Genomic DNA, 133,360 nt, shown 5'->3' with positions numbered 1-133,360 from the left:
TTCTTTTAAATGTTCTTTTTACTGTTTATACTATTCCTGTTGCTGTGAAAATTCCCAAAGCAGAACTTCTGGAAGACAGCAGCAACTTCCAGGTCAGTAAGAAATAACTGAGAGGCTATTAAAGCATGTTTCCCAAAAGCTGAAGGTCAGGATTAGTGCAAGAAGTCTTAATGCAAACATACAACATGCTTTTTTGCAGTGTATTGAATGGGCAGATTGCACACCTATTTACTGAATCCAGCCTTACCTATAACATCCAAAGTCATGCATGAGTATTTGACTTTGGGTTTGCCACAGGAACTCAGTAATCAACACATTTTGGTGTGGTTTATAGTATGGTGTTTGGGAAAAGCTCAGAGCTGCCTTCTGCAAGTCTGTTGAAAGAACGAAAAGGTTTGTTCTGCCTTTGTCCAGTGTTGAACCATTGATGCTACTTAGTAAATGATTAATTCTGCTTCACATGCCCTTAGGAGTGGAGAACAAAGTACTTGTCATGTTGTATTAAAAGCAGGTGAAAAATCAAACATCTGCTGCTTATGATAGTGGGCCAAATTTTGCCTTACTCTGCACTTATTCTTGCTGCGAACATCTCCTTGAACTGTCATGGGACTTCAGAAGGCCCGACTGGAGATGGGTAGTGTTCTCATGTTATCCCATCTTGAATTACAATTGAAAAGAAGAAAGGATTAATGACCTTGAAACACAAGTGTTTTGCAATCTATGCTTCCCCTAACTATGCTGGGATTTAACTGCTTCTGATTTTAAAACAATAAACTACTGAAACTTATGCATATGATTCTTTATTCATTCTAGAAGAAACAAGAGTCTTTTTATTTCACAGTTTTGTACAATATGTAAATAGATTTTAGAATGCTTTTGCCTATATATTCAATGCAAGAAGAATCTCTTTTCCTGTTTATTTTAGGATAATAAGGAATTGACTAATTGACTAGGAAACTTGCTAGGTTTGTTACATTGAAGAGATGAAAGAAATTAAATCTGGTTAATTGAGGAACATCTTCTATAATTCATCATTGAGTTAGCATTTATTTCAATAGTATTTCCATTTGGAGTGTTTCTTATCCTGAAATAGCTTAGAAAATATTCATATAGAAGCAAATTTACTTAGCTTGAAATAGGTCTGGATGGAAGTAGGGAAATAGGTAGCCAAGCATTATACAGCGTAACACTTGCAACTGTAGAGACACCACTTCTTGCAACAGAAAAGAAGCAGGACTGTAAATGAGGTCCAGAAATGCTTTTACTTGGTAAGCCTTTTTATAGCAAGGGAGAGGTTCATGCCACTAACCAGTCCTCTGTGTTGACAATGAGCTGTTTTACTCTCAGAATTCCAGGTGGAGAAGAGCCTGTATTAAGTCCACATTAAAGTATCCAGGAGTCCTTCACTGTACAAAGCAGTCTGGAGTTCAGAGAAGATACTACTGAATTCTGTCCCTCCTGCATGCCAAAGCAGAGGCAAGCTCATTGCTCACCTGTATAGTCTCTGCTACATAATGTAGCAGGCACCATTAGAGGCATTTCTTCTGCAAAGTTTTGGGGATACATGTGGGGTAAGGACATGGCCACAGGATTTCCTGGCAGCACTGCCAGAGGATTCATTCTCAAAATGCTTGCTTTGCAATGTTCAAAGGAGAAATGACAGACAAAACACGCACCAGTGCAGGCTGCAAAAGTGAGATGCAAAAAGTATGACTTAATCTTCTTCTTCATCACTCTCTTGCTGTATATGAGCAGATGTGATGCAAGCAGGCAACAAACCCAGCATCAGCAGTGTGCTTCTGCCAGAAAAGGGACAGACAGGATGATTTTTACAGTACATGCCTTCTTCTAATGATTCTTATTCTTTCCACCAAAAGAGATAACTGTGGAGCAAGTTGTTTCTCATTGTGGTAGGACATCACAGGCCTGACTCAGACATTAAAGGGGAGCATTTGGGAGACACTGGGCAAGCCAGTTTGTGTTATGAGGTTGCACTTCAGCCAACACCTCTGCAAAAGCTATACAAATTGGGGCAGATTTCAGTGCACTCTTTGTCAAACATGATTCATCTTGGCACAAAGTATCTGGACATGGCTTGACTAATGCCAGTGCCTAAAATGCTGCTGTAAGGAACTTTGCATACAGATTAAATTCTGCAAGCTCAGGAGATGATCCCTAATGCCTGCTTCATGAATCCTCAGTTTGCTCTGCTTGACATTCCCTCTGAAGTTCCAGGAAGTTCTCATTGCCATGTACACAGATTGAGATTTTTGTAATGAGTCACTCTTATAGGGAAAAGAAATCCCTTTTCTTAACTGATGTTTTCTTCTGTGACATCAAACATTCAGCTGGTTTGTATACATAACTCTTCCATTCACACTGACTGCTATGAACTGTCATGTCATGTTCCTTTTAAACCAGCATGCCCAGCAACCTAACATTGTTTCCTTTCAGAGATGTTGACATATGCAAATCAGATGTTTCAAAGAACATGAGATAGTATATTCCTGCTTCAACTATTATGTTTAAATAAGCACTTAATTACTATCCATTCTCTATGCAAGCATGGACAGGCTGATCTCAGTGGTCACTTTAGCAATTGGCTGTCCCTGATGACACACTACTTGGTAGCAGTGTGACAGTGACTAGGCATAACTGACATTAAAGTGTCCTTGGAATCACTCTAGAACAGCAAGTGCATGTCACAGAGTAAGAAGCAAAGACTGACCACTGCTTTACAGGCAGAATCCCTCCTGCTTCTGTAACACCAGATGTGCATGTGTCCATCCACTTCCACACTTCTGGTTTTGGGTATCCCTTCTGTACCCCTGTGTCTACCCTTGTTTCTACATCTGCTTCCTCCACTCATCACAGGGCTGAAGAACCCTGTGCTTGGGATTGCTAAGCTGGACCTGAGTAACCCAAGCAGCTCAATGTGTTTTCCCATGGCATGTTTTGTTCCTCCTCATGACCGTCATTGTTTCCATGTTCATCTCAGCAGTATTTCCTGCTTGGCAGGGAACTTTGTCAGTGATTAATGAGATACCTATTTTCAAGGGTGAAGCAGCTGAAGAAGTTTTTCTTTACTATGTAGATGACACAGTATGTTTTTTTACTCAATGTATCTAGTGTTTATATGGGAATTATTGGTTTATTGGCCATAAATGTGCAGTGATTCCACGGGAGCCATCTCCTTATAAAACTCATGTAAGGTTAAATACATGCACATCAAAATCTGTGCCCAAAACACAGCTCAGTGAGAGGTGAGGGATTTCACTTGTGATGTATTCTTTGTTAAGAGTGAAGATAAAGATGAAAACTTAAGGCTCACCAGAATTCTCTTTCGAAAGTGCTATAGTTGTACCCAGTCATCTGCACTCTTGGGCTGTGATGTGCTGAAACCATATCTCATCAGTGACATGCACAAAGTTGGCTCAGACTCATTTCCCCTCCTGTTTCCCCATACCCTTGCACAAAATAATAAACCATGTTTGAAAATGGCATATTAGCCTGATTATATATAGGGAAACAGAGGAATTAAGCATGGTGATTCTAGGAATCGAATGGGAAAGCTGTAAAGAATGGAGGGCTGTGACTGAGGTGATGGATACTTGTGAAGAAGCACTAAGCTCAGGTGCATGCAAGGGTCTGTGCAAAGATTTAGGAACACTTTGTAAATTAAATTAGAGAATAACTGAAGCAATCATCTATTAATAGGCCTATCCTGAGTATGCTAGAGAAACTATCTGCCAGAAGCAGCCTCATGGCAGACCCAGGAGGAGAACCAGGAGGTTCTGGTTTGGTAGAATTCATTCATGCTGTGGCCATTAGCTGTCCCTGTCTTTCCCCTATCTCCCTACATTCCCAAGAACACCCATACCAGAAGAGGTCTCCCCAACAAATAAAGCAGTTACTGGGCTGGTAATGCTAGCTGCAGATCTGTCCATGCATGAAAGCCTGAGGTGTGGCCAAGATGTTCTCTAGTGCCTGTCATGCTCCGTGCTGAAAAGTCCAATGGGAAACAGCAATTAGGGTGTGAGGTAGGGCAGCTCTTAGGGTAGCTGGAGTTTTTCCAGGGACTTAACTGGCCTGTGGCAACTTCAGAATGGAAAGTAAGGATTTTTTGTGTTAGCTTTCTGCTCTGCCCTACACCCGAAAGGAGCTGAGCTGTCTGACGCTGTCTAAATTATGTGGTGGTGTCAGTGCTGCAGAGGAAGGACACAGCTGCATGTATTACCCTACAAGCCAATACAAAACTGCTGTCTGAAGCAGCATGCAGTTGTAGAGAGCTAATGGTTGAACACAGGTGGAAGTGTCCGGGTCACTCATGTACAGCACAGTGCAGAGATCCCTGCTGAAGCATCACCAGAGCTACTTCTCAGAGCAGGAGCCTTTGTAAGTGTGCAGCCTGAGCCAGAGGGTACAACCCACAACAGTTACTATGCAGGACAAAATGCACTTCTCCCTTCTAAACATTCACTGCTAGAGGGGAATAAAAACCCTAAGAACAATTACCATGTAAATCACGTTTCCAGCCTCACCCATCAGCACTGCCTAAATATACAGGGGGTACTGACAGAAGTGATAGGAAGCTCATTTTTATAGCCACAAGATAAAGCTGAAAGGAATAATATTAATGGTGTGTTTTTGACTTATTTCCTGAGAAGAGCAGTGTATCTCTTCAATCTACTACCAACTGCAACTGCCACACTGACAAAGTCCATCTCTCACTGTCTACTGCGCAAAGCTGTAGCATATTAATTTAATATTGGACTTTCTCCTTGTTGCAGGATCAGCTTTCTGCTTTATTACCACTGACATATGAAATAAAACACAGAGACCAGAACACATCTGACTTTAAGTCAGATTTTATTGTGTAATGGACTTGTATTTTCTCCTACTGTCAGCGTGGGAATAAAAAGAGGGCTCATAAAACCAACTGCTAATTAGTGGTTATGGAAGGAAAGTCAATCTGCAATGAAACTCTAATGGTGGTACATTAAATAGGAGTGAATAGTGGCAGCTAAACTCAATGCTGGAAATATTCAAAATGTCACTAACAGTTCTCTACCAAAGCTGTATGATGAGATCCGGATGGATCCCTCTCCAAAGGAAACTATCTGCTGCACAGCCCTTCAGGCCAAACATCTGCTAAGATCCATGTGCTTATAGAAAGAGATCACAGACACATCTTAAGCTGGTAATGACTGCCTGGATTCAAGCAGTGACCACATAGCCTTTGCCCATGTCTGTGAGATACAGTGCGCATCTTTTGATGGAAAACCACTGATTAAATACTCACATGACTGATGAGCACAATTATAGCTCAGGAAAACTTTTTTGTGATAATTCTATTCTTGGATTTTCATTAATGATCCTTTTTAGCATGGAAGAGAGGAGGTCTGAGCTGGTTTGCTGGAGCCAGAGTCTGCCTTGCACCTACAGTGAAAGCAGTTCTGGTGGTCAGCCAGCACAGCCACAGCAGCTGTACCTGTTTTCACACTGCCTTTCACTTGCCTTCAGCCATGCACTCTGGACACCAAGCACTGCCCAGCATCACTCTGGAGGTGACTGGGGCAGACTCTGGCTACAGCTTGCCCTAGTCAGAACAGCAAAAGTACTTGTTGTTGAATAACACTCCTTGAACAAAATGGTCACATAACTCCATAAATACCATGCTTCTGACATGGTGCCTGAGAGGCAGCTTTTAGTTTGCACAAATACACATCTTTAAGCACAGAAGGTTGCATAAATACACACTTGAAAATGCTCTTGAAACCAAAAGGTCTGATTTCTTCATCACCAAATCACAGAATATGTGTATATCCTGCAGCGTGTCCCTGTGTATGGACATCCCTGTAGCGGCCTGGGAGCAGAGTCTGCAGTGTGAGGCTGGGAGAACACTACGTTCTTACCCTCTGCTGAAGGATGTCTCATTTTTCTTGTCCAAAAATACGCATAACTGGATGCTGGTTTTGAAAATGTCCTCATGCCCCAGGATTGCATTGATAAATGTGAGGAATTGCAGCCATTGCCAAGATGTGCTTCCTTCCTATTTTTGGGCATACTCCGGAGGTCCGTACTTCAGCAACATTCCCTGCGCTCAGGGGAAGCTGTTCTTAGGTAGGACTGATACTATGCCTCATCCCAACAGGATTTCCTGGATTTCTGAATCCCAACCGGAGTCTACAGCTGAAGTTCTGGACCTGGTCCTTAGACGTACAGTGGTCCACAGCAAAACCAGAGACATGAATGAGAGCTGTGGGTGGAAAATCAAACTCTGTTGAAATTGTAGATGTTGTCATTCAGGTCCATCTCAAACCTGCAGTTCAGATGGACTGGTTTTACTGCTCTTACTCCTCCTTCACTACATAGCTTTATGACAGAAGTGGCTTACAAGATCTCCTACATCCAGTACCAGGTGTTCAAAGCATTTAAGACAAAGAATGCTGCTGTGCTCATGCACGTAGAGCAGCATGGGTTTTTATACTGCAGAAAATCGGGGTATGTACAGAGGTAAGAAATTAGTTTATTTTAATTGCAACCAGAGACCACATTGCAAACCTGTAATTGCAAATCAGAGACTGCAAGCAGACCATTAAACCCCAGTATGAGGCCCTGGGGTGTAGCCCCCACTAGCGTGGGAATGGCGATGCTGGAGGCCAGCACTGAGGGAATGCAGGTAGGTCACTGTGGATCAGACCCTGTGGAGAGCTGGTGGGTGAGAAGGAGCTGCCAGGAATTCCACTTGAGGAATAGCCTCTGCCTGGAGCTACCTGTGCTCAAGTCATGCACCTCACTAACTCAGACATGGGGCTGGAGTGGGGACTTGTTCTCACTGTGGTCCTCCCTGCAGTGATCCCAGATGGTGAACATTTGAAACATCTTTTTGACGTAGGATCCTTGAAAAATGATTACATTGTTGAGACCTAAGAATGAAGACTGTTGGCTTATGACACAAAACAAGCAGCTGGTCACTGAACTGTTACTATTTTAGCTGAGTCTGTGCAGCCTTGTCCTTCCAAATAGTGGTTTGTGTTATACCTTAGGTACTGGACTGCTCTTATCTCAACCTGTGGGAGTCATATTCTTCCCATTCTCCACCCCAACCCTCATGGGAGCGGGGTGGAGGAAGAAGGGGATGAGTTGAGTGAGTGGCTGCATGGTTCTGAGTTACTGGCTGGGCTTAAACCATGACAGGTGGGTACTGGGGAGAGCTCAGACACCATCACTGAGACTGTGAAGGGATAGCCCTCACTGTGAAGCAGCAACACTTCCACACTTACCTCTGGGTGTATATGCTCTGGAAAACCCATAGCATGGGATATGTCTGTGTGCAGAAACACCCAGATGCAGCAATGTTTATTCCAATAGGAAATGACTTCTAAATAGGCTGGTTATTGTCTTTACATGCTGGCAGTGATGACAAGAATGTTTCTGCTGTGAGTCATGCAGTATCAAAAATAAAAAGAGGGGGACTCATGACTGAGGCATCACAGATACTGTTGGTTACTCAGCTCAAAGCAGATTAAAGGCTTCACTTCTGCTTCCACAAAGCTGCATGATGTTACTTGAGATTTTATAGAAAATGTTATATTCCATTGTTGCCTGTATAATGACATATTTCTCTTCATTTGTCTATAGTGAAGTAGTTCCCCAGACTCTTCTCCCAATGAATGCTCTCAGTGTGAAGACAGGCTCCAAAGAGGAACAACCCCTATTCATAATACTGCTCTAAAGAATATTGGCTGGACCCATCATAGCAGTGTTTAAGTCAGAGCTGGTGGTGGCCATGGTGGGTACAGTCTGCTTTGTGCTGCACCTTCAGCACCACCAACCTCAGCAGAGGTTCTGAACTATTCTAGACAAAGGAAGTATTTTATTCTTTACAGGATGAAAACTAAATCCATCTGTGACTTGTTGGTTTTGTAGAGCATAGATGAACACTTCATTTTTTTCATGTGCATAGTCCTTTACAGAAGTTCCTCCCAGTCACCAACTGGTATTCGCATCCAAACCAGTGGGCTTCTATGTCAAAAGGGTGGGCAGACAAGGAAAAAATACGACTTGTGTCAACGGCTGGCTTGGCTTCTTTCTATCGGTAGCAGACATGGAAGGTGGAGTTTCCAACTCCTTGCCTTTGGACTGGGAACACTTCCCAAGATGTTCCAGGGCAGTTTTACCACGAGAGGGAGCTCTCAAACAGACAAACAAGGGTTTTTTTCAGCCTGCAGAGGAAAGGTATGTCAAAATAAGGCAACAGCCAAAAACCTCAGTTAGCTTAATCCCAAAATGTAAATACATCCAATTCTTTATGAAAAAAGAGTTTTAAACTATATGTCTGTAGCTTTAGGTATGCATTCGACTATAAGTATGTAAGGAAAACTTTAGTCTTCTGCTGAGGAAGAACCCTGCAACTGCTTCTTCCAGGAAAAAACCTTCCTGGTAATGCAGGAATTACTCCAGTGGTAAAGTACTGCCGGGTCAGTTTCTGTCTATGGCAGGGCTTGCATGATAGAGAAAAGGCAAGCTAAAGAGGCAGCAGCAGATCACATCACAGACGTTTTCCCCTTTCCCTTCTAATTCCCAAGCAAGCAAGCTGTGGGCTGCTCTATGTAAGTGTGGGCAGTGCCTGCAGTGCTATGGGATGGGTATCAACACCACCTGGTTTGAGTTGTTTCTGTGCCATGTGAAGGACACCCTCCTACAGGGTTTTCACATTCCCAGTGCATTCCCTGCCTTGTAAGATTCTTGCAAATAACAAAAATGCTATGGCTTGTTTTGCAGGAACAGAGATTTTGCCAGTCCAAGGGCAAAGTTCACCAGCCATATGTCAGTGTGGTCACCAGTTTGTATCTTTCAGGTCAGATGAATCAGATATTTTGGATCCTTTTTCTGTAACAAACAGTAGCATGACAATACAAAGGTAATGGCATTGATATCAAAACAGCTCTCGTAGTAAATTTCCTATGTTTAACAACATAGAAAATTTTGTACTGATGGTCTGCTATGTTGAGCTGTTGCATCCCAATTTTTTCCAGCATGACATGAAAATCATTGCAGAGCAACATTCTATAAAGGTTTTACACTGAACTCTGACATACCATACTGTACCACAGACATTTAAAGATAGGAAAGCATAATTAATGAAGGTCTAGCAAACCAACCTGCTGCACAAACCATGCAGTCACTGACCTAACAAACCCCAGCTAAATACTGACAGCACTGGAGAGAGAGAAACATCTCTGCCATAAAAATTACACAAAGGACATCATGTTAGGCAGCAGTGGTTTGAGTGATTACAGCAGACAGGATAGACTAGGGATAAAAGAGGCCACTTACACATTAATTCTGACACTATTTTCTTGACCTGTTATTACTGTTTTTTCATTACCCATAGTTTTTAATTTGTTCTTCCTTCTCTGTGTCACACATATCAAGAAAATTAGCAAATGAATCATAAAAGGTTTATCAGGATGAATTATTTAATTGCAGTATCTACATTTGACAGTAAGGGACAAATTGACACCCTAGAGCACGCTAGTAATGGGGCTCCAGCCTGATCCACCTCATGGCCCATTTCTTCAGTCATCAAATTGACTACATACAAGAAAAATACCAGGCTACTGATTTCAACCTCTGGTTTATAAATAAGTATATGAAAGTGATCCAGATTAAATGTGTTATTTCAAGAACAACCACAGCAAAAGCCAAACTGTAGCAGAGTTCACTGAATACATTTGTAATAGTTACATCGAGTTTCATCTCTAAGGCCTTGTGAGAAAAAAGGGCAATACTTCAGCTAGCTTGGCACACACATTTCAACATCATTATTGGAACATTCCATTGTGGATTCAGGAAATATGTATTATTTCATTCATCTGCTATTAATTAACGCAAAGGGAGGTTTTAAAATTATTTTTTAAAGTTATCAACAGTGATGAATTCAGCCTGAAAAGATACACCTCATCCTTCTATAATGAATGTTAGGAAAGATGTAAACTAGATACCTATGCAGCACACACAGCAAAAATGCCACATTGCTGCTTAAACTAGCCCAACATGACAGTATTTCACCTCCTGAGAGTATTGAGAAAAGCCTCAATGTACTGATGACCAACCTACACACACACAAAAGCCAATGGTTACTGCAGAACACGTTAAGAGGAGGTGGTATATGACTGAAGACCACCTTCAAGATGCAGCCTGAGCATTTCCCTCAAGCCTCCTGGGTGGAACACGATGCAGAGTACCATGCGGGCCGCTGAGGAATTCAACAGGAATGCAAGCACAACTTTCTCACAGATTTCTTGTGTCAGCTTAGGCTACAGCAAGTGCAGTTTACGGGAACTTTCCAAGTGACTCATGTTTCAATTCACTCTATTTTTATTATTATGGTCTGTACTTGCTACTTGTAATAAAAAGACACTTTCATCAGAGGGGATTTAAGGGATTTTTATGGTCCTTTCAGTGACAGGATTACATCTTTTGTGCAGGAAGGGTTTTTCAGAAGGGGAAGTCTGTCTATGGAAGTGACTTTTCTGCCAGAATGACTGACACATCTGCTAAAGATCTGTAAGTGGGTTGCACGAGGTTTTGGCATGTAAAAGCTACTACTAGGAAAGGACAGAAGGTACAAACAGACCCTCAAACACAGCCTAAGGAAGGACAAGCACAGCTCTCTCCCTCCCCAGCCTGTTTTTCTGTAGTATTCTAGCCTTTTTCAGCACAGCATGTTACCTGTGATTGTTGTGCAGCACCCTTGCATGGGATGGGGGTGTAGAAACAGGTTTGGTGTGCAGTTCAGGTCGGAAAAGTGCCTCACTAGATTAGTGCTGTGTACCTCAGCTCCTGCTGTAACTCCTCTGGTTGCTAGCAAGCAAATCCTATCAAAAAGACCAAAGAAAATCTTCATTCTACATTCAATTACAGGGCTTAATTGCTCTACAAAATATTACATGTTGTACAAATACACAAGAGTAGTGGATTTACACTCACATGCTTGCATATCAAAAAGATTGCATTCCAAAGGAAGAAATCTCCTTAACTGAGAATAAGAGGCTTTAAAAGATCTTTGAACAAAAATGCCTTCTCTCTGGAGCCTAGCCCACATCCCAAGGTACAGAGTCCATTAGGACTTGGTGAGAACACCTAACTGCAAACCTTGTCTTTGGTCCAAGCTGGGGGCTGCTCTAGACCCAACATTACCACACTACTCCTGCCCCACTAGAAGAAACAAGCATCCAGCAGCTTTATTTGCCAAATCAAAATGCTATTTGTTTGCAGAGGAAACCAAACATCAACCAACTTTTATTGATCCCACAAGAAACTTTATTCTTTTCAGTGCTAGGGTTTCAGAGGCAAATGCCTTGATCTTATCAGAATACCTCATGCTAAAAATGGCTAGCAATTTTCCAGTGTTGTATTAGTGTTCACGTAGTGTAAAGGCACTAGTCACTGCAGGTAGTAACAGGATGAAATGCAGTAGCTGAAACCTCTGATTTTACAGGGAGACAGATATTTTCTTCTGTGTTTTCTAAGAAAAAGAAAATGTGGAAGGGGCAAAAAAAGCCACATATCTCAGCATGGCTTTTTGCCCTTCACACAGCTTTGTGGTGCTGTCTTTGGGCTGACAAAATAGTTTCAGCATTTTAAGTGTGTGTCCTACTATACTTTATCCTTCTCCTCAGCTTCAGCACTAGTCACAGCAATTAGCTTACCTCATCAGTGTATGAATCTCTGAATTAAGAGATTTCCTCTTTGAATCAAGATAAAAGCCAGTACCACAAGATTAACCCCCTCTTTTTGTGTAGGATATTCTGCCTGAAGAGATTGACATTAACTTGGACTATAATGAAAGGTCCATTTCAGATCACTCAGGGTTTTTTGTTTGGTTTGGTTTTTGTTTCTCCAGAAAATCTGGTGGTTTGGAAACAATTTACAGTTCTTGATACTCCAAGAGTCCAGTATCATCTTCTCAGTTCTTTTGTATTTAGCCAATCTTATTAGATCAACAGTTAATGTTAAAACTTCCACAGCAAGAAGTTTACTTTCTAAACTTGCACTAAAAACAGTGCACTTTTACTTTTTAACATACATTTTTCAATTTCCAGTAGTTTCTTGACTGCCACTTTCAATAAAAGAAAATTCCACACCAAGTAAATGCTGTTGCACACACAGGACAAGAAGTACTCAGCTCCATCCAAAATCACAGTTCTTTATATGTGCACAGGGAAATCCATTGTGAAAACGTGATGAGGAGTTCATAATCTTTTTGTAAAATTACAATGAGCTTGAAGTACCACACATACATTCCTGCTTTAAACCATAATAATCTTTTAATAGCAATGTTTTAAACCATCTTCATTATTGTAATGCCTAGGGACCAACCAAGCATGGCATCCTGACTTTGCCACATCACACCAAAATCAACAGAAGGCTGCTTGTGGCCCTGCTTTCTGCTATGCCTGTGGATGGAGATCTCTTCTGCCAGATGAACCCCCTGAGCCAGCCCTCTGCAAAGTCACACAGATAGCAGCACACAGAACAGAAAGAAAGTGCAGAATTCCCGAAAATGGGATTTGAGAGAAGCAGGACCACTGTAGCACTGGTTTAGTTTGGTTTACACTGCTGTGAAGGTGCAGTTTGCAGGCATGGTTCCTCAGCCAGTTTATACCTGTAAATCCATTTATACTTGCATATCCATATAGTTTATACCTGTATATCCATACAGTTTATACCTGCACATCCCTATAGCTTATACCTGTATATCACTTCCTGCAGCCAAATGAAGGGAGTTCCTCCCTTTGCTGCAGACTCACCCTTCCCCAGTGTCAGGACTAATGAGGGAAGAAACAGGCAGACTGTGGTGACTTGGAACTAAGCTAAGCTTTCATGACATAATGGCTCCAATTGACAGAGGTCCCACCAGCCCTCCTCTCCCCCATACACCTTCTTCTGGCTGTCTTGTTCTACTTTCCCTGCTCCAAATCTGGCACTTGCTTAACTGAGGCAGGTTAGGAATCTGGATTAACAGAAAGCTAATTCTGTTTGGGGAAAAGAAAAATAATGAGAGAAAAATCTCCCTGAATTATTTACATGGGAGTCAAATAAACACCAGGCCTGGTGTCAGAAAGGGAAGGGCTGTGTACCACTAACCCATGTCACTGAGGGCCTTATCTACACAGTTATAGAACACTTCCAGGTACGGTGATTTCCCCACTGCTGGGAGCAGCCTGTTCCAATGCCTGACCACCCTTTCTGTGAAGAAACTTTTCCTCAGCTCCATCTAAACCTCCCGTGGTGCAGCTTGAGGCCGTTTCCTCTTGTCCCATCCCTTGCTCCTTGGGAGCAGAGACCGACCCCACCTCACTCCATCCTCCTGTCAGGCACTTGCAGGGAGCGATAAGGTCCCACTTGAGCCTTCTTTTCTCCAGACTAAACCACCCCAGTCCCTCAGCCGTTCCCCCAGGCCCTTCCCATCACAACCCTGGGGCACAGCACTCTCCTCCCCGCCTACCCCGTTTCTCAACACTTCTCCTTCCTCTTCCTCCTCCTCCTCACCGCCTGCCCTTAAGGCGCCACTGGCGAGGCCGCACTGCGCATGCCCCACCTACCACAGGTCCGGTAGAGGTGGGAGGGGCGGAGGGAGAGAAGGGGCGGGGCCACGCGGAGGGGGCGGAGCCTCGGTGTGCCACGCCCTAAGTCTGTGGTACCGGCAGGGGCGGCCCGTGGAGGGGGGGGAACGACTACCCCGGACCGGAGGCGGTGCTGTGGAGGGGCTGAGGGGAGGACGGGTCTGGTCCGGCCCAGCCCTCGGTAGGCGCTGAGGGGAAAGCGGAGCCGGGACCCTCCGTGGAGAAGTTTGGAAGCTGCCCCGCGGGCGATCAGGGGGAGGAGCGGCCGCAGACCTCGGCGTCGGGAGCATGAGCGGTCCGCCCCGGCCTCGCCATTGCTGCTGCGCCCGCAGGAGGACAGGCCGGTGCCCGCGGCCCTGAGGGGGATCGCTCCGCCGCGCCGGAGACTGCTCCCGTAGGACCCCGCAGCCCGTGGCTGCCCGCCCTTCTCTGAGGCGGCTCTGAGCCCTCTCCGCCCCTCAGGGCGAGACTGGACCATTGCGGTCGGGTTCCTCGGAAGAGGAGGGGCGGCGGCCAGGAGCCCTCCGGGATCCGCTTGGGACGACGCGGAGGCGGCTGGAAAGCCCCTCGCCTGAGGCGGCCGTTCCCACCGGCCCTCACCTCAGCTTCCCCCCGGCCCTCACCTCAGCTTCCCCCCGCGGGCGGAGCCGCATGGGGGCGGTGGGAGCGGGGCCGGGGCGCAGCGGGCGAGGGGAGGCCCCGTGAGGGCAGCGGCCCTGCCGGCACCGCCGCGCGCGTCCCGTCCCCTCCCCGCCCTGCCCGGGCCCAGCTCCCGGCTCTGACGCCGGGCGGCTCCTCTCGTCTCCGAAGGAACTTTGCCGTGTGGGGCGAGGATGGATCCGGGCGGTCTGGAGTACTTCTGCGAGCAGGTACAGCAGAAGGACGTGGCCCGTAGGATGCAGGTCGGGCAGGAGCTGCTGGAGTACCTGAACGACCCGGCGCGGTGCTCCGAGGTGGAGCAGGACCTGCAGCGCTTGGACAAGGTGATCGACGAACTGACCGCATGGGTCAACTCCAGCAACTTCAGGGTGAGGCTGCGGGGACACTCGGTGCGGGAGCGACCATGATTCATCATGGCAGGGAGGTGCGGGGCTCTGCGCTGCTTCGTTATCGGGTACGAGCAGGGATAAAACTGCGTTTATATCGGGTTTCATCCCTGCTCCGATAAAAGGAAACTCGGAAATTTTTGGTGTGTGTGTGTGTGTGCTGTTAACGTTTTCTTTTTTCTGTTTCTCTGCTCTGAAAGAAGCATTAATGTGAGTTTCATTTTTGCTTTTATCGCTGGTTGAACGTTTTTGGACGTAATATCAAAACTGAACCAAACCACACAACTGTTTTACATACTCGGGTTGTGTTTCTTATTCTGAAGCGAGATAAGTGATGATTTTTCCCTCCCCCTCCCGTTCCGTGCTCTCTGTACTTGGGTGTAGCGTTTCCTGGATTGCCATGGTTTTCTGTAGGCCGTAGGAGTGCTGTCTCACCGGGTTTGTGCCTCACCGGGCGTGTTTGACACGCTTTAATGGATAATTTGCTGCTAGGGATTCCCATTGTAAGTTTGAGGCTGTTTTCCCGTCTCCAGGTGACTTTCCCGGCCGTGGGAAGTTGTGCGGTGTCTCTGCAGCCGCCGATGATGACTCACGTTTCGTGGCGTGTTGTGTGTGCGCGTCTCAGACCGGAGCTGTCTGGAAGCAGCGACCGCTCCTGCACGCTCCTCCTGGGATATGTGTCCATAGTTCTGACTCTGTCCAGCTGATAAAACCATTGACAACGTAGTTTTAATACCGGGGACAGCCGTGTTCGCATTAGCGAGTTCTATTAATTAATTAATTACTGAACTTGGCGTGCCGCTGGGCCGGCTCCGCGCTCCCGTCGGCTGGCGGCGGTGTCGGGCTGCGATTGCGCTGCGCTCTCTAAGCCCAGCCAGGTCCGCCCTTCCCTCCGCACTGAGAAACGCAGCGCGGGGTGGGTTGTGGAAGGGACCGTAAAGCTCATCCAGTCGTAGCCCTGTGCCACCTTTCATTAAACCAGGTTGCTCCAAGTCCCGTCCAAGCTGGCCTTGAGCAGTGCAGGGATCGGCTCATTCCCTTCTCTCACTGTCATGCCGTGTAGATTAAATTGACTTGCACTTTGGGCCTCTGGACTCACTGTTGTGAGGTTGTTGTGGTTTTTTTACCATCTGCTTAGGCTCAGGAAGCAGACCTAGGAGTAAGTTTGGGGCAGTTGTTCATTAAATGGGTATTTTTAGTTTTTCAGTGTTTGCATGTAGCCCGTCTGAGTTTCAAGTTCTCTTCTAAGTCTCAAAATAATAAGGCTTAACTCTATTTGCACGTGTGATTTTGTTATTTTGAAGCATGTTCATCAAGAAAGGTCAGCTTAGCTTGAGAAAATAACTTGGACAAGTATGATTCATTTGCCTTTAAATCCCTCATCTGAGGGCAGTTGCTGGTGATGATTACTGTGAAACCTAGAGAGGTTTGTAAAGAGGACTAGGTATTACTTATCTTAACAAGGTAATATGGGAGTTTCCTTTTGGTCTTTTAATTTGTCAAAATTGGGCCTTAATTCTTGAAATCTACTTTTCAAGATGAGTGTTTCATAACGTGAGACATTCTGCTTGCTGCTAAGGTAAGGTGATAGGGCTCTTCGGCTTTTAGGACTGCAGGACAAATGAGGATATGCAGCACTCCAGATCACAGCCTCAGTCATGCTAGATGAGTTTTAAAAACAGCTTGCATAATAACTAAAACATATTTGTTACCTCTTCTCTATATCCACTTACTGGGGGCTCTTTATATATACGGTGCTGTATTTCAAAGCATGTTACATGCATTCTGTTAGCTGCAGCAGCACAGGATCTTGGATGTTTTGCTCATGATCAGTTCCAGTATTCCTGGCTGTGGTGGCAGCATCTGCTGCTTCAAAACAAAAATACTCTAGAAAACTGTGTTTTGCATCTTATGTGCATATTCTGTCTTGTGCAAGCATAGGTGTAACTTCAAATGTTAAATCTGAGTCTTTTTGCTTTGCTGAGTGACAAGCAGAGAATACTGGAGGGTATTTTAAGGGGGACATTATTTCCACTGTAGGTGATTAGTATGGATGATGAGGGAATAACTAATGTAGCTTGGCCTGGATACGCCTTATCTTGTTCTTGTGTGCAGACTCCATTCTTGCATGCAGTTCACAGTGATGACCACACTGAAAGATGCATGATCTTGGAGCTCAGCTCTCAGGCTTAACTCTGCTGTACCTGAGAAGAGAAAACTATAAAATGATGCCCTGGAAAGTTTCTGTCTCACATAACTAAAAGGGAAAGGGTCTGATGGGAATAGAAATAAGAGAATTGATTGGGCAGACTTGATAATGAAGGGGGGGAAAAGGGGTGTTCAGTAGACAAGTGTGGACAATCTCTGAGGTTCAATTGACTTGTCTCAAACAGGTTTTAGTTATCTAAATAGTGCTTTTAAGTTTCTGAAGTCTGCAGCTGTTCATAGTGGTTTAATAAGCAACCTGGCAGCTCTAACCTAAGAAAGCAGATAGCAGAATTTCTGAGTTGATCTAGCTCATTGAGGTGGAAAATGCAATTACCTGGATGAGTTACTGGTAAATCAAAAAGGTGGGAGTAAGAACATGTTGACTCATCTGCAGATGGAGTTCTGGTGCAAGTTGGTTGTGGAGCACAGGGAGTAACCTAGAGAGATCTGAGTCATTAAAGGCTGATCTTAATGGTGTATCATGGAGACTCCAGCTACCAGGTCTGTGCAGTCAGGGATGAATTGCTTTCCACAACTGCTGGAAACTTTACAAGGCCAGGGAGCACCCAGATTTATTTTGTATCTCATTAGAATGAAAGAGTTGCTCACTGAACTAAATATTGTTTGCTTGGTGTCCTGGTTTTATGAGCTCTTTTATTTCAGGTTGGTTGGGACTGACCTCTCTCCTCCTACAATTCAGAGGTTTCAGTTTGGTTTGGGTTTTTTTGCCTCCCACAATGACTGGTTTCTCAAGGCTGTGAGGAATAGTGGAGAAACAAAGTAAGAGTGGTGAATTCTGAAAGCTTTTTAAGGAGCAAGTAAGTTGGATGCAAAGTATTAAGAGATGGGCACTAGTTACTCTTCTGCTGGTATTTGTTCTCCTCAAACTCTGAACTATTTGGCAACTTCAGCAAATTGGAATAGAGCTAATGTTTGCAAACTTCAAGCAGTAAATTAATTCCCCATTCTGGTTGGGTGTCACAACTGGTACTTGCTGGCTTTACATGGTTAACCTGGATGTCCAGCTATATATATGAGTTTTACCACGTGTCTTCGTATTTCTCTGGTACTATATAGTCACTTGAAATAATTGCGAGGTTAGCTGACTTCGTACAGTCTGGTGGCTCAGACTCTTCTGTGTCTGACTCAAGTAACTGGGAAATCTGCTTTGAACGTCTGCTGAAGAGATGTGGGAAAAGAAATACTCAAGAAGCACCTTTGCAAGTCTACTTTTGCCTGTTCACGTGTTGTGTTTGGCTTTGTAAGCCTACCAAAATAAAATAGTTACCCTCATTCTTCTGAGCAATAAAACCACCTTTCAGTTCTTTATGCAAATTCTACCTGATCAGAAGAAATAAAAACTAAGACTAAAATTCAGGTAGTTTCTCAAGATAATTTTTGTAAGAGTGATCAGCAATGGTTGTGGCTGAGAGCCGTTTTGGGGTTTCTTACCTTTGTAGTCCATGTTTTAGCTTGGTTTATTCCTGAGCTATAACAGAATAACCAATAATCACTGGGTTTATGTCAGAGGAGTAGATTGTTCACCATGCAAAAATGAGAAATTGGGTATCTTTCGGTCTTTTGCTGATAGTGTGGATAATCTGTTTCTTTTGGGCAAATCCTTGAAGTTACCTTTTATTCTATGCTCCCTGTAGAGAGATATTTTTTCTTTGCTTTGTTTGTCTCAACAGCAAATCCTGAACATGCTGACATGCCAGTGATGTTATTGTTGCTTCCTTAGTTTGGCAAGTGTTTGTTTTGGTTTGTCTTCAGTTCAACAGAAGGCCGGCAGGAGGAGCTTTCGATTGCCGGAAGGGAAGATCTGAACTGGGATTTTGCAGATAGATTAAGACAAAGTGATCAGGATGTTTGTCTCAAGTCCTTGTGCAGAGAGACAGCAGTTTTTACAACTTCATTGACTGCGTAAAAGTGTGTGAAGTGGGAGCTGGAATTTGAAATAATTTGAACAAAATGGAGATGAGATCTGGAAAAATAAGTTCAGAACTAAATGTGAAGTCCTTCATTTCAGTAAAATAATTGAACACAAATGCAGGATGTGGGACATGGGATTAAGTAAAGGTCCTTAGGAAGAATGTGTAAGGGTTGTTTTCAAGCTGAAGTTGAACACAAGTAAACACAAAAGCAAATGCTGTATTGAGTTGTAGGACTGTAACTTGCAGGACAGAAAAATGGAAGAAGATGTCCCACCTCAACCTTTATTCTTCAGTTACTGCATACATCCTGGTATTTCCTTAGCCTTTGTTAGCAAATAGTGGTGATTTGAATGTCTTTGTTGGAGGAGCAGTGTTTGACTTTGAGCTCTTTGCTGAACTTCATTATTCCTTATTTCAAGTTTGTTTCATCTTGGCTATGTGGGAGCTACTTCCCTTATTCCCATGTAATGAGAATGTGATTCAGCCTGTCCATGTATAAATCCAGTTTTAGTTTTCAAGCTCAAGTATTAGATTCCTGAGTAATAATTGCTATTTTTTCATGTATTATTTATGATCTGTTGGTAGAGTGTTAAATAAACTATTAGCCAAATAAACAAATCTTCAGAAGGCAAGGGACACTTGCAACAAGTTTTAATTATTTGAAGCATAATTAAAACGAGTTTTGTCCAGCATTTAATTACGAATGTGGAATATATAGTCTCAAACTCCCAGGCATCTCCTCCAGAGGTGGAACTGGCAGTTCTCAGTAGTTTTGCATCTTCAGTTTGTGCAGTCCAGCCTAACTGTAGCCCCTGTTGAAACAGCACTATCCTGTTGATGTTGAATTCATTTTCCAGCATTTCAACAAGCTGATTGGACTGATTCTGCAGGAGGTTTAAGTGCGTACCAGGCCAAATACACCTGCAGGTCAAGAGGGAGAATGAGGCTGTCCCTTTTAGCCTGCAGTTTGATTTGGGTGTGACTGGAGATCATTTCCAAGCTCTGTGCAGTATGCAAGAGAGGTGCCTCCTTCAGAATGGAGCTCACAGCATGAGCCATATGTAGTTCTACACGTGCTCATTGTGGTGTTGCCCATTTGAGCAGTTTCTTTCTTTCCCTGGCTGCTGAATGGCCATGGTGCTTCTGGCTTCATTGCTCTGATGTGAGTGCTTGGGATGCTGTACAGTGGACAGGCTTAGGGAAGATCTCTGGCTAAGGAGATGCTTTTTCTTGTTCACTTGTTGCACTGGCTTTCTAAAGCAGGTTACTCTTCAGCTGTCTCCTCACAGCCAAAGAGCTGGTGCCAGCAGTACGAGTAAGCAGCAGAATAGGAAGAAATTACTGTGTGTTTAATACAGTTTTAACAAAGAGGAAATGGGAAGGGAAATAAGAGACCTTGGGCACAAAAAGAATTACATTCTTTTGAAAGAATAAAGTCCTAAAATAAAGTGGATTTTGTTCTTCTCCATCAACAGACTTAGGAAGGTTTTCAAGTGCAGTTGTTGGGGAGGGAGGGTGGAAAGCTTTGTCCTTTTTTTTTTTTAATTAATAATTTATATAAAAATTATGCTAAAGAGAAATGCAATACTTACATCTTATTGTCTTCCCACTGAGCACTGCTTTTAAAGAGGCTCTGTCTTCAAACTTCTTGCATTGCAGCATGTGATGTTTAAGCCAGACAACCTCAAAAAGAAAATGATTTAAAATGTTAGGGATTGCTCTGTGGTATAGTTTGGAACAGTGTCTATGAAAAGTATATGACTGTGGTAAAGGAAGGAATGTTCCATGTATGTGTGAAGCAAACTGTAGATATTGCTGTGATGGATGAAAGCTGGAGGCAGTGCACTACACACTTCAGAATACTGATTGCTGAGTTGTCACAGAATACAGAACAGTTTGGAGATCCCACTTTCAGCCTGAACTCAAGTCAGCTTGGAGATCATGAGGGATTTTGAAGTAACAGAAAGGTGTAAATGCTTCTGAGTGTTACCAATGTGTTCTTCAGAACTGGGTAAATGTTTCTTCACTAATGCTGGGGGGAGGAATGTTCTAGTTCCTAACTTGGAGGAAGGGCAGTAAACCAGATTTATTAAGCTCTGAAATGTTTATGACAGCACTATGCCTGCTTGCTTTGGCTGCTGTACAGGAGAGGTCAAAACAACAAGGACTGCCCAGATCCATGCATTTTGAGAAGGGACTCCGAGGGAACCAAGCCTTTTCAGTGCTGAGCTGTACTCATCAGCCTGTGGGTAAATCTGGGTGATTCATTCAGTAATCCTCTCGCGGTGTGGTGACTTGCACTATGGAGCTGAAATGATTTGTGCTTGGCCCTCACAGGAGGATTATGAAAGGAAGATTATCCTGGGGAGTTTGGTAGTCTGTACCGCTTTTGAGACTTTGTGGGTTGCAGCTGATGAGTAGCTTTAACAGTAGCAGAGATCTGATACTCTCAGCAGGGTCTTGGCTTGTAGTCCAAATTCTAGTTGCAAACCACTGCTTTGAAGTCGGTAAACTTGCATTTTTAGGTAGAGGAGGCTGTGCATTTGCTGAAGAATTGCAACTCAAATTGTTGAGCTTGAAGACTGGTCGGTTACCAGCAATCCTCTTTCCTGGCAGGGTGAAGTGATGTGATATACATACTGCTAGATGAAAAAAGATGGTACAGGTCTTAGGTCTTTGGCATTGTGTCATTGTACCCTTGAAGATGGAAGAAGCACAAAAATGGAAATACTGCTTTCTTGTCAATTGTGATCTCTAAGGTACAGATAATGTATAGCAGCTTCAGCAGCTGGGACTACAGTTTTGGCCGCTTGTCAGCAGAGGCAGCTGCCCTACTGATTCTGAGGAGGAGAACTGAAGTTCTCTTGTCTCCAGGAGAGCAGAATCTAAGGATGACCTGGATGGGACTGGAGAACCACAAGGGCTGAAGAAACAGCCAAGGAAAATGGAAGAGGCCTTCTGCCTGTGAAGCTGGGGCAGGTTTTGGTATATGCAAGCTTTTGGATAAAGAGAGGGAATGGAACATGGCAGATCTCAGTCAAGAGGGTAATGTGGAAAGAACTGGAGTGGAAAACAGTAAAGGAGCAACAAGTGATGCAGTATCCTGTGAACTAGGGGAGAAGTGTGTTCAGGGAGATGAGTAAAGAGAACTATGTAAGAAACTCTTCCAGGAGAGCTGGAAAAGAATCAAGCTGCAGAGCAAGAAATAGGCTTAATTCATAATTACATTTTGGTTGGAACATCTTGACTCCACTGAAGAGCCTGGTACTTTCCAGAGCAGATAAAACATTTCTCAGTCAGGTTGCCAATTTTATTGTGATCCAAGAAGTCAAGGACAGTCCTGAACACTGGTTTGTTAAAGAACAGCTCAACAACCAATCAACTGCAGCTCAAATAAGTCTAAATTTCTTTTGTGAACCTCAAAGGCAGTGTTTGAATGCATTAAACAATACTGAGCTGATGAATTGGCCTCAGCATACAAAGGCCTTTCTAGGCAGCAGGCAAATAGGCTTAATGAATGCAGAGTCGGAAACAGATCCAATGATTTCATCCCAGAAGCAATACATCCCTCACTGAAGTGATTGGGAGAAGCCATGGTGCTGTTGAGAGGTTTTGCTGTCCATAGTGGAGAGCCTGTGTTGGTACACCATCCCACACAGAGTCTGAGGGGTTAGACCTGCTTCTTACAGATCAGCTCTACCTGACTTGTGCATTGTTCTTGTTGGTTTTGTATGAATGCTGCTCTCTTGATCCCCTGTCAGTCATGAAGGGCTGCTTGGATCACATCTACCAGGAGATACTGAAGCTCAGAACATCGTGTATCAAAGCAGAGGAATGTAAGACCTATTTACAAAACCAGAGAGGTAGTTTATTTGATGTACTCTGTAGTGGTATGCTTCAGCTGACTTGTTTTGAAACACGGAATGAGAGCCAACTTGGTAGCTAGAGCAGTTTCCCACTACTTCAAGCCTGTGGTTACATCATACTTTCCCACTGTAGGTATCATGACATTTCTTACTTGTTGTCATTTTGAAGGTGCAGACCACAGGGGACTTTGCATGAGCTCAAGCCATGTGTGCTTTACTTTTTTAAATCTCTGAGGTTCTGTTGTTTGGAATGGAAGAAGTCTTCAAGTGGGATTTTAGAAAGACAATCAAATGTGTACAGAAGAGGGAGATTCTCTGTGAGTACCATTACAGAAGGAAAGGCTGCGATTTATGCATTAATAGACCTCTAAATACATGCATAGGAAGGGTATCTTAAAAGCTGCCACTGGAAGCTGAGTCTAAGGTGGAGCTTGTAATCAGGAAACAGAAGCATAGGAAAATTATGCATATCCAGAATGAATTCGTTACTACGTTCAGGCATCACTTTCTAGATTGAAGTTTTGTCTTGGGTCTCATAAAGCTTTACAATCTGGAAAAGAACATTAAAAGGAAGAGCTTTTGGGAAACTTTGTTACCCTAAGAGCTAACTTATGGGTGTTTTTTGGTCTAAGTTACCAAATAGTGTTCTGTTTTCTCACCTAAAGCTGTAGATGCAGTCACCTGTTGGCAGTATATTAAGTCAGTGATGCTATCCATTTGTATTTGCTCTTCTCTGGTTTAGTCTGTAATGGTGTGAATTTCCACATAAGATGTACTAACTCGAAACTAAGTTTTGTTCCCCTTGTTTAAAAAGAGGTCTGTTGTACTTAAAATCCCCTTAATTATGTGGTTGCTTCAGATCCGAGGTTTTGTGGGGACCATATTTGTCTAGTTCCCTGTGGAAACACAGCTCACGGGATCCGGTATGCGTGGGCCACGTGCATTCACATTCAGCTCCAGACGGATTTTCTTTGGCCTGTTGTCTGCTGTGGACCATTGTGACAGATAAGGATCTTGCGGAAACAGCCTTGTCCAAGAAAATGTGGTTCCAAGTTGTAGGAAAATAAACAGCTGATAGAGGGGAGTAGCTCTGCTCAAGGCTTCACAGGGAAACATTTCCAGTGCCTTAACTAGAAAATCCAGAAGAGAAAAAACTGTTCCAAAAGCCCAAGCATCAGGAGGTCCTTCCTTTGGGATTTGTGTCTTCGTGGGCTGCAAATTGAGCTGGCTACAAGGTGTGGGAAATGCAGTTCCTAATGAACTGTGACGGGACATCAGGAATGAAGTCTTGGAACACTGCGCAGGGTAGGCAGGGGTGAAAAAAAGCATCCTGACTTGTTGCAGTAATTTAGTTCAACCACTCATTTCCCACCATGCTTTTGTTTCTCTGTTAGTGGATGTTACTCTCTTACTTGGTTTCTGATCATAGATGGGAACTTCCTCACAACCCCAGCAGTGTTTTAACCTGCCTCTTGTTTTCTGATTTTCTTTTTATTTTCTTTTTATTTTTTATTCTTTTTTAAACAAGAGCAAATGAAGAGAAATGGAACTTCTCAAGCTGAACAAGCAGGTGGACAAATGGTGTGGTCTGAACTGCCAGGGAAGGCAGCACTGGCTTCTCTCCCTTGTTTTCTTTTGGGAGTTTGGAAAAGGATGTAATGACCTTAGTGGATCAGCTAAGTAGCCAGATTGAAGTAAGCTCTTAGCATCTGGAAAACTGTTTAAACCAGGGAGGTTTCCTAGTCTATGTTAGCACTTATGTTGGGGGGCTTAGTTTTGCCTTCTAAGACGTTTGCTTTTTCTGAGTGTTATAACTGCATCCCTCTCCTTTGGTTTTGTTCTTTGCTTGTGGGTTTGTTTGGAGTTCTTTTGTTTTCTGCCTTTTTTGCTAAAGCATTAGGGTTGGTTTGCTTCAGCAGCTTAGAGACCTTGTAGAGGAGGAAAGGCCTAAAGCCTCACTGTTACCTGGTTCAAAGGAACTTTGACTTTCATCTTAATATCAAGTTAGACCTCTAGAGTAATCTTTTAAAGGACTGACCGGGTTGCAGACCCTAAAATATGATCTACACAGGAAAAAAGCTTCTTCCAATTTGTTAGTTCTCATAATTATTAATTTGAATGTTAATGATTTGTAGTTGAAAATGCTAAAACATTAATAGTATTTCTGTTCTAAGACAAGTACTAAAAAACCTGAACTGCTCTGGTATATGTGAATACACTCGATCCATCCCAAATATGTTCTGCTGACTTCATCTTCATGAAAGCTTCAAGGAATTATCACTGGAGCTTTAATTTCTCTTTGGGTCAAGATCCAGTCTTTCAGCATGTTTGCATATCTGTGTCTGGTTTCTTTAAAATGTATTCTAAAGAATTCTTTAGTGATCTGTTTTATGTATCTAATGCTTTTGTTTCAACAGGTAGCACTACTGGGATTAGATGTTTTAGGTGCCTTTGTCAGCAGATTATCGGGACGCTTTAATTCCTATCTAGGAACTGGTAAGTGGAATACAACTTTATTGTTAAGACTAAAAAGTAAAAGACATTCTCCTTCTTTGCCCCTCTCCCCACCTTCCACAGCAGCTGAAGTGAAATATGTTGAAAGCTTTCTGAGCTAATTATAATATAGTGGTAGACATCTTATTGCTACTTGTGGAATTAAAGTAATTTGATATTAACTTGTAAGTGTTCATTTCTCATGCAATTGTTGATTTCTGGGTGGTGGTTGGGATTTTTGAGAGGTTCCAGGAACATCTCTTCAGTAATTAGCTTCATGCTGTGTAGTTGCTCACCACTCCCATGCTATGTACTCACCAGTCCCCAAGACAGTCATCTACAAATTACATCAGAACATAACTGTTACCTTTAACTTGTGTTGAAGACTGAAGGTTTTATTTGCAGATCACTTTAATTAGAGCCTTATGTCTGCTGAAGCCTGTGGTCTCTGAGGACAATGTGATCTACCTCCTGTGAGATAACTGTAGCTTTTGGTAGTCTAAACTTCTTACGGGATGGAAAAAAGAACTGTTGTTCTTGTGTGAAATACTTCCTTGAATGACATTCAAATGAGGGGATCTGTGTGTGCCTGAGTATGAAACAGTTGTGCTAGGAAGTGTGAACAAATGATGCTGCCCAACTCATTTTGCTGGTGTCCTTGAAAAGGGATAGTGCTACTGGAGCATTGACATTGATGATGTATCACTGGCTGTTGCTAACAGAAGTTTTTAGCTGAATGTCCTTTCCCAAAGTTTGTGTAAACTTACATCTTGTTCCCACATCTCCTTACCTCACATTTTCTGCTACAATGTTAAGCTTCCTTTTCTTTATGTGTCTACTTTTGTATGCAAGAGATAAGAAATCAGTGACATCTGAAAGCTTAGGAACACAAAGTATAGTTTGACACATAACTGACCAAAGTCACTGGAAACCCCTTTCAGAGCGCTGCAGAGCTACTGCAGTAGTGCTGCGGTATTGGGATCTGTTGCTGTTGAGGGTATTTCTTTGCTTTGTTCTGTACTGGAGCAGTGTAAGGGCACTGAAGGTGTATTGTGCTGTGCAGGGTGCTGATTTGTGAATAGCCTCTGTTGCTACACACAGTGCTGGGCTTCAGAGTTTTATTCTGTTTTGACTTATATTGTGGTGTGTGTAACTGAAAATTACAGCAGCTTTATGAAAGGCTGGAAAGCTTTATTCATTTCTCTGGTTTTAAGTGTGGACTACTTCAGAAGAGACTGAAAACTCTCATTGGTTTTGTCCCAGTAGTTGAGTAGTTTCAGATTATGTCCCTGTAGCATTTATATTGAGAAAACCCAAAGGAGTACTGGCACTGGGTGACCATGAATGTGTGTAACATCAGTAGGCATCCGAAGCTGTATACTCCACAAGTACCTTTTAGAAGAGCCCAGTAGTAGTGCCTTCTACTGAAATTGGTCTTCTGAGCATCTTCAGAATCAAGACCTATGGAGTGCACTGTGCTGAATATGCAAGTCACTGTTGTGCATGGTCAGCCTTTAGGTAAGCTTGACAGACACCAAAGCATGTTCTGTTGAGTGTGTAGATTTAGCTTCTATCATAATCTGAGAATGACTCCAGTAGATCAGACCAAAGTGTCATGTCTGACAGTGGTCTGCAGATGCCTGAAAAGACAGTAAGGCCATGACAATCATAGAGTGATAACCCCTTCATTATGATCCCCAAGCTGTCAGCAGCTTTGCAGTTTAGGGTAGCTGAGGCCAATGTCATCCTGTTTTCCTACAGCTGTATCCAGTTAGGTTTTGAGCACAAACAGACATTTGGCTTCTACAGTGTTGTGTAATAATGCTTAATTATGGAAAATGTTTGGTTTGGGGCTGCCTGATAACCTGATGTTTGCTGGATGTTGTGTTAGAGAGATGAGCTATCACTTCTTATCTTCCTGACCACCATCGTCATTTCACAGATCTCTCCTGTGTCTGTCCTCTGCTGTCCTTCTCCCTGCCCTGGGTGAGAGTCCCAGTCTGATTGTTTCTTGTATACACATGGTTCCATAGTTTTAATTGTTTCCCCTTTCAGAGCCTTTCTGTTGGAGGGATTTGAGTTAAGGAAGCCATAGCAGCACTAATGCAGTGTATGTTTATAGCAGCATAATTCCATTTGGGTTTGTTATGTGTCTATTACTGTTGTAATGATTAAGAACCTCTTTTTTTGTTACCTAGCTGCTTCCTGAAAATAGACCTAATATATTCATATATACTGCCTGCTGTAACAACCTGTTTCCTGTGATTCCTAGCAGATTTAGGGTCTGCTGTCCAGGGTGGTGCCTCTTACTCCATGTGCCTTTATCGCTGTGGTACCTTCCTTCCTGTAAGACCCCTTTCTTAAGAACTATGTGAAAATCCAGCTGCACTCTCTCAGCTGAGTTACTTTATGCAGAGTGCTCTTACAAGTTAGTGAGGTACCCCTTAGAACCATACAGACTGATTTGGGTTGGAAAGGACTTTAAGATCATCTGGTTCAAACCTCTGCCATGCGCAGGGGCACTTTCCACTAGACAAAGTTGCTCAAAGCCCCATTCAGGCTGACCCTGAGCACTCCCAGGGATGGAGCATTCACAACGTTCTTGGGTAACCTGTTCCAGTGCCTCACCACTGTCACAATAAAGAACGTCTTCCTTATACCCAACCTAAATCTCCCCTGTGTAAGTTTGAAGCCATTACCCCTTGTCCTTTCACTGTAGCTCCTGATGAAGAGTTCCTCTCCAGCATCCACTCATCTTTATAAAATCTATATTGTCTTCTCTATTCTATAGATGTCTGTGCATGTATTGACTATAGTGGGTTCTTCACAGATGCCAGAAGAAAGCAGAATCATAGTATCTTTGAGGTTGACAAATACCTTTAAGGTCCTCAAGCGCAACTGTTAGCCAAGCACTGCCAAGTCCACTGCTAAACCATGTGCTTATGATTAATGACATTGCATGCTCTCTGCAGCTGGCATCAGTGTTCTGGGGACTTGGACACACAGATTTGGGATCTGTTTTCTAGTACTTACAATGAAGGTGCTCCAAAATACTTTGCAAGCAATAAATCTCAGGGTATGTGTTAGTTCCTGAGACAACATGGCTATCTTCTAGAAGAGCTGAAGCAGATTAAGGAGTGTTGAAGTGTTACATCTTTCAGTGTTTAAAACTACTCCTTGTTCTGTGATTAAAAGAGATTACATAAGAGTACATAATTACTCTGTCACAATCTATTTTCCCAGGTGATGGCATTAATTAGTAAAATATTATATATCAGAAATAAAAGAGGATTAGAACTATGGGCAAGTGTAATGACAATAGAGCTTATGGGAAAAGTCTGTACTCATAGTTTCATTTCTAAAAGAAGTGAATGTTCTCCACTTACTGCCCACTCATTTCAAAAGGAATGAGAAAAGAAAATGTATGGTAAAGGTATAGGGACCCTGTATGACATTTAGTGTCATGTTCTATCATGACATTTTCCTGCACATGTTAAACTGCCCCATTAGTCTATCATATAATTGTCATCCACTTTCACATACAACTTTCCAAGATATACTGCAAAATGTATTCTAGTTATCTGCAGATTAAAGGAAAGATACTTGACACATAAGGACAAAACACAGACTAGATTTAGGTACATATATGTATAAGTCTGAATTAGACACATTTTACACACAAAGTCCCCACTTTGTAGATCTATATATATGTGTAATAACAGTTTAAAATTCTTATGACAGGGACTTTTCATTAGGAACTGTAGTGTTAGAACAAGGGGTAACGGGTTCAAACATAATCAGAGAAAGTTTAGATTGGATATAAGGAAGAAATTCTTTACTGTTAGGGTGTTGAGGCACTGGAATGGGTTGCCCAGGGAAGTTGTGAATGCTCCATCCCTGGCAGTGTTCAAGGCCAGGTTGGACAGAGCCTTGGGTGCCATGGTTTAGTGTGAGGTGTCCCTGCCTGTGGCAGGGGGGTTGGAACTAGATGATCTTGGGATCCTTTCCAACCCAAATCATTCTGTGATTCTATGTAAAAAGAAACCAATGGGCAAAAATACTTTTGGGAGGTTGTTGTAGTGCCATACACTAAGATGTGAAGCCAATTACAGTTGTTCAAGTTCTTTCCCAGGAGGCTTCTAGAAGTGATAGAACCACCTTTGAATTAGTCTCTTCAGAATAATCTAAATGTTCTTTCAAATTTGTTGTTGCAATTAAGCATTCAAGTATGTTTCCTGATTTATTTGCAAGTCCTTATGACAGCTTTAAATGTGCATTAATATTTGGAGGGTACTTGGATTTAAAAGCAGTTGGTGCAAGAATTCAGAAGTATTTGTTTGAGTAAGACTGCATTGAGATAAGTGACACCCAGGTTCTGAATTTTTCTCTCTCCTTCTTGACGATTGCAATTTTGGGATGGAAAATACCTAAATACACATTTTAATCAAGATGTGACTCTTCTGTAAGTGGATTTGATGATGTGTGGAGAAGTGCTTTCCTCAGCTGAAAGAAAACCAAGAAATGTTTTAGCATGAGCTACCATGGATATATATAACATGTGGAAGAATATGGGATCTTCAGGTTCTAGGAACCGAGTTTTATTCTTATTTCTGTATATTTTATTATAATTCATGAAACTTAGTTGCTCAGATAAAGTAAAGCAAGCTTTTGTACTTAAGTGAGAAGAGTCCTGTCTCAAAGGCATCTTGTACCCAACTGCAGGTCAGGTGTGTCTGATACTGCCTTTTCATGTTATTGCTTCTTGAGCTCAGGAAAAGCTGTCTGGATATGAATTGTAGGGTTTGCTTAAGCAATAAAATGCTACTGAGGCTTTCAGAGGAGACTTCATTATTTGGGTTAGGGGTGGTTCTTCTTCTTCAGACTAGATGTTTTGAATTGCTTTTATGTTTTCAGATGTAACAAAAAGGTGAATTTCCTGCAACACCTCAGAAAATCCTTATGTTTTCCTTGGTTCCCTCTATAGTGATCATAGCTGATGGTCACAGCTGATGTAAGCTGTAACTTTTTGCATCTTGGTGACAGTTTCTCTAATGTTTTAGTTTAAAAAATGAAAAAATAAATCTGTGCAGCCTTTTAAAGCTTTTTCTGTCCTGGCTTGCACTGGAATTTAGTAATCATGGGAATGAATGTTACCTGAAGTGATCCATGCCTCAAGTGGTAGGCTGTGATTTAGAGTACCATCTGCTTGCTGTCTGTGGACTCCTCACTGTATGACACTTGGAAATAAGAGGAGAGAAATCACAGCCTTCCTTGGGTTCTGTTTGGTACTAGTTAATGCTAGTTCTGTAAAGCCAGCCTAGAGCTAAACAGGTTTAAAAGATGACATGAACATTTATTCTCTCTCTTTCTAGTTTCCTTGCTGGTCTGGTACAGCTCTTTGGACCTGAAGGCTCTTGTCTTGTGTTCCTGAGACCGAAACCTTGATAGGTTAATGAATTAATTGTGTTAAACCCAAAAAGTGTGTGTTTTCCTTCCACTGCCTGGGAAGAAGAGTACATCTTGTTAATCCTGCTTTTCTTAGATGGCTTCTGGAGAGACCCAAAGAAGCACATTAATGTCTGAGATGGATTTGGATTAGACTTGCTGGGGACTGGACTTTATCTTGAGAAGGGGAGAGCCTTCTAATGATTCTTTGCTTACAAGTAGCCCTTGGCCATGTGGGTCTGTCATTGTGGCCCTAGTGCTGGCCCCATAGGAGCCTCTCTGGGGCTCCTTTCTCTACCATGCATTATACCCAGCAGAACAGACTGCTTTTTCTGTCCTTGTCTTCCTTCTTTCCAATGCAGCTGCTTTAATGCTGTGCCTGATATTGGGTGGATGCCTTGGTATAACCTGAGTCTGTCCTCAAAGCTTCTTTTAATGTCTAAGAAGTTAGACTTTTTAGTAACAGCGTTTCTGCCAGTACTGATGTTGTTTCCCTTGCACAGATTCCTATTAGCTTAATGCTTTCTGTAAGCCTTTGCAGCAGAGCAGACATGGACTCTCAAAATGTGGGCCATGGAAATGAGTAGATGTGAGAGGGTAAGAAGCTGTAAAATGGGCCCTTACAAAGAGCAGGTGTAATTGGCAGGAGAGCAGGAGCAGAAGGAGCTGTGAGGGATAACACAAACTGAAAAGCTCCATGTTTGTGTCACAACAGAAGGAACTCTTGTTAAAGTTTAACAAAGGGAAATTGTGCTTCCAGTGGCATTCCAGCTGCAGGGGGGTTATACAGTTAAGCTGCTCAGGACTCTTAAAAACACATTGGGTGCTGTTCTAGGCACTGAATTCTGGGATTTACGTGTTCATCATCTTTATTCCCTGTAAAAGAAATAAATATGTCATCTCTCAAGGCTGTACCCAGACTCTCCAGGCTGGTTTTGGCCTTAATTCTTGTATCTGCTGTCCAACTTGTGGTGATGGAGTCATTATGTGAATGTGTGGAAGTGAAAATCTATTTAGGCTTACTGAGCCAAGAGAAGCAAGACAAAGAATGGAAGAGAAACCCACAGGATAATAAGCTCTGTTAGGGATATAGTAGAAAGGAAAAAGACATAAAAAGCAGTTCAGATGTAAATAGCAGGGCAGTTTGATGTAGGTCTGATAGAATTATTGTGTGCTATAGATCATTTTTACTAATGTTCATAAGTTTTCTTCAGTAATAAAACCCTATAAAGTTGTGGTATAACAATGTAGAAATCTTAACAGGATAAACTCAGGAGTAGCTGGTAGTGATGGGAAACTTTGGCAATGTGGTGAAAAGGCAAATTGCATGGGATATAATGGTGCTTGGCTCTGCAAAAATAACCAGCAGCTGCAAAGGGGAATCCCTGTTTCCTGAATTTAATGTAATGTTTCTTTTCATATCGGCAGAAGTAAATGAATAAAAGGGAGAAAGTTGTCGTATGTTAGGTTTTCCAGAGTCCCTTTCAAATAGTGAAGTAGTATAGAAGAGTAGTGAGTCCATACTGAATACAACAGGTTATATAGTTCACTGGGTAACTTGTTAGGAGACTACAACTTTGAATACTGCCTTCACGTATGGTCCTGCTTCTCCTTTCTCACCTTCCTTTTAACTCCAATATCTGTTTGAGATTGTTTAGCTGCAGAGTGATGCTTGGAAACAACCATATGTGTATATTGTCACTGCAGCATAAAGGGTGCTAATTCAATCATGGTAATGAAATGTCTAAAACCTAGAGGAAAACTATCAGCCGAAGTGATTGTTCAGTTGTATTTGGAATGAAGGGGGGGGAGCATTGTTCTTGATTATCTGTTTTCTGTCATTCGTTTGTTGGGATGTAGTAGTGCTCTAATCTAAAGCAGAGGCTCGATTTATGCTAAAGGGTGCCTTTGTATTGCAAGTATGACTTCAGCTGTAGCTGGTAGGGGTAGAAATCTGCCTAAAGCTTCCTAAATCTTTCTGTAGAACCTTAGTGCACGCACATCCAGTCGATACTTCCTAAGGTGCCAGAACCTCCATAGGCTGTTCCTGTTGGCTCAGTTTCAACGTAACTCTTGGCTCGTGCTTTTGATTGACACATGTGTATCGTCTGGAATGTCTGAGCATGTCCTCAGTTCACTCTGCAAACAGACAAGTACTGGTACGAGGGGTGCTATGAGCTGGGAGGCAGAAACTGGTTGGCATAGTGAGTGGGCAAAGGTGCTGCTTTATTGACAGCACCGGCTTATACTGGTACAGAGCAAAAGCCTGTGATTTTTGGCTGGGCAAGAGTAGAGAGGAAACAAGGAGAGGCCAGGAGGCTTGGAGGAGGGGGAAGAGAGGGGTGATCAGCAAAACCAGGCTGGGATGGACCCAAGAGTCTCAAATGTCAGAATTTTTGGGGAAGAAGACGTGTTTCCCACTCATTCATAGAAAGCAGAGCCAACACAAATCAGCTATTTTTCTCTTGCTCTTCTTAGATGTGTCTAATGTTTGGAGAACAAGCGTTGGAGGCATTAGAAGTTCAGGTTGAAATATGTTTAATGGAGATCCCCTTCTGGTTGAGTGCTCTGAAACTTCTTCAGTAGGCTACCAGTGATTTCCTACTGGAGCCTTCTTTGTCAGAGAGGATGAAATGCCAAACTGAATATCAGCATTCAACAGCCTAATTTCATTTTCCTTATGCAAAAAGAATATATCATGTCTTGCATGGGGTCCTACAGAAATGTGAGATTTGAGGGGGGAGTTAAGCCTGCAGCCATTTGGGTTCCTGCACAGCTCCCATAGCAGCCTATCCCTCTGTGACAGGGGCTGGTGTGCTCTGAAATCTGTAGACTGAGGCAGGGCTTAGTTCAATGGGGTGAGCTCATCTCTGTTCCGCAGCTCCTAGTAGCTGTTCTCTGTACTTGCCTTGGTGATGTGAGCAGGGCCCTGGTATCTGCAGCTCCGTCAACTGGCTCAGTGTGCTCATTGATCACAAAGGAGCCCTGTTCCCGCAGGACTGGCACTCCATGTGTTTCCCTCTGCTTCCCTGGGGCTGTTTCCCTCTCTGTAAAGCCAGAGGTGCCTTCAGCAGTCAGCTTTAAGGTAGCAGACGTCACTAGTAACACGTGCCATGGGTAAAAGGTCCTTTTAGAAGTGCTGAAAAGAGTCATGGAAAGTGATGCTGGCAAGAAAGATGCAATCAGTAAGTGTAGGAGTGATGGGCAGTTTACGGGGAGGGCTCAGCTCTACTCCCCAAGATCACTTACTGAGCTCTGGATGTTTCTTCTGTGCTCACAAACTGGGGACAAAACCACCCCTCCAAACCCCAAAGTAAACAACCAGCACCCCACCCCAACAAAACAACCCCAAAACCTCAACGTTCCACCCCAACAGAAACACCAACCCAAACAAAATAACTCCAAACTCCTCAAACTATAAACTGGAAGTAGCTGTTAATTTATTTACAGGAGAACAGGGAGGAAAGATAGATGAGAAACAAAAACTTTGTAGGTAAAGATATCAGGAGAATATCCAGAGCCAGGAGAATTCAGTGTTCAGATGAGGGCAATTAGAAAGTGTTCCGATACAGCAGGATCTTATGATCTTTTCTTCTCTCTTTTGCAGTTCTCTTGCCTTTGATCGATCGCATGGGAGATGCCAAAGACCAAGTTCGGGAGCAAGCACAGAATCTCATATTGAAATTGATGGACGAAGTAGCACCACCCATGGTATGATTACTTAGTGTAGGTTCAGGTGGAGGCCTCCAGTGAGCTTATGACTTGTGTATGAGCTTACCTTTGAGTATGTGACGGTGGTGTGGTGACTGCTGATGGTGCAAGCTCTGAAGATATCCTTCCTGGGGTAACACTGATCCGTTGTTCAGCTGGGGATAAAAATCTGGCAGTGCAGTGCTGCAGTCTTTGCATACAGTAGCTGCATTCTGAGTAGATGGTTTTGTGTTATATGGCAGAACTTTGTCAATTAAAGCATGTTTGAAGCATTCTCCTGGCTTTGAGTTTGTGTGATGGGAACAAATAAGTTAGCTTAGCTCTGACTTTGGTTTAAAATTAGCTTCGTACTTGAACATGGAGTAGTCCTGCAGTTGAGGCCATCCATTCTAATGTAGAAAATACAGCTTTCAAGATGTATGACAGGCACTCTGTGTGAATCATGGGCAAACTGAGTGGGGAGATAAGGTGTCCTCTTGATTTGTCTTAGGTTGAAGTTTGAGTTAGGCAAATTCACAGCTCGTAGCATTAGGTGGCTTCCATCCTAGAAGTTAGGTGCTAAATCTTGCAGTTTCTACTCTGAGTCTGAAAAACGTAGGCTTGCTTAACAGGGTTATGTTGTTTGAGCAGTCATGGTTGGAACTCTGTGGATCCTGGTTGTCAATAGGAACTTACGATTTGAGTTTTTAGTTTCTGAAGCAAATCTGTCAGAGTTTTAAGTGCAGAAGGTTATAGGGAACATCTTGGGTTTTGTGAGCAAAAATAAGGTTTGTTTGTGTGCTAATTCCTGTCTTGTTTTATTCAGAGATACAGATTTGAATGTTTGTGCACAGAGAATAAGGTTTACTTGATCTGCAGTCAGAAAACTGTTCTTGGTTGCTTTGTTTGCTTGATAGGGAAGACGAGGCATCTCTGGCAAATATGGAAGCATATTTATCTCCCTTCCAATGTGAGGCATTTTCTTGCATGATTTGGTCACAGATCTGACTGGGGTTTAGGCATCAAAGTCTAGTTGTTTCATCCACAGAGACATGCCTTGACCTTTTCAAGAGATCCCATTCTGATTGTAGTCATTGACAAAGAGACATTGCAGCATTTTTTCTTGCCCAAGAGCAAGTAGTTCATGAGTGACATGTTCCTGTGCCCAACATGCTCCGAAGTACCTGACGTTGAGACCTGAAAGTACACCTATCTCTACAGTCACAGCATTTGGATAAATGTAGAGCATCTTGGAGACACCTTCATTTGAGCCATTGCTGATAAAAACTGTGCTGATAGTTGCTTCATGCTAGGCCCTCATCATGGAAATGCTTTAGATTACTAGTCCATCTTTTGTTCTCTGAAGAGTTGGTAGGCTGAAGGCTGAACACTGAGGTCATGGAAGGAAGCTTCCACCCCCTTTGGAGCTTACTCATAGTGTCAGAAAGAATACTAGGTTTGTGGTGTGGAAGGAACAGCGTGTGTAAGAGAAGGGATGGATCTTGTGGTAGCTCCCTTAGAGTGGAAGAAACCTGGCTTCAGTCATTTGCTCTCAGGACAGCCTGTGTATCATTAAAAATGTGGATGAAAAGCATTAATCGTCCTCACAGCAGGGACAGAAACAGAGAAGTCTCTCCTGTGCCTCCAACATTGACATACAGAGTTTTAGGCTCCTGTTGCTGCAGAGAAACATCCTTTTGGAAGAACTGGGTGGAGTAATCTTTTGGGGATAAGTCCTGTAAGTTTCTTTCCAATCAACTCATCTTGTCTGTTCTAGTGTGTTGTTGAATGATACTGAGTTTGTTCTGTTGCCAGTTCCCTTTTCTTGGTTTAGATGTGTTTGGGTCTTTTTGTTTGGTTGGGGTTTTTGTATAAGTGAGAACTAGACATAGCTGGTTATGGGCAGGAAAGCATAAAAATAAGAGTATCAGTGGTATAAATGCATGCATGGAACAAAGGAAGGTTGACATCAGCTGTTGCTAGCTAGTTGTGAGAGTTGACATTTCTAAGCAGCCATTTGGATTTGTGTGTTTAGAATAACCGAGTTATGAAAGTAGGGTAAATTCAGTGCATTTCTCTTAGCCTGCTTTGTTTGTTTCAGCACTCTACAGCTCCCTCCCTACCTGTATTTTTTCCACACCTAGCATGGGGACTTCAATTTTTCCATGTTTGCCCAGGACAGTGGATCAGCTGGGAGGATGTTTTCTCCCATGAAATCCTGTTGTTTGTTGTTCATCTGTGCAGCTTTAACAAGCTGTATCCTGCTTGCTTGAACAGAATGTAATGAAATATGAAACAAACAATCCAGAAACCACAGATGGGACAAAGTGATCAAGCAAGGCTCTAACTGGAGAGTTTTTACATCTGCTGTCAAGTGTGCTCCCTCCTGAATGGAGAGGATGCAGTGTTTCCTGCTCTTAGGCTGTCTTTGCTGAGTTGCTGTTTGTGAGGGTTCAGGTTGGTTTTATTCAGGAGGGTGAACAGGGCTGCAGTCATTCACATGCAGCACACCTCAGCAGATGTATATGGAGGGGACTGCACGCTGCAGTGGCCCCATTCGGAGCAGGGGCGAGGGTGGTGCCTGGGCTGGGTGATGTGCAGCCATCGCCAGCAGCCTCCCCGCTGCTGGGGCTGTCATGGCAGCGCTGCCGCCGCATCTGTGCCGGAACACCGCCGGGAATCACCAGCCCCGTAAGCTTCACCTTTGTGCTTCTTGCAGGCTAACGTACAGCTAGAGAAGGACAAGGAGATGGACAGGTACTGAGATGAACGGAGGAGGGAAGGGTTAAAGGCAGGCAGTGGAAAACTAAGTGCGCAAGAAGGTGAATGAGGGTTCAGAGAGCTGTAGAGACGCAGCACGGGAAGCGGCACAGCACAAAAGGAGGAACGAAAGCAGAGCAGAAATGGAAGCGAGGGAATTAGCATGAATGGACTGAAAGAAATAACTGACACAGGAAGAAATACATTTAAAGCAGAAGTAGGGGGGAATTGGACGGTGGGGGGGTAAGGCTGAGCTGAGATGAAGGAGAGATTTTGGCAGGGAAACAGAATATGAAGCAAGAATATAGCAACTTCTGCCTGAGTCAGTGGTTTGTGGTGTCAGCGTTTGCCTGGTGTGTGTGAACTGTAACAAATCCGTATGTTTCTAAGAGCTGTTGCTCAAAAAGTACAAATACTCTGCTACATTTCTAAAGTGTTCTTACAAATTGTTTTTGGCATAGGAATAATTCGTGTTGTGTTCCATACTGTGCACTTTGTAACTGCGTTTTATCTGAGAAGTGCCTTTACTTCTCTGGTGGACCTGTCTTCTGTTGGTTTCTTGCAACTGTTATGAATGTAGTTATGAAATACAGATTTACATCTTGTTGTGCTCTTGGTAATCAAAGACAACTGTTTCTGTTTTATAGCACATTTGGGAGCGCCTTGCTGTTGGTTTTAAACACAGGAACTACCGATCCCGAGAAGGAGTGTGTTTGTGTCTTGTTGCTACCTTAAACATGTAAGCTTTGTGTTTCTATGGAGATGTAATGGTTCTCCCCTTCTTCTGAATGGCATTCTTCTCTGAAACCAATACTTGAAGAAGTCTGATTCAATTAAATTGACAAATGGGGAAAATCAAACCATTTCACTTGTGAGCTTTCTGAAAGAAAGACTGAAGCTATAGTATTTCTGCCTTATTTGAAAGTAGACAGAGGACTAGTAAGAGAAAGATGGAGCTTGAGTGATGCAAGTTTATATTTTATCAGTGCTAAGCTGAAAGTTTACTTCTGCATGAAGTATTTTCTGTTTTCCTGTTAAAAAAAACACAAAAAAACCAACCAGAACCAAACTAACAACAAAAAATCCCAACATTTAACTTATATTTTAAATGTAACTTTTATTTTTTATTGTTTTTAGTTACGGTGCACAAACATTAACTCTCAGCAAGTTGGTACCACATCTGTGTACAGCGCTTGGTGACTCCAATAGTCAGGTAAGGCTTTTGTTACTTATGGGTGTGTCAACAACCATACCTTGGCAGAGGAAAGAAAGTCAAATAAACGTAGATTAAGAACAGCCAATGCACTCACTTGTATACAACAGATCATTATTTTCTACCATCAGGAACAATAAACCCATTTTCTTCTGCATCAGTCTATCCATTGGCCCATGAAAGCAGAGCTGCACAGGCAGCAGTGTTGTGATGTACTGGCCCCTTCAGTTTTGTCTTCAGAGGCTGAGATTTGTCATTGCAGTTGTTTCTTACAGAGCATGTTGAAAGAAAAGGGAAGAAAAATAACACTGACAGGAAGAACTGCCTCCAGGAGGAGCCCCTGCATGAGACCTATAACAGCCAGCCACATTTGCTAACATTCTCATGTGTAATGATTTGCTAAATGGGACTCAGATGACATTTGAGTACATGCAAGGACTGTAGTTAAAACCAGGCCATTAAACAAAAGCATCTTGCATTGAAAATGAAGATGCAGTTTATAATGGTGATAGCTGAGCTTCAGAAAACCTTCAAATGGAAATTAATAACATCTAAATTTATCTGAAGGTGTAGCTGAGAGAAAAGACCAAGAATACAGTAAGGAAGAAGGTGGCATTAGTTGGAGATGGACAAATAAACAGGATATGCTTTATGCTTAATTTCTGGATGCAGCAAAGTCCTTGTCTCCTGTATAGTGTAGCATTGTTCTAGAGTGGGGAAAATCTGTTAGGAAATTGTTCTGTTTGTTGATCACTAGAATAGATGTAGTTCATATCTTGACAGAGCAATTGTGAGTTTAGTTCAAACTGTTGCAAAGAACAATACTGAAGTAATTCCAGGAATTCTTTATAGAGAATAATGGCATTTACTAACATGCATTTTTGGCAGTTGTTATTTTGATGACTATGGTTTAAGATTCTTAAAGAGGCACTGTCTCCTTTCTGTAGCTGCTCTTCCTGTCTTGTCTTACTCCCTTTCTTGTGCTAATATGATGGTAATGCCTGTTGAAGCAAGTAAAGGAAATGCTGGTATATTTGACTGATTGTTGTGAGCAGTCAGGTCCTTGGTTTTCCAGAAGGGCCTCACTGCATGTAGAAATAGATGAAGGCAAGGTGAAGAGTCAGAACTGAATGCAGGGACTAGCTTTTGGAAGCACTGCCCACTGTCAGAGTCCTAAATAAAGCACTGGGGTTGGGGTTGGTTTTTTTTTCCCCCAAATATTATTCTTATGTCAATCCCAGAAATTCCCTCTAGAGCTGTTATTTTTAGGATTTTTCATTTACCATCTGGAGATGCTCTAACTTGGAGCAAATACCATCTTGAATTAACAGTTGTATTTCCTTTCGCTTCCATCCTTACTGTTGCAAGTGTGTTGTGAAATGAGTTGCCATGCAGGTCAATGGAAGCTGGAAGATTGTCAGCAAATGTTGTTTTGGTGCCTGTAACCCTGAAGTGAACAGTTTAATCTGCATCCACAGGTGAGAGATGCTGCCATACTAGCCATTGTAGAGGTTTATCGGCATGTGGGAGAGAAAGTACGACTAGATCTTACGAAGAGAGGAATTCCTCCTGGAAGGTGAGTTTACTGTTGTGATTTGGTATTCTTGAGCTGCTCTGTGTTACTGTTCTTTGTCACAACTCTAAATCCACTAAAATCTTTGGTTTAAAATTATTACAGTTTGCATTTTATCTTCTGGTTAGTTTTGCATCCATTGTGATGCTCCTAGTGTTCCTGACTTTGTTTTGCTGGTTTCTTTTCTGCTTGGAAGAGGCCTACAAGTGTATGATGGAGAACAGCCTCACAGTCAGCAGTTAAAATCCCCTGACTTGAAGAGAAGCTGAGAGCTTGACAGAACTAGAGAAATTCTTCACAATTAAGCAAATATATACTGAGCATAGTGGGGAAATAGACAATACTTCAATACATACATCTTGTTCCTTCTTCTAGAGCTGCTGTTTAGCCTCAGTGTCTCAACTGAAGCACTTAAATCAGCACATACATTGTGCATGTGGGAGAGAGAACAGGCTGCGTGTGCAGTGAGCGTGGCAAACCAACAAGCTCCTGCTTTCTTGAAGATATTTATAATGGAAGAATTCCATTATAAATTCCATTTATAATGGAAGAATTCCATTATAAATTCCAACAGTTGAGTTCCATGGCAGATAACTGGGACATATCAGAGAAGATCCTTCTTGCACTAAGATACGGTCTTGGACATCTTTTGGAACAGAGAATAAGAGCAAAAGAGTGCACTTAACAGCCTTTGTTTGTGCTGTGAACACTGGGTTCACATAAGTTTAGGTTCAGCACTCATCATGTTCACATCTCCATGAGATACAAACTGAGCAAATCTTGGGATCCAAATGGGATTAAACACCATAGGAACTTTGTATCCTCAGGTCAATCAATGGCTTCTAATTTAGTTGCAGTAGGTGCCAAGTTGTTATTTCTACTGTTTGAATTGGCTGAGTACAAAATTCCCCTGATCTGAAAGCAAGCACAGTTGTACCATTTGCATAAAGAAGCAAAGCTGTACTTGGAGAATCTTAAATGGGTTATTGCCACTCAATCCCAACCGCCTTGTACCTGACAATCAAGGCTACTGTCAAATAATACATGGGCTGAGTCTCTGCTGTGTCCTCTGCAGCATTTTTCAGGCTGGGATGAAGGGGGGAGTTACTATGTACTTGAGTTACACATGAGGCTCCTCGTTTCCATCCCACCCATCACTGATAGGAGGTAGAATCCCTGTAGCCTATTTTTCCTCCTTCACAGAAGTAACAATGTGGTTGACAAAGCTCAGAACAGACAGATTAGCTCTATGGTAGCTCAGAGCTCAGACCTCTACTATAAGAGTATTTCTTCCCCAGTGCCTGTCAGAAGTTCTCCATTCCCTTAGATGCATTAAAATGTTCATGTGGTTATGCAGGAGCTACAATCTGGGGAATATACCCCTGTGATGTGTTACATCATCTTATTGTTTTGAGGTGAATCTGTCTTCATGTTTGTGTGTCTGGGTGGGTTTTAAGGGAGTTAAGCAGTATGGATAATCTGTAGTTCTGACATGGCTGCTTTCAGTTGTGAAGTGCAGCCTTAAAGAACTGTACTGCAGCTCCTTCACTGTACAGCAGTGCATTACAAACTGTGTGTAAACATGACTGTTAAGAGAAAACCCTATCAGTGCAGCATTTGCTGCACATGTGATTGAGTAGAATGGAGGCTTGTTTAGTTTCCATAACAAATCACACATTCGAGATCTGTGTGTTGCTGCCTGAATGCACTCTGCCCTGAAGCACTGAGAATAAGAGCTCATGTCTGCTGGAAGGAAGGCAGGAAAGTCAATCAGGCATTGTTCGGAGAAATGTTTCAACTTCCTTAAATATGCAAATGGCACATGCATGTTGTGTCTATATAAGGCCAAATGTAGTTAGTCATTTAATAATAGAAGGCTTACCAGGTTTTGTAATCTGCACCTGGTAGTTTTGCCTTGGTGGAAAACACTGGATTTTCTAGAGAAGGTTATTGGACTTGCTGGAGTGTAGGTGATTGGATCTTACTTTGCTATTGGAGCTTTCTTTGCTATTACTGTAGCTCTCTTCAAGTGCATCTTCATACTTTGCAAAGATAAATTTGTGAATTTATTTATTAAAACAGTGGGTTCCTCTTTGTATTTGTTACTTTTACAGCTTACAGATCTCTGAATAATACTGTGCTTTCTGCCTGAAACAGTCCTGTCTCAGAAAAAGCAGTATCAAGTCAGTGGTTGGAAATTTGGATGCAGTTTTCCCTTTGGTTAAAGCTGCTGCCAAAGAGGTTTGATGGTCTTTTATCAGGCCTGGAAGCATTAGTGCTAATAAATTTGTGAATACTGAAAGTGGATGTTGTATTCCTTGTTCTTGCCAAGAATAGCGAATGGGTTTTGTTCTATATGGGTCAAACTGAATTTGTTACAGTGTGGAATCCATGTGGCTGATCATCCCTGAATGGCAATGGTGTATGTGGCTCTGGACAGCAAGTGTGAGCGTTAAAAGCTCTTAAAGGCTTTTCAGGCAGCCAGCTGACAGCTTTTCCCACTGTTACTTGAGGAACATAAATGTATAAACCCAAATATTTGTTTAGTTCTTATGTCTAAGGCCACAACTTTATAGCCTGAAAAGTTAAAGCATTTCGCAGTATGCGTTTCTTTATACCACATTTCATGTGCTATGCACATTCTACTTATCTGTCTAGTTCATGCTGTAGATGAGGTCCATCTGTGTGTCCAGATGTGGCCATATGTTTGTGCATGATCATTTTTTGGGGGGGGTTCTTTTCTTTCCTTTTTTTGGAAGGGGGAAGTAAGGAGAACTGAATGCAGGGTTTCATATGGGCCATTTCCTGCTTTGGACTGAGTCTGGATATGAAGAACAGACTAGCCAGCACCCTTTCTTCTTCAACTTCCTGCTCTTGTCAGGGCAGTCGGTCTTCTTTTGCCTCTGCATCACAGGGTCCGGGCTTTCAGGTATCCCTCTGTGCATCTGAACAGGGAATTATGTCAGGACAAACCTGTTGCTGATATGGGGGTCACTGTTTTGGGAGGTACCTCCTTCCACTGCTTTTACTGAGTTTTCTACAGGAGTGATCAGAAACAGCTCTTTAAGTCAGCTTTTTTGCTTGAATAGTGTTTCCTTCCCTGTGGGATTAATTTGTCGGTGTGGAGTGTTTGGGATCTTTGATTTGGTTTTAGTGGGGATTGGTTTGGTTTCCTTTAGGTTTTATTCTGTTTGCTTGTTTGGGGTTTTGTTACTTGTTTTTTTCCTATTTATACATAGCTCAGCACCTGCAGAGTGGTTTCAGTTGTGAGCATTCAAATCAATGCTGTGCTTGTCCAATGTAACTGAGGTGTTCAGTGTACCTTAAGCTTAGGAAAGAGTCTTGCCTTTGCTCTTGCTGTGGAAGTGCTGACTCCTGTGGGAGTTCTTCATAGCAAAACTGAGGAAATTCTGAGGAAAATCAGCAATTGTTTCAATTAAATCCCCATTTTTGCCTCCTACATGAACACTCCATAGCTCAAATTGTTGCCTTTTAGTATGGTGTATTAATAGTGATATCACAGTCATTTGAACCCAGTATATATGATTACTGAACTTGAGTGTAGCCTTGTAGTCATTTTTAATCATGCTAATAACAATGCTCAGTTTTGTTCTTTGCTAAATTGAGTTGGTTTTCTGTGCAGTTGTGCAAAGAGGCTCAGCTAAAGAGGAGTCCTTTAGGAATTGCTTCTTGATGCTCTTAATCCCTTGTTTATTCTGTATTATAGCTTTATAGATGATAATGAACTGATTTTACCAGTAACTGAGGGGATTTCAGAGATGTAAACTATTTTGTTGTTGTTCACAGGTTGCAAACAATCTTTGCAAAATTTGATGAAGTAAGAAACTCTGGAAATATGAGTGTAAATAGCATCAGTGGTGAGTATGAAATATATACTTAAATCAGCTTTAGATTAATGCAATATATATTAACATTTTTAATGTGACATGGATGATTAGGAACATGTGAATACTAAGAAAGTGAGACACAGTGCAATAAGCTCACACCATATTAATGAAAGTATTTGCTGGACTGCAGGCAGAATAGAGTTGGAAAAGGTGTTGAAACTGCATGGAAAGGAACACTCAGTCTTTAACAAGTTACACATGTGCTCAGGAAGGGATACAAGAATGCTGCAGAGTGTTCATGCATGGGGGAAACAGATCAGATGAACTGTTAGCCCTTCTCCCGGGATGTTTCTAAAAGAAAATGGTAATTTATTAATGGATGTGTTCTATTTCTTCTCAGTTAAAATGATGAATAATGACTGTAATAGAGGGAGTTTTAAGTTATAAAAATAGGTGAGTGTAGCATTCAAAGATGACTGTTGAAGTTAAGACCTGACTTTGAGCTTTTTATTTTTGGAGTCTTTCATGAAAAGAAATCCTGTTGTGCAGAGAATCCTTTTTGCTTTCTACTGTGTTCTTGATACAGTATTTTATAGTATGAAGGAGCAAGACCATAATTCTTATTTAAAACTATAAGAATTAAAAAGCTATGTAACGATGCTTACAGCACAACAATGGAGTGATGGTGGAAATGGCTTTAATGGAGTTGGTTTGGAAAGCTTTGTTAACTTATGCAAGGAATGAGGAGATCTTGTTTTATAGGGGAGGGTTTTCCTTCTCCCTTTCAAAGCAACTATGTTGACTGAAAAGGCTCTGCTGGATCTAAAAGGTGTAACTGTGCAAGAGAAGTATTCTGAGGAAAGTGTATGATTTGTTAATATCCTCAAATACACCTTTTAGTTATAAGCATTCACACCCTTTTCTTAGTGAGAAAACAGCAAAGACTGTAGATTCAAAGGAATGTGTTTTTACAGCCTTTGAGGCAGTAAGTTTCTGTGCTGCATTCTGCTTTGAAATACAACATTGCTGTTCTTGAACACGTGGAGATTGCAAAGATAGGTTTGTAAGGATTAATAGTAAAACCCAAAGGAAACATGCTGATTTTGGTAAACCATTGTCTTTTGCATTCCAAGTTAAAACTGTTGCATAGCTTTGAGACGTTCAAAGATGGATTTATATGTGTTTTTTTGTTGGTAGTTCTCAGGAGAATGGAGAGAGTTACATGAGGGAATGTAAATGCATTGAAGTAATTGAAATGTATATGAAAATATCAATACAACATTGCTGGACTAGTTTACACAGCATTTTGGAGCTTTTTGTCTTTGTTTTAAGGAGTTGATTAAGTTTTTGAGGGTTTTTAAAGCCATTTCTATCCCATCTTTACCATGCAGATATTAATGCTGATCTGCAGCATTTATACACCGTTTATTTAGTCTTTTAAGTTACAACTTCTGTGCAGAAGTTCCTCTTACTCTGTTTTGATTTGGCAGGATCCCTCTTTCAGTGTTTTTCCTGAAACCTACTTTATCTGTTGTATCCATCTAGAGAATGTTTTAGTGTTATTGAAATGCTTCTCTTCCATTGTTAGTGCTTTCTCTTGGCTTTGTCCTTCATTATTCTCTGAAGGATGGTTTGTGTTCACTGCTTGCATGTGTAGATTGAAAGTTACTGTTGAATTCCTGTAGCCTTGTTACCAACTTTTCTTTCAGGAGCTTTATCAAACATCTCTGGGTAAAGGCCAAGGTTTAATGTCTAAACACATCTGTTACAGTACTGAGGATTCTTTTAGTGCTTTTGATATTCTGGAGCAGGGTTTGGGATGGCAGGAGGGGAATAGGATTATCCATAGAAGGAGGGGAAAACCCCCTTTTAAACAGGCTTTACTTTAATGAGACTGATGCAGCTCTATTGGGCCTTTTTACCAGCAAAAGCACTGTGTTTTTGCCAGGTGGACTTACTTCCCAAATAAGTTAATGGAACTGATGAGGGTTCTCTTCAGTGTGCAATGGATAGGGAAGGGCTTGCTGACACAACATGGAAGCTGTCAGCTTCTTCAGCCCTGGCTGGCGCTTTCTTGTGCTGACCTAGTTTCTGAGAACCCAGAGATGTGACTGAGGATTCCTGTATCAAAGAATGCTAATGTCAGATGTTCAGTCTCATTATTCAGCGTGTACTTAGGAGGGGAAGGCAAAAAAGAATAGAAACCTCAAAACTTGCAGCTTTTAACAGTCTGAATACAAAAACGTTTTCCAGAGTATTTTAATAATCAGAACACATATAGAAGACCCAAAAATTTCTACTAACGTGATTAAACACGTGGCTGGTATTTAAAGCATTGTGTTGGTATGCTTGGGTATGTGGGAGAGAAACACAGGGAGGAGAGGAGCCTGCAGCCTGTCATAGCTGCAGTCTTATGCACGCTGGTAGATTTAAGACCTTGTTATCCCTGTGACTGTGTTGGGGTGGACCTGGCCTGAACAACCCCTTTAGTCTTGTGTTACCATCTTCCTTTATTGACTCTGATCCCTGATGGAGCTATAAAGAGGAGAGGCCAAGGAGTTGCCATTAGAGACTGACAGATCTCCTTGGAGGGTCGACAAGGTGAAACTACATTGAAGTGAGTGTGGATGGAGTAATAGGGGCAGGATGCAGTGAGGAGTTTCAAAAGCCAGCAGATCAAGAGGCACCATGTATAACAAGGAGACTGGGAAGGAGTTTTAGTGCTCTTGCTTGGTGAGGATGATTTAAATAACACCACACTGCTAACTTGCCTTTCATTTCCTTTGGGTTTTTGCCTTCACGTTTTTCCCTTTCCTCAACTTCCCCTGCCCTTGGATGTGGATAGGAAAAGCAAAGATCATGTCAGCAGTGTGAATGATGGGAATGAGCTGCTATGAAAACCTTGTTCACGTTGTGTGTTAAGACAACCCCATCAGGATGCTTGCCTGGTGAGCAGAATCTTCTGTATGCTGCTGGTTCTGCCTTTCCACTCCACCAGGAATACACATATCCCTGTGAACCGGAGAAGCTTCTTCAAAGCACTTCCCCATTTCCCAGCAAACGAATGTTCATTTCTATGGAAACAGGCCTGGCAGCCAGTCCCAAAGCTGTGAGAGCACTTGTTTCTGCTGTGTGAGGTTTGTAAATACTGTTTTCGCTAAGAGAATTTAAACAGACTCCTGTAGCAGTGCATATTTTGAGACAGGGAATTAAAAGAGAAGCAGGGGGAATGTTAATATTGAGCTCTCCTCCTCATTCAGCAGACAGGATGATTTGAGCTGGGTATAAATTGGTACATCTCTATTCCACCCAGGCAATTTTCCCTGTTTAATGCTGTGCCTCACAGTGTCAGCTTTGCACACCTGAAGTGTGAGAGGCAGGATGCAGGAGTGCTGGTTGGAGGGAAGCTGTGTCACAGGTGAGAGAGATGCAGTCAGGGTGCATGTTCTGCTGAAAACCCCCAAAACAAACTAAAAAGGCAATTAAAATCTATAGCACAAGTGTATGTTTTTCCACATTATTCTCTTATTTCCCTTTGCTGTTTTTCTGTTGGAAACAGAGTTACTATGGAGACACTGACAACACACCCGGGCAGACACAGTGCACCAGTATGGCCCTGCATGCACCTCCATAGCCCAGGGCACTGGTGATCACTGGAGGGATTTAGGTTGTTTCTTCAATGCAAACGATCAGTGTGTAGCTGTGTTATTTGAAACTCCCATTGCTGGATTATAACTGTACATAGGAAAAAGGAGCCACCAGTGAAGCACAAGGCTCAGTTTTGAAAGTGAAGGCTGCTGCTTCCACTGCTTTGTAAGGAACTTGTGTGAGGTTTTGAGTTATTACTGCAGGGAACTGTGCTCCTGCTGATGCCTGATCTGTGAGGGCCGGCCTCACAGCTGTGTCTGTGTCCATCTGCACTTAAACTGCTCCTTAGGCAAGACGCAGTAAATTGGAATTGGTACTACGTTTAATCCTGTTATGGGATTGCACTTTTTCTACCTCAGTATGTCACCCGAAGCAGTGATGTGGGGGTAAACCACCAGCACAAGTGCAGGGTTTGGGTATGTTTGCACCGTAATTCCCACTGCACTGCAGCCTGCCCCCCTGCATCCATCGCATACGTGCTGCTTAATGTGCCGAGGGCATTTCCCTCGCCTTCCTTCGAGGAGCCATCTTCTGCTTCCGTCGGGGTTGCGTCTGCCCTGCTCGACCTCTGTTCTCTCCTGCTGCTCTGCTGTACCCTGTGCTATCCTATTCCGCTGTACAGAGCCTGGACCCTGCTCCTGTTCCGCTCTACCCCATTCCCATTCCTATTCCCACTGCTTCCCGTTGGGATCTCTCCCCCGAGGAAGAGGGGGGGGGGGAAGGATAAGGTGTCACGTGACCGGCGCGGCGCGCAGTAAGAGCCCCCGGTGGGCGGGGCCGGAGCGGGCTCCCCGCGAGGCGGGACTGCTATTTTGAAGCGGGGCGGCTGTTGCGGCAGGATGGCGGTGGGGGACGGTGAGTGCGGGGCCCGAGGGGTCGTGGTGGCCCCGAGAGCTGCGGGGCCCGAGGGGTCGTGGTGGCCCCGAGAGCTGCGGGGCAGGCTCTGCCTTGCCCGGCAGTGAAGGGGGGAAGGATGGGGCCGGGTTCCGCTCCGTGCCTTCCGCCTCACACGGGAGGGTTTGGGTACCTCAGGGCTCCCGCGGGGCCGGCTGACATTTTACCTCAGTGAGGTCCCCTCACGTCGCGGCGCGCTGGGCCCGCTGTGTGAGCCGTGAGGGGATTCTGGGGTGCTCCGGGACCATCGTGTCCCCGTGTTAGCGGGTCCGTTCTGCGCACCCCTGTCCCGGTGCCACCACCCCTGGTGGGTTCGGTCCCGGTGTCACCGCGTCTGTGGTGTTCTCCTGTCCCGGTGCGGTGCGCAGCAGTTCTGTGGGACAAGGTAGAATTCGTTACACCGCGTTGGAAGTGATCGTGTTCTCATCTGTGCTGCTCTGTGGAGAGATGTGTAGTAATTGAGTGTAGCTATAGAGGAAATGCCTTGTTTCTAGGGTTGGGAGGATCTGTTTGATAACAGCGCGGGGTGTTACTACTTTTCCTTTGCTGCAGAGTGTATTTTACACAAACCCGTGGAAAGTAGGTCAGAAAAGAGACCCAGGTTTTGTCCTTGTGTTGTAGACCTGGACACAGGGTTTACCTTCCTCATAGCTCCGGGACTGTGTGACAGCCGTGGCACTGAGCTCAGTACCTTGATGACTTTCAGTGTGTGCACGATGATTTCCAGAGAAACTTGGGAAGTGCTGGTGTGTGACTTGCAGCAAGTCAGGGAGCACAGTGGGAGGGCTGTGCTTACACAGGTGGTTATAGTGATACCGTGTCAAATAACACTAAAGAAGATGGTTGTCACCCGCACGGTGTGAAGATGTCCTGGTCTCTGTGGAGCTGAACATGTACAGTCATGGTGAGGGGTTTTTCCCAGGAATGTTGTAGTTTGTTTCCTTCCTGTGAAGCAACACAATTCTCCACGGGGTGTAAACACTGGTGATTGCAGATTGAGGAGCGAGTTGTAGCATGTGGAGAAATAACTGTGTTCCCTGGGCAAAGCAATGGGATTTCTGAAGCTCTGTAATGGTCGAGGTTTATAACGTGAGGGTGGTTGTGGAGCTCTCTGCTGTATAATTGAATTCGTCATTAACAAAGGCACTAAGAACCAAGCGCTGTGCAGGCAGTCAGCTGATGCTCTGTGTAGGAGCTTTGAGCAGTAATGCCAGATACAATTAACAGTGTGTAGGATGATTATGTAGCTGTTGGTCTCTCTTTAAACTGCTGCTTACTGCATTTAGAAGGAATTCAGTCTTCTGACATTGTGTTATGAAACTGCTAGGGAAAACAAAACCCTAGTTACTGCTGAGAAAACTTTGCTGTCTTTTTTCCCCCTGAATTTAACATAGGTTTTGCCATGGTCTTTTGTTTTGCAAATACCCTGCACATCCTCCTAATTAATATATGCAACACAGAAGAAACAATCTGTTAAGGTTAGTGATTCTGTAGCCTATGGGAAATGTCTTTTCTTGACAGAGTGTCACTTGGTTGTAGCCAATATGAATAATCAACTTACTATTTGTGTGACTATTGCTGATTTTCTGGAAGGTGTTGATACTTAAAGAGAAGAGATATTTATTAATCTATTTATTCATTTTGATTTACTCAATCAGACTAAATGTGTTACAGAACTGTACAGAGTATGCTTGGAAACGCTATATGGAGGTGGTTATTTCAGCCTTTCCTCTTTAATGCAATACACTGGCTTATTGTAACCCTGTAGGATTTTTGTCAGTGCTCTTGAGCACAAGCACAAATGTAAGTAAAACACAGTGCTTAACAGCTGAATCTTAATCTGGTTTCTCACGTGAAGATTAAAGGGAAGAGCCAGATTTTCTGTTTGCCCCCATGTTAACTGTCTCAAGCTCTCCAGTCTTTTGCTGGAAGAATGTAAAGGAAGAGAAGCAGTACTGTGTTTGTGGCCCAGCAAGCAGCTGGACCATTCCTTCCACCCTATGGAGTGTGTGTCCGTGGGAAGGGATGCACTACCTCAGTCATAAAGGCAATGCGTGTACTTGTGTGAATGTAGGTCTATGTTGGACCTGCAGGTTGTGTTCTGAGGCTGCTGAGAAAAACCTGTCAGGAGCCATTCCTCGCTCTGGATTTCTTGTTCTTGGGAGTGGATAATGCATTTGTGTCCTTATCCATGAATACCCTGATCAGGGTGTTCCAGGGGCTGTTTGCAAAGTGTTGTGCATTGTCCTCAGGAGAGGCCATGCAGTGTTTTCCTTCAGTGCTTGCTCACCTTATTGTCAGTTTGTGCTTTGCTGCTTCATTATTTTCCAGGTAAGGAACTCTCTTGCTCCCAGTTGCACAAGGTAGTTTGAATAAGGACAAAATTATCTGCCTAAAACTGTGAGGAGCCATGAAGGGAAGATTAGACACGGGCTTTCTTAAGATGTACTAAACACTCTGCAGAACCAGACACAAGGTATTTGAGGGCTATCTAAAAGCATATAATCAGCTTTGTAAGAGGACCTATTTGGTGCACTAGCATATACCAAGTACACTATTTTGAATCGTGTAAGGAGTGAGATAACTGTTTGTTTATTAGTAGGATTTTATTTAAATGGCACTATGACCTTGAACAGTCGTCAGATTTGAGGTGATAAAGCATGTGTGACTGGTTCATGAATAGCAATTATCTTTTTATCCTGCTACACATGCATATCAAATTGTGGGTTTTGTCTTCTTTCAAAATACTTCATTAATTTATGCATGGTCCTAGAGCACAAGAACAATTATCTTCCATTCCCTGATGTTCTTTGGAAGGAAGGCTGTCTTCCTAAGGCTTTAATCTGATTAGTAGTTTCTGTAAAATGTGGGTGCTGTACAGCTTTAGTACTTTACTTCTGACAAAAAGATAGGACATAATAAAGGTACAAAGGCTATAGTGATCTTGAGACACTAGCTTGATTTAATATATATTTACAGTTACACTGCTTGTGCATTTCTGATTTTCCTTTCCTCTGGTAGGAGGCTTTTTTAAACTGAAAGTCCTGTGAATGATGGTAATAAAGCAGCTGGCCTAGAAACTGGGCAGGATGTAACTGTGGTGCTTTGTACCATTCAGAGCTGTTTCCTGGAAAAAGAGTTCTAGACAGTAGCAGGCGTCTTTTCTGCAGAACAGAAATGTTCCCTTTTATGTTCCTCTTTGGGCCCGTGTTTTCCAGTGTGCTGACTGCGCCTGCACTGGCTTCTTTTCCTGTCGTTGTTCTGCACCCCTCCTCTTCCGTTATTAGCAGGGCATGTTGGTTTGGAGAATTCCTCTCACTGTGCCTGAGAGAGGAAGGACAGATACTGTGAGTATCTGAATTCGATTGCTGTTCTAAACCAAACCAGAGCAAAGCTGCTTTCCATGGTAAGGTCATATGCTAGTCCCAGTGATTAACATGGATCCTGAGTAGTGTTTTGTCTGTAAAGTACACGTACTGTTGCTAATAGCAGTAAAAGAACAGTGGTACAGTGAAACAACTGAGTGGGAGGGGGGGAATGTGTAAACAAGCCAAAGGCTGTATGAAAAGACAGTTTCTACTTAGAGAATGGATGAATACAGTGAGGTTTAACACTGATGTGAATTAAAAACTTAATTCAAGGAATAATTCACGTGTGGAACTTGAACCATTTCTTCCTTAAACAACAAAGCTGCAATCATAGGACAAACACAGATCTCTCAAAATCACTGTAAATTCTAGAGTGATAACTACATTTGTGTTTTGGTATTCTGGATTAAAAACTACCAGTAAGTTTTGTCTTCTAGTTTCTAAATGACATTTTTGAAGCATCAGGGATGTTTTGGTGCTCATTTCTGGGGGACTTGTGCATGGTGGTGGTGGTGGTTGGTTTCTTATTAAAGGGGAAATACCAGCTCACTGGAAAGATTTCCACGTTTCATCTGGCATCCAGAAGTGTTGGTTGCTTTTGGAGTCTGTTTTCCTTTGTTTTCAAGAACAAGTTATCATAAGAAAAAAGACTCCTTTGGTGGTTCAGTTGATACCAGTATTGGTTTTGAAACATTTTTGATTATTACAGGCTATTGCTAATAGTACAGGTTTCTTCTTCTTTGCTAGAATAAAGAAATAAATAGAAAAGCTGTGTTTTGAAATGAGCATTAGAACTGCCAACAGCCCAAGGAGAAATTTAAAGTCTAGTCAGGATTTTCTTTGACAGATGTTACAAGACTCTCTTGCATGACTAATTGTGTATTTGCCTTGCAGGGTTAGTGTTCATCTTTGCTGTCTATTATAAACATGTATTATAAATATATATGTATATACTCCTCATATAGATATGAGGAGTATTTCCTCACTGTTATATATTGTTTTTAATAAAGCCTTCCTGTAGTAAATACTGATGAGCAAGGTGTCTGAAGTGCCTTCAGAGATGAAGGTTCTGCTGTAATATTCACCGGAGTCAGAGATTCTAGTCTGTAAATTGTATTTATGAAAGTAACTTGGTTTTAAAGGACTGTGTTTAGAGGTTTCTTGTATTCTCTCCTTTCCCAACTCCTTCATCAACATATGCTTTTGTAGCAACAGCAGGAAAGAGCCTTTTGAAAACCAGCTATGCCTATAGATTCTTACAAGTAGTAACTACAATTTAAAACTCAAAGGAGTTATTTGGACTATGGACAAGATTTTCATGGTTACTGTTTTAGAATTTCTCTGGTACTTTTAATTGGTGTGGAAATTCTTCAACTGACAAAACTCTTAAAAAGCCCTCAAAATTATGGGAGCTTGAGGAAAGTTGGGGAGAAGGGATGAAGACAGGGAACAAAGCTTCTAACAGCCTAATTCTTCAAATTAGGTATATTTGCTTTCATCAAGTCAAGAGCTCCACTGTGTTCTATGGTCACCTGAACAATTAACATGAGTAGGTTTATATTTGACTTAACACCCTTTTATCATTTCAAGTGGCTTTGTGTGTTGACCTGATAAAGTCCTTTGGTCCATCAGCTTACACAATATGAGGTTTGCTATTGGACTTAAAGGTCGATAGCTTATCTGTATAGATTGGTTTCATCTTTGTGGTGATGATTTTTGCAAACCATTTGGAAACACTGAGGGAAGCAGTCAGTAGGTATTATTTTGGGATTGGATGGTCTCACAAAAGAGGAGGAGAAATGACAGCTATTAAAGCTGTCCAGCTATGTACCAGAGAATTCAGATTTTCCACATCTGATGTGAGTTTTTTGCTTCTTGTAGAAGCCTGGTTGGTGGAGGGTCTGTCCTCTTAAAACCACAGTGTTTGTCACCTGCAGTGAACTTGCAGCATTGAGAGTAGATTAAAGGTAATTTGCCATAATTTCTTTAGCTCCACTTCTCAATATGTGAGGTAGGAAAAGAAGAGGCACCTCTGGTGTGAGTCTATGTGCTGCAGCTGGTCAATGGGATGTGGGAGAGCTATCCTCCACTTTGGTTGATGAACAGTTGGAGGAACTTCATCAGAATTGGAGATTGTTTCATTAGCATACATTTGACTAATAAATAGACTCATAGAATGGGTAGAGTTGGAAAGGACTTCAAGGTCATCTTGTTCCAACCCACCTCACCCTAGACAATGTCTCCCAACCTGGCCTTGAACACTGCCAGGGATGGAGCATTCACCACTGCTTTGGGCAGCCTGTTCCAGCGCCTCACTGCTCTCACAGTAAAGAACTTCTTGCTTATATCTAACCTGAACTTCCCCTGCCTTATTGCTGTTACTGACTGCTTCTCCCTGTGCTGGCTGCCTTTTCAGTTATTCTTTTTAAAGGCCTTAGTCCACTGGAACTGTCCAAAAAGCTGGCACACGAAGGAATACATTTAACCTCACAGTTGGCTTTAGTACATTGGAGGGTTTTTTTTGAGACTTTTGTTTCTTGCCTAAGAGTTTGAGATTTTGTTGATGAGCATCAGAATGAGTTGCACAGAACATGAGAACCACTTACCAGCCCTGAATGCTAGATACAGCTCCCCAGGAATGCAAAGAGAAGCAGAGGAAGTACCATGAAGTGAACTTAAACCCATCAGCAAGTGGCCTTATGTTCTTGTCACTACACTATCACCTTCTGAAGGACATTGCTTCATCATTGTGGGAAGCAAATTTTTGGTTTTGAATGGGAATTTGTGTCCTTATGGTCTAAGATCCCTCTATGTCCCATGGTGCAGGGAGAATGTCCAGGGATTACAGCTTTTCCAGTAGATCTGAAGCACTTGGGTGTGATTCAGCTGCCCAGGCGTAGGCTTGTAGTGCCATTCAAGCAGCATCCACACAAGCCACACAGAGCAGCAAAGTGAGACATAAAACCCACCAGAGATCTGTGCCCTTCTGGAATGTCAGCTGGGGCCAGATAGGACACCCAAGACCTAAATCCAGTGTCTATACTGGTTTTAGGTGGCTGTGCTCAGGCAAATGAACCCTGCCCTTTGCATCAGGATAAACAGATTCATTGCATATGGAATGCCTGAGTCTAAGGGATCAAGTGCTCACTAAATGATGTGGGTCATTGGTTTAAGGTATGGATTAGAAGGATCAGCTAACCTGATGCATTGGTAGTGCTTGTGGCTTCATTTTCATGCTTGACAATGTTGTCGTAGACTGCACCAGTTCATCTAGAATCGAGCTAGTGATCCAGTCCCCGATATTCCAAGTGATTGATGCAGTCTGTGTTTGTAAATCACTGAAGAGAGATGGTCAGTTGCTGTCTCAGTGGGCACAGGATGCGAGACTAACTCAGATGTGAGGAGTTCATCTGCTTGTTCTTGTTTTGCTTGGTCACAGTTTGCAGTCGTGTCATCACAAACAGTTTCCACTTTAAACTTTAACCAAAGTTTAAAAGCAGTTCTATAGAAGATACTATGTTCTCTGGTTTGACTGTTGTCAGTCTACTGTGACATACTGTAAGCTGGTACTTGCAGTCCTAGTACTGTTAGGTGTGTAGGATGTCCGTTTGGATGCGGTATTGAGATTTGCCCTGGTGGCCAGATTTAGTTCTGTGTTACTTGCAGGGATGTGCCTCTTTTTCCCCTCTGTGGTTATTTGGGGATCTGCTTTAGCATCAGCTAACTTCTGATTGGCACAAAGAGAATAGAGATCTTCTGTTTGTATGGCCGTGTAGGGGATAGGATATTTCTTTCTTCTGTTATTGACTGTGACTTGCCAACTGTTAGATATTAAATGTCACATTGATCTATGAATCTTAAGACCAACTAAGGTAGAGTCTTGAGCTGCAGAAGCAATAAATGTGTTTAACTTTCTTTAAAAATAAAATATTACTTTCTTTAGACATGAACAGTTTTAGATTCTCCTTTTTCCCTGGGTACATCTCTAGTTACCCTGGTTGTTCTATGGCCAAATCACGTTAAATAGCTTGTTTAGAGGTTTTTAGCATTCGGGTACTAGAATGTTCATTGAGTGTCAAGTCTGATTGTAAATGCTTGTTGTTTGATCTCTCTGAATACTTTACAAACTGGGTACTATATGCTTGCAAATCTGTCCTCCACAGTAATGCTACAAGGCACAAAGATGTCGCGTATCTTGTGGTTATTTTGGTTCAAGTTGCATAGTTTGTTCCTTAAGAATTTCAGTATTTAGACCTCTGGAATGGTTTGGGGTTTGGTTTGTGTTTCTAACTGATTAGGTGTGTCTGGATTTAATCTTTGAATAACTTTGGTAAACCCCGAGTTTTGAAAGTGTGGCAAGCACCAGGGTCTGATGTGTCCCACAGGTAGTTATGATGAGTGTTTTACTAAGAATATGCCTTTGCCGTCACTGAAATGCTCTGTAGCAGTACACAGCAGTTCATGACACCAGTTCACTTGCTGCACAGCACCCCCCAGGACACCACACTGCAGTACAGATCTCTTTTTCCCTATTAGAAAACTTCTAATGCTTGGGAATGGGATCATGTGTTTCGGAACAGAACAATAACCTTTTCTTGAATATGTTTTCCCCTCTGTTCTGCTTTGAAGTTGTTGGTCTGGAAAAGAACTTGTTCCAGAGTTAGAACATTTGCAGCCCATCAGGTCTCTTGAGGAGCTTTTGGCAATAGGAGATTCCAAGCTCTTTTCTGTGTCCTGTGCTTACCTCCAAATCTCTTCTGACTCACTGTGATTTAAAAAGACAATATTGAGTGCAAGAATAGTCCTGCGAGACTTCACTGAGGTTGTGTCTTTCATTAATTGTGGTTTTCATTCAAGATGTTCTGTACACTGCTAGCAATTCATACAGTTTTGTATTCCTTTCTTTTTATCCCCTGGGACTTTGTTGTGCAGTGCTGTTGGGATGATACTTTCCCAGCTGTCAGGTGTATTTGCATATGTAAATGGGATACTCTGTATGTGTATAGCCTTTAAAATGACTTGGGATAAAAATTACCTAGCTATTCTAGAATGAAGCGGTGTTTGCATCCTTCAGATAAGTTTGGTGTGAAATATCCATCGTATTTAGGCTTTTGTGTCTTCTGTAAGTTGCATGAAACCAATTGCAGTCACAACTGGATACTGACAGTGCAGCATCATCATACCCTGTGTGGTGCTATAAGGACTTCCAGTTATATTGTGGCTAAAGCCTAGGGAAATATAAGTGTAAAGGCCCAAAATCTTGGGGGAAACTTCTGGTCTCTGGAAAGGACAGCGCAGAATTTTCCTGCTCATGTTTAATAAGAGAACCCCCAACAAACCCACCAAAATCCAGCAACTACTCAACAAAAGAAACTCAGCTGTGTTATCAGTTGAGCCTTCATTGAATCAATAGAGGTCCTTTTCACTCATTAACTTTACACATTTATGGTAGTGTGCTGTCATTTTAATGTGTTTTAACATAATTTATGCAAAGTCTAGTTGTGGACATCAGTGTATCAGTGGTTAAGGTCAGTTTTATGTGTCTCAAAAACACTTGATATTTGATAGTGTATGTTTTTAATCCAGTGTTAATGTTTTAAATGTGTGAAAAATAATAGGGGTGATGGGTTTAAACTGAAACAGGGGAAGTTCAGATTAGATAATAAGGAAGTTCCTTACTGTGAGGGTGGTGAGGCCCTGGAATAGGTTGCCCAGAGAATGGTAAATGCTCCATCCCTGGCAGTGTTCAAGGCCAGGTTGGACAGAGCCTTGGGGCTACATGGCCTCAGGTGGGGTGTCCTTGCCCATGGCAGGGGGTTGGAAGTGGATGATAAGATTCCTTCCAACCCAAACCATTCTGCTATTCTATGATTCTATTCACTAGGCAGAGTAATGTGGCAGTGTTACCAAGGCTGTTGTCCAATACATCATCCTATAATTTCCACAACGTGCATAATTTTCCACGTTTTGGGGCTGTTGCCTTTGCATTTTGCTGATGTTCTACTTGTGCATGTAGAGGTGGAGCAGTAACTTCTGCAATTCTCCATCTTCAGTACTCCTTTGTAAGGAGTAGCTCGATAACGGTAAAATGGATTTATCAAAGCTTTGGCTCCCAAAGCACGCTGGTGTTTGGGGCTGCTGAGGTTTTTCACCATGAGGAGGTTTTGCATAAATGAGCAGATGCTCACTTACTATTTTTAAGCTTGTACTGCAAATAGCTTTAATTTTCAGAGGCTTCTTGGGCAGTATTTGCCCATGAGCACTGCACTGTCGTGCATTTGGATGTGGCAGACCTGCCTGTTTCCTTCTCAGACTTTGAAGGTGTAGCAAGAAACCCATTTTTATTTGAAAAGCGTGCTTTAATCAGCCTCCATGACGGCATATTCATGTGTCAGTGTTGATCTGCTCATGCTGGTTAAAAACCTGTAAGTTGTTTCGTAGTGCTATTTCACAGTGACCCATGATGTTGCAGGTACCCTACCTAGCTGTTAACCATGGCTATCCAAGCGTCTGTTACCGTGTTTAATTCACTGCAGCTCATCTGGCCCTGGTGTGAGTGGTTTTCCCTGCCTCTACGTGGGATGCTGTGGGCTGGAGCCTTGGATTCAGCGGCTCTGCCTCAGCCCGGTTCCCATGGCAACACACACGGTGGGGGGGCGGGGGGGGTGGCTTATGCCTCTTCCCTGATTCCCAGAGTTTATACAGCCATAATATGCGGTTCTTATCAGCAATATTATCATAAAAATAGCTGTTTGTAGATGAAAAAGGGATAACGTTAGTGGAAATTGTCAGTATACTCCCAGGTGTTTCTTGGGGTGCGTCTCAGGGCATGCAGGTTTGTTAGTGCAGCACACAGCCTTGCACAGATGCTGGGAAAACGTCCTAGCCGCAGCAGCAGGGCTCTTGGGCATGTCAAACACAGGATGTTGTGTCGTTTGGTGCTGCAGATGCTGTTGGACAGCACCTTGCTTTACCCGTTTGATGCAAGCTGCCTTCCTGAGGGCGGCTGTTGTTAAATATAGCTGACATTTCAGTGGGAGCAGGTTTGGAATAAGCACAGGGTAAATAGTTACCATTGCAGGGATGATAAAGCTTTGTAATTAATACTGGTTTTTAGAAGTGGGCAGGGTGTAGAGCAAGTGACAATCTCAAGTGGTCCTTCATTACCGTCATGGAGCCTCGCCCATTTATTTACCATAGGCACCATAGGCAGATGTGGTTTTCTGTGCCACATAGATAAATCCTTCTTCCTCCAGGTGCGTTGGGAAGCATTCACCTTCCAGTGTTGGGTATTTTTTTGGTGGCTTTGGCGTTCCTTTATTTTTAAGCCTAAATATTTTCTGTTGAGACTGTTTTATTCCGTCATTAGAGATGAATTTCCTTCTTGATTAAAAATGCATACACCCGGAATTCCAAGGCAAGAGGAGTGCAAACCCCAGAGTATTGTCTGCCTGCCTGGTGTCTTTAATGAAGGGCTGGGATAGTGGCAGATATGGTGTGTGGGAATGAATGTATTTGGATGGATATTTTCCACCTTCTCCGGTGGTGGTGGCCCCAGCAGATGATGTCACCCCGCAGCCCATTGGCTGCGCAGCTCCCGGTGCGGGGAGCAGAGCAAGATGCCGGCACCACGCTCGGTGCTGGATCCAAGCTGCTCACAGGCAGCTGCTGATGGAACCTGTGGTCAGCATTGAGAATTGGCTGCGTGCGGCCATGTGAGGTGCTGGGTCTGTCCTAGGGTGAGGGATCGAAGAGCTGTCGGAGGAATGAGGCGGCTGATCTGCAAGAGGATCTGTGATTGTGAGTTGAAAAATCAGGGTGGAAGGAAGGAGACAGGGAGTGCTGGTTAGAGACATTGTGGGAGGGTGTGTGGCAGAACATGCATGAGTGAGAGGAGAAAAGGGAGAAGCATTTGTCTATGGTAGAATGGAATAATAAAACTGATTTTAAGGGCTTTTTTTTTAAGGAAAATACTCAGAAATAGGCAAAAATACTGCATCTGTGCAAGGACGTTTTCCCTTTGTGGGCATGATTCATTTTTATTCTCAGGTTTACAGTGTTTAATTATGGAGGTAAAATAGTATTATAACCTTATAAGAACTGAAGATATAGAAAATGCTGTTTATTTCTCATTGTCATTTTGTTCCTAGGTCAGAGACAGAGGACAAAGTGATAAATATTTGGTTTTATTTACGCATTTTGTGAATTTCTGTGAAATGTGAAGCAAAATAGTTGATTAGGAAGTAAATATGCATCCATTGTAATAGCTATAATTTTATTTCATGTATCCTTTTCTAGACAAAAGCTTCGATGATGAAGAGTCAGTGGATGGAAATAGGCCATCATCAGCTGCTTCAGCCTTCAAGGTTCCAGCACTTAAAAAGCCAGGAAATCCTTCGAATAGTGCACGGAAGCCAGGATCAGCTGGTGGGCCTAAGGTTGGAGGTAATGTAAAGCTATTCAGATTTGTAATTGGTATTCCCAGAAACCTTGCCAGAGCAGGGACAACCCAGAGAACTTTGGAAGGTGATGTTTAATTCATGACTGCAGTATTTTTGCAGGGCTGAGAACAGTAAGGGACTTTGTTTTACATGATTATTCATACGTAAAGGTGTGTGCATGTCTGTGGGAATGTACATTTGGCTTATAAAGGTCTCTTATGTTATAAACACAGTTAACATCTGGAGATAGCAGTTGTGCTGGTGAAATGAATATAAGGATATCTCTGATAGAATCCACACCTCACTTGCTGTATATACAGGTATACTGTGAAATTCTGTCTGTGTAGATGAGATTTCTGCTGTGGGTCTGCACTGCTGCACGTGGCTGGAAGGGACTAGCCATCAGTCATACACCTCAGCAGAGGTGCATGTTACACCTGGATGTTCTCATTATCCCTAACCTGTTGTGAAATTGGTATGAAAGATAAAAAAGGGGGTGTCAAAACCTGTGCCAGGTGGCTTTGGGGTTTTTTATTCCATGGTAGACATGAAACAGGATGCTGCTGCTGCTGCTTACTAATTACAGTCTTTGAACATGGAAATCTGCAGTTTTTTAGGGCGGGGGTAACCTAACAAAAGCAAGGGTTCACTGCTAAAGAATTGACAGCTTTCTGGATGGTTCATGTACTCATTCAGAAAAATACATGATTAAGTGGAAATGCACCATGTTTCAGGTGGCTTTTTTATGAACAGGTGATGCAGTAAAGGATTTCTCTAATAGAAGTGATATTTTGCATGTTTTTATTCATGTAACATTCTGTTATGTGAACTGCAAAGCTAAATTTGAAAGGAGATACACATGCCAGATGAGGTGCCTTAAGCATTTTCATGTTACTTATGAAGATGTACCTAATGTTCTGATAATTTACTGTTTTTCTAATGTGATCTTCAGAATTCGTAATGAATTGAAAAGATTCCCATAGGGCGGGATCAACACTGCCATAGTATAGCTCCAAACTGATAGCAGTGTCAGTCAGAAAGTACCACCTAAAAGACTTCCTAAAGGAGATGGTCTCTTGAAATTGAATCTTAGTATTCTTTATTATTACACAAAGAACTGCTACTACTACTAATAATACCATCACCTTTAACCTGAAGCTTGGTGGGTTTTGCATGGGGGACCCACCACATGTAGTAGAACTGAATCCTCAGGATTCCTGCTCCTTTCAGTATGTGCCTATTTTAATAATATTTTATTAAATATAGATGATTTTTATAGTAAAACTATTTTTACATGGAGATTTTGACTTTACATGCTCTGCAGTAAAAACATGGAGGTAGGAGAGCTGCAGAAGGGAAATAAGAACAGAATAATCATTCAACTCATTTCACAGTTAATGTAAAAATTCAATAGTAAAGGATATTATCTCCCCCAGACTATTACATGGGTTTTCCTTCTTTTCCTGTATTGCCAATCTTCAGAAAAAAAAAAAAAGGAAAATTAAAAAAGTACATGGAAAAAGGACAAAATGTGAGCAGAGCCCTTTGGTCACTCGTTGCTTTGTACCATCTCCTTTCTAGTCTGGAAACTCCTGAGGAGTGTTCACCTGTGTTACCTGTTTCCCTTCTTTTTATATTCTCTCAGTATGTCTCTAGTCAGAATTCTAAAAACTAAACATTTGGCCTGAATAATGTTGATGAAATTGTTCTTGCACGTTCGTGTGTGTGGTTCTACAGGCTGCTCAGGTGCTTAACCATGGGAATTTTTGCCTTAATGCTTTGTAGGAAGGATGTTCCACTTTGTATTTTTCACCAAATGGCTGGAAAGTGGAAATTTGTCTTCCAGTCTTTAGTTGTTCGTGACTACCTCTACTTTTTTCTCTTGCTGTATACCAAGAAGAAACTTTTACAGATCTATTAATTGGCTTGTGCACAGATTTCTTTTATTACATGGAATGTGTACCTCCTAGAATGACTTCCTTGGTGTTTTTTTCCAATCAAGTTTTCCTTGAGCTGACCCTCCATCTTTTTAGCATTTTCTGTATGTCACCATTGGTCAGTAAGGCCATTACCACTGTTTTCATTTTTAGCAGCTAGTATTTCTCTTCATTTTACTTCTGCTGCTCATAATTTTTATCTTTCTGTGTTTGCCTCCATCTCCATACATTTTTTTTCCCTGAGGTTACCAGTGCTTAAACTAGTTCTGTCTAGTAACAAGCTTGCGAGCAGATAGGAATGGTAAATGTCTGCACTAAGAGAGTATTACCCTTCTACATAGTATTTATAAATCCTGCATCTAGCATATTAAAGACCATTAGTGTAGATAACAAATGTATTTTATAGTCAGTCAAGTCATAGACTCTTCCAGAAGTGAGGAGTTTCCCATGTGTTACTCATATGAGCAGTGATGCTGGTCAGACAAGAGATCTATATAGTCCACTGTCCTATCAGTAGTCAGAAATATGGCTACTAGAGAAATTTAAGTGCATAGGATGAGTGTCTATAAGTACACTGTCATTGCAGGATGTGATCCTCAATGTGCTAGTTCAAGATTTGATGGTGGCATTATTTGAAATAACCCTCAGTTTTAGAATTGTCTTCATTCTTAAAGCCAAAAAAACTCCCTAAAATTTGATGGTTGCTAGAAAGATATTAACAGTATCTCCTTCTTGGTAAATATCAGGTAACTAGAAAACTTCAGTCCATTATTTTGTGCAGTCCTGCATTTGCCCCTGACTAATGTAGCACACCTCAAACACTATTGAGATGTGCTATCCTGGTAGTTGAACACCCCACACCACCTTCTTCCTTGTCAGCATAGGTCATGCTTTATCTCTTCTTGTCTCTCCCTGCTCCTGATCTTTCTTGCAGTGAGTAATTGTGTGAAGAGCTCTGCTCACACACAGCACACTCACTTGCTGGGTGGAATCTTCTGTTCGTGTGCAGCATCTCTGGCATGTAGGAGGAATGTTTTAATGAAGTGGGTGTGATACAGGTGGGATCTCTAGGGAAGTTCTCTAACCCTGTCTGCCATGTTTCCAATGTAGGCAGATAAAGTAAGGAACAGAAGGTATTAGAAAGGCATTTGAGGGTATTTGGCTATTTTGTTCAGATTTTCATCTGTTTCAGCTTGAATGACTTTGAGTGCCTCAGGGACAAAGACTTTGGTGTTGGAGGAGCAGAGGTGGACACATAGATTCAGAATGAATGTCAGTCACTGGGGCTGACATGACAGAGTTCATCTGTCAGTTCTCTTTAAGTGGACTCTCTAGCAAAGGCTTTTCTACTCTGCAGGTCACTTGGTTATAACTTGAATTGCTTCTAAGCTCGCTTAGAATAACATGAAGGCTTTGTCAGTGAAGGTTCTGCCAAAAAAATAAAAGGCTTGTTTGGGTTTAGTGTTGCATCTGGTGACTTAAAAATATATTCTGTTTCTGAAACTTACTTCAAAAAAATCCTGTGCCTTGTGTTGAAACAACTGAACAGGCTTGCTGATCTGACTGCCCAGTGTGTTTGTCAAAGGCACTTCAACTTCAGCCAAAAGCATTTTAGCTTGAGCTAATATATTATGCACTGCAGTGGCTGAAGAGCCCAGTACATGTTCCTTCTGCTGTCCCTCTCACCCCTCTCTCCCCTATGTGCATGTAATAACTGCCATCAGGCAGATGTGGTGAGCAATCCCATAAGGTAACCTCCCAGTGGTTTCCTGTGGTTTATGTGCAAGGTTTGGTAGGCAAGGTGTGTGCTTGCATACAGACAAGTTTATAACAACAGGTTGGTCTTTGAGGATTGTAGATTATTTGTTTACTGATGCAGTCATTGTTTTCCTCAGAAAATGGACACAAGGCAAATGGAATTCCGTTGATAGAAACTTCTGTGAGAGCTAAGATCACTAAAGCTTCTTGTGGTTTGGTTTTCCTCTAAGGTTTGTCAGCAGAGCTGCGGCAGTTTGCAGCATGATCTGTTCCTTAACTTGTAGAGCAAAGTCAGTAAGTGACACGAACTGTTACACCAGCACAATTACACAGGGAATAGAAGGAGGAAGCTTGCTTGTTGAAACTTCTTGGCCAGTTTGTTTTATTCTCAGCTTAGCCATTCCCCACTGTAATTCACTATTCAGATGTACTAGCGCTAGATTGAGGGCGGTCAGTAGGAGTGAGGAGGGGCTGCCAGTTAATCTGTTGTACAAAAAGCTGAGTAAGTGCTTGAGCTTATCCTACCCACATACCCTGCCCTGAGCTGAAGCTACTGACAGTTCCTCATGTACAGCTCAGTGTTTGTTATTCCACAAAGTCAGAAGGGTAGCAGTACTTTTTAAATCCAGAATGATCTGCATCTTCTCCTCCAGTCTCTGCTGCCTTTGAGCAAAGGGTTCAAAACCAGAGTGAAACAAAGTTTTAGAGTTGGTGTTACTCCCAAGTTTCTGTACTACATTTGAAATCCCCTTTTTTAACAGGGAAATTTTTGTCAAATGACCTATAGAAGTAGGAAGAAGAATTGGACTAGTAGAGACATGCTACCAAATACATGCCAAGCATTTTAAGACCAGGGCTTGTATGCTTTATAAAACAGTTAAACAAGCTTTGATTAAACATTTCTTGGTTTTGAAACAAAAATACCAGTCCAATATAACTTTCATGACATGCTCCTTCTCCCATGTAGCGTTGCCCTGGTGTTTCGTTGTCCCATGATGTACAGCTTTGTAGGGAGAGAGCATCAAGGTGGTGCAGGAAATGAAGCAGTCCAAAGTTTTTGTGATCTGATGGGAAGATTTCAAATGTTTCAGTTAGAGGGGAAGAGCTTTGCCATGGGAATTAATTCCTGGGTGAGGAAACTGATAGTGCAAAAGTCTAGGTAATTTCTTTGCTTGCACACAGTACCCTTTTGGTGTTGAGCTCTTCACAATGCTGAACTGAAAGCCTTGTGACTGGAAACCACTTCTTCAAAAAAAGACTCCTAGAGGCTCATTAAAAGTTAGAAAACCTTAAATTTAACTTATGAGGGTGTGATCTCTCTCAGTAGTCTGCACGGAGTCTCCATCCCAAGAGTCACTTAACTTGAGTTAAAACCAAACCAATGACACAACAGCAAAAAACAACTAAACAACAAACCCCAAACACAAACCCACTCTAAAACTCAGAGCTGCTTCAGCTGGTAATTCACTCCCATATCAAGTCTGTTTGTTATGTTTAGTGGATTCTCACCAGCTTCCTGAAGTGGAACTTGGACTTACAGTTCTCTTTGTGATGCCATCTAACCAGAGTGTTTGAAGGGTAAGAATAAGTAAAGATTAGGATAAAAACTAAAAGATAATGTAGATAAATGCCTCGTGTGGATTGTTCTCCTTCTTCAGATGCTTTTCTCTTCTGGGTCTCAGCCGCAGGAAGCCCAGCAGGTTCAGTGTGCTGAGTCCACACATAATGTGAATTGCATTTCATCTAAGAAGAAGCCAATTGATGAGGCTCCAGATTTTAGTTATCTGCTGAGCACTTAAAGATGTTAAATGCAGCAGGGTCACAGCCTTCTAGTATTGCTTACAGTGTTCTTGCCATTAGGATTGCAGTAGCTGAACTCGTCTGTACTTGGACAAAAGGATTATGTGGTCTGTGCGTAAGGTTAAGAACATGCAGCATTCACTGTAAAGCATTAACACTCAAGACAGCTACCTCTAAGAAATTTGTAATCATGGCTTGTTCTGAGAAGGTAATAAGCAGCAAAATAGCTCCTCAGAATGTGTGTGCTCTGTCAGATACGTCAGGTTTGAGACTGTAGGCAGTGCTGTCTGAAATGGGAATTCCATACAGCTCTACTGTTGCTTTTGTGGAGGGGAGTCAAGCCTGACAGAAGCATGAGAAGTTCTGAAGGCATTTGCATGTGTGTGGCTGTTGATATGTCTTTTTAGTGTAGTAAAAGTCTTTCTCCTGAACTGGGAAACAGCAGCTTGAGTTCTGTCATATTTTTGTTACCCTCTACAGAAAAAATGACTTTGTAAGCAGAACTGGTAAACATCCCTATGAAGAGAGTGGGAAGGGAAAGGTTGGACAATATTCTTTCTCCTGCAGTATGGACTTTTGACTTGCATTCTATTTAAAGAGAAGACACTTCACACTTTATTTTGGTGTGCATATGGGATCATGCAGCTGCTGAGGAGAAAGATTAGTGAAATAGCAGTGGGTGTTCTTTTAGAGATAACTGAAAAGGTGTGAACTGCCAAAACTTCACCACATAACCTTTTATTATTACCAGGCAAAGAGGCAACAAAACTGTTTCCTGGGGGTATTACTTTCAACAAAAAGTGGTCTGTAGAAGTGAACTAGCTGTTGAACTGGGCAAGGTGGGAAGTGCTGTGTGCCTGGGCTGTGTCAAATGGGGTTTAAGTAGGAGTCTGTTGTTCCTCTTTAAAGTAATAAATCCTTAGATGCAGGATCTACTCTTATTCCTCAGGATGCATTATTGGATGATGCTAAGGTGATAGAAAACGTAGTCAGTGCTATTTTCTGTTTTTCAAAGTAATACCTTGAAGCAGACTAAAGAAAACACTTATTAGGAAACACGTAATATGAGCTTCGTAGAGGTTTACTGTGGTGTGACTACCACAGAGGGTTAGGTTTGACTAAACTATTTTGGTAAGAACAGAAATCTTTCTGAACTTGTGTATATAATTTTAAACATCTTTTAAAAAGTTCTTTGACTGTATGAGAACTGTTCTAACCTTTAAAAACGAGGTTTTCTGGTAACCTTTTGGCTACTTATGCTTTCTTTTCCATTTACTTTCTCTGAGTATGTACTGCATGTTGGAGGTTTTTTGGGAGGGACATATGAAATTAAGAGTTGAGCATCCAGACATGTCTTTGTACCACCTAGTTTAGCATGGCATCCTGTGCCAAGTGATTTCTTCTCAAGATTTGTTTCTATAAAATTATGCTCTGATCAGGGCATCTTCCCCTGTAGGAGCTGTACGAGTTTCTGTGGCAAAGGGTGTGTTCTGGGTCTTTTCCTCCTCCTTTTCTTGCCTGGTCAGATGCTCATTCACCTTGTGGAAGGACTTGTTCCCTCTACTGTCTGGATGGAGAAGAAATAGGTGGTTATTAGGTCTTCTTTCCCTTCTGGCTGCCATTGGCATTTATGACAGATGGTGTTGGAGATACATATGTAGAAATGTGCTATGCAGAGCATCTCTTTACAACATCCTTGAGCTAAGGCTGTCAAAACCTGTTAGGTGTTCCTGTATCTTACTGCAGGCATCATGTCCAAATTTTGCTAGATACCATTTCAGTGGTTTTACACTAAGCAGCTACAGAAGCATGTGAGAGATCTTACTGTGCAGAGAAGTGTTGAGATCTAAGAAGTTTGCCAGCAAATTCGTAGTAATAGTGGACCCTCATGTTCCAAACTGCCAAATTCTGCAAACAGAACAGACACGATTCCTTCCACTATAAATAGGAGGTCAGGGACTGTAAAGTGTGACATGTTTTTTAAGAGTGCAGCCATCAAGAGTTTGATTTCTCAAGAATTCTTAGCTTTTTGGTTTAGGTGACCCCTCTGCCTTAAATACTTATTCATCTAGTAAAATACATGCCTTCTCTGCCTAATGTCCTGTTTCAGCTGTGCTCTGTGGGTTAGGAGGACATTCTATCATCTATGCTGTTGCACTTGCTCTGAAATGGTTGAGACAAGAGCCTTGTTCCTGAGTGCACATTTGCTGTCAGAGGTTATCTTTTTTCCCCTCTCAGGAAGGAGGTGTTCTACTAGTCTGGTTACCTCCATGCAGTTAATCTGTCTTGTTGTATTAGCTGCCTGATTTGATAATTGAAGATACTTCAGGATAGTGCCAGGCTTCACTTTGTACTTGGAATTTTTGACTTCTAACACAGCCTGGGTCTTAGGACAATAGTCTTTGATTTGAAAGCAAACTTGAGTTCATTCCTTTAAAGAAACGGTTCTCTTGCTAACCAAAAGTGAAATCCAGACACTGTTTTCAATTTATTTTCTTTTTAAGGTTACCTTAGTTCCTACACAAGATTGTAATGAAATTTGGCAAGCATATGCCAGTGTGGAGCAAGCAGGTTACCTGTTAGTGTTCTTCCCTGATCCTTTTGCTTGGGATTTGGGACATCTTTGCTGGTAGGTGATAATAGTTCCATCACTTCCCTCACACAGAAGTAACTGCCCTATTACTTGCACAGGTGTCATGGAAGCTTTTGGAGAGAAAATATTTCTGGTAGGACAGTTTTAGTCGTGTGTTTGGGCTGTTCTGGGGAACTTCCTTCAGGTGATGTGATGCTGAGGCCCACTGGAGAGCACCCATGGGGATGAGTGCTCTGAGAAGGAGAATGTTCATCAGTGGAGATCAGGTTCTCCAACACAAATTCCCTTCACCATGTCCTTGCTTTCTTTGTTGAAGTTCTTGGAACTTTGAGACTGAGAAATGCACCCCACTCTTACTACCTGCTCCCAGGTCAGCTGGGGAGCATGAGGCCAAGGAATCATGTAGGCCACACAGGAAAGGTGCCATCAAGGTGAAACAGACCTTTCGTCTGTCCCCTCCTAACCAGCATTGATACTTGCTTCAGGATCCCTTCAGCACCCTAGTGAGGCCTTCTTGATGCAAACCAGGAACTAGGACATGACTTAAATATGGGGAGGGGCTGAGCGTGGAGCTGGGCAGGGAGGTGTTTCTGTAGCTGCTTTGACTGCAGACAGCCCAGGTTTGCCTGGAGCAGCAGGAAAGCTTAGAGAATAAGTGTGGGGTTAAACTGTGCAGACTGGGACCCTCAGTTCACCTGCTTTTGTGTAGGAGCTGCTGTTCTTCAGCTGTGACACCCTTCTTGCTGGTCACCCGAGGGAGCAGAGGGGGAATCAAACAGTGAGTGCAGGCAGGAGGCATGGGCTCTTAGGAGGCATCACAGTCTCTTTCTGATTCCAGTGGGAAGCAAGAGCAATGCAGCTGGAATTTAGTAGATTAAAGGGATGTCAGAATGGTTCCTGCCTTTGTCACCCAAGACAAGCAAAATCAGGAAGTGTGGGGATGATTTGTCTGGTGCAGGGCCTGGAGCCCAAGTGTAATGAGGAACGGCTGAGGGACCTGGGGGGTTCAGATGGAGAAGAGAAGGCTCAGGGGGGACCCTATCTCTCCCTACAAGTGCCTGACAGGAGGATGGAGTGAGGTGGGGTCGGTCTCTGCTCCCAAGGAACAAGGGTTGGGACAAGAGGAAACGGCCTCAAGCTGCCCCAAGGCAGGTTTAGATGGAGCTGAGGAACAATTCCTTGCCCAGAGGGTGCTCAGGCATTGGAACAGGCTGCCCAGGGCAGGGCTGCAGTCACCGTCCCTGCAAATGTTCACACACTGGGGTGATGAAGCCTCAGTGCCATGGGTTAGTGGTGGCCTTGGCAGTGCTGGGGCATGGTTGGAGCAGATGAGCTTGAAGGGCTTTTCCAACCTGATTGATTTTATGGTTCTAAAAATAATAAAATGAAACCATCAACTTTGTCAAATTGGAAACTGCTCAGAACTGTTAATCTGGGGGGACAGTTTGACTTCTTCCTTATTCATGGTGAAGTGAGAGTTCAATGTCTTGTGATTTTAGACATGATGAATGTTCAGGGTTTTTCTAAGTTGTAGTAAATGTTTGAAATCAGGTGTTCTGAAGGATGCTTCTGTCAGTTTGAAAACCTCCATGTACACTGCGTACTGTTAAACAGTGTTTTACATTTATTTAGGTTCCTCGAAAGAAGGAGGAGCTGGAGCTGTGGATGAAGATGATTTTATTAAGGCATTTACAGATGTTCCTTCTGTACAGGTAAGGAGGCTGTGTATACTCATGTTTCTTTGGAGAAATATGCTATTTGTAATGTTATGTGTTAGCCTACTTTCTAACTTTTGTAGTTTTACAGTCTTCAAAGCAAGTGTTACTACTCCTGCGTTTACAGTCTCAATGGGAAGCTCTTTACTATGGGAAGCTCCAGTTAGATACAAAACCCACCTTTTTTAATCACTGTCCTACTAATTACCACATTGTGTTTCAGCTAAAATACGTTACTGCTTTTCTTAATCTTTTCCAGGGGATACTGCAAATCTGTGTTTGAATTTTAATAAGAAAAATATTTCCATGATGTTTGAAGTATTTAGGACTGCTATTTTAAGGCATAATTGAGTAATAATAGTACAGGCAAATAATTTATGAAGTAAGAATTATATTTTCAGATGTGCCTGAATTGGAATGACATGCATCTAGCATACATCTCCTCATCTCTAGCAGTATACTTCAAAACGAGGAATGTAGTGTGTTATTTAAATACTAATGAACCTGTTGGATTCTGAGTTCTTAGTTGAAAGATCAGATTTTCATTTCTGTTCTTGAGGTGTGGGAATTGAGCATCTTTGGAACTTTCACACGCTTGAGTCATTTAACTTGCTTGTATCTTCCTTGACCTATTTTGAATAAGCTTTTCTTGAGTAGCGAGATGTGGAAGACAGCAAAAACTCACTCAGCCATAGCTCCCAAACACCAGAAGGATTCTGTATGACTCTTTTTTTCTTGATACATGCTCTTGTTCCATTTTTATTTTCTAAGATGATAGCATAGCTGTTTGCTAGATCTCCTTCTGCAGGCAGAAATACTTCTTGCATTTTTAAAGGACACTCTTAACTCCATGATCCCTGTCACATCAAGATCTTTGTTTCACACTGTGAAAGCTTTGTGTTTCTTTGCCTCTCCAAAATTCAGAATTCTTTAGAGGACAAAACCATGGAGGTCATAATATTATATATCCCCCATTATGTTGAACAAAGCCATAGTCCACAGCGCAGAAAATGTGCTGCTTGTAGTTCAGTGCCATAGTATTTGCACTCCCAAGCAGACCTCTCTAGTCACTGCAGCTGGTTTATAACACTGCAAGAACAGAAGTGGGGTAACTGTATGTTGTTGACTGCTAGACGACATAAGAAGGTAGCTCATCCCTAAACTGCGAGAGACGGAGTATAAGACACACTTGTCTTCAGTAGCCTCCTTCTAGTTGAGGGGAGGAGATGGGAGAAATGTGTAACTGGCCCTAAAATAGCTCCCTTATTTCATGGATGAGAATGTGAGAAAGATCTGCTGACTAGGAGGTCTTGGGAATAATGATTTCTTACTGTCCAACTTCTTGCTTCTAGTTGTGGGAAGCTAGGTTGTATTTGGAGTAACTTTGGTAGTAATTTCAAGTTGCCCAGGAAAAGAAGGTATTTTGTAGAAAATATGTGTTCATCTTAAGTTTAGAACAGAATAAAGATGTTCCTAAATCTTACTACAGTAAAAGATGCATACGTGCATGCAGAACAGTGTGTTCAAGAGACCAGCGGCAAAGCTTTTCAGGAATTCATGCGAAGCAAAGTATCCTAATCTCTTGCTTTCCTTGCATTGTCTGTGCTCTTGCATATAGAAAAATTGTGTCTTGGACCTAAATAAGTCATGTGGGAGCATCAGGCATGGCTATTTACTTGTCATGCTGGCCTGAAGCTTACACTCTAAAAGGGTATGAGTTTCCTTGAAGTCCTGAATTATATTGGGCAGCCCCATGTGGATGTCTTGGCTGTGTCTCAGATGGCCCCAGATGCCTGTGTATGGGCAGCTGTGTTTTGCCCAATGGGTTTATGTAAACAATTTTTCATCCAAAATATTAGAAATCTTTAGCTGAAAATATGCTTTAGAAAAAAACTCTGGGCAGATGAAGCTTCTGATTAGTGTTTGCTTAACACCTTCTTCAGATTAGTATTTGCTTCATACCCTCATTGACTTGTTCTTAGTCTGGGGTGAGGAACTTTAAATTTTGCATCTACAGTAAAAGCAGAAAAGAGAACAGAAGGGAAATCAGTTTATTTCTGATGTTAATAACAAATCTTCTTGACTTTTTACTTTTTTCTTTAGAATTCCCCTGTTGTACATGTACAGTTATCAATACGTGTGCTAAATCCTCTATTACCAGATAGTGACTGATGCATGGTTAGGTGGGTCAGACTTCAGTTTTGCTGGAGTTATTATGTAGTGAGAATTCTGGAGGCTGCTCCTTACCTTTACATACTGACTACATAACTTAATAAACAATAGGCTTGGAGTAGCAATACTCAGGGAAACTGTTGAAGCTTTTAATACATGTTTTCAGGCAAGTTTCTGTTTTGGTGTTAAGTGGCCAGCCCAGTTAAGAGCCTCATAGAGCCATGCGCTCTTGGTATGCAGGAGAGACCCACTGCCCCAAAAGAGTTGCACCAGGTTAAAAGCTGTTGGTTGAGTTTCATTAGGAGAACTCATGAGGAAAATGTAGATTCTTCAGCTTTTATTGACTATTCACTGCTCAGTGCTTTTTTAAAGCCTATTTATGCCTCTTAGGCAGCTCTCTGCAACTTAGGCAGCTCTCTGCAACTTTTGGGGGACAAGATTTTCATAATTACTATTGTATTTTCAGTGTTCTCAACTTCCTTTCCTTCAGGTTAGCTGCATATTGACAGTGTCATTTTTCTGTTTTTTGATACTTCAGATCTATTCTAGTCGAGAACTTGAAGAAACATTGAACAAAATCAGGGAAATTCTCTCGGATGACAAGCATGATTGGGATCAACGAACTAATGCGGTAAACTTGGGCAGTTTCAGGTCTGGGTGTATTTCAGAAAGGAGAGGGAACTGGGTGTTTTAAGCTGCTTTTCTTAAAGCAGGAGTAATTGAAGATGATTGATGGCATTTTCCTTTTCAAACCTTGCATCTTGTATACAAAATGAGTTTGAGCAAGGATTTTAAAAAGACCAAAGTACATTTTTGCTAACATTTAAGTGAAAGCTTTTCTACAAGCCATCATGTCATGTAAGTTTCAGCTGACATAGAATCATAGCTTGGTTAGGGTTAGAAAGGTTAAGGTTAGACCTTAAGATCCTAATTCCAAGCCCCCTGCCATGGGCAGGGACACCTCCCACTGGACACTGTTGCCCAAGGCTCTGTCCTACCTGGCCTTAAACAATGCCAGGGATGGCGCAGCCACAGCTTCCTTGGGCTTTTGTTTGATGCAAACCTGCCTATTCTGCAGGTGAACTGCTAGCAGTAGTACCTCTGTAGTGTGGCTCTAATAAGTTGCACTTGCAGGATTAAAATGTGTGTGTGTAGCATTTATTTTTTTTTATCAGGTTTATGGCATCTTAGTGTTCAGAAGCAGATATTTGAACAGCATTTCTGTATTGGTTGTTTATAGACTGGGATATCTGAGACCTTTTAGCTCTGGAGTTTAAGTAATAGAATGTTTTTACGTTTTTCAGAGTTACTGTTACATATTTCAAGATAATGCTTTGCTTTGAGTTTGAGTTATGAAAGCATTTGCTTGCAATGAAGCTGTTGCATTTTTGTTTCGCAGTGCATATTGGTGGTGTCCTAACTGAAATGCCTTACATTTTTCTAGCTGAAGAAAGTTCGGTCGTTGCTTCTTGCTGGAGCTGCACAGTATGATGGATTTTTCCAGCATTTACGTTTGTTGGATGGTGCTTTCAAGCTGTCGGCCAAGGACCTGAGATCCCAGGTGGTTAGAGAAGCCTGCATTACTGTAGCGTAAGTACTACTTGCGTGTGCTTGTGTACGGTGCTGCATTGAATATCAGTTTGACTTAGATGCCTTAGCAGTGCTGCAGGAAAGAGTATCCAGGGGGGCTGCTGTACACCATGACTGAGAGAGAATCAAGTCAGTAGCTGAAGCTAGAGAGAAAAAGAAACATTTAAAGGGATTTGCTCTCTTAGGGCCGTATACATCGTTGATAACCCTGTAACAGATTATATGTGCGGAGCAAGTTCCCATCATTGCACTGTGTACTTAGCAGTACTTATAGCAGTTTGTTTTAACCTGCACTATAATACTAGGGGCTAGTCTTAGGTGCACTCATGCTTTGGTGATTGGCACAGGACTTCACTGTGACTACTTGTAGTAGCAAAATGAGCTGCCCTATGGTGGTTTGGTGTTGTTCATGTCCATGGTAATTTCAGAAGCCATGGCTTCACAGAAATAAGACCTTCACTCATATCATCTTGGGCACTCACTGAATTCAAGGACAGGGGTAAAAGCATCATTGCTACCTTGGAGACCTGTTGGAGTGTGTAACTGTCCTTGCTAGTGAGACTGAGGCTTTGAGAAAATAACACTAACCTTCCCCAACGTGAAGTCAAGAGTAATGTTAAAAGTACTATGGAAATGTTCTTATCCATACTTAAAACCCTGGAATTTTTCTTGAACCCTGAAACTTAGATACATTTTGATGTGTCATTTGCTGCTGACTGCAAATTCTTTATATACTTATGCATATATATATATATATATATATATATATATATATATATATAGCTTCTGCATGGAAAATGCATTTTCTGTCACCACTGGACAGTTAAATTACAATGTGTTGTATGTGTTTGTACAGTTTGCCAAAATTGAAACCATAATGTTTAATAAACAAGGGAGTCAAATGTGATGGTTGGCTCATTATAATAAATTCAGTCGTTTTGCCTGCATTCAAAAGCAAAAAATCTCAATAATTTTCATAAGATTTTTAGATCTGTGTATTCTCAAAGTGTGTTAAAAAGGTAGAAGTACTATGATGTTTTCTGTGGACACGAGAATTTTAGCCTTTCAAATCATGGTATTTCTTCTTCATTGCAAAATAAAGTTATTACTGTTCACCCTTTTAATGAATCTAAGTACCAAGAATGTCCCACATATCCTGCATTTCTAATGAGGAGAGGACTTGGGAATGATGAAATTAATTTCTGTTGTTCTGAAAGATAAATCTTTATAATGTACTGTCAACTTTGTTATTTTAAGACTAAGAAATTGGCTTTTGTTAACAAGTTTTATTTCTTTTTCCTAACTAGCCACCTTTCAACTGTTTTGGGAAACAAATTTGATCATGGGGCTGAAGCTATTGTGCCTACTCTTTTTAACCTGGTTCCCAACAGCGCCAAAGTGATGGCAACTTCTGGGTGTGCAGCCATTAGATTCATTATTCGGGTAGGTGTTTCTCTTTCACTTTCTTACTGGGAGTATTCACGTAGTGGCTCTTTGCAGAGATAACATTTCTGAAATGAAGGATTATTATTCACTCTATAATGGAAGAGTAATTTTATGTCACAGACAGACAAATATTTATCATTGAAACCAGCTGGCAGCATTATCATAATAAAGATGGAGGAATAGGTATGAAAAGCAAGTCTGTTTTCATGATTTGTGTGTAATATGTTCATTGTAAAAAGGCAAATGTATTTCAAAGGTAAGTGCTTCTAACTAATTTTTACAAGACAAATTTAAGCTAGTAATTAAGGAGCTAGTAAGATGATTTTTTTTCCTAACAACAACAAAAATATTTTTATAAGAAAAAAAAACATAGTATTAAGATGGAATTGGAGCCATGGAGTTAATGATAAAGTGTTGAAGAGGTTGGACATTTGCAGATCATTTCAGAAAGCCCAAGGTCATGGAAGAGAAGCCCAATAGAGGTTTTAATCCTTGGGTTTAAGAACTTTATAAACTGAGTCCTTAAAGCTCTAGCATATAGATAAAAGGAATACTGTGTGCTAGGTGGGTTTTATTGTCTGTTCCTTAAGCATCTGCTACTGACTGGTGTCTGAGACAAGATATTTAGTTAGATTTCTGGGACTTGTAGTGGTATTTTCAAATAGAAGTGAGATGTTGCTTGTAGTTTCTACACGAAAAGCTATGGTGTTCTTAATGCTAGGCACTTAGGGGTATTCACCATGATCTCATCCATTGTTTTAAATTGTTTAGGTTATTGGAAACCAAAGTGGTTTCATCGCTCACACCTTTTATTGCAATTCTCAGTATGTTGTGGAATCTGTACTTATTCAGTCTGCCCATGACTCTGAGAATGTGCTCTGAGACTTCTGCATTACCTTTACATCAACACTTGGGCTAAGATCCATTGTGTTTTTATCCCAGACTCTTAAAATACACAGTGAGATGGCTGATGGCACAGAGTTGAGAGTTGAGGGAGGAAATACACCTTACACAGAGTGACTGAAGTTGTAAGATAATAATACCATGTGTAGTTGTAGTAAATGAGCTCAGGCATGTAAGAAACTAGCCCTGTCTTGTTTGTGGGAACAAATCAAGGATCAGGAAGGCAGCATGAAATTAAAATTCACTGATGAAATTAAACTGGTCAGTTGGAGACAAACCTGCACATTGGCTGTAGCTGTCCTGGTTTTGTTTCAGCTTCTGTTACTCTTAGCTGTAATTTGACATACTAGATTGGAGACATATAAGAGGGAGAAATCCTGCCCATGGTGTTCAAATACCCAACCAATAAATGAGTACAGAAAAAGAGGGAGGCTGTATTACACCAGGGATCTTGAAGAGCCTCATCATCTTCGTGCCTTTGGATTTCTTCTTTCTTTTCCAGATAGCTCTTACTGTCCTCTGACTTCCCTTTCTTGACTCACAGTAAATCAGGAAACCAAATTAAAAGGGGAAGGGGGGGGTGTGTATCATGATGGGATGGCTTGGTGGCAGAAAAAACACTTGCAGAGGGAGGAGGGATTCATATGGGGCAATTGAGCTGTCAAGTGGGTTGGGAGGAAGTGTGTATCATGATAGCTTTAAAGGGTAGCAGATGAAATGTGCAGTCTGAAAGCCGAATGAAAGCAAGCCTGAGGCTTTGATTCCTTTGCAGAACACTTTCTAGAAATTACAATGTCAATAGCTCCAAAGACTTGGAACATATAGGTTTCTCCATCTGTAAAAACATCTCATTCTTTCCCCTGATATGGCTTATTGTTCCCTTACTGGCAGTCGCATACCGCTTTTCAAATTAAAAACTATGTAAAACACAGACAGAACCCTAAAACCATGTGGGAAAGGGTATCAGTACAAGCAATAGGCTCTTCCAGATTTTTGGATTAATTCTCTCCTACTTTTGAAGTTGGCAGTACTCTTGAGAGCTCATAATCAGCTCTGCTTGTTTGGTGATCTGAGTGTTTGCATCCTGTGACAGTAACCTGGGGAGAAAGTGTGATACATGAGATAGTGGGAATTGTTCAGCACTGTACTTTCTAAGCAGGTTTTAATAGCCTACAGTTGCACACAGTATTTGGGACTGGTTTAGAAGTTATCTTATGTATTTAATCAAGAAAGGAATAAAAAAATGAACTGAAATAGATTTACTGAGCCCTGTTACTCTTACTTGGAATTAAAATGTTAATACTTCGTGTCTACAGTTCATTAAGCTGAAGCAAAGCTGCTTTAATTCTGAATTCAAGTTTTGCATTTGGATTTCATGTAGTTTATCTTACCTACTTACCTTACAGTAATTCAGGTCCTCTTTTCCCATGTGAGGATGTTTGGTGTTTCCACATCATTTACACACATAAGCTTTCTTATATTACATGTGAATGCTTTCATTTTATTGACATGTTTTGCATTAAAAGGATGGTCTTTGTAGCACTAGTAGTATTGATCCCTAAAAGAATGCCCATAGTTTCAGATTGATTTACTTTTTGCTTCACAGCTTATTTGTAAGATTGCTATGTCTGTGGCTTTTTCTTCTGTGGCAAAACTAAAATATCAACTTACAACCCCTTTGGGAAGACAGTTACATTGGAGCCTTTATACATGACTTCCAACAGCTAAATATTGCATATGATGATGTGATTGTTGGTGACATCAGAAATACTTTTTGCTTGACCTTTTGGAAAAGAATAGTTTTAATCAATAGATGTGTTAGCAGAAGCTTCTTGTTATAGAGACTATATTTAGTTTCAGTGAGCATTTTAAATGACTGCAGTTTTTATTATGTTGTTAATTTTGACTCAAGTAGTGCAGTACAAATTCAGGAATGCTTTTGTCATTAACTGCTTTGTCCTTTTTTTGTCTTAGCATACTCACGTGCCACGACTCATACCTTTAATAACAAGCAACTGTACCTCAAAATCGGTTGCAGTTAGAAGGTGAGTACATAATAAATAGAAAATCGTTAAAGCTGTTTATTTTTATACTTGATGATCATATGTTGGAAATAGAGAGATTTGAAGATCTGTGGCCACTACATCTGGATACACAAATCTGTGTTACATGGTAAACTACAAAACTTATTTTAGCAACGTTAGATCAAATGATGTTGAGGAATGGTCCTTTCTGCCATACCAGGGGACATGCACTGTATTCTTCTGCAGATTTCATTCTGATTTAAAATGTTTGTAATACTTCTTGGGAAAAGTACTTTCTGATTCAAAACCAGAAGATAAAAGAAGCAGCTGTACTCAAAACTGTGTTGCTCAGTCTAATGAGAATAAACAGCGCTGGTATGGAGAGGCATTGGCAGAGCATGAAACAGCCACACGTGTCTCTGCAAAGAACCAGCCTGAGCCCATGAGTAACTGTCTGGGCCAGAGCTCACAGACCTTGTGAGGTTAGCTTCTGTGACAGCACTGCAGTGTTCTGCATGGACTGTGTGCCAGCACCTTGCTTTCCTGATGGCAGCAGAACCCATAACTTCTGTGCCCAAAATAATAATCCTGCCATGCTGGGGACTGTGGGACTGGGACAGTGGCTGCTACCTGAGGCAGGGTGTGCTGGATCAGTATGTTGTCATGTCCGAGGGGCACTTTTAGCATGTTGCTTTTTCCAAGGACATGATAGCTGAACACTTGGATTGGCTTTTGTGTGTTATTTTATGGCTAATAAACTAGCAAAGCATATGTGTAATAGCATGACTTGAGCAATAGGATGGTTAATTGAACCACATCTGGTTTTTGAAGTTCAGGGTGAGTTAGCCTGCATGTTTGCTCTCTCCACAGAATATTTTCCCTTTGCAGTAAGGCAACCAATACCTTTATTTGCCAGACAAATGTACTTATATTTTATGTATTTGTTTCCCTCAGGGGGAAAGAATAAAGTTACTGTTCATTCCCCAAGCGTGTTAGAGAAATAAGTATTAATTACAACTTTTTGTTCTGTCTTTTTAGGCGCTCCTTTGAATTTCTAGACCTGTTGTTACAAGAGTGGCAGACACATTCATTGGAAAGGTAAGGACCAGTATAATTTTTCCCCAAAATAAACTACTAATGAATTTCCAGACTGAAATCTTTTCATTGAATCCTTTAATTGGATTATGTTGTTTGGTGTTGTCCAGCCTTTCTAGTACAGGAGAACGTGTAACTCATTCAAGTGCAGGGAGACAGGAGTTGTATGATCATGGAATCAGAATAGTTAGGGTTGGAAAGGACCTTAAGATCATCCAGTCCCAGCCCCCTTGCCATGGGCAGGGACACCACACACTAAACCATGGTACAGCCTTGACTGTATGTTGTCTCTTCTCCTTACCCTCTGTCTTTCCTACACCACATGTGAGCATGAGTATCACTTATGTCATATATCCTGTGCAGCAAAGATGCACTGGGGAGCTTCTGTCCTTTATCCTGGAATGGTGTTTGTGTATTTGCCATGGGAGGGAGCAAGTAGGATTAAGCTGGAGGACTTTTTCTGTTCATTAAAAGCACACTGTAGCTTCTCTGGGTAGACAGGAAAACACTATGTGCATCAGCTCTGCAGAATCTGTGAGCACGGAGTAATAGGAAGGGGACTGCAGGACCTCAGCCCCTCAAGATCCTCCTGAGAAAGGGAGCAATGGGGAGATCACTTGGTTTATGTCACTGTGTATGCATGTACAAAACAACACAACAACAAACACAACCCAAAGCAAACCCTTTATATCCCTCCCCCCCCCCCAAAAACAAAACCCATCTTGAATTAAAATCTGTTTATCATCACAATTTTTGGTTGTTCTGATAGGTGCTTAGCTGTGGGTTTTTTTGAATGTGTATTGAGATTAAGAGCTTACAGGCCAAAAGCTGTCAGAGGTATTTCCAGACTTACTAATCTTAACTTTTTCCTTTTTCTTACTACCAATATAGTAGGGGAAATAGCTTTTCCATTTCAGGAAAGCAGATGCCTTAAAAATGGTATTTTTAAGTAACTTTTTCAGTGTGATACATGGATGTATGTCTGAAAAGTAGATTATAACTCTCTTAAACTGAAGGAGGAAGCTTACCTAAACCTTCACTGAAAGTGCAGCTGGGTTCACCACTGTGCTGGAGCCTTTGTTTACTTCATATCTTGGGAAGAGCTATCTCAGCTGGTGTTTGCATCTTAGAGAAATGTCAATTACAGTGTAAAACTTTACTGCTTAAAATAGAATGTGGAGGAGCAAAATAGTGTGAAGAATGTCTGTCTTCTAGGCACGCAGCTGTGTTGGTTGAAACGATCAAGAAGGGCATTCATGATGCTGATGCAGAAGCAAGAGTGGAGGCAAGAAAGTGAGTATGGGCTACATTTTGCTCTGAAAAGTTGTGTATATTACATCAGTGATAGAAGGCTCTGATCAAGGTGAGCAGTAAGCTGTGGCTGAAGGAGAAGACATAAGTAGCTTGAAAATTGATGTTTCTGGATTAATGTCTAGTTTATTTTGCAGAAGACATTGTGAAAATTGAGGCAGTTGATACTGTCATGCAGCAGTTGAGGGTTCTACTGAAATGGGTGGTAACAGTTGATATTGCTGCATAATCATTCTTTGCTTTCCCCTCCCTCAGTTAAGTAACTGAACAACTGTTATCACTTTGACTAGTGAGAAGGCCAAAAAGAATTTATCTTGCTTCCCCATAGAAGCAGTAAGTGAATGTAAGAATTCCAGAGGATAGACTTATTTTCCAAAGATTAATTCAGTTGATGTAGCTGGTTCCTTTTATGATTTGGTAAGCGCTATTGTGTGCATTGCATATTTTCAGCCTGAGTTCCTTCCATTCCCATCCCTGATTCATTCTTTAATCTTAACTTCCTGACTCCACAGTTTGAAGACAATATGGAAGAATTGCCATGTGGTTATTCTCTTATTTACAGGGCTTATCTGGGTCTTAGAAATCACTTTCCTAGTGAAGCAGAGACTCTGTACAATTCTCTTGAGCCACCCTATCAAAGAAGCCTCCAGACCTACCTGAAGAATTCTGGCAGTATTGCATCTCTCCCTCAGTCAGACAGGTCATCCTCCAGCTCACAGGAGAGCCTCAAGTAAGGGTCCTTTCACTGTTTCTTAGCCTACGAACAAATAACATCTGTTTCTCAAAAGTGAATAAGCCAAATGTTTGTGGTGTACTGAAAAGCTGCAGTTGCATTTTGTCACAGTGTTGGTTTTTACAATAAGTTTTTCATTGTATTTTGTTGTATGACAATATTACCCTAGCAAGATGAAAAAGAGCAGTCAATTAACTGCATTTTAGCAGGCTGTTCTTATGTATTTAATCCTTCATGGCTTCTGTTACACCACAGTATCTTCGAGGTTCTCATACTGATGTCCAGTGTCTTGGTGCAATGAATATGTCTAGGAATAGTGTTGTTACCCCTTTTCTTATTCCTTTTTACTGGGAAGTACAAGAAAGGGACATGGACATGGGGGCTCAAAGACCTCCAGATCAGAGACATTCAGATCAGAGACTGGTGTTTTCTTCCTGTCTTCACAGTACTGAATATGCATTACTAGTATTTTGCAGCTATGCTGATTATTGGAGAGTGGCTCTGTGCTGCAGTCAGTGGAGCATTAAAATGTACACTCTTGAGCTAAACAAATGGGAAGTTTGCTTAGGTACTAATAGCAGTAGAAATCTACTGGCTTTTTAGAAGAAATGTAAAATAGTATGTGGTGGTTTTCTTCTTTAAGTTCTTGAAAGCTTCCTCAAAGTGTTTAACCCTGTTATGATTTTAATTCAAAAGCTTCATTTCCAAAGCCAGAGAACTTGTCTGCTCGCTTGTGACTTGAAAGCAGACTGCTTCCAGCATATTGGAAGTTAATCTTTTCCACTTTTTTTGGCTGCTGCCCCAAATACCAGAAGCTTAGCTTATCTTTCCTGTGGTACTTGTAGTGAGGAAAAACACTGTAAAAATCATTCGGTGATGTGGACTATTGGTAACACTTTATTTTTCACAAAGAAATGTTTATTTAGAGATTAATTACTTTTGTTTAGTTTAATCTATATGCTCTTTCTGAAAAATCAGTGCTGTAATGAGTTATTAGTAATAAAAAAGTTAAAAACTAAATGACAGAAAAATTGGAATCTTAAAATACTCTCAAATCCTCAAGTGTTGCTTCCTGTATTGCAAGGTATGTAAAGTGCTGCAGAATAGAAAGAAAGGAGTAAAAAGATTAATAGAAGATGTTATAATATTGAAATTAACTAATTTTTAATGTTTTTTCACTAATTTTGCATTTAGATGCATTTTATTTTCTCTGTGTTACCCCTAATTGTATTTCTCACTTCTGGTACAGATGTTGAGTTCTCCCTGTGTAGGCTACCTTAGGAAGTATGGGTATGGTTTTCCTAGAAGTCGGAAACCCCATAATTTTTGACCCTCTGAATTTACAGGTCTTATAAAGCATTTGATCAAGTATGGTTTTAAAAAGGCTAAAGTGTAGTTACTTGTGCCTACCTACATGAAACTGCTTAAGTGACATGTTACTTGCAGTAGATTGTAGTAGTTGTCTGGGCCTTCTGTCTGGAGCATCTTTTATATGGTCAGGATGTCCCAGGAGCTCTGCCTCAGCCTCCTCAACTTGCCTGCAGCAAAACGCCTCCAAACCACTAGTGAGTAATGGCAGAAGAGCAGGTATTACTCATAATAAGCTGCAAATACATGGTCTTCTGTGACAAGTTAGGTGACAGTGCTGAACTCTGGATTGTCACTGAGCACCTGAGCTTGTAACTTGGGTTGACACATCACATGAGGCATCTCTCATATCTGCTCTCTGGTTTCAAATGAGAGAGGGATTATTTTTAGTGAAGCTGAGTCTCCAGACTGAGGTGCTAATTTGGTTATTGATGGAATAGTCAACTATTTCAGTAAATACAAACCTTCCTGGTCAGATGAATATTTAGATTGCTAGGTAGGAATCAATGAACATTATGCTTTCTTCTAGTAGCCTTTTGCTTTTCCCTGGTGCCTCTGCCTGCATTTTACCCTTCTGATCCAGGCAGGAGGAAGGGCTCAGACTGAGTTCAACTTGAGTAAATGAAACGATTCTGCTTCAGCAGCTACTCTGTTTTTGTAGTAAGAGTAAAGGGAAATGGAGAGAAAACATGGAGGACAAGGCATGTTTTTTTTCTCCTTTTATAAATTGTGGGAGTCTCTAACATTGAAACAGGGGAAATTTAGTCTAGCTGCTTACAAATTCAGCATTTTCCTTTGTCATTTGTAACTCAAGTCTATGCAGCTTCCACCATTCTTGTTTGGCACCTGATGTGTAGGATCAGCCCTGAGGTTAACACTTTGTACTGATCATGCCTGAACCTTGTGTTAGCCATGTGCGCCTGTTGGTAACCAAAGAACTAATGCTTTGTGAAGAAAATGGAATTGTATAGAATATGAAATATGAGATGATTGTATTTTTCTTTTCATTCTGTATTTAATATGCTTATCTAAAATACATTGACACAGTTGAAGGGGAGAAAAGAACAGATTTTTTTTTTTCTCTCATTTAATATTGACTTTTGCATTTGATATATGAGACTTATGGGTTTGTTTTGTTGTTTTCTTTTTCCAGTCGGCCTCTATCTTCGAAATGGTCTGCAGCCAACGCAGCAAGCCTGGCAGGCAGAGGTGAGGTGGTTGCAGTATAGTGATATATGATGTGATATACGGAACAGCAATTGTTCTTTGTGTTCTTTGAATTAAAAGCTTTAAATGTGGCTTAACATTTTACTGTCTTAAGGTTTTCCCTTGTTTACAAGCTGAATGATGGTACCTGTCACTACAGACTACATCTGGAGTTAAGGCTGCCTCATACTTTATGTTTTGTGTATTTGCAGTTGCTGCACGTGTAAGACACAAATGATTGATTAGTAGCAAGTTGGCTTGGAGTAAATCACTGAACTGTTTACAAATGGCCAGTAGCTGAGGGTGCTTGTTTTCTGGATACTGAGATGGTAAATTGGGAGTCATTTTTGAAGACATAAAACAGTGGTTAAAATTAATGGAAGCAAATAGTTAATACTCAGTTCATAATAGGAGGTGAATAGAAATACTTTACTGAAGATGGGACCCTAAAGCAATTCAAGGTAAGCATTCAGCCCACTGGTGGCTGTATCGCAGCTGAAGTGTTGGGATGTTACCTCCCCTCAGAATCACAAGGGATGCCATGACTTCCCTTATGTTGATAGAGTAAGTCACATGAATGTTAAGAATGACATGAGTTGTATTGGGGTGAGAGCACATAGTTTGTATTAAACAATGCTGAAGTTTCATGATGGGTGAAGGTAAATACTACTGTAAAATAAATAGCTCTTTAGCTGAATTTCAAGGCAATACCAGGTCTGGTTTGTTCCTTAAGGTCAATAATACTTTAACTTGACTTACACCTTTTTACATGGCTTCCTGTCCTTTCCGCAGGTAGGCTGCGCTAGTAGAGAACGTTAACCTGTTTAATATAATGCATTTCATTCATTGCCAACTGATCTCCTAATCTTTCTTTGCTAGCTTCAGGCAGCAGCAAGAGCACTGCTGGCCCGGGTGCGCTGCAGAGGTCTCGCAGTGACATAGATGTCAACGCTGCTGCAGGTGCCAAGGCACGCCATGCTGCTGGGCAGCCCACTGGAGCTGGGCGCCTCTTGGCAGCTGGGCTGCCCCCAGGCTCCTATGCATCCCTAGGTAAGGGAGATGTCCTCACCTTGGGGGGGTTTATCTGGGGTTACAGGAAAGCACTTCTACCTGTGAAAAAATGGTCATTTCAGTAGTGCTGGGGTGTTGCAGAAGAGCAGGTGACAAGCTTAGAGGGAGGTTTTATTTGTCTTGTGCTGGGTGAATGCTGGTGCAAAGAGTGTGTCCATAGTATGGTCCTTACATTTGTTAATCTGGAGTTAATATTAAACATTGGATGGAGTGGTACCCTCACTTAACAGCATATGGTAATCATAGAATCATAGAATAGTTAGAGTTGGAAAGGACCTTAAGATTATCCAGTTCCAACCCCCTTGCCATGGGCAGGGGCACCTCACACTAAACCATGGCACCCAAGGAAATCATGGCCTTTTGTTTCTAGAAGTACTAAGGAAATGGGTGTTAGGACTCTGATTTTCCATTTTCTCATCTCCTTAGCTGACTGTTTTACAACAGTGCTGAAGAGACATCCTGGCAATAAGTGGTGTCTTCTTCACACAAGACAAAAGTTTTTTACACAATGATACATGACATAGATTTTTTTCCTAAGCATGTTGGTGGAACTGTGTGGATGTTTTTCATGTGGGTGACATTCCTTGATAAGACTATTTCCTGTTGGATATAGATAGTGCTGCAACTGATAAGAGTGCAGGGGACTATTGGGTGGTGTTGATGGCAGATGCTCGAACCTTCACTAAGTGGGAAGGGTAAAGGAATATGGGCAGAGTTTTCTCTATTCAGGTTATCCATACTATAAGAGTAGCAATAGGGGAAGTGAGATTTAGTGTTCACAAAGCTGTTAGCTTTTTCTTCTTGGTTTGTGTGCCAGTGAGATCACTGACGAGGCATGTCCTAATGTCAGTATTGCTTAAGATGCTCACGAGAGACAGAGAAACCAGATAGTTCCTCTGATTTACCTGATGTTTGGGGAGATGTTGGGTTATGGTTTCCAAAGCTTTTTGTTATCCGTTTTAGAATTAAAAAGTAGTTTCAATGAGCTGGTTCTTTTTTCATCAGGAGCTACTTGAATTGGTTTGAACACCACTGACTTTAGGATTAAGTTTGAGTGTGTGCAATGCTGATTAAAAGGAGTACTTGCTACGTGCAATAGGGATTTTGGGTGTGAGGTCCCTCTAGTGCCCACGGAGGGGAATTGGAGAACCTGGATAGCAGGTGGACACCAGCTTGCTGGGTGGAGGAGAGATGCTTGTGGAATCCTCAGGTCCTCCTAACTTAATGCCTAAAAGCCTGAAATAGGAGGGATTATTATTCTCCAAGCTCAGATCATTGCCTGCTCTGTTTTGATTTGCAGCAGGACATGTTCTAAGTGTCAGATAAAGCTGGTGTTGAGAAGTAAAAGTGGCACACAGCATGGTGGTAGAAGGAAGAAAGAAAGTAAAACAAGAAAGAGGAGTCTCTCTCTGTTAGTCTGTCTTCCTGATGCTGCTGAATTGGACTGCTTTGGTCTTAAGCATTTCACAGAAAGGTAGCTCTCCATTGATGTATTGGTTTGCTTTCAGAGCATTTTCAGCAGTATGGGATTCATGCCCAGGAATTTGTAAGCAAGGATTGAGGGAGGAGGGTACAGAGGTTTTCAGGGAAGTGAGTAGTGGTGGGTTTATGCTGGGTTAGAATGCACAAATAAAGAAATGGCTTATTCTCTTCGTAGTTCATGGGTTTGGTGAGTGAGGGTGGGAGGACGACATTCTGTGGTTATTCTAAATGTTGACTGCCTTTGACATAGTCAAGTATTAATGTCCTTCTGGAGGAGATTGGAGCTGTAATTGTATCTCTGTCAAGCTAAATGGTTTGATTTTGATTGTTCCTGTCAGAACACATGTGTGCTACTTTCCAGCTGAACTGGTGAATCTTTAATGCTTTTGAACCAGAGTGGAACTTTCTTCCATTTGTCCTCTGTCTGTATTGTCATGTCTTTTTTTCGTGCTGCTCCTTACCCCAGTTGGAGCTTCATGCTCAGGAGCATATTTTATAAGGACTCTTATACTGTTGCTCAGTAATGATATAAATATGAACTAATGCTTCAGTAGTGGTTGATGCCAAACCTGAAACAGATCATAAATGTTTTACTTGTGAGGGTTTTCTTCAATCTGGGTAATGTAGAGAGATTCCACATCCCTGTGTAGGGTATCCCTTTCAGGAGTTCTGTACCTTGTACTGAGAGAAACCTACTTTTACTTAAGGTAGCTTAAACATGCATGAATTGGATAAACATGTCTGCTGTGTTTAATATTAATGTATTTTCCTTAATTAATGTTTTATGACTCTGCTGTGAACACCTTTATTCTAACACACTAAGTTTTCCATGTTTCTTTGCCTGCTTTTTCAACAAAGAGGATACTTCTGACAAGATGGATGGTAAGAAATCATTTAGTCTGTCCTTAATTCTGTTAAATACTTAATAAAGCGTCTTATGTAAAATTATTGTTATTTAATATATTTCTTTTCATTAACAAAAATACTTTGCTGTTTTCATTAACCCTTATGTAATCTTGATGTCTTGATGTATGTGTTGTGTTGATGCTGTATTTATCAATGTTTTTGATGACTGGTCTATCAGCAGCAGAAATGGTTGTTACTCCTATTCTGTTTTAAGAGCTGTGTTAATTACAGAGCAAGTCTAATCAATACATGTGTTTTTAAAACTAGCTGTAGCTAGTTTTACCTGTAAGTTTTACCTGTAAAGTCAAATTATTTGGCTTCATGGCAGAACAGCAGTGGGAGAGCAGAAGGTGCTTGGCCACATAATTAAGGACTTTTAAAGAAATTAAACTCTCTTTCACATGTACCGTATCAAAATCTAGTCTGACTACTGGATTTTAAGTGCCAGGAAATCCTGTAGTATAATGTAATTCTATTAAACAATAAGTTGTTAAGAAGACCTATCTGTTAAAATAGCTTACCACGTATTCCAGCTATGTTTTAGCACTTGGGTTTTCTTAATTCATTGTATTAAATACATGGAGGCAGTTGTCATGTATTTTTATCCTAACTGCAAAGCAGTTGAAAATGAAGCTTCCTACAGCAGTTGTCTGTAAGTTTTGCCTCCCTTATAATAAAGTGTGTTGTAGATCAGTCAAACACAGAATCCCAAATCATTTTAAAGCACAGATCATCAGCTTCATGAGAAGCAGTTGAGAATATACATGAAAATTTGAGCCATATTTGGGCATTGCAGGTGGCAAGCCTATTTGAATAGAATGAGGGGAGTTTGTGCAGGAAGTAAGTCTTTCTTTTTTCCATGTCAGATTCCCTTATGTTGTGTAGAATCTTAAGCTTCTGCACATTGTCACCAGCAACAAAGGTTCTTAGGGCCATGTGTGCAAGATTTTTGTTCTGCTCTGACCAATAGTCACAACTGCTGGTGTTCCACACATCATTTTATAAGCAGTAGGGGAAGTGTCCCACAGTTGGTCAGTATAACAGGGTTTTTTATAGAGGGTGTCTGTAGGGATGATGTGTGGGACAGGATGAACACAGCTTAGCTCTCCAACTGTAGCTGCTCTAATGGTGCTAACCACCACCAGGAGGAACTAACATTCTTTAACTTCTCCACTAACCCTGGCCGTGTGGTTTTACCACTTCTTTTGCTAGTGTCTTATAATAATCCGCTATCAATCACTGGAGATGAACAAACACCAGAAAACTGATTTCATAAATTGAAAGTAAGTAGTTTTCTATCATATAGCTCTTGGAGCTGATAGTGAGCCTTTAGCCATCCAAACTTGGTGGGTAGCACAAGGAAGGAGAAGCAAAACAGTCCCTTTTAGGAGCAGTTAGCTATTAGCCTTCTTAGGTGCTGCATAGAACCTGCCTTCTAAGATCCAGCCCTGGAAAATGTTAGATCTGGGGGGATAAGTTAGGGGTTTGGGGCTTTTTAATAGAGACTGGCAAATTTGATCGGGAAAACATTGAGGCACTCCTACATACATGTTACTGTAACTGGTTTTTGTGAAGAAGCATTGAAATTTACACTGAATTAATCTTTTAGAGGGAGTTTTTAAACCAACACCTTGAAGATAGTGTAAGATGAGGAAGCCATGGCCAGAGCTGCTGAGATAGTTCAGCTGAGGCCAGCCAAAAGCACTGACAGATGTTGTAATCATTGAAGTTCTTTTACAAGGCAGAAATGGCAGAAAGTGAAAATAGGAATGGAAATACCCATTGGTTTTTTTGTGAGGCATTTAACATTTTTATCACTACCAGTACATGTTTAATTCCACAATCAGATTTGCTTCAGAAGAACTTGGAGAGAGGAATGACTGCTATTTAGAGAGCTTCCCATCAACTTCCAAGTACTGATGTCAGTCAGAAGATTTGTCTGACTCGCATGTTGTCATCTTCAAGCCTTAAGCTTGGTGTACTTGTTCACATGTGATCTGCTTTCAGCAAGCTCATTGCTTCCACTTCTCTGAGCAGAACTGCATTCTCAGAGAAATTATGGACTTAATTCGGAGACATCCTCCTTGCTGTCTCTTGTCCAGTTATTGCTGTCCAGTGTGGGAAACACTGTGGTTTTTCCACAGATAATGTATAATAGTATGTTTTCATTTCCAGAAGGTCTTGCACTAAGGTATTTTTAATGCCTTTTTTCATCTGTACGTGGAATTTTATTGACTGATGTCAGTTTTGATTTTTTTCCTATTTATTTTTTGTGGTGGTTCTGTAAACCAGCTTGGAAGTCAGTGTTAAATGCTGTGCTCCTATAAATGCTGTGCTCCTATAACTCACTAGCATTATAGTATTGGTGTTTCTTGATAATGTTTCTTCAGTTCGGTAATGGGATTGCAACACAAAAGCTATAGCCCTCTCGATAAAATTTGTCAAGTTCCATAAAATTAATCTCAAAAAGGAATTGGAGAGACACAATATTGTTTGGAATATCATGTATTTTATTATTTTTTTCCTGTTTAGGAACAGCTTCTGAAGATGGTAAGAAAATATTTTGTTAGACCAGCTAATATTTTCAGCTTCATATTTCCATTGATACAAATAAAGCTTTAGAAGTAGAATATGGTCTTTCCAGGGCTTTGTGGAGGTTCATCAGTCCAGATTGCTTATGCATCTAATACTTGGTTGTCTTGTAGTATCTTCAAAATTCTTTTGCTTTTATCTCATTTCTCGAGTACTCATCTGCAGTAGAAGTGCCATGGCTTAATGTTTTGTGTAGCATAAAAAACATAGGAGCTTTATCATTTTCCATGTGTTTTTAAAGCCAGTCTTGTCACAGAATATTCCATCAGATGTGTTCGTGCTCTGGGAAGCAGGTGCTACTATTACTTATTTCTCTGAGACCTAAGAATTTATGTTCAGTACACTATTAACATTTAAACCTGTCATCAGTAAATGGATGTAGAGACTCCGAGTGAACAGTTCATTTGCTTCAGAAGCACTAATTTGTTACTCTGATAAAATTGAACCAGGTTCCAAGTGGAAATTTAACATGGTATCGAAATAGTGGCACTCTGTATTCCCAGGTTTTTGGGCCAGATTCTGTATGCATTTACAAGCCTTGCAGTCTCACAGCACTCGGTGGGAAAACATTACTGTTGGACAGGGATAACTAGTAGAGTTTGGACTAGTTGATCTAACCATTCTCACTAGCATTTTGTTTTCTAAGTTTAGTGAATAACCTCCTTTATCCTGATTCTCTTATAGACTCTCATCTATGGCTATTCCCTCTACTTGGATGAATAATATTAACTTGGTTGGTCTCCAAATTCTGCTGTGGAAAGTCTAAAGAGACTAGAACTTAATACCAGTCTGTGTATCTAATTCTTCTGGGTCTAATATTGACTCTAAATGTCTAGAAAACATTTTAATGATGCTGGTTTTAAAGTGGATTACTTGTTGAGCTGCATTTACCCTGTATAAGCTTTTTGGGGTTTGTTCTTGCAACTTGTAAGAATTTGGTTAGCATGGTTTTGACTTCAGTTTCTCTGTTGCTGCAGAGATTGGCTCAGGAAATGTAGGATATACTTCTGCTATTTTCTTTTATGAATATTCTTTCGGTTACTTATGATTCATCCAACTGGGGTCTTCCTTTCTTTTGCAATTTCACTGTACATGCTGGGTGTTATGAGGAACACTACTAATAATGCAGAAAAGTTAAACCCAAACCAAGGTGGTTTGGCTCTGTAGAGGGAAGTGAATCTATTGGTTTAGTTCTTTTATTTGTTGAGAAGAGTAGCATTTCCTTGTATTGTGTTCTCACTGAGAAGTACTTAAGTGTACTTGCTCCTTGTAAAATGCTGGAAAAGGCTTGGGAAATCAGGTAGAAGTCTGTGTACCTGTGGCTAGGCTAATGGTGGAACCTTCCTTAAAGTGAAGTTAGGCAGAAGCCTCAGAACCCAGTCAACATAATTTCTGTAGGTTTCTGACAGCAAAAGCATAATTAGAACCACAAGTAATCATGAGAAGACTGTACCTGGTACAGCATCATTAGCATATGCATTGCTTATTATATTTAATAAACTTCCCTTTTTTAATGTAATCAACCCATTGATGGAGGAAGCAAGAACAAGCTAGCTAGGGTCAGGGTGTTCAAGTGGTAGTATAAATCACTTACAGAAACATGCAGCATCAGAGGGGAAGTACTTTGATTCCTCCATTATTAAGTCCTTCAAGGTGTTCAAATTTCTACTAATTATCCCAAATGAATTTTCACCAGTCGAGTTACATTATGCTGCTTTCTTACCTAAAGAGAATGTTAGTAAAAGCTACTGATGCTTTGCTTTCTACATTACTGTCCAAAACTGATCTAATGCCCTTTTTCCGTTCTAGGTCGTGTACGAACAAAGCTTTCAACACCTTCTGTTGGCATTGGCAATTCTAAAACAGATTCAAGAGGACGGAGTAGAACCAAAATGGTGTCACAGTCTCAGCGTATGTATATTCTATTTGTCAGTTATACCTGATAAAGAGGCCAAATGCTTAAGCATATATTCATTGACCAATGGCTACAGTCAAAGTTAACTTTAAAACATAGCTACATACTGAGTTGTTGTTCTGTGCCTTAGGTTCTTCATCGCCAGACAGCAATGAAGGTATTTTTTCAGTGTTTTGGGTCAGTGGTATTTGCATGCTTTTCTAATTCATGTTGTTTTTCTCTGGACAAAAAAAATAGGTCTTCATTTGCCAACTAAATTAGATATTGGAACCAGAAATGAAAACTAAATCTACCCTTATATCCTGTCTTCAGTTATAACTTCTCAACATTCTTTTCCCCCCCATTTCTGACCAGAAGAGTGGGTACCCTGAATGGTGTCCTCAGTGTTACCTGCCAGACCTAATTGTCATTCTTCAAAAGGCCTTATTTTTCAGCCAGACATACCTGTTTTCATTTTAAGCTGGGCTCTACTTGAGCTCTTGGATCTTTTTGCACTGTATTCATGTCTAAAGAGATAAGTTGAATTGATACTGAAATAACTAGATCCGTTTACATGTGATGATGTGTGAAAATTAAACGCATGAATTCATTTTTACAGCCTTTTATTAGCATTTCTGTTCATCACTGATGGCTCCAGATAGCTCATTAGACCCTGTCAGTGGGGGAGAACAAGAATTCTGAGATGTTCTAAGGAAGATAACCAGGCACATACAAGTGGGCAGGTGAAGGGCAGTTGTGGCACCATGTGCCAGCTTTGGGGTTGCTTTACCTGACTGGAAATTGTCACATCCTTGTGGGGAGCAAAGTGCTCAATGTTTCCATGCTTGGTTACTTCCCCAGCAGATAGTGGGAGAACAGCTTCCTATCAGATTGAAGCTTTTTGCTTTTATGTTTTAATAATTGCTGCACCACAGATGCTTTTGTCAATTTGGGTTACAACAGTGCTTTTGTTCAAAGATCATTTTATGAAAGACTTGCAAATTTGAATGCTTTTACAAAAGATACTTTTTTTTTGGGTTTCAGAAGCCCTTTACTCTCCTACTTTTAAATTGTAACATGAAATAAGTGTCTATACAATCTATAGCTCATTCGTTTATTCTTATCTATGGAAAAAAATAGCTCCATTTTTTTCCTCTCCTTTCCTGCTTGGTTGTCAGGTTGTCAGCAACATGTGCAAAAATGCCATTGCAATCTTCATTCAGAGAAAAAGAATTGCATTTCTGAATGGAAACAAATTCTTACTCTTGTACCTCAGATGAATTTTAAAGAGGCAAATCTGAAATTCTGTGCAAGTCTTTTCAGTTGTGCCATTGTGAGTTGGTTTTTTGTCATCCACCGCACCTGCAGCTCAGTTCCTTTACTGTCTGTCTCTAAATTAAAGTTTTTGGCCTTGTGTGTGATCTTTATTTTTTCTTTTGTTGAGCTGTTGAACCTCTTGAACCTTTTTGGCAATGCAGTATTCTTTGAAAGTGATCTGAAGGCTCCAGTTTCATGTTTAATTGAACTGTAATTCTTCAGTATTATCCAGTTATTGATTAGAAAGCTGAAGAATTGTAATTTGCTTGTGCAGCTTTGCTTCATCTGCTTTGTGCATAGCATCTGAGTTTAGTTCTTCAACTGTGGAAGCTACTTAAAAGCACTGCTTTAACATAACCCCCTGTGGCTTTTTTTCCTGTGTGAAATGACTAAAGCTTTCTTATTTCCATTTGCCATCCATTTCTTTAATCTGCTCTGCTCCCTCCCTCTTCATGGATTATAAACCCCTACCCTAATCCTGCCTTTACACTTGGTCAGGATCACAGTCTGCTAACCCCATTGGTGGTAAGAGTCTATGGAATTTGTGTACTCATCATTGTTTGATCACTTGTTTGACATCTCTCATTTGAGGACCCTATTCAGCAGAAACTCTGGCTCACTTCTCACCTACTTGGTTGTAATCCTTATTTAGAAGGCAGTAGGCTTGCAAGGTTTTGGTCAGTTTTGGAATGCTGTTTTATTAGTACTTCTTTCATCATTCACTTCCCCTAGACCTGCTGCCAGTGCTGGTACTGATAACAGTGTGCCAGTGCTGTTATCAGCATTGTGTTTTCAGGATATTAAGCTTCATTTGGTTTGCTTGCACTTCGCAGGTCAGACTGTAGGAAGATAAAGCATTAGAATGAGAGATTGCATTTCTTCTATATATTCTGAGACTTGTGTAAGTTTTTCAGGGTTTCAAACTATTGAACAAAACCTTCAAGAAGTCTCCAGCTCAGTGAAGACTTTTGAAGTATTTTAGTTGTTTTAAAGAGATGCAAAATACTGGAGGGCAGGAAGAAGGCAGAAGAATAGCAGGTCTAAGTTGAATGCCCTGATATGCAGAAATTGCTTAACCCTTAATTTTTGCAGCCCATAGCAGTTGTACAGACTTGCCCATTCCTTTTGTTTCGCTATAGAAGTTATTCTTGATTTCTGCAGGCTGTTGAATATTTTATTTATCATTTCTGCTGAATAGGCCCATAGTTTGGAAAAGGGATTTTGCTAAATGACCATTTCCAGTTCGAATTCAAACAATGAAAGTCTATGCATGGTACATCTCTTCACTTTTCCCCTACCCTTCCTCCCAGCACATGTTCTATTTTGTTTGGGATTTTGTTTCTTTTCCCATATAGTCAAGCTTTAATCAACTTGTATGTTTTTTTTAACATGCCTCATAAGAAGTAACCCATGAAACTCACTTGGGATGTTGCATGTGAAGTCTGTAGATCTGATAGCATAGCTGGGGGCATACAGTTACCTGGTTATTTTTTAGAGATGACTCAAAGGTTTGTATCTGTATGGAATTAATCTTGGGTTAAAATTATGGTTTGCTTTTTACTTGGTCAGACTTCTTGAATTCAGCAGTTGGGGGCAATGTACTTACAGCAACTGGTGGTAGAGATGAGTTACAACTAGACAAGAATGGATTCCCTATTGGGGCTTAGAACTTTAATTTTCTGTAGTTGAAATATCAAAATCGGGGATCAAGACCAGTTTCTGGTAGCAAGTGCAGTGTGTTGAAGATTCATAGCACTCCATAATGTACAGTTTTGATTAATGAAAGTATGAGATTCTTAAATATGTCTTGATCAGGATTTTTAGCTTGTTTAAAACCAGTTGAAGATTGTTATTTGAGTCTGTGGTATAACATCCTCAGAAATTAACATAAGAACTTTACTTGTCCTCAGTGACATTTTACTTCTCAGACTGTCATGCTTGAAGACCCCACTCTTTTAAAAGCAAGAGTGAAGAGTTTAAATATTAGGAAAAATATGTTATGTTATTATGACATTAGTTGCATTGGAAGAACTGGATAATAATGAAATCACTAGTTTAAGGTTGCTCCCTTTAGCTTTTTAGCAGACTTTGGGGGTTCGGTTTTGGTTTGGTTTGGGTTTTTCATTTTTTTAGTGGAAAATGTGATTAAAGTTCATGTTAGAGACATTGGAACTGTTGATGAAGACTAGAAATACTGTTCATGGTTTCTTAAGCGTATCTAGCACTAAATACCATGTCAAGTGCTTCCTTGAATTGATAGTTTTACCTACCTTGTGCGCAGTGCTCTAAGAACGTGGAACAAGGTATTTATTTCACATCTGTACCTTGTCAGTTTTCCAGACCATTTCAGTCTACCACCACTTCCCTACTAACTTCAAGCATTCCTTTTTAACTACAGTTGTGCCTCTTCTCTTGCACTTACTTACATTTGTTCATTTTGCCTTCAGCTGGCAGTAGATCTGGGTCTCCTGGAAGAGTTTTGACAACAACCACGCTTTCCACTATGAACACAGGAGTTCAGAGGGTGTTAGTGAATCCTGCATCTGCACAAAAACGGAGCAAAATCCCACGAAGTCAGGGGTGCAGTAGAGAAGCAAGTCCTTCCAGACTGTCAGTAGGTAAGAATCATTGAATAACTTGGTTTCTTTATAGCCCATCTTACTGCAAGTGCCAGCTTGTGTTTGGTTGTAGGTGGATGATACAACTGCAGTACATATCAATAAAAATCTAAAACATGCCTATTTTCTGAGGCTAGTCTTCACCAGGTCTAAATTTAAGCTGAACCTTCAAATTGTTGTCATTTATTTGTCAGAATGCAATAGTACTTCTTTTCCTAACCTCTCTTTGTTCCTTCTCTTTCCCTTTTCTTCACTTTCTATCCCTACCCCCCAAAATACCCACATCCATTGAATGAAAGTGTGATACCATCTTGAAAAGATTACTTTCTTCATTACTTTTGTGTTGTGTGCTTCCATGTGTATATTTCATTGATAGAAAAATGAGTGTCATATGTCTTAGACCTCCTGATATAACCTGATTATTACAAGCAATACTATTGAAGAATATAATTTGATGTTAATGGTGTTGCTGCTGCTCTTTGGTGTGTATTTTGATTTTTACCTTAGGTGCATTCATTTTCTGTGTTCTATCTTTGGAAAACCATGGGGTTTTTCATTTGTGTTACTGTTGATCAGCTTGATCTGAGTACAAACTCTGAATCAGTAGTCTCTTCAGATTTTTTCATGACTTGTTCCCTCTTCATCCTTTTGGCCATTCATTCAGGAGTTGGTAAATCCCCATTTTGAGCTGTATGAAGCAATAACTTCATTGAATGGGCTACACGTAGTATGCTCCAGCACAATCAAACAAGTGTGCAGAAACAGCTATGACTTAGAATACAACATAATCATCAGTGTCTGTTCTTAGAAATGCGTCTTTGATCTTACTTCAAAAACACAATTGCATTAAAATTGCAACTTTTCTTATGTCTTCTCCCTTCTGTGCTGCTGTTTGTCTGTACCCTGAATCATACTAGCACGAGGCAGCCGCATTCCTCGCCCTAGTGTGAGTCAGGGGTGCAGTCGGGAGGCCAGCCGTGAAAGTAGCAGGGACACGAGCCCTGTCCGCTCTTTCCCACCCCTGGGTAAGTACTTTCTGCCCCTTGTCCTGCATGGCTGTCCCTGCCCTTCATTACTGCTCCTAACGAGTCCGTGCCTCCTCCATTTAGCTTACAGCCAGCCACCATTATTTTCCCTTCCTTTGGCTCACTCACCACTTCCTTCCATGGAGAGCTGACCAATGTGTGAATGGGTTGCACACTTGAAAAACGCTTTGCTAGTGTTAGTCTTACCTTAAATCCCACTCTTGGAAAGGTGTGTGATGCGCAGCATCTGGGTACCTTTTTCAAAGGGCAGTTCTGCTTTTGGAAGGGTTTTTGAAACTGTGTGTTTCTCTCCTTACTACAGTACTCGTGGCTTGGGTGCAATTAGATAATCCATTTCTCAGTGACCCTCTAGAGCAGAGTACAATGTGGCTGTCATCATCTGCCTGTCACTGCACCAGCTGCTAGGGCCTGCTGCTGTTCAGAATTGCTCTCTAGCCAGTGAATTGTTTTGGTGTATAAGAAGAAAATATACTTTGACAAGGTTGTTGAGCTGTGTCTGTTCTTGAAATGTCAGTAAGACACAGGAACATTGGTTTACGGTTATTTTGATGTGTTGGCTAAGGATTAGGGAAGCTTCTCATCTCTACGTATCCGGGTCAAGGTCACTAGGAAGTCAGTAGTAAATGTTGATAAAAGTCTTTTTATGTATTGCGTTTGTGTGTTTGGGTTTTCTTATTATTTGGTAATACAAAATTCTGTACAGTTGTATCTGAAAGTGATCTTTTTTGGGTGTTATTCTTGTCTGAGTTAGTATTCAGTATGTGTCCCTCTTCTTGCAGTTAATACTACCTGTTAAACATAGTCTGAAATAGGAAATCTCTGGGTTCTATCTCAAATTGAGGCACCCAGCTGTACTCTTAATTAGCATTGTAAGTCTGTTGTGGTCTGGTAAGTCAGCATGCTTCCTGTCCGCCATGGGTTCATTGGCAGAGTGCAGATTAATTGAATGAAAGCTGTTCCAATAACTAATGCTAATTTGGTCAGATGCTGTTTAACTGGGAAATAAAATTAAAAGTAGACATTATGCAGGGTCCGTTAGTAAACTTGTGGTTTTTACCAAAACACAGCTGGCCCTGTTGTTGTAGTACACACACAGCTTTGTTCCTTTTACAAAGGAGGGTGTTTTCCAGATGTTGTTGTGTTATTTTTGCTACCCTACAGCTTGACTTCAATTGCATCCGTGTGAGACCTTATTTCCATTTCAGTTTTGGTCAAATGCTTGTTATTGTAAGAAATCTGTGTTAAACTAATACCATAAGATGGGTCTTCGGGACTGATGCTACTTGATGTTTCGTATTCAGATACCAAGAAAAGTACTCAATAGATTGAATTGTCTGACAGCACAGAGAATGCCAAGTAGCAAATATAGGAATCCAGTGTTACTAAAAACAACCAAGCAGCAACTGTACCTGGAATAAATGAGTGTCATTCAGTATTTGTTGGAGCAGTTTTGTTTTATGAGATACTATTAACTGATATCAAAAATACTAAATGCAGTGTTTTTCAAGGGTAGAAGATGAAATCAGGCAAATTCAAGTCTGTGATTGGAGCTAGAGGCAGCTTTACATGGAGTTGGAAGAGGGAATGTATTCTGTATTGTATCCGATTCTCAGCACAGCAATGTTTGCTTTGGAAAGCTAAGCCCTTTTGGGGTGTAAGATGACCCAAATGCTACGTAATTGCTGCTCTGTATGAAGAGCCGCTTGTATGAAGTGTTTATGTCAGCTCACATCTCAGTATCAGATTATAACCTGGGGGGATACCGCCCCTCTTGAAAAGCAAGGGATTAGTCATTTAAATGGATTTTTTCCTGTTACATACAGTTAAATATCAGTTTAGTATAATTTTCATATTTTAGCTAAGAAATTATGTTACTTTGAGGCCATTTAAAATCTTATTTTAATTTATTCATTAAAAACCACCACAACAAAAGTCAGTACTGGCACAGTTTCTACCATTTGAGTGGTACAAAGAATATTCTTGAGAATATGCTTTGGAATAAAGTATGTTTGATCCAGTGTAGTGTTTCCTTTTACTGTCTCAAAACTTGACCAGCATGTTTCAATTCTCTATGGGGGCAGGCTCATCTTGAATTCTGTGCCTGAAGTTTGAATTTTTACTTGTACCTTTAATTCTCAGGGCTTGGTGATGGAAAGTAGTTGAAAAGTTTTATCCCATTGTTGTATTTAAAGCTCTATCAGCCGTGACACCTCTGGTTTGACATACTCTGCCCCATCTCCTTTTCCATGCTGAGATGCACTCCTAAAGAACCAAGGACTTCACAAGACATCAGTTGCAAAATAGAATATCCTAGATAAACAGTTTCATTTGGGTTTAGTTTGAAATGAAATGCATTGCTATGCCTTATGTAAGGAGTAGAAAATTTCATATGGAAAACCTACAGGGTTTTTCCTGGGACTTCTACAAGACTTTGGATCGTTTTGCTTGAGAGGTGTGTTTCCCAAATGGGATTTTGTCTGTGTCAGGGTAACTTGATTTGAATTGGACTCTTACATTGTCAGTGTTCATCAGAGTAGAGGATCATCCATGGTTTCTATTTATACTATTTCATGCATCCAAAAGGTGCAAAATACTTGCATTTATAGTTAAAATCATAACAGTCTGTCTGGGGTTTATGTCATTGTGGGTGGATATTTGAATTGAAGTTCAGATTGTCAAGCCTAGTTTCATTTACATGGCTGTTTAACTTGGGTGAGCAGAAGAAAGAAGATAAATTGTTGGACAAACATTGGATTTAAAATTACTTGGTTTAAGAAAAAACATTGGCAATGGTGAGTCAGTTTCTTTAGGATCTCTAAAAGACCAATTTTATGCAAGTTCCAGGAGGAGGAGAGTGCTCAGTTTTATTCAGGATCTTTGGTTCCTGCTAACCAATAACTTTCAAGAATCTTAATGAACAAGTAACATGAATGTTTCAATTTCACATTTGATTTATCCAAAGAAAATAATACCCATGTGAAATATGAATAGCATTAAGTTATTTTCAACCATTAACTAAAACTTTCATTCAGTGTAGTGGTGAGTTTTAACCGAGGTTGACTTACCTGCACATAGGCAGGAACTCAGTTTTACACAAGCTGTCAGCTGTCAGGACAGTATGTTCATGCAAGAAGCCCTCCTTGCAGGTGGTGTGTGTAAGCACGTAGAATTGAGGTGACTGCAATAGAAGACCAGTATCAATGGAGCTATTTAGATATTGCTGAGGATTCCTGTGTGTTTGTGTGCATGTGTCCATGCATCTGTTCTTTAAACATATTTGCTTTTAATCTGCTGTTTAATCTTAATTTAAAAAGAAAATCATGCATGAAATGTCCACTGTACCCAAACCCATATAATTCTGTGTAATCATGGTCTGTGTAATCAAAGAACTTCCCTGGAGCTTTTTGCTTCTGTGTAATGCTCAGTTTCTTTTGCTAAAGCTGAATCTTTTTATAAGTATTCTCTTGTTCATCTAAGCAACTCTTGCAGCACTCTGATTCCATGGTAATAGATAGGGTTTATATGATCCTGTTATTGCAGCTTCCAGACATCACTCCAGATCCACTGGTGCCCTCTACGCTCCTGATGCTTATGGGGCTGCAGGTGAAGGATGAGTACACTTTGCTATCATCTGTGCAGTCATCCTGGATTTTTTTTTCCCCACCCACTTGGTTATTCTCATAGTTCTGTTTTTTAAAGCATTATTAGTATTAATTTGAGTTTTGTGGTTTTAGTAACCCAGATAGTTGTGTTTATGTTGGTAGATTTTGTCTCCACCCCTCAGCCAATGTTAATCATTTTCTTCCTTAACAACAACCATTTTATTTTTACTTGCAGAAGACCTTTTTTTTTAGTTTTCCATTTTTCAGTATTTGTAGAGCATTCTTTATGCATGTAGTTTTCTAATCAGCGCTCTCAGTAGCATTCCCATTCCATTTGCTTCCTTCTAAAATGAAAACAAAAACCCAAAATGAAGAAGACCTAAAAAAACCTAATAAAAAAGGTTCTTTCAGTTAAAACCATTGTTTTGTGGGATTTTTTCCCCCTGTGGTACTGGAATAGAATGTGTGCATCTGACTTTGGTTTTTACTTCATTTCTTACTTTTCACTGCACCACTAAAGATTTCAGAATGGAAATAACCAGTATTTCAGCCACTACATAATTTGTTAGAAATGTTAAGCAAATGCTTTTCTTCTGCTTGGGTTTGGTTTTTAAGAGAGTGTGATATTAATGTCCCATGTTCCTCTTGTGACTGAATTCTTTCTGTTCATTGTTGTTGTTATAGCAGGTTCCAGCTTTGGAATTAGTCAGTCGAGTCGATTGTCGTCATCAGTTAGTGCTATGCGAGTTCTGAACACGGGTTCTGATGTGGAAGAGGCAGTAGCAGATGCTCTGGTAAGAATCTCACATTTACACTGTGTAGGATAGAGCCCCTGGTACCTGTGTATTAAAGTATGCAAAAGAACTTGTCAGTCATGATTTTACTGGCTTCTAGGTGGGGAAAAAGAAACAGAATTGGTAGAGCTGCAAAGTGTTGGGATTTTTGTCCCCTACAGAATTCTTATCTTCTGAGAAAGGTACATTTTTTCCACAGCAGACAGGGAATAGTTTTGGGTTGCTCTGTTGGAGTGGCCCAAGGAGCCACTTGAGCAGGTTGCATTAACCAGCAGTTGGCCACAACAACCAAACTTCTGGGTAGGCTGAAGGCTTGTTAGGGCTGGCAGTGATGACAGCTGAAGCAGTCTGCTTGTCGTAAGCCTGCATTCTGTTTGAAGTCGCTCTGTCAACATGTAAGATAGATGCTGAAGAGATAAATGATGGCTTGGCAAGCAGCATTTCATAACTTTAGACTTTGTTTTCTTTTCAAACTGTCACACTGAGTTTAAAACTGGTTCTGCCATTCCCTTTCTTAACCTTTCCTGTTCCTCAAAAAGGGAGCGTTTGGCTCCTTGACCTTCCTGCCCCAGTAAGCCAAGCTGAACACATCATGTCCTTTGCTGTTCTGACACGTACATCATCAAGCTGAAGTCTTCAGTTAATGTCAAATACTTACACTATGAATCAGATACAAATATTTAATGATACTCAAATAGTATACACTAAGTGATAAAAAGTAAGTACCTGTTACCTATTGATCAGTCAGGATGCTCTAAGCAAATAGTTTTTACTCTTTTTACTAATGTTCCAAATAATTGTTTTCTTAAACCAGCTACAAAGTAGATTCTAAAATGAGTAAGTATAGCCAGATATGACTGGATCGGGAGAAACAAGTTGTCAAAGGAGAACATCTGAAGAACTCTGACATGTTCTTAATCTGGTGATTTATTGATTCCTTGATTCAGACAGTCTTCTTGGCACATCAGTTTAATATTGGTGTGTCTTCACTGGCATAGAGATCCAGGATAGCTGTGAAATCTTGTCTGAGAAGTCATGGTGAGGTTGAGTGGGTTTTCCCTTTTCTGACACTGTAAACTTGTAACAAGCTTTCAGTATTGATGGGGAATGCTCATTACTTACCTGTCAGTCAGTCTGGAGTTGGGAATAAGGATCAACAGAAAAACATTTGTCTATGGAACATGAAAAGTTTCTGTCTCTAATTTGGACACCAGCCTGTGTTATAAATTTACTCACACTGGTGCTACATGAAGAATATCTTCAGTACTTTTAACAGCTTCTTTGCTTATTCAGATTTAGCTGGGTGAAGAATATAAATTTAGAAGAAACTCATTCTTCCAGTAACTGCTCTTGTGGCTGGAATGTGTCCTGTTTGCTGAAGTGACTATGTTTCTTCATAGAAACTGGTTTGTCTGACCTGGATCCAAAATAGCCTGATGCTGCTAGAAATGCTAGAGGAAAATTGGTTTGTATATTTTAGCTGGACTCTAAAGGATTCTAGCTAAAGAATCTTTAGAGGATCAAGAAGGATCAAGACCAGCAACAATTTATTACTGCAGCATTTGCTTGCCTGTTCCCTGCCATGATCACAGTGTACAGCTTGTCCTGTACAAAGGGCCCCGTTTACATGGAAATCTGATTATGAGCATCCTTCTTATGTTACCATAGACTGAAGTGCCCTCCTCAGAACAGTGTTTTTGAGAGGTAGAAGGTACAGTCCTGACAGATGTAATACAAAAAAAACCATTCTGGATTATATTACCATTTTTATGGTATGAAAACCACTTGGGAACTTATAACACTGCTGGCTTCAGTCTTTTGGCTAAGATCTGGTTTTGACCAGAAGATACAAGAAAGGCAGCAATGTGGTGATCTCCACATGGTTTTATACCTTTTATTTCAGCACACTCCTTGACACTTCCGGTTTTATTTCTTTACAAATTCTTTTACTTATGGTGACCCTGTTCAGAAATGCTCATGTCTTTGGGGTTTTTCCCTTTCTTTATTCTCTTACACATCTGTATGCTTGTTCTCTTGGCCATAAGCTTGTTTGTTAGATGGTGTATTGACTGGTCTCTATTGTGATACCCTTCAAGTTATTCCACAGTTAAATATGAGAACCCTGTACAAATGGGAATGGTATTTAAAGGGAAACCAGTCACACTGCTGCTTCTGTGTGTGTATAATGAAATCAGATTTTAACTACTAGCTTCAACTCCAATATTTGAATGGCAGGGTTGTTTTGCAAAGGTATGTAGGATAAATAGCATTTCTTTGGTTGGGTTGGTTTTTTCCCTCTGGCCTTTGGCATGTTGTGTTGTGGTCTGTTTTGTTGGCTTGGTTTTGTTTTTAGGAGATCTGGGCTTTTGCATTAGGGTTTGGGAGTTTTGTAGCAATTGTTGCACTGACCAAATTTAGATACTTAAATGAAGTTAAAGACAGAGGTGGAGAAGTTGACTGAAAAACAAAGTCTAAATTACTGTCTCATACTTAGATAGCAATTGAGTGCATGTGTGAAGTCTTCATGCTTAAATACTACTGCATGAGACACAAAGATATTGACAGAGAAGTCTTTGTGACCAACCAGCAGATGATATATAACACTTCCCTGGAAATGGAAGCTTAGCAAACTGCTTGGCAATTCATGATGTTCTAATCAGATACAGAGAGCTAAGAACAAAATTTACAGTAAGACGATGTGTTGTTCAGTAGCAGGTAGTTTAATAGTCAATGCTGCTGTGCCTTACCTTCCTGTTCTCAATTTCTGTTTCTTTTCAATAATTTACTGCTAACAGCTCTTAGGAGACATACGGACTAAGGTATAGAAACTGTTTTTTTTCTTCAATAGTTTAATATTTTGCTATTAACATGCTTGATACAAAGTAAGTTAAAATGACAGAGTATGTGGGTTTAGATCTGAATCTTATGTCCTGTAACATATATAAAGCAATTAAGAGAAGTAACTAACTTTCAATACAGTCTTTATGTCACCCTATCATGCAATTGTATGGATTTTTACAAGTAAACCTTAAGTTGAATGTTCCATCAAATGTATGTCTTCTTGGCATTTGCTTTGCTTTTATATTTGGAATACCTCACAAGCCATACTTCTTTAAAATGTGTTTATTAACTTGGTTAGACCTGCTGAACAGTTGGAGCTATTTGTCAGTGCAGGGAGTAGGGGTCACGCTGATAAATCGAACTGTTGGTGTATGTTCTTTATGAGTCTGTATACTCTCTCTTTGAAAATCAGTGCTAATGTGGGGTGTTTCTGCACTACAGAAGAAGCCTGTGCGAAGAAGATACGAGACTTACGGGATGTACTCGGATGATGATGCCAACAGTGATGCATCAAGTGCCTGTTCAGAAAGGTCCTATAGCTCTAGGAATGGGAGCATACCAACATACATGAGACAGACAGAAGATGTGGCTGAAGTCCTGAATCGCTGTGCCAGCTCCAACTGGTCAGAGAGAAAAGAAGGCCTTCTAGGCCTGCAAAACTTGTTAAAGAACCAGAGAACTTTAAGGTAAGAAGAAATTTCAGTCGAAAACCAATTAATTTTAGAGTCAAAGGGTGACAAGGGAAGTAGGAAAGGAGGCTCATATTCCAAAGAATTCAGAATGCTGGGGAGAGGGAAAGCTAGGTGTGCATCTCAGAGTAAGATGGGGGAAGGAGTGAGGGAGCTGTTGTCATTTCTGGCCACCAGTATATAGGTTCTGTTTAGAAAGCTCAGTTTAAGAAATGGAATTTAAAATCACTACAATCCTTGCAATCAAAAAGGTGTCTTAAATGCTTGCATCTAGTATTGATAGAAGGCATTTATTATTTTTGTTCTTGTTTTTATTAATATTCTCCTTATTAATAGGGTATGTATTCAGAAGAAACTCTTTACCACTAGCTACTAAGTATGCCTTTTTCATTATCTGCTCTGTTAAAATATGGTAATGTTATAATACACAAACTGGTTTAAAGAGCCATTTCTAGGTTGAAACTCTCATTTTGGACAAAATCTGTTATGTTTTTATTATATCTTAAAATGCTTTACTGTGTTTGCTAGATTACTTGATTCAATATTTACAGTTGAATACACTGATTGCTGTGTGTTGGTGCTTGGTAGTACTAGCAGGTGAATTGACTAACGTATTGTTGTCACTTTGACAGTCGTGTTGAGTTGAAAAGATTGTGTGAAATCTTCACAAGGATGTTTGCTGATCCTCACAGTAAGGTATGTTTAGGTTCCTCTTACTTTCAGTAAAGGTTTGAACACTGTAATAGAAAGCCAGTTGTGGTAAAATACGTCAGTGGTATTTGCACATGTCAGAACTGGACAGGCTGTTTTCTGTAAGCAGTTAGCATCAGATTTCAATCCATTTAATTTGCTATTTTGACCATGATCATTTTCCACCTTGTTTGCAGGATAACTGAAATGTGGTAAAGGCTAGTTTCATCTAAAATACATTGAAGTAGGTCAGTAGTTTGTGTTAAAATTTCTAAGTGTTATTAAGGAGTCATGTAGTTTACAGGGGACACTTCAACATGAATAATGTTTTTCTCTCAGCTGAAAACAAAAAGTTCTGGTGCAGTAATGTGAACCATAAAGAAAGTGATCTGACTGAATCATACATGAGTCTAATGAATTATACCAAATGTGTACTTATTTATTTTCCAGTGTATTTTGTATTATCATAGCTTATGATGTCTTCCTCAAATGTCATAGATAGTACTGGCCGTTGAGACTGCTGTGTAATTTTTACATCATTGGTAGTATTCAATAAGTAAGGAAGAGACTATACTTTGATATAAGAGAAATTGCAATGTTTTATTCACTTTTACTTAGGTAAAGACCCAAGGAGAATAATCCTTCTCTTCTCTAAGACCATTAAAATCTTTTTAACAGTGTTATTTTACTTGGTAATATTTATACAGTTTCTGTGGGAGGTGGATTACTGGTACAGCTTCATATACGCAGTCATTTCTCATAGCAAAAGGACTGCAGCAGGTAGGGAGCTGAATAAAGCTAAGAACATTTAATTTCATATTTTGTTTGAATTATAGGCTTGTTTGGAAAAAAACCCTATCTTTTATGTTGAGTGTAAAATGTCTTACTTGGTGTCCATATTTAAGAACTGATAAAATGATAACCCAGAAGAATTCAGAGCAGAGTAGTTACTTCAGAATTATTGGTTTTTCCCAGCAGAGTTCTAAAAATGGAGTTTGATTGGGTAATACATTTTACATATTTTAAGTCTTCCTTATTGCTGCAATGTGAAATTAAGTTCAGACTGATGAGATGTCTGGACTGGTCCATTTAATGTTCGTCTGTCCTCCTTGTTTTTCCTGATGAAGAGGTGACTGAGCTGCTTTCTGCAGCACTGTGTACTTTGGAAGATACTTGTATTGTACCCAGCAGTATGATGTTAACCTTGCTGATACACTGCAGAAATGCAGAAGATTGAAGCCAAGCAGTTACACTGCAGAAAGCATTCCATAAAAACAGTGGTTAAGTCAGAGGAGAGGACAGAAAATAAAGTGTTAAAATATTACTGGGTTTTAAATCAAGTTATGACAGAATTGTGACTAGCAGTTTGGTTTAATTGTTTGTTCTTGTGTTAATTAGTATTGCAGCTCTGCATGGATCAGAATTACCCTGGAGATCTGTTTGTAGTGGGGGAGCCAGGGAAGGATAACAAAAATGTTCCACAATTTAGGTGCATGTGTCAGAAGAACATTTTATCTTTTTATTAAGCCTTTGGGAATATTAACATTGAATTATTCTACTTGATTGTTTTGTTTAGTGGGCATCCTCACATGGAATAATACTGCTATGATTTTGTAGGCCTGGCCTGTGTTGCAGCACGTGTGGTACAACTCTTCTGGTCACTGCTGCCTTGCCTGCCTTTTGGTGTTGCAAACCAATGCAAAGTTATCACAAGGGGGATCCTTCAAGTATTAAGAGTTCATGAGCTGTGATTTCTTGTATCACACACACATGGCTACACAAATCTCATTTTAGACTCTTTTCAAGTGTCTGTAGGAATTCTCCTGTCATCACTTTTATTGCTTGCTTTTTGTTTCAGTTTTTTACAGGTTTACTTTTACATGAAAGCTGGATGTAGGGGGGTTGGAACTAGATGATCTTAAGGTCCTTTCCAACCCTAACTATTCTATGTAGGGAATTGCTTAGAAAAAGAGAGTAATATCATGTGGTGTAGAAAATGGGAGAGTGATTTGAGGAACACACCAAAGCACGTATTGGTGTCCCGATAAAATTACTGAGTTTATCATAAAAGTTTTGAAATACATTTTTTGTTTTATTTTGGTTTATATTCCATACAGGAACTTTGTATCGATGGCCACTAATTTGTGTGTTTTTATCTTTTTCCCTTTTTTGTTGTTTTTTGTTTTGTTCTGTTTCGTTTCGTTTTGCATGCTGTCCCCTGTGTTGGAACTCTCTTTAGAGAGTAAGTTGGTTCAATATTTGTTGGAAGCCTAACCTTACTTGCATGAATGTGCAATTAACCCTTTTTCTCTATTTTTCTTCCCCAAAGAGTTCATGCAGTGTCAAGCCTTTTGCAATCATAAAATGCTCTATACAATTATGTAAACTGTGTGGTTCAGTTTCGAGATGTGCTTTCTCTACTAATGAACTGACGTTGTTTGGTTATGCATTCCTGCTTTGTATTGTGGTGGTTGGCACATCTGAAATAATTCACTTTAAGGGCAGATCATGTATAATTATTTTCATATCTGTTTATTTTTTCCACTATCAAATTATTAAAAACTTCAACTTTAGATGTTTGATTTCAGAATTTTAATTCACATCATTAAAATAGAAGCTGCAGACATACACATACATCGTTCAACATGGTGCTTGAATTCCATTTCCCATTCCAAATTCATCCTTTACCTGAGATGCTCTTACAGCCACCTTGAATTCTTCATACTTTGCCCTAAACCAAACCAGTACGATTCATATGGTTTCTTAAAATGTAATATAATGGCTCAACTTAATAGAGTTTTCCCCAGACACTCACTGTGGTGAACCTAAAATCAAACGAAGCTTGAAAACAAAATTGAGTCTTCAGTTGCGTGTCTTTTTAACAGTTGAAACCTCGGCATGGGATCTTCAGAGTGCTTTTACCGCAGTGATTCATAATTCACTTCATAATGATTTCAGTTTAAACCACTTATATGTTTAAAGTGTAAACCTCTTCATCGAGAGGCTGTAACCAGTTTGTCCAGCTTGCACGTTAATGGACAGACGTGTGTGTCAGTGTCTGCAAACTCAGAGAAACCAGTACAGTTTTAACTTCTGCTGAGCTCTACAGTTTACTTTGAAGGGTTTAAATATGATTGTAAGACCCCAAGTATAATTTACAGCACCAGAATTTTTGTTGTTGTCTGCTAAAGTCCAATATCTTTTCCCCTTATTTTAGGGCTGTGAAATCCAAAGACTGTCATGTCACAGTACACAAAGTGCTTTTTGGTTTGGTTTTGCCTGGGTCTTAAAATTATGCCCACTACTTGTGCATCTGCAGTGTGGGATAATGTTTCAGTTTTCAGATGAATACAGAAGACATTTCCAGCCCTGAGCATAAAAACTTCTTCCCACTACTGTCAGGGTAATTTTTAAACCTCATACTGCAAGACAGCTGTATTTTGTTACTGTTGTTTTTAATGACTTTTGGTGTAGCTTGTCCCAAAAGAGAAGTTATATAAAGTAGGTGATCCTGATGGGCTTTATGTTGAGTAGGTTTTGTATTGGTTTATTTCTAACACAGCTGTTCACTATTTAAGATGTCTATTGAAACATTCTCCCTGGTCTTTACTAGATCCCGAAAGAATCATAAAATCATAGGACACGAGGCTGGAAGGCACCTCTGGGATCATGTGGTCCAGCCTTTCTTGGCAAAAAGAATGAGTTATATTTTTTATTTCTAATACCAATTTTGAGGCACTTCCTTTAAAGATACCTCTGTGGATTTTTCCACTTCACGGTGTGAATTTGCTCTCCCTGTCTTGATTACCAACATGAGAAGAGATGTAATTCACCTATGACTGATGAAGGCATGCAACAGCATGCGCTCACTCCTCTGTACCTGGTCAGTGCTGTGGAAGGAAGCTGGTTTCTGCAGCTGTATGAGGTCTGATCACAGCTGGGGATCATCCATTCATAGCAGCAGAGTTTGGGCTTATGACAAGGCAGGTCAGTGGCAGAAGGTGAGGGGTTCAGCCCTTCCTCTGCAGCAGCCTTTTCCAACCGTGTAACCATATAAACACTTAGGACAAAATCTCTCCTACCCTCTTAGCAATACTTCTGTTTCTGTACAGAGCCATGTGCTGGAGCAGCCCAAACATCTATTTTTCTTGTTAGAGAAACAGGAAACCCACAGGCCACACAAGCATAGAGCATGTGCATCCCCACAGGCCTTGAAAAAGTCAGGAGTGAGATACTAGAAAGGCTGTTTCAACAGTTACCCATTTGTCCTGCCCTGCTTTATCCTATCCCTCCAAAAAGCCCTTCTTCCTGGTCTGAGTGCTGAGGTTATTAGAAGTACAACAGGGGTTTTCCTACTGAATATAGACTTTCCAACATCATTTGTATTTATTATATACAATATTATTTGTTGAAAAGAACGCAGTGGATAATATCTTCTTGAAAAGACAAAAACATTTCTGTGTTTTAAACACCTGCTAGTCTGAAGTGCATCCTGGCTTTTTTCCCCTACTCTGGTGAGCAGTTTTGTGCTTGGATAGCTGCAATGGCAGGAGAATCTTGTTCTGTTCCCCAAATATTTTACATAAAGGAACTGGCTACCTTTCATGATTTTGCAGTATTTAGTAAGCCAGATACTTACAGTGATTATTTTGCTATAGAATTATAGCAGCTTTTTTGGTTGTGGAGAGAAAGTGGTTTTGTGGTCTTCAAGGAATGTCAAATCAACTTAATGATAAAGCTTGAAAGGGTCAAAAAGATGAAGTTTTACTGAACAAACATTGAGGTTGCGCCAGCCATCACAGTAAGCATTTCTTTTCTTGACGAAACTGCATGGAATACCTAATGGGCAAACTTCTACAGAAGTGGGCTAACATTTCCAATGTACTCTCGTCTCAAAATCCAATGGGAAAGCAAGACAGATTCCTTTTCCTTTTCATTTTATTTTCTTCCTTTTCCTGCTTGGCTGCAAAACACTGCCTTTCTCTGCCTCTGATTCCCTTACTGCTTTCTTCTTTGTTTGTAAGTTCAGCATACGTCAGTGTCATCTCCTCTTTCGCCCCATCCTACCCTCTTTCCATCTTCTTCTGCCTTTTAGGTGTTCAGTATGTTTTTGGAGACGCTGGTGGACTTCATCCAGGTCCATAAAGAAGATCTGCAGGACTGGTTGTTCGTGCTGCTGACACAGCTGTTGAAAAAGATGGGTGCTGATTTGCTTGGCTCTGTGCAAGCAAAAGTTCAGAAGGCACTCGATGTCACAAGGTAATGTGTTCTTAAATAAAGAACTAAAAGAGACCCTAAACCAAATCCAGAATAATTCAAGTTCTATTTCAAGTTCTGGGGTGTTTGGGTTTTTCTAGGGGATTTGTGTGTGTGTGCTTTGAGATTCTTGGAGAGAAATGCAGAGATAATACAAGATCTTGAAACTTAAGGTTTCAACTGGTTAAGGGTTTGAATTCTTAATGCTGAACAATTAATGTGATATTGCTTACCTGATTCCAGATTGTGCAGCTGAGCCACATGTTTGTTGTCTTGCCTTGTCCTCAGTGATGTAATGCTTGTGTTTGGCCTACGTTTTCATACAATAGCATTGTGCAATATTCAGCTCTCCGTGTCAGCAGGCTTTGAAGGAATTACAGCAATAATGGATTTCCTTTCTGTCTTCAAGGACTGTAGTGATAGGAGAAGGGGTAATGACTTCAAATTTAAACAAGGGAAATTCAGGTTGGATACAAGGCAGAAGCTGTTCCCTGTGAGGGTGCTGAGGTGCTGGCACAGGGTCCCCAGAGAAGCTGTGGCTGCCCCATCCCTGGCAGTGCTCAAGGCCAGGTTGGACACAGGGGCTTGGAGCAACCTGCTCCAGTGGAAGGGGTCCCTGCCCATGGCAAGGGGTTGGAACTAGATGATGTTAAGGTCCTTTCAACCCAAACCATTATATGATTCCCTCCCTTCTCTCCAAACATTGTAAGTAGCCTGATTACAAAATGATTTTAAGTGATTTTGGGGACCATCTATGCTGTATAGCCAGTTTTATTTCCAAATGAAAGCTAGGTTTTACAATTGGAAGGGCTCTGGGACCTACTGTCTGAAGTAGGGGACAGTCTAAGCTGTTTGGGCCTCTGCAGTACCTGTTCACATGGCAGATCTGCTGTGAAGTCTGGGGAAGGGTATGGAGCATGTTGTGGGAGAGAGGGAATGGGATCTGCTGCAGCAGAGCCCATGAGGGTCATATGCAACGTGTGCCATGTGGGAGCATGGGGGCAACCAGATTTGAAGAGGATGGTTCAGAGAAGTGAGCACCTTTAGCAGTGCTACTGTATGTTAATTTGAGGATTGCACAGAATCAGAATACTATGATATTATTATGTCATCCCTTATTATTTGCATTATATATTTAATTGTATGTGTTTCGAAGCAGGAATTTCTTGCATTTTGTCCTTCACATGCCAGGTGAATGTTTCTGGAAGTCAGATACATAAAGAATACCAACAGAACTTGCAGAATGTGTTTTTCTTTTAGAAGTACTAAAGCTTGATTTGGTTTGTTTGCTTTACAGGGAATCTTTTCCAAATGACCTCCAGTTCAGTATTTTGATGAGATTTACTGTTGACCAGACCCAAACACCTAGCCTGAAGGTAAGCATTATCAGTCTTGCATTGCAAGCAGAAATCTTCACTGATAGACATTTGCTTGTCTTAATCTTTGAATTTGGATTGTGATTTTTGTGTTGTTAAAAAAGGTTTTCAATTAGTGGATTTTGTTTTTGTAAACTTTCAGACAGTCAAGCCAGCACTGCAGGACCAGCTTCGCTCTTTTTGGAGCTCAAAGGTTTTTGTCTGAATTATTGTCTTTATTCTTAACCCTATGTCAAGCTCTTACAGTGTTTCCAATAATTTTATTCGAATGCATTCATATGCTGCTACTAACCTGTGCGAGAAACTCGAAGCATGCAGTTGTTCAGTCTTAAATATGACACTGGTATGAAAACGTTGGCTGCAAGGGAGAGCTAATAAACCCACAGAACAGTAAAAATGGGCAACAGAAGCGTGGCCGCCTAACATCGAGCTGGTTATGCAAACTCACTCTTATTGATTCTCTTCTATTTTATGTTTGTGATTTCCCAATCCTGTTTTCATAGTTCATTTTTTGTTGTTGTTTTCCATGTGTTCAGCCTGATAGGTCTTGAATTAATTGAAACTATTTTAATATTGATATGAACTGGTGTTCCTGTATTAAAAGTCAGCTGCCTTTGTGGTGCACTTCCTTTCTTGAAAGCAGTGTGTAGTTTTATAATTACACACGTTTTTACATACGAATCTCTATCCTGGAGACCTGTCAGCATAACTGCAAATGAAAAAAGTATTCTGTAGTACATTTATAGTGCCCAAGAGAGTCGATTTTAGGATAAATGCATCAAATCCTAATAAGGTTTACAAGTGTCATAAATGGGGAAATAACAAGCATATGATAACTGGCATTTTCTGCTCTATCCTGCACGAAATGTTTTTACATGGTTTGATACTGCACAAGAATATGACTTTTCCCAAGCTATGTTGAACTTGAAGTCACATGAATATGCCTTTTTTTGTCTACAATACAGTAAAACTTATATTTTTAAGCTTTTGAGGACAGTTGATACGTTGACCACTGTTGCTTCGTGTGTTAAAAAGGGACTGCTGTCATTTACTGAAGACAGCAAATGAGGTAGTAAAAATCGGTTTGCTGTTTAAATAAATCCTTGGAACAAATTTGGTTTCGTTTTGTTTCACTTAGTTTTCCTCCCCAGGAAGGTGAATTTGATAGTGGAGGTGTTCTTTATTCCATATAGTAGTACAGCTGGTAAATACGTATCAGGCAGGTTTCAGAGTCTGAGAGTATAGATTTGGAATGAGATATGGACTCCTGCTAGGCTGAGTTGGGGCTAAATTCAGTCATATTTACTCTGTGACCTAGAAGGGCTTAAGAAATCTGAAATACTTAATGGGAAGTCATTCTGTAAATAATTTCCAGCATTTAAAATGAATTTTGGGGACAGTAAAGTGTGTAACTGTGTAAGTGAAGGTAATCTTTTATCAGAAGAAAGTGGTATCTGCCCCATGCTCCCATCTTTATGAGATAACTACAACTTCAGGATCCAGACAGTGAAGTTACTGAAATCAGTTGCAGAACTATCTATTTAATATCAGCATCTTTGGATATTTTGTCAAATGCCGTCTGCAGTGCACTCAGATTGCTGACAGATAAATCAATCATCCTAGGGCTGCTCCATTTCTTGAAGTCTTCAGCTTTTGTTCTTGCTCTGATGAAGGACTATTTTGTTGCAGAGTGTGCCTTTGGGCTAGATACTGTGACAGGAAAAAACAGAGAGAGGACTTTCAGCATCCTTAAAGGTGGTGAGATATAAGAAAGGATGATAGATAAGAAAGTGGCTCTACAGGAGGATTCCATTCTACACGACTTTTCCCTCTGTTTTTTTACGTAGTAGTAGTAAAAAATCATGATTCTTTAAACTGTCATGGTCATTCTTACAAACACGGCTAAGTCCTGGACAGTAGAAGTCAAGTTACTAGAGTGGATTTGGATAGCTAGGACCAAACATAGGAAAGACGCAACTCTAGTAACCTAAACCCTGGTGGATGCAGCACAGTGTATTGTGCTCTATCCCTCTTCCTTTTGCTGTACTATTACATGTAAGTGTGGAGAACTGCTGAAACACTGTTGCAGGTGCCAGATGCATGTATCTGTTTTGGTCAAATGTAATTGGGCACAGGACTCAAATTTTCTGGATGGGATATAATCTATTAAGCTTATTTTTGCAGGTGCAGAACATGTGCTTCCCAAAGGATGGGGTTGTCCTGAAATACCCTTCAAACCATCACTTTCATGTTTCTCAGGTTGAATATCAAACAGTTCACACTCGGTGAGGGACTGATTCAAGCATTGTGACCGAAGTTCATTAGCAGTTTCTGAACCTTTTCTGTCCTTCAGGAATGCTGATTTGTTAACAAAGGTTTTTGCTGCAGTTGACCAGATATTCAGTGTAGGAATCCCTGGAGCTGCTTTCACTGCAGTCGAAAATCTGCTCTCACAAAGAGCTGAAATAGACTGTTGAAGAGGACTTAGATCCCTCTAAGAGCTACTCCTCTAGTCCTTAGTTACATCTTTATTTCTAAATCTCAATTTTGTACATACTTACTGGAAATAGTGACAAAAATACACTGTAAGTAGATTTGTGGCTGTTCTGGAGTTTACTTAGGATGGGGTTTTTATCTGTAATGATCCTGTCTCACTGTATTTCAGCTTAGAAAGGTACCCCTTCCACAAGTTTTTGTTTCAAAAGCAATCAGTGAAACCCACTCTTACCCAAAGTTTAAGTATTTGGAATCGGTGTCACTATGAAAAGGTTTGTGAGTGTGAACTCTTTATCCATCTTCCATTCAGTGCTCTTCTGTCTCTTGAGAGCCTTCATCTCTCCACAAGAGGGTCCAGAAGAGGTTTACTCTGTGAGAGTAGTTTAAACACTGAATAATACTGCTCTCAGACAGAGTGCTCCTGAGTTTGTTCCCTGGGAGAAATGCCTCTGTGTGTTCTAAGGGTTACAGTTTTTAACAGTACTTTTTGTAAGGTGTGATAGATCATTGTAAATCTTGTGCAGTGAAACAGCACTGTTGTTTCACTTGGTAACCCGGAAATTGTAACTGTTATTTGGTGTCTGTAAAACCATGTGTCCCAAGGGGTTTTGCTGTGGAGATGGCTGGTGTTCTGGGGTTTTTTGCTTTTGGTAAGATCTAACAAATAGTGTGGGTTTTCCTGCATTTGCTGATGTTGATCTGAATAAGATGAAAGCCTCCAGTTGCTGATTGTTGTGTAACTTTGGAGGAGTCAAGTTTCAATAGCTGCTGTGAAAGTGAAGCATTCATTATTGATCTATGTTATCAGCTGTCCTTACTAATCTATATGTCAGTGTATCTTGAGTTTTCAATAGCTTACAAGTTCTCCTGACCAAGGGAACTTACTAAATAGCTTTGCTCAGAACAGTTGTACTACAAGTCATGAACAATGAAAACACACCCAGAACTCTCTTTCTGGTTATGATGGACGTAGGTGTCTCCATCCTGGTAGGTATTTCTGGTTCACTGTAATTATTACTGGAAATAAAAGTAGCTCATTCAAATAGGTGGCCTAAAGAGATCCCCAGTTTCATTGATGGATTGTGTGACAGACCTCTGCAGCAGCAGGAGATAAGTATTTTAGGGAGATACAGCTATTGCCCTTTGCCCAAAGCTTTGCAGGGGTGCAGTGTTGGAGAAGCTAGAGAGAGGCTGCAGTAAAACAGAGTCAGTGGAGTAGGAAATGATGCTCAGATAAAAGAGGAAGTGAGACAGATTTTGTGTCCTGATAAATTCCATGTCTGTCATCCATATATCATTGAGGGAAAAGTGTGCATGTGACCCTCCAAAGTCTTCTATAGAAATTCTATTCTATACTTTTTTAGTGTTTAATGGGAAGATTCATGTGGCTCATCCCCAAGGATGGCAACTGCTCAGCTCTGGTGTTTGAGAAAAGAATGCTGAGTGTTAACTCTATAGTAGGAACTAATAATTGGTGCATCAGATGATGTTCATTTTTCATTTTAGCACTTGTAAAATGTTCTTAACAATTCTGAATGGTTCTTAAGAGTCTTGTTGATTCTTAAATATTCTGAGTACTTTGCTTTTCTTCTTGTTAAATACAAGCTTCTGCATATGCACCTGTCTGTGTATGTTTTAGTTGCTACCAGTGCAATCTCAGTTTTTGTTAATATTTGAATTTCTGTGGAATAATTCCCTTCTTGGAATGTTATATCCATTTGTAAATTGATTTACATGTAGAGTTTTATATCAGTGCTGAAAAGATGTTTACCTTTATTTTAGGGGATGAACACTCTGCTCTGTGAGCACACTTGTTCTTGGAAGCCCACCATTTTCATTGTCCACCTGACTCTCTTTCTCTTTGCAGGTTAAAGTTGCAATCCTTAAATACATAGAGACTCTTGCACAACAGATGGATCCGGGAGATTTTGTAAACTCAAGTGAAACTAGGTTAGCAGTGTCTCGAATCATCACCTGGACCACAGAACCTAAAAGCTCAGATGTTAGGAAGGTATGTTTGTTAATGTGTGTTTACAATTGCACTGTATTCCAAGTGTCTTGGCTAATCAGAGAAGCCAATATTTCTTGTCTAAACAAGCAAACAGATTTCTTTAAGAACAAACTTATTTTTTTCATAGAGAAAAGTTACTTTTATATCCTTCTCAGCAAACACACCTAGGTTTTCTGTGTAAAGGTTTGGAATTGACAAAGGAAAACTTTGACAAAACTTGTACATATAAGAGTGTAAGTAAAAACTTGAAATTAACACATCTTGAAACTCCATTAGAGCTGTATTTTCAGGTATGTTAAAAACTTTAGGTTATCTTTCATAATAGAAGGAATCACTGTTTCAAGCACTTCCCTGGTATTAAAATCACCTCAGTGGGCATTTCTTTTGTAGTTTTAATGTTACTTCAGAGACCACCTTCTGATACTGACTGCATGTTCCTAAGAAGAGCATTAGGTTTGGTAGCAAACTTGGTTCAGTCCCTGTTGGATTTTCTCAGCCCCTTTATGCTTTAGTAAGTCCATATCAAAGGTTTGTTCTTTCAGTGTTGCAGTTCCAGAGCAAAACTCCTTTTTCCATTTGATTGTTGTGCAGTGAAAATCAGTATTTGTGAGCTGCAGGCATACATCAGAGTATTGAATAACCATGGGAAATGTACTGATGCAGTCTTGGAAAGAGTTTCTGAATAGTCCTTCAACTTAAAGAATGCAAAAACCTTTGGAGTTTATTTGCACTTTGGTGGAGTGGAGTTCAGTTGTTCTGACTGATTTTCACCAGCCATTCTATTCCATCTTAGCTTCCATTACCAGCATACTAATGCTTTTTGAGGGCTAAATGAACATATTTACTTTATGGCTTACAAGTGCAAGCATCTCTGACCAGAGAACTAACTCTTCTGTTTGTTTTTCTCTGTTCACTTCTGCAGTTTGAAGAGTTGAAACAATTCATTTGTTTAGATTTCCTTTACTGGTTTCAATGATGTTTGAGTTTTGGTATCTTTATCATTCCTGGAAACAGCACCAAAACTTCCTTTGTGTAGGAGGGGTGTTTTGTAGGAGAGAATAGAGAGAAAACAGTGGGAGCTGTTTCATGAAGTGTGTAATGTGAATAGAACAAAAATCAAAATAGCTTCCACACCTTCATTATACCTGTAATATGTAATAAAAAACCCATAGGAGAGTTTATGTAGGAGGTAATGTTTCTGTCTTTCTCTTCTTATATAACTTTATGAGTATGAGCAAGCAGCAGTAGATTATATCCTGTTAACTTTTCTTGCCTAGTACCATATTCTGGTGACGTATATAAGACCATAAAACAGGCAGAGAATGAAGCAAGACTATCTTCTGAATCAGTGAAGTTTTAGTACTAAGGCACGTGGCAAGCAGTCTTATCTGCTGCTTCATATCTCTAATAAGCATTTTTATGTCAGTAAGTAACTGAATCGTGGAAAGAATTGCTGGTGAGTTTAACCATCTGGAACATCTTAATTATATGAAGTTCTCTCATTTTATTTTTTCTTTCCATAACACAACTGTTAGAGGCAACCAACTGCCAAAAGCCTGGAATAACTCTAGAAAATACAGTTTCACTGGTAAGGAGTTAAGAGTTATTCTGATGGTATAAAGCGTTTTGTTCTCTTGACAGGCTTTAGAGCCTTCTATTGCAGGCTTTATAATTCATTTATTTTAATAAGCTTACAGAACTTATTATGATTTCTTCAAATCAGAAGGTTTTGCAAGTGTATTTCTGTGTAATTGATGGGTTGGGCTGGGTTTGTTTTGGTTTGGTTAGTGTCAGAACATTTCCATTAGTCAGCATTGGGAAAACTCCTTTCTTACTTTAGATGTCTGCAGTCAGGCAGTCAGTGCAGTTCAGTGACATGGGACTTCTTTCTGGAAGGTCAAATTCTGTGTTTCAGAATGTCCAATTCTAAAATTAGAATTCTTCTGGAAAGAATTGGAAGCTTCTTGGAGTAGTTAAGAACAAAACAAACAAAATCTTCCCAGTCCTCATTGCAGACTTTCAAAGCTGATTTCTGTATGACTGCACATAAATCTCAAGAGAGAGCTTATGCTGAGGAGAAGAAAATCCTCTAAATACTCTAAAATGCCTTTTCTTTTTTCTCCCAAGGAAGAGAGAGTGAAAATTGGTAATGGGAAAGTTGGAAACCTTCTGTGAGTCAATACCAATTTAGAAAATTCAGGTTGAGCTTTGCTTTGGGCAGACTTGATGGTATCATGTTTCTTTCCGAACATGACCCTGGACTGTCTCTTATATCATTTTATTGGCAGCTTAAATAGACAGAGTGTTACGGAGCAGAGATGTGGATAACAGGACAGGAAAAGGGAAGTGCTAATTCCCAAGCCTTTGCTCAGTTGCTGGATTTGTTTTGGTTTTGCTTGGTATTGATTTCTGACTGTAGGGAAAACAAAGAGCAGAAGAACATTAACAGCAGACTGTAGAGGGCATTCAGGGTGTTCACTTGAAGGAAAGGCTGTCAGAGGGAATAGGGAATAAAAATGAAAAGGATCAGCCAGTCACGAGCATGCAAAGATAGTTCATGGCAATCTAACATTCTAGTATTCTTGCCATTAACACTGGGATATGTGTTGGTATGTGTGCTCATACCTTGGCTTTCCACTTCTAATTAAAAAATGCTACAGTTCATTGCTCTGAAAGCAAAATAAGGGGAATAAATGCCTTAGAAGAATTTTCTAAGCTGCTTGCTTGAAGTATATTGCTGCTTGAGCAAGCTGCCTATCATTCTGTCTAGCATGAGGCACTGGTTCTCTCCAGTGCGTGGCAAAGCATGGTGTGGAGCTGTATAAACTAGACAGAGTAGGTTAATCTTAGAATCAGTTTTGTACTACAAAGAGACTATTAAACAATCCTGCAGAACTTCTGTCTCTAGCCCTTCATTGCCTGTGTTAGTTTGGCTGCTGTGTTGCCAGGTTTGTTAGGCTATCCAGTGAATATTCATCAAAATGTACAAACATCACTAAGTCGGGCAGTCAACATCTCTTTACTAGAGGGAGCCCAACCATTGTGTCACTTACTGTGTTGCTTTGTCAGTAAGGAGTTCTGGTGGTTTTGATTCAGATTTAAAAGGAAATAAATAGTAAACTGTGCTGTAGCATGAGGGTGACATTAAAGAGGAACTTTGGGAGTGTGGGAGGTGACATCCAGTAGACTACAAGCTCCAGTACTTAGCAGTTTTCATCTTTGGACTATGTAGTCAGCTAAATAATTCCTGGTGATGTTTGCCTATTTATTAACAAGAGAAAGGAAGTGGGGCAGGAATGGGGGGAAGGTTCATTAACTGGTTTGGCTGTAGGATTAGTTATAAAGAACATCAAACGCTACAATCACAACTCAGAATCAAGACTGTCTCATTCCAAATTAGGGTATCTGTTTGCGGGTGGGTTTTTGTTGTTGTCTCTTCTAATTTCTAAAATGAGAACTTTTCCTTTTCAAGCCAGTGTGTTGATTACCCATCATCTGTAATTAGCACTTGCAGAACTCAGGCAAAGGCATTCCAGGCTTCTTCCTGCCTGGTGTGTTCCATTATTCTCTTCAAATTTGTTCAACTTGCCAAACCCTTTAAAAAGCCGTTTTTGGGAAATTCCTTTAGTGGTTTTCTTAGCAAGTGGGGATCCAGAGCAGACTGGGGTGGGTTGAGGAGCACATTTCTGAAACACTGCTTGACAAAATGATTGTGCAAGCTTGTTGTTGTATGCCTCGGTTTATCAATAACCTCCAGCTTACCAGCAAATAGGAGTTGCTTTTGTTCACATCTGTTGGCATCTCGGATCAAGGCATAAGTCACGTTTTGTGATTACCACTCACTAGCATCTCTTGCTGATAAAATTACTTTAGAAACCAAAATTGATGTCTTCATATGTGTTTTCTTCTTCTAGGCTGCACAGTCAGTGCTGATCTCTCTTTTTGAACTCAACACTCCAGAATTTACAATGCTGTTGGGTGCTTTACCAAAAACATTTCAGGATGGAGCCACAAAGCTTCTCCATAATCATCTCCGGAATACAGGCAACAGTGGTCAGGTATCGACATCTCTCTTCTTTCGGAAGTTACTGGTGTTTTGAACCTAAGTCCATTTCAGTAGAGTTACTGGTAAGACCAAGAAGGTTTGGTAGAGGAGAAGAAGCAAATCAAATCCTATGTGGAAGTCTGTCTTAGTAGTAGATATCACTCTTTATGGAATGCCTTTTCTTTTTCCTCCAGAAAATGATACTTTCTAAGTCTATGTTGCTTCCAAGTGACTTTTAATAAGTTTGAATGTGCTTTTTAAGAGTACTTTCTACTTTATTCATCTTTAAATTATATCTGATTGAAGTAAGTAGTAATTGGCCAGCCAATACAAGGAACTAAATAGAAGCTCTTTAAGTATTTCTGGGCACTACAAAACAAACACAGTAAGTTAAAAGGACAGTTGAGGTATTACTGGCGTACCTTTTCTCTCCTCTTCCCTTCCAGGGATCAATGGGAAGTCCTTTAACAAGACCTACTCCACGCTCCCCAGCAAGCTGGTCAAGTCCTCTCACATCCCCAACCAATACATCACAGAACACCTTGTCACCAAGGTAATGTAGCCTTGTGGTGCTTTTAGCAATAAGCCGACTGTGAGAGCTGTCAGGTTGCATTGGTCCTCCTTACTTGGGAACGTTTTAGAGAGGATGGTGTAAAATACAGTTATTTCATATTCACAAGAGGGAAACAGAGCAGAAGTCATTTGTTTTTTCAGGCAAATGCTGCTGCATCATGTATCCCTTTGCTAGCTATTCCCAGTGCTTTCTCTAGTGGCAGTACACTTGCTAAGATGTATTATAACATTGTTTTATTGTGTGAAGAACCAGATCTCTTCCTTCATGTGTTTCAGGAAAAAGAATAAATTTATTAGTATTTCCCAAGTCTCTGTAGTTCCATGCTAATGTTACTTACAAATACAGGGTCACAAAATCAATCCATTTTAATTCCTCTGTCCTTCTCGGTGGCGCACAGTGCATTTGATTATGACACTGAAAACATGAATTCTGAAGATATTTACAGCTCTCTTCGTGGAGTCACTGAAGCCATTCAGAATTTCAGCTTCCGTAGTCAGGAAGATATGAACGAGCCTGTAAAAAGGGAGTCCAAAAAAGACGATGGTGACTCGGTGAGTATGTAAGCTCATCTTGGTGCCAGCAAAGCAAGCCAATGGCTGAGTTGTTAGAGACAGTGAAGCATCATTTTCAGTAGGTTTGTGTGTTACAACTTCTGAAATGGAACATTTCTCCTCAGTTACTTGAGAACTTTAGACCAGTTTGCTCTTGGTTTTGAGCCACATTTTGGAAACGTAAATGCTAATTCTAAGTAGCACCAGCTCTTCATCTGCTTAAAATGTTAGCCATTTAAAAATCTATTATCTTGTAAAACAGCTGCAATTGAGGTTCTGGAAGCTCTGCACCTTAATGTGTAGTTTTCCAAAGACTTTATTCTGTAGAGACTGTGTGGGTGTTCCAGTGCTATGTGCAGTGTTCTGTACTTCTCTTCCTGTGGACTTCAGCTTTCACATTTGTTGAGCTTGTGAAGTATGGATGTGCTTAAACATCTTTTTAGTTACTTGGCATCAGGCTTCTGAGATAAAATACTGACAGCTGCTGCTAGTTCATGAATTCTTTTGGACTGTGTGCACTTTCCTGGTTTTGAAGGCAAGCAAAGTGTAGGGAACTGTTACGAAGGCTTCTGTTTGAGGGCTAATTTGAAATAAATTTGTAAACCAGTTTTTGCTGCATGGATGAATTAGTGATGTCTTTAACCAAAATGTGTGAGTGTGGTTTTCATACGCTGCTATGATACTTCTTTCCCTGCAGATTTGCAGTGCTTCGGGAATAGCAGGAGGTGGTGGGAGTGACACCGGCCGAACAGCTCTGGATAACAAAACCTCCTTACTCAACACGATGCCTCCCCACTCCTCCCCACGCTCACGAGAGTATAACCCATACAATTATTCAGATGGTATCAGTTCATTTAATAAATCTGCTTTGAAAGAAGCCATGTTTGATGATGATGCAGAGCAGTTCCCTGATGGTGAGCTTCAGACTGCATTCTGTGCTAGAATAGAAAGGAAATGGTGAGGTTTTCCATCCCTGAGTTCAGATTGTGAATTTATGATCAGCAATAGATGTATCACCAGTGCTGCTGCTTTGAGAGGTTTTCACAAATGCTGCATTTTGACTTAGTTTATTTGTTAGTAATCCTTTTGAGTAACGTTGCATTGCCTGGTATTTGTAGAGATTAAGGACAGAAATGAGATAAATACTGAAGTGTATTGTATACTTCTGGTAACACATCCTGTAGCAGTATTGCCAATATAAATTTACTTATCTGATTGCTTTATGACTGAAATTTAAAGGGGTGGAAGGCAAGGGAAGAGTTACAGTAAGGAAGTGAAACAGGATCAAACCGGTTTGGGAACTAGGGGAAAGATGAAGAATTTTGTTAGTAATATATTTGTATTTGAAACATGGCATTGGCATTTTTTATTGACTAAACATTCTTTGAGAGAACCACCCCAAAACAAAGCAGCTTGTACCAGGAAGGTGGTTCATTCAGCCCATGTGAATCTCAGAGCTCAGGCTGTTGGTTTGTAGGCTTGTAAAGCTACTTTTTAATACTTACCAGTATATCTTTTGGTAATTCTTTTATCTCTAAATGTTGGGAAGGTTCCAAAGTATCATTGCTACCACTGTTCCTTTAAAAAGTAGGAGGTATTGTTCATAATCTGGTGTTTGTTGTTGTTGATATTGTGTATTCAGTTCAAGATGAAAATCAGGTTTTAGGGGAAGAAATTTCTTAAGGGACTTTAGTAAGAATAGGAAGAATTTTCCTTCTTCTGACAATTTTAATTCTGTTATCCAGGAAGATGTGTTAAAGTGTTGAAGAACAAAGTTGCTTTCTGACATGGTGTTTTATTCAGCTACTGCCAAAGTTGGCTTTAAGTTTACATTAAACTAAAACCCAATCCAAGTCAGGTGCATGTCTCTTTTCTGTTCAGAGAAGAGGCATGTGGCCAGTCATTCTCTTCTGTAAAAGACTGAGGGGAAAGCAAAGCTTTGCAAATCATGTTACGCAAATAGCAGTCATTAAATACCTTTGCTTCCATATAGAGAGACAGTTCATGATCGAGATTCTGCATTACAGGGACCCTGTTTTACATGGGATAAGCCTCTTTATACCTTCCAGTAATGTATTTCTGGATATTGCATTAAACCAAATGTGATCTGTGCTGTACCAACATGTCCTGGCTTTGCAAAAACTCATGCCTGGCTGGAGTGAAGCATCCCCATCCAGGATTAGTTTGTCCTGCCTGGAGCAGTAGTGCAAAGAGCTCTGCTCTTTAATGCCCTTAACAAAGTACCTACATTCATTCCTGTGCTCACCATGAGGATTTAGTTATACCACATGCATTCAGTCATTTGTATTTGTTACTTTTAGAATTTCATCAATAAGGGGGAATGGTTTTATAATTTTTATATGACCTAATAAATTTATGATGGAAAATGTATTTTATGTGTTAATAATTAGGATAATTTTAGGAAAGAGGTAATGCAGGAACATTTACATTTTATGCCAATACTTTGAACCTTTTCTATAAAGAATATGTATTTGTTAGTTTATCCAGAAGTCTCCATGCAGAGATGGAAGCTACATGCTTTTCTCTCTTAATGGCTACGTCCCTTCCAGTGCTAACCATTGTATGATTCTATGGGTATTGATGGTGGAATGAAGGCAGCAACTTGGTATTTCATTTTCATTAAGACCAGTTTTAAGGTTTTTGACTGCTTGCAGATCTCTTCAGTGTTCACAAATGTGGGGTGTGTTACTGGTGCATTTTTTCGATTACCATGGAATTCTCCCTAATCAAAACTAAAATTCAGGCCATCTCCCAATGACTGCTTTTGGGAATCTCTGTGGGACCCATGGCCTTGGTTTGTTTCCATTTCAGCAGTTGTGTACCCAGCACCATTCTTGTGCATGCTCTTTTCCCTGCTGTGGAACCATGGCTTCCAAAAGCTTGAGCAATTCTGTGATACCAACAGAGGAAAGACAGATTAATCATCTTGGATGAGTCATATGGGAAAGGTGGCACTTTCTGTATAGACAGGGATATATAAGAGGATGTAGAGTACTTACCACTTGTGTGTGTTGCAAGCATAAGAACTCTTGCAGTAAGCTAGTTTACAGGGGAGTTTGTAATATCATTGTAGGGGATTTTCGTCCTTGTAAGCTTGTTCAGCACTGAAAATAGAGTTGCCAAATTGCAACTTCAGCAGACAAATTTGGGGAGAGAAAAAACATGCTAGGAAGCCAGATAGCCATTGTAGACAATATCTTTCAGTTGCACAGCAGGCGCTAATAGTTAACTACAGTGACTGGAGAACTGTGTTTGTGTGCTCCTTTTTGGCAGAGCCTCCTATGGACCATTCTGACCTGGTTGCAGAGTTACTGAAAGAGTTATCAAACCATAATGAGAGAGTTGAGGAAAGAAAGGCTGCCCTGTATGAGCTCATGAAGTTAACTCAGGAAGAGTCCTTCGGTGTTTGGGATGAGCACTTCAAAACCATTCTACTTTTGCTGCTTGAAACACTTGGAGATAAGGAGGTAAATTCAGATTAATCCAGTTATGAATGTTTACTGAGCATGTGATTTATTCTCAGTATGTTTGAATTTTGTATGGGTTGTCAGAAAGGCACAAATTCCAGTTAGTCTTGAAAAACAACTATGGAAGTATAGATGTCATGAAGTCTGAGTGTCCTGACAGTGAAAAGGGCATCAGTAACACTCACCTTCTCAAGTGTTCTTGCTTGTCCATTCCCACATAATAGAGTAAGTGAAACATTTTTCACTGAGATTTAAAACTCCTCTGTTAATAGCCCCTGGTGGAGCCTAGAATATCACAACATCACGTGTGGCAAAGCAGTTAAAAATGTACTTCTAAAATACAGTAATGCTCATTGTGAAGAGACCAAGTTCTACGTAACTGGATCAAAAATACACCAATACTTAGCACTAACAAAAGTAAAAAGGAATGTTAAAAAATGTATTTATATGATGTGATGCTGTAGATTCTATCAGCACTCGTGAATGGTAAAATTGTTTGCAACTTACCTTCTGGGTGGCATAATTTACTCTATTAGGTATCAACGTTTTTATGATGTGCCACCTGTGTTATCTGCGAAAAGAGAGACTTAAAGATTGTTTTCCTAGCTTGATTTGTTAACACTGGGTCCATACTATCTATATGCATAATGCATAATCTGATATTTTTCCATTATGGAAAGCTCTTTCAGCTGCTGAATAAATGTTAAACCATATGTCTGTTTAAAGATACCTAACTCATTTATTTTGATATTTAGCATGCAATTAGAGCTCTGGCATTGAAAGTTCTAAGGGAAATTCTAAGAAACCAGCCAGCAAGGTTTAAGAATTATGCAGAGCTCACCATCATGAAGACATTAGAAGCACATAAGGATCCTCATAAGGAGGTGAGTAATCAGTTACTCTGTTTGATAATGACAAATTACTACTAAATGAAACAGCTGCCCCAAAAGTGTTTTGAGGAATTAACCAGATCTTAGTGAGGAAGTAATTTGGGTAATAAGCATTCAGCTGTTACTAGTTTACAGAGGTATGCAGGAAATAAGAGAATTGCTGTTTTATAAGCTCTCAAATGCTTAATATCAGCCCTGATAACAATTGTCATGGGTGCTGTAACCAATGTTGTGTCATTATAGCTTTTCAAGGAGTAACTGAAGGGAGCTTTTTCCTTGTATGACATCTTAAGCCATATATAGGTGTCCTAAAGCTCTGCGAGCTTTTGGATTTCATTAAGGTTCATGGTTCAGACATGGGATTGAACATGTCAACCCTTTCCAATTTTAGGCAGCTTTGCACCATTCAAGATCATGGCTTAGAGTTTTGTTAGGGTAGAACACACTGGAGTGTATCAAAGGGGGAGGAGTTGGCTGTGGCCAAGACCAGTGAGGGGGATTCAGGAGTAGAAGGATAACTGTAATCTTGCTCAGAAGTCTTTATGGTGTGTGCATACACAATAAAGGATAATACTTGTAGATACAAGAAGTGTAAGTACAATACCCACCCCAGTATTCAGCAGTTCCCATCAGTATCACTGATGCTACGGAAAGAAGTCAGGTATGTTACCAGATGGTTGCATCTTCTCCTGCCCTCACCACACACGAGTACTTGCTGTGTATTGAACTTATGTGGAGTACTAAGTTTTGAAGTTTAACTGCAGTGCCTCCCATACTGATGACTTCTGTCACTCATCTGAAACTCATTTTTTCCTGCACCCTTTTGATCTGTTTCATTTACTGTATCTATGACACTGAATTGTCCTCCTTTGTCCTTCTCTGTTACTGTGCTTTTTTGCTCTCTTGGTTTCATGTATACAAAAAGAGAGAGTGAAAGGGACAAGGAGGGAGAGAAATCATTATGGAGGGTTTTGTACATCATTGACTATGTACAGTGGTTGACTCATTAAAATGGCAGGTGCCACAGCTGCTCTAATAGGAAGATCACTGACCTAACAAATGACTGCACAAGAAACCACATCTACAGAGGTGGTGATACTTCAGTGTGTAGCTGTGGAATAGAGACACTTCAAATGCAACAAGCAGGTTTGAAAAGTTAACACACACATTGCCAAGGACATAGATTAGCCCCAGAATATTGGCAAGAGTCTTGGTTTTAAGAAAGTATATCCAGCAGTTGGAGTCTTGTAAACAGATTCTAAAAGGGTTCTTAATTCTCATATTTCTACAATACTGTAGGAAATGCTTGTGCTCAGAACCACTACTGACAGATAACAGGCTATAGTAACAGTCTCTTGTATGTAATTTTTCTGTCTTTTACTTATTCTTTCAATAGGTGGTGAGATCTGCTGAAGAAGCTGCTTCCATGCTGGCCACTTCCATTAGCCCAGATCAGTGCATCAAAGTTCTCTGTCCGATTATCCAAACTGCAGATTACCCCATTAATCTGGCTGCAATCAAAATGCAGACAAAAGTTATAGAAAGAGTATCTAAAGAAACCCTTACTCAGCTTTTACCAGAGATTGTGCCAGGTCTAATACAGGTAAGGAGAGAAGAAATATATAAGAATTGCAAAGACAATATCGTTTGGTTCTCGTGAAGGATTTTATTTGTCTGATAGCTGATGGCTGCTTTGATGCAAAACAACTCAGTGGGAACAAACTCTTGATTGGCAGGTAGTTAAATCATAGCTGTACTTACAACTCAAAGGAAATCTCGGTAGGGTATAAAGTACCGATCATAGGTAAGCTTGGCAGATACTTTTAGTTATAACATAGGGCTTTTTGTCAATTGTATCTTTTCCAAGTTGAAATCATTTGGTCTGAAGTTGCCTGTGTTGTTATCGTGTATAATTGTAGGCTTTTATTAGTTATGATTTTGGGGAGGTAAGAGGAAAGGAGCAGTTGATTGGGGAAAGTTTAATAAAAGCAGAAGGCTATCACAGGTTTCTCTGTCTTTAAATTCATTCCTACCTTATCAAGAGCCAAGATACATTAATTTGCATGTAATGGATAAAGAGAGCTTGACAGCTGCATTCTGCAGATTTCTGTCTTTAATGGGTCTGATCTGATCATACATCTGCAGGAAGGGAGAAGCAGAGAAGGGACCCTCTGAGAAGAGGGTATGAGACACAGCCAGGCATATGGGGTACTGGCAGAGGGGCAAAGAAACAAAACTCATTAAGGAAGGAGATGGAAGCTAACCTGTTAAGAGAAAACCTCTTTCAGAGTAAGGAGGCTCTAAACTGAGTGGTCTTCTGCTTGACGTAAATACCTGTACGATCTAGAACAGTTTCTCTTATGTACTCCCCTATTGCCTCACAGCAGCTCTGTTTTCAGAGTAACTTATGAACAGGATTGTGTGGGGTTTGATTTGAGTCTGGAAAATGATTATCAATGGTGATTAATAATCAGCCTGCCTTGTAAATGCATGCTCTGAATTTGCATGTTGGATTTTATGCTGGAATGCCTCACTGGGCTACGCTAGTGTTAATTTACCGTAGACTTCAATATATTTATCACAGTAAATAAGTAAATAGCTTTCCAAGGCTTTTAATCATTAACTGATAGGGTATTAACATTAATTTTATTGCTTTCTAGGGTTATGATAATTCAGAGAGCAGCGTTCGTAAGGCATGTGTTTTCTGCCTTGTAGCCATTCATGCAGTAATTGGCGATGAACTAAAACCACATCTCAGTCAACTCACTGGCAGTAAAGTAAGTAAAAGATACCATTTAGAGAAATCTCGTGTCATACATAATTCTATGAATTCATTTGCATTTCAGTTGCAGTTGCCAGGCAGTTTCATAAGAGTACATACTTGAATGCATAGCAGGGCTACAGAGGCCTTCTGAGGATGAATATAAATCTGTCATAAAATGTTCAAAACTGAAAATCCATAGATCTTTATGCAAGTTACAAACTTCAGCATTAAGATAAATACTAAATTATGTTTCTTACTGCTGTTTAACAAGTCTAGTTGCTGAGTATATCACTGTTAGTAGTGATAGTGGCTGTACTCAGCTTGGCTTTTCTTAATCAGTATTTCTTGCCTTATTTTTCATGCAAGTTCTGATTGGAAAGCAATACATGTAATACATAGATTTGTACATCAGAGGTTTTATTCTTCCTCCTTGCTGTTCTGTTTTCATCAGTCCTTTCAGTAGCTCTAATTTGAAAATAATAATAATAGTGAATCTTTTTGATTCAGGATTTTATTGTTTTATTGGTATCTCTTAGATGCAGTTTTTGCATACAAACAGCTATATTTTAATTGTGAATTTCTTTGTCTTTGGAAATAAAACAGGGCAATTTATTTTGTATCTCTGTGAAGAAGAAAGTGTTATCTTAAATACTCTCTGGCAGTGATTGTGTTGAATGTTGATTCTAGACAGTATTGGAATCTGTAGTAAGTACCAGCATCGACAACTCTAGTTAGAGCCCAGAAACCTCAACATAGAAGCCAAAAATACCCAAACCTGCCTTACTTAGAACAGCATTGTAACCTGAGGAAAACATCACATCTATCTTAATCCAGCTACCTTAGATCATTCTCTTCTTTACATCCTTAAAGAACATTGAGCAGTTTGCCCTGTCACACATTCTGCTGTTTGTTGTTTTCATTGACAAGTATGTTACCTTTGAATCAACTGTGTTTTGCTTTTGGGGAAAAGAAGGTGCTTTAATGTCTCCTTTGTTGTACCATCCCTGCAGTCTGTACAGTTTGCATATACTAAACAAAGTGAATTTCTGTCTTAAATCTGCAGATGAAATTATTGAACCTTTACATCAAACGTGCACAAACAGGCTCTGGACCAGGGGATGCCACTGCAGATATGGCTGGACAAAGCTAATGAAGCTGACAAGAGTCACCCAGGTCTCCTAAAGCAAGGGCACGGCCCTCTGCCGTGAAAGGAAAATTCTTGCATACAACTTCTGGAACTTTTTTCTTGGGTTTTTTTCCCTTTTTTTTCTTTTTTTTTTCCTTTTTTTTCTTTCTTTTTGTTTTGTTTTATTTAACCCATGGCTGCCCTCAGCCTGCATGTGACTGTTGCAATAGAATTACTCCAGATCCAAGGAAAAACAGTATTAACATCAGTTGATCAAAGCAGAATAAAATCTAACATTATCTAATCCATCAGCTATCCTGTTCACAATCCTCCGTGTCTTCCCATTAACTTTTGCCAGTGTTACTGTATGAAAAAAGAGGTTTTTTTAAATGCTAATTAAAAAGTATGCTTTAAGCTTCAGAAGTTAAACTCTAAGTTCTGTTGCTTGTTGCAGATAACATTACTTTTTTATTGCTCTTTTGAGTATCATGTCCTTCACTAGAAACAAGAAGTGATGTGAAACAAGGCTGAACTAGTCTGAACTGCAGTGAGACTCGTTCACTGTGGTGGTGGTTCATCATTATCTACAGCTTGTTTGGGGTATTCTGGAGATTGAGAAATATGCCTATAACAAAAAGCTGGATTGATCCAGTTCTGTAAAAGTGATATTGTTCATTGGTTGTATGTTTGTTGCATAAATAAGAATTTAGTGTGCACAGCCCAGGACTGGTACAACCAGTACCTCTTCCTGTGGGAGACAGCCCTTTCAGGGTAGCATTGCTGACCTGGTGATAGTGTGGCAGTCTGCTTTGTTGCAGCAGAGTTAATGGTCACTTGATGGACGTGAACCATCCTTGTCACCTTTCGTTCTTCAAGCAGGATGCTTCAGAATGGAGTGCTCTGCCCAAGCATGCTCAGTATGTATTTATCTTTATCACTAGAATGTTTCCTCTCAACCTAATTGCTGGAACAAGTAGTCTTGTATTGTAACTCACATGGGATTTTATGACAACAGTGCAGAAAACTATTTATTCGTTACCTTCCTAAAAGCACCAAGATTTTCTGCATTGAATTTAAAGGTGGGGGAGGGAGGGGAATAGTCACAACTGCTATGGACCTTGCCACCTTTTAATTAAAGATAAAAATATATATATTTTGGATGAGTTGGGAAAGCTGCACCAAATTACTTGCATGGTTTTCTTGAATAGCATCCTCAAGACCCATCTGGATTAAGGTGTGGAAATGGTTCCAGGGTTTGTTTTTCCATTTTTGAAAAAGAGTTAGTTTATTGTGAATAATGGTTCTTTGTATTTATGAACTTGATAATGGAAAGAGAGCAAAGATCAAGTAAATGTGTTCCTAAATGTTGTCTTTTTCTTTTTTCCTTTCCTTTTTCTTTGTTTTTTTTTCCTTTTTTTTTTGGTTTTGGACATAAGCAGCAAGCTGATAACTAAGAATTGGGGTGGAACTGCCCTTCCCAGGAATGGGGGAACCTTATTTTTCCCTGATTTCTTTTCCCTGTGACTGTGATGATGTCTAGTTGTAGGAACTGTATCCTGATAAGAGAGAAAATAGTGGTGCCAAGGATGATGATCTGTGCTAGGCTAAAATTCTCTCTACCTCTTCAGGGTGACTAATTCTTGACCGAGCTGCTGCATATAGCACCCAGTGGGAGAACTATCTACAGAAAATCTTTATTTTCTTTTTTTTTTCCCCCAAATTATCACTTTATGTGTATTCAAAACTCTATTCTTCAGCATTGCAGCCAAATATCATAAGAAACTCCTTATACACTTTACTTGCTAGGAACTGAAAAGCAAAAGTGAGTAACAGATGCTTGTAGTTACATGAAAGGTTGTTTTCACTTTAGTTTGAAGTGAATGCACTAGAAAGAGGTAAGATGTGGTTGTTAAAGAAGCAATGCCATTGCAGAGATTTATCTGGAGGAAAAGTTGTAGAAATATATGTAAAGACTTAAAACCAAGACTGTCCTAACTCGCCACTCGCCCTTTTTAGCAGCTACATCAAGAAAATACTATCTCCTCTTTCTTTCCTTTGTATGTGTAACATCCTTGTTGTTTTCTACTGTTTAATTACATTGTGTATTTATAGTTCTATGCTTACCATTGTGCATATACTGGCAATAAAATGTACATAACATTACTTAAAAAATTAGCAATGTATACATTCTGGTTTTCTGTTTTATTTGATCACATTCTAGAAGAAAAATTATAAATGTGGTTGATACCACAGTGGTTAAAAAAGAAATTTATCTTCATGTTTTGTGTGTGCAAATGATGTTTCTTTATATACTCCTGTTACTGAATCTGATGTGGCACTTGAGCACATGCTGTGAATTAGAGGGATGCTAGTCAAAAATGGATTTTGGGACCCGAATAGAGTCTGTATGAACACCCAGTTCCTTCATCGAGGCAGGTGTCTTGTTTCCTGTTTCAATTATTTGTACATTATCCATTGTTTGCACTTTCTTTTTCCCAATATTTAACAAGTATTTTTCAGTCTGCAATTTTTTCTGTTACATTTTGGTTTTACAAAAGGTCACTTTAAAAAAATGGCACAAATTCTAAGCTTTTAATAGTCCCATATGTTATTCCTGCTTTTTCTACAGGTAGTATTTATTTTGAGAGGATGATTTGAAGATGACTGCTGTTTGTCATCTTTGTGGAGATGCTATTTCATACTGAAAGTTACTGAAATGCACACTATATATTCTGGATGAGCCTAATTTTTTAATATGTGAGAAAATCTTGGTAAGAAAGAAATGGGTTTTAGCCCTGGTATGACTGAAAAACTTAGCTCCAAGTTGGGGGGAGGGAGATACCTACACAAAGTTTGTCCATCAGTTTTGCTTCTAAGCCATCTTCAAATGTTGTAAGTGTGGATATCCCGTGTATTAAAAGTCTAAATGCAGTATATTTACATGAATATTTTACTTACAGTGTGACTTGTTCTGTTTCCAGCAAGGTGGGGCTGCTGTAGTGGATAGAATCTGTTTGGGTGACAGGGATCAGAATGTAAGAATTTGCAACAAAATATTCCCACTGCAGCCTATTCCCAGATTCTCTGCATTGCTTTTTGCCTTCATTCCCTATATTACCAATAGACATTGGCTGGTTAAATTCAAGCAGTGATTAGTCATGCGTTATATTCCTGCTGGAGGTGGTTTCTCTAATGGATTAGCAGAAAGATCCAGGAAAAATCAGGACAATTACAAGCTGCTGTTCTTTCAGAAGGAGTTTCTTTATGTTGCTTCTAATATTCTGTAAAGAGAGAGGTCATTGTAATCATTTGAGTACTGAAATGTAATTCATAAAAGTTTGGGTTTGGTTTTAAGAGGAAGAAGGAAAGCAAGCTACATGCAGAGTCAGGCCAGGAAATGCATATGCTGTACGTGTCAAACTTGGATGTCATTTGCTTTGAGAAATTGAGTAACACATGTTCAGCTGGCATCTTAGCCGCAAGGTTGGGGTAGTAAATGTAAATTGCAAGGAGAGCTGGTCATGTA

General features: G+C 40.6%; 1 protein-coding gene across 7 annotated transcripts; it reads left to right on the top strand.

Moving 5' to 3' along the window:
* Positions 1–13,814: 13,814 nt before the first annotated feature.
* Positions 13,815–132,014, top strand: CLASP2 (cytoplasmic linker associated protein 2). Of its 7 annotated transcripts, XM_034061839.1 has the most exons (40): positions 13,815–14,665; positions 25,109–25,187; positions 34,237–34,340; positions 37,727–37,818; positions 38,217–38,292; positions 39,771–39,868; positions 43,673–43,743; positions 59,922–60,068; positions 69,785–69,864; positions 72,578–72,670; positions 73,484–73,629; positions 74,937–75,072; positions 77,953–78,023; positions 79,041–79,100; positions 80,313–80,390; positions 80,971–81,138; positions 83,663–83,718; positions 84,595–84,765; positions 87,127–87,150; positions 89,707–89,724; positions 91,576–91,677; positions 95,425–95,595; positions 96,513–96,620; positions 100,928–101,037; positions 104,320–104,564; positions 105,200–105,263; positions 107,229–107,231; positions 110,353–110,516; positions 111,811–111,889; positions 112,032–112,082; positions 116,253–116,396; positions 120,311–120,454; positions 120,888–120,994; positions 121,413–121,566; positions 122,264–122,480; positions 124,861–125,054; positions 125,810–125,938; positions 127,341–127,547; positions 128,605–128,721; positions 129,772–132,014. In XM_034061839.1, the coding sequence occupies exons 1-40, from the start codon at positions 14,471–14,473 to the stop codon at positions 129,856–129,858; spliced, it is 4,560 nt and encodes a 1,519-aa protein (XP_033917730.1). In that variant the 5' UTR covers positions 13,815–14,470; the 3' UTR covers positions 129,859–132,014. The 7 variants fall into 7 exon arrangements, with proteins under 7 accessions (XP_033917730.1, XP_033917760.1, XP_033917902.1 ...); XM_034061869.1 differs by lacking the exon at positions 89,707–89,724 and having other exon boundaries at positions 13,816–14,665; XM_034062011.1 differs by lacking the exon at positions 96,513–96,620 and having other exon boundaries at positions 13,816–14,665; positions 100,931–101,037.
* The last annotated feature ends 1,346 nt before the right edge of the window (positions 132,015–133,360 follow it).

The sequence above is a fragment of the Melopsittacus undulatus genome, chromosome 1 (genome assembly GCF_012275295.1).
Source record: "Melopsittacus undulatus isolate bMelUnd1 chromosome 1, bMelUnd1.mat.Z, whole genome shotgun sequence".
Classification (NCBI taxonomy): domain Eukaryota; kingdom Metazoa; phylum Chordata; class Aves; order Psittaciformes; family Psittaculidae; genus Melopsittacus; species Melopsittacus undulatus.
The sequence above is the reverse complement of the archived record's forward strand: the minus strand, read 5'-3'. Positions and strand labels throughout refer to the sequence as shown.

Excerpts from the sequence above, each read along its gene's own strand:
- CLASP2 (XM_034061839.1), top strand. The coding sequence starts at position 14,471 with ATGGATCCGGGCGGTCTGGAGTACTTCTGCGAGCAGGTACAGCAGAAG. Across the intron at positions 78,024-79,040 it reads AAATCGGTTGCAGTTAGAAG|GCGCTCCTTTGAATTTCTAG; the intron begins GTGAGTACATAA and ends CTGTCTTTTTAG. Across the intron at positions 110,517-111,810 it reads AAGGCACTCGATGTCACAAG|GGAATCTTTTCCAAATGACC; the intron begins GTAATGTGTTCT and ends TTTGCTTTACAG.